Raw genomic sequence first — 144179 nt, 5'->3', positions numbered from 1 at the left:
GGCGAAGGGGCGAAGGCTGGCACATGACAAGCGGCGGGCAGAGCAGAGTCAGCATTGCAATGCAGCCAATGCGACTGCGGCGGCGAATGCGAATGCGAATGCGAACGCACACTGGCGCCAAGGCGCAACCCTCAAAACAGGCAACAGCTTTGGTTTGGCTCCCCAGCGAGCGTTTTGAGGGAAACTGCGAGAGCTGCGAACTGAAATGCTGAAAATGAAATGTTGTTATTGAAATTGGCAAAGTTTTATGTGCGCTCGTAGTTTTTACATAGAAATGTGGCCATGACTTGCTGCTCAAATCTAGCCAGCAGAGCCATTTTAGCCCATTGCCTCAAAGTCGTTGCCTATTTATGCGTTTTGAGCTTTGCGTGCTACGTTTTTATTTCACTTGTTTAGCTTAGGGTTTTTTGCGCTTTGCATTTTTTTTTTGTTGTTGTATTTTGACTGTGCTCTCTGTTTTCGTCCTCTTTTTCAAAGTGATATTCGCACATTTGCGCCAATGTGCCGACGCTAACGTTGGCGTCGATGTCCACAGCAGCAGCGACGACGTCGACGCCGACGTCATGTTGGTGTAAAATGGCACAATACGCCAACAACAGCAACAGCAAGAGCAAGAGCAAGAGCGGCAACGTCGGCAACGGCAACAATAAGAAAAACAATAGCAACAGCTACAGAATAAAGTGCCAGGAAACACATTTAATATCTACGCATAAAAATAAAAGTCTGGCAGCACCGGCAATGGAAGTGACCAAACGAAGCAGCAGCAGCAGCAACAACTACAACAGCAGCAAAAGGCTACCAAAATGGACAGCAAGAGCTGTCGTTGAGGGGAGCGAGAGGAGCAAGTGGCAGCTGCAGAGACGACAACGGCGACGACGACGACGACGACGTTGGTTGAAGGTCTTGTTTATTACGCTCGCATAGCCAAATGCATAAATTTACGGACCGATGCGTGCAAACTGTGCAAACTTAAAAAAAAAGAAATGAAAAAAATTATGGCAACCCCGAAGCTGCAAATGAAAAAAGCGTCTCAGTACAACAACAAGAACAGCAACAACAACAACAAACAACAACAACAAGAACAAGCACAGTAAAAGCAACGGTAATGGCATCAGCTACTTGCAAGCTTCGGCTTCCATGCACTGCTAGAAAAAAACAACGAGGAAGAACATCGAGCTGAGAAGCGCCGTGATTAAATACACACTTTTACCAAGGGCAAACAATTACATACTAAAGGATGAACCTTAAAATATTCTCGTAATTAAGATGAAATACGAACATGAGAGTTTATTCGTAGGGTAATATTTTAAAATGTTTGTACATTACCCTTTATGAATTTTGTAATTAGATACATGAAAATACTATTTAGATTTTTGTACACGCATGCTCATTAGCAATAATAACAATATTTGAATTACAGTTGCATTCCATTTTTGAGTAAAATTACACTTTGAAACGATTGAATAATACGAAATGAAACAAAACGCAACGATTTCTTTTGTGTCAAAGTGGAAAGCAGAACACACGATTGTTTTTTGGTGTTTCCACATGTGTATGCATTTGAATAAAAACGATTTCGTAGAATTGGTAAATACAAAAACAAAGTACAGTGGTAAATATACAATGAAATTCTAAGCTTTGCATAAATAAATAATTTTCGCTCAGTGCAGCATGTCCAGGAATGTGCATACACTCGTATTTTTATGTCGCTGTGTGTGTGTGTGAGCGTGTGTGTGTTGTAAAAGAAATTATGTAGAGACTGAAAAGATAAAATGGTCGAAAAACAAAGCGCACGAAGATCAAGGAAATGCAACAGAAATGAAAATTTATGTTTACGAAAGTATTTTTGCCAGGCCGTTTATAAATATGCATATTCATAAGTGATGAATGACTGTTACATAGAAATGGTTATATATGTATATGAATATGGAATGTTGCGTACATCCAAATAAATACACGCACACATTGTACACACATGAGCTCTGTGGGTCTAATGAAAATAGCTTAGGTGCATATTTATGAACAGCCTTGCCATGACGCTACGGAAGCTGCTAATGTGCTTAGTGCTTTTGCCCGTCAGGCTGTGGCAATAACTGGTTAATGGGCTGTCATTTGTTCCAAGCTCCTCGGACTAGTCCGGCTTGTCGGATTGTCGCTTTGTTGGTCGGCAGAAGCGAGAACTGGAGCTCATTATGCCGCAACAATCAGAAAAGCTTCGTCATTAATGTATTGTGCACAAAGCTTGTGACTAAGCTTTCACAAGTCACCTAAGCTTTTCACGTTAATGGTGAGTTTGTTATAAGCTTTAAGCTCGCCACATAACTTTTTTGAAAGCTGTCGGATATTTCTGGCGCATATTTTTATGGCGTATTTTATGGTTCCACCGTGGGACTTTTCAAATAATTTACCCCAAAAAGGAATTATTCAAGAGAAATAACCGACCAACTTGAATGTGCAGCAAATTGAGTTTCTGTTTCTGGTTTTGGCGTTCTTGAAATACATATTTAATAATTCAAAGTTGACTGCTATAAAATCTCAGCGGGTGTCCCATATTTCAGGGCGGTAATTTCATATTGTTCGGTTCAGTAGCAAGCCGGCCAGCCGTCGAGCAGGTGGATTGGAGACCCCCCGAAATGATTCCCTTTTTCATCTCGGTGTTTCGTTTTCGCCTTTCGCCTTTTTGCCTTGTTAATGTTGAGGTTTACTTAGCGGGCTATTTTGCTTTAAGGTTATTGAGTCCTGAGCTTCCTGGGGGAAATTAACCTCTTGCCAGGGGGTGCAATTGTAGTATGCAGTTAGCAGGCTTTGTCTGCTGTCACATCATCTGTTTCCCTCACTCTCGCTCTGACCCTGGGTCTCTCTCTCTCCCTCTCTCTCTTTGGCTCTTTTTCTGCCTGTTTACACCTCTACACATCGACTGCTCGAATCGAATGGTTCAGCTCCGACTCCTGACTTTTCAGCTGTCCAGGTCGGGGCGATATGGATCAAACGATTTTGTTTGTAGATTAAACTACATGCGGACTCACCTGCCATTTGCCATTGCAGCAAATGGTCGCTGGAGTTGGGTCCTGGTGGGGGATAAAGGGAAGGGGGAACCACCAAAAGCTGGCTCTAAATCGGCCTACAAAGCTACAGCAGAGACCATCGCGTGTCGCATGCAAGAAAATGACAGCAACGAGAAGAGAAACAAACCAAAAAACCAAAACTAAAATTAACAAAAAAAAAAAAAAAACAAAACATATAACAAGCGTAAAATGAAATTGCTGCAAAATGCAGGCACTTTGCACTTTGTGCGCTGTTACAACAAAACTTAAATTAAAACTCAAACCAAAATCCAAACCCAAAATCAACATTTTGTGTGAGCTATTCAAATAGTGCCAGGCCATTTATTACCCGAACCGAGATTTTAAAGCCACTCAGCAAATCACTTAAATCTCTCTCTCTATCCATCTCTCTGACTTGTGCAAAAGTCGTGGCCAAGTTAAAGCTCCTCCGACTGAGCAAATCGCATGATAAATGTTATCTAATGCTTATGTTGCTTCTGCATCGCATTTATGTGGGGTATATGCGTTTCATAACTATATGAAAGCAGCATAATTGATCAAGTTAATGCTAAAATTGTGATGTCAACTTTCAAGTTCTTCCCTTAATGCTGACTAACATATGTCTTTTTCTTTTTAAAGAGTGTAAGTTTGCATAAGCGAGTGCTCAAGGACTTTCTGAAGACCATAAAAAACAGGGTATCTGTGATTTAATCAGTTAACATTGTTGTTGTTGCTGCTTGTGGCGTCGGGCTTGAGACTGAGTTTGTGTGTGGTTTGCATTGTATATTTAATAAAATCGTTTGCATTTCTTATGTGTTGCTAAGTGTCAGCGAGCATCTAATTTGATTTATGACCCACAAAGTTATGCCCCAATAATATCGAAGATAAAGTTTTTCAGCTTCTTATATTTGCTCATGTTCTCTCGTTACTTTGCTGTTGTTGTTTGCTCAGCTCAGCTCAGCTCAGCTTGTTGTTATTGTTGTTTATCTAGGTTGGCTTTACGACAACGATGACTAAGGCCTTTTTAAATGTTAAGAGTTGTCATTGTTTTTGCCAAAGTTGCGTGAATAGCAATCATAATTTATTCACATGTATGTATGTGTACATTTCCCATTACACACATACAGTCACACACGCACACATACGCAGACAGATCTCACATTGTAGATGTGCACACAATTTGAGTATCAGGTGGGCCTCAAAGCTACGCACTCAAGCAGCAAATATCCTGTGTGGACGGACAGACGGACGGACGGACGAACGGAGTTTCATTGGTTGCCTTGGAGCACAGCAGACTAGAAATTTGTCAAGCATAATACCTGATAATCAATTGACTAACAGTGTCTGAATAATGAATTGTTTTTCTCTACGTAACATATATGTCCCCATTTTTTCTTTTTTCTTTTTTTTTTTGCTGTTCTTTTCTTAATTTTTTTTTTGGCTAGCCTTTCAGCTAGCTATCAATCAAATTGGCCGCTTCGTTACAGTTACCGTTGCTGTTGGCCGTGTTGCTTTTGGTGTTTCTCCGTCTGTTCCTGGTCGGCTAATTAGCAAATTAAAAATGTTAAATGTTCGCTTTCTGTTCGTTTTTGTGCGACGTATTTAAAATGTTGATTTTGCTGCAGCACGAAAAACTCTTTAGTAATTAAATATTTTCCGTCGCGCCAACGCCCCGTAGTTTCTTAGCACGCTGCTTGTTGTTGCCATGCCCATGTGGTTGTTGTTGTTGTTGTTGTTGTTGCTGTTGCCGTTGTCACTGTAGTCGTGTTCGCACAGTCTGAACTTCCGCACATCCGTTCTGGTTGCTGCTGCTCCTACAGCTCTACGGCTGCTGCTGACGCGCACACAGAGCGTATACGCAATTTCTCCTTTACTTTCTTCTCTCTCTTTTTTCCTTTTTTTTGGTTATGCGTATTACGCCCGTAAACAAGTCTACGGCTCTGGCTCCAACGGAGCCGGTCTGCTCTGCTCTGCTCTGGGCTCGTTGTTATAGCTGTAACCCTGAGCATGATTTGTTACTGACAGCGTCTCAGGCAGCAGCAGAAGCAGAGCTCCAGAGCTGGAGGAGCGTCGGCTAGCGTTGATGCTGGGTTTGATTTATTTCTCGTTGTACAATTTATGAGTGAAGGTGAAGTAGCAGAAGCAGCAGAACAGTAACTGGCAAGCGCCGTACTGTTAGCACTTGCAATTCATTGAGCTCAGGCATTGCCCAATGGGTTATGGCTATATACAAACACACACACACACGCACACTCATTTATATACACACTTAAAGTATGTATGTCTTTTTTGAGGGTTGGCAGAGTGTCAGCGCGCGTGCTGAAGATACGCAAAAATTCCCAAAAGATTTCTATTGCCAGGGGTATAGGGTAGGGGGAATGGGGAATGGTAGGCCATCATGTTAACCGGGCCTGCTCAGCCATACAACTGTCGAGCATATCTCAAATACTTTGCCCATTCTCGGCTATTATGATGGATGTTGATGCTGATGTCGGTGATGCTGATGTTGTCTACTTTACGACCCAGTTTTGGGTGCTTCGTGCACCATTAGCACGGCTCCTGGCGGCTTTTATTTCAATTAGTATTGGCTCATGCAAAATTTAGCTTATCGTGCTAAACTCTGCCTGTTTCAGGCACCTCCTCCATCTACGGCACAAGCACAGGCTCGGGCTCAGGCTCTGCCTCTGGCTCCTTAAAAAAGCAACTCTTCAAAAGCAGCCCACTTTACTTGGCCCATTGTGTTGCCTACTTTATGGCGTCTTTGATGCTGCCACGTGCATTGAGGGAACACAACTTCTTGAGTTCAGTGTATTTCAAATTATAAGACCCAACCGCAAAAACCTTTCACAACTGCTTTAAGTTGCCAGTGATGCATATTTGAAGGCGGATTAAATTAAATTCTCCTCTCTCTCTCACGCTCTGCTTTGTATACTTAGTTTGCAGTTTGCCAAAGAGCAGCTGCAGTTGTTGTCTATCAAAACCCCCAAAAACTTACCCTAAAAACTTTCATCGTGCTCCCTCAGTTTCTTTGAGAGAGCAATAAAGCCAGGCAAAGTAACCTTTATATCGAATTAAGTAAATTTAAGTAAATATTTATTTAGTTAATGTAGCTGATTTTGGCTTTTAGGTGCGTTTTATGTCAATAACCTCGTTAAGTCCACAATAAAATCTTTGAAATATTCTATCTGCCCCCCAAGCGTTTAAATTTCGACAACCGTCAGGTGCAGTTCGTCCTTTATCGTTTTTCAATTACCGGTACACAAACCCCTCCCCCCGTCACCCGTCCCCCGTCTCCCGACACGTCCTTGGTCCGCACACACAAACTGCAATTAAGTCATATAATCTCGGTTATAGCCTGGGGCCAATCTACAGCGGAAAGTCAGAATCGTAAATGTTGTTAAATTGCTTGCGATGATGAAGTAGAGGGAGGGGCAGGGGGATTGGAAAGTATCTGAGTATCTGGAGTGCAGGGCCTTTGGGCTCTTCACATTCATATTGCCATTAATCATTCGTTTTTAAAATTTAATTTTCCACTTGCTGTACACAATTTATCATAATTAATCTAGATGACAGATACCTATGTGTATATATCTACGAAATATTTGAATAGTGCGTGTCTCATTTCTCATATTCTTGGGTCTGGATGATTGCGAGGGGAGGTGGACAACACTTCAACGGTATTTGTTAATTAAGATTAAACATTTATTTACAACTTTTCGATTTTATGTTTGCATATTCGATTCATTATACTTATTGCTATTCGATTGCTCGACTCTGTTCGACTATTCGATTAATCATTAACGCTATGCTTTTTGAAGTACTCGCTTGATGCTCCATGATGAAGTACACACATATAGTACGTATGTCATATACTCCTCATACATCGGTGTAAGTGTAAGTGTAAGTGTATTGCGTCTATTCACTTAATTACGTATAAAAATACTTAAAGCTGTTCAAACAAAACCTCCGATTTACATATATACAGGTGCATCCGATTGCCTTCAATTGCAGCTATGCTTATGTACAGATGGTGGGCTGGCTGGCAGTGGGCGTGGCAACATCTATCGCTCGATACTTGGCAGGTGCTGTAATGCAGGTAATGAAATCAATTTCTAGCTCCCAGATGGCCAAAGTCGACCCAAGTCGAGTCGAGTCGAGTCGAGAGTCAACTTACTACACTCCAAAGCTGCAGAGGACGCAAAGCAGACATCAAACATAAGTTGCCGCTCAGCTTAGACCACGAGATGTTGGGGGCGTGGTGGTGCCATGTGAATAACCGCCAGCAGGAGCAGGAGCAGCCACAGGCTGGGCAGCTCCAGTCTCACGCCCAGTTCATGCTGCATGGCCGCGTGCTGTTCGCTTTTAATGATATGCACAAAGACGCTGTCGGAGTCTGCAATAGAAAAGCAAAAGCGCCAAGGGAAACCCAAGAGTCAAGGCAACAACAAAGAACAAGCATAAGGTGGGGGGTTTGAACACGAGTTAGGTATTTAATTTCATCTCCTTCTGCTTCTTGAGGTCAGGACTCACTTGAGTTATCCGCGGAACATGTGTAATTGCCGGAATCTGTGTGCAGGACACGCGATATCACCAGATTGCTAGTCTTCATCTGTTGCTCGGATATGACGCGAATCCCACCCCGGGTCGAGTCGCTCACCAGCTCCGTGTCCTTGTACCAGAGCATGTGCGTGTAGGGTCCTGGCGCCTGAGGTGCGATGCATGTCAAATTGATGTCACTGCCGCTTTGAATGAACAGCTCGCGATTCGCCAGGATTTGCGCCCTAGATGCTGTCAAAGATGGGAAGTGATTGTTAGTATGCTATCAAGTGAAAGTTGCAACAGAATTTCAGCTCGTTTCCCAGGCATTGTGAGAAACTCATTAGCACCTGCTTGTTTGCACCTGCAACTGCTTTTTACAGCATTCGAGCACTATCATAGCTTGTGCAATTAACCAAATTACATAACAACTAGCTGACTTTTAAGCTACATTTACACAGAGGAAAATTACATTCTAAAAGCTATGATAAAAGTTTGTAGTGCGAAAACTTTTTGATCTTTAAAAAACTCTTGAAGCAAGATTGAATCCTAGAAAGTTTTTGAAACAAGATTTCACAATTCAAACATGTTTACAAAATTAGGCTTTCTGATGGGAAAGTTCTTAAATTCAAGACTTTTATTTCTTATTTTGTAATAATGAGCCTACAAATCTTAAGATCGAATGATAGAATTCCCTTAATATTCAATTTTGAAAATATTTTGATAATAATACCTGGCCCTCGCTTAACACGGGGGTTACGTTTCTAGAAATCTTCGTGTTAAGCGAAACATGGATTCCGTACAAAATAAGGGGTTACGTTCGCAAAATTCAAAATTGGCAGCAAGCAAATTTTTTTATTGTTCAAATTTGGTATGTTTATACCCTTTTACCCTATGGGTAGAGGATTATAACTTTGTGCCGACAGGAAATGTATGTAACAGGTAGAAGGAGGCATCTTCGACCCTATAAAGTATATATATTCTTGATCAGCGTCAACAGCCGAGACGATATAGCCATGTCCGTCTGTCCGTCCGTCCGTATGAACACCTAGATCTCAGAGACAATAGGAGATAGAGCTCTAATTTTTTCGAGAGCATTTGGTATGTTTGCACGCAGATCAAGTTTGTTTCAAATTTTTGCCACGCCCACTTCCGCCCCCGTAAATCCAAAAAATCGAATAACCAGCGTAATTTTAAAGCTAGAGCTGCAAATTTTGGTGTATACAATAATAACCATAGTAGTTATAATTCCTGAAAATGGTTGCGATCAGATACAAATTTTGGAAGTTATTAAAGAAATACTTTTGTATGGGCAAAAACGCCTACTTACTAGGGGACTTAGTTGCTTTGGCTGACAATCTGGTATATTGTGCCGTCTATGGTATTTTTTGAATGTGGCACTATATCGCTATACCAAATATACCAGTCGGTATATTTTCAGTATTTTTGTAGTATTTTCGGTATATTTTGAAAATAATACCGCAATATTTTGCTTGTATTCAAAATGGGTAGCGGGTATCTCACAGTCGAGGACACTTGACTGTAACTTTCTAACTTGTTTTACTATGTTTAACTGTCATTTAAAAAGAACTCATTTTTTAAATTTAAATATGTTAAAAAGTAGTTGCAAAGTGTAATGTAATAAATATAACTTACATTCTAAGCTGAAATATGGACTATACAATAAATTCAAATGTAAGTTAAAAGTTGAGTTTTGAAATCTCTTCATCCCCTATTCAGTTAATGTCGTAAATATAAAGTTTCACTTGGTTCAATAATATTTGAAAAAAATTTGCCAAAGTTGCCAAACTAAATTTAACTAACTCGCAACTTTTGTAAATTCATAGTTTTGTTTATATTGTTGAACAGATACACACATACATACATACACTTGTATACATAGGTAAAAGTTGAACATGGAAGTCGAATTGAATTTTTTCGTTTATTTCTTATTTCTTCTTTTATTGTTTCCCCGAATTGAGCTTAATTTGCAACCTTGGCGAATTTTTTTTATTTTCTGTCTCGCTGCATTTTTGTTATTCTTGTTTCTTCCGGTTTTATATTTACTTCGTTCTCTTTGACTAAGTATTTTCTTTCTCATTAAAGTTTTCAGCGCTGCAAATTATTTCCGCACTGATTTGTATTTTCAGATTATTTTACCGCGTTTATTAACACTTATTCAGGTCTAACAAACCCAAAAAAATATAATTAAAATGAGTTTGAACACGTAATATACATATTAAATAATATAGTAAGTTAATGTAATTATTAAATCTACTAAAAAGCTTCAGTCGAGTGTGTTCGACTGTAAATACGCGCTAGCCTTTTTTAATAAAAGTGAAACAATTACTCTTAAAATATACCAAATTAGTATACCACAAAAATAATAAAATACGCCAACGCATATATTTGGTATATTGATATTCTACTACATTCAAAATATACCATCGAGTATACAATATATTAGATTGTCAGTCAAAGCAACTAAGATTCGATTGCAGTAGCCGGTTTTTGCATTACAAAACTATTTATTAAGTAACTTCTATAATTTTTATCTGATCGCACTAAAACTTTGAGGTGTCTTAAATACTGTAGTTATTATTATATGTACCGTGATTCTAGCTTTAAAATAACGCTTGGTATTTCACTTTGGGCGTAGCAAAAATTTAAAACAAACTCAACAAGTGCTGTCGAAAATAATTATATCTTTATATTTTATAGTCTTTAAGATCTAGATGGGCGGACAGACAGGAAGATGAACACGATTTTATCGTCTGATCAAGACTATATATAGTTAATGGGATGAAAAACCAAAAAATGAACGAAATTTTATATTTTATCGGAAAACAATCATTTTCTATAATCAAATATTCTCATACTAATTTAAGAATGAATTAAAATTGAAAACCAATTTAAATTTATTTTAATCATTCAAGTAAATTCTGGTTATTGTTATTATTAACTTGCATTCTTTGAATAATGTAAAATTAATGAAATATAAAAAGTAAAATATATTATATTAAACTTTCCTTAATTGCATTTAGTTGGACTTATCTTTTTTTTGTTACCAATTGAAAAGTTTTCGATACTTACTCACAACCATTAGTTTGTAGGCGAGGCTTATTTTGGGCTCTGTAGAGACCTGACACTCATAGATGCCAGCATCGCGAGGCTGCACGGACACGACCTTGAGCACCCACTCGTCGGAGTTGTCGATGTGGCGGGCCAGAAAGCGCTGATCATTGGTGTAGGTCATGATGCCAATGGTGAGAATGTGAAGATCTCGCTGGCGAATCCAAGACACAGCTCGATCCCCGAGGCTGCGGACACGACAATGCATACGCGCTGTTGTCCCGAGGGCGGCAATTATTTCACGGTCCGTGCTGTTGTCAAAGTGCGGCTCAAAGTCCTCGGGTATGATGTTGGAGAGCTCCGTGGCCAGTGCTGTGGGGGTAGACGGGCAGACAAGCAAAAAGAGAATCAGTCAGTGGGAGTGTGGCTGGGTCAATAAACGCTTGAGAAACTACTCGAACAGGAGCTTGTCCACATTGTGCGAATTGTGAGACATGCGAGATACTCAATCATATGCTTCTACTCTACACACACACACACACTGAGAAACCGCACACACTTCAGCACACTTGGGTTCGCAGACACTCACACAGAGAAACACTTCAGAAGGGTATTAAATAACTGTATCTAAATGTCAATCTCAATGTATTCATGTGCATTTATATTCAGCAGCAACATTAACATCAACATCGCATTCACAGCCAAGCTGAAAGCTGAAGCTGAAGTTGATGTCGATGTCGAAGTCGAACACACAACGTTTCTATCGAATGAAATCAGATGGAAGGCATTGTGCAATGGACAGCTGGGCAAATGGATATGAATGGCCTGAATGAGTGAGTGCCACAGACGAATCAGCATTCATTTGATTAACGAGTATTTGTGCTTAATTTATGCTAAAGTTTACCATCTTATTGGCATCATATACTAAGTACGAAAACACACATACTCTAATATTGTTTCTCTCTCTCTTAAGTGGAGCCAACACCCATTCATATTATGATCCATCATTGGATCACACACACCGCACCGCACTGTGGGGCAGGGCAAGTGATTTATGTGGAATTGGGGCCGCTTTATCAACATCAACGTATTAGCCAACTAATGCGCTAATAATCCACGACAGCCTAAACAAATACAAATACTAAGCCAAAACACAAATACTAATACAAACATGGAAGCACAAACACTAATATAAATACAAACACAAATAGAAGGAGACTAACATAAATACAGTGCCTGCTAAACAAACATGCATATAAAGTACCTCTATATATATGAGAGTATATATTGATTTATTGGCACACCCACTGTCCATGTAGCTATCAAATATCGAGCAATAAAATGCCGTTAAACACTTAATTGAAACTGTTGCTCACTTCACGACTTCCCGCTTATGCCGTTTTTCCGCGTTTCGATTCCCGGTTTCCCGTTTTTCCAGTATTTCACCGGCATTGGCCAAACATTTTACAAATGAAATTGCTTTCTGTGCTGCCCACAAAAAGTATATAAAAAAATCAAATTTACACACCCAAACACTCGCACACATACGCACACGCATACTAACTTCCACACACATACGCATATAAAAAAATATAAAAAAATTTTTTTAATAAAAGTTTTGTATTTACATACAAAGTGCGGCACCGGCGAGAAGAAACCAGATCTGAGTTTCGGGTTTTCAAATTGTTGTGTTTAACCGCAGCAACAAGCTCGACCGGCTCATACCCTTCTCCATTCCTCGATCTCATCCCTGCGACCATGCCCCATGCGGGCACTAAAAATAAAAGCAGGTGCCATAAATAATAAATGAGAAATTGCACTTGCTTGTGCAAAAAATAATTCCAAATACATGAACAAATAAATAAAGCCCCATATGAATATCTCGTTTTTCTTGCCTTCATTTTTTGCTCATCTGCAAATGACATTTTAATTTCACACGAAAGAGTTGTGGAATGAAATACGAGTCTATTTAATTAAAATCTATTTTCGGCTACTCCGAAGAACATTAAATTTGGCAATAACCAAAATAAATGGGTGCATTTCTACGTCGCTCACAAAAGTATGCTATACTTTTTTATTAATGATTTGCGTGTAAACTGTGATTTGTGATGAAAACTTAAATGAAAATAATAACAATAATAAATTAATGAAAATGCAGTCACAACAAAGAGTAAGTATGAAATCTAATTACGAACATTGTCTGACTTATTGCCCAAGCAATTAGAAGCATGCGATTAAATTTGTCTTGAGTGAAATTCAATTTGTCAAATAAATTTATTTTCAACTACCATGCTCAGCATCAATAAGTAATTTAATCCATCTCGATAATCTGCGTTGTCTTCGAGTTAAATCTAATTGATTTTGTCAGCTCTCAATTAAATATTGAGCTCTTGTACTTACCAAAGTGTGGCATATGCCTGGTGCTGTGCTTATCGAATGTTGTGGTTAATCCCATGATCACAAGCATCGCCATAAAGTATTCCAACAACATTTCATGCGCAATTTGTGACGCTGTTGAATTATAACTGCAACCAAAGACGACAACGGCAAAAAGTAATTAAAATAAATGATGGCAATCGCAAAACTCGAGACAAAGACACTGCCAAGGACTTAAATGAGTCAACGCCATATTGTTTTGCCATCCGCCATACTTAATTTATAAGTATTATGAGTAGAAGACGTAGGACGCACGGACACGAACGAAACCATCTGAACGGATTAGAATTTGAGTCCCAAAGTCTTATTCTTATTCTTATCATTGGCGCGAAGGATGCGGCGGAGGAGGAAGGAGCAAGGCGGAACGGAAACGGAGACCGCAGCACATTCATTTGAAATGATGACAAGTCCGCAATGCGGTTGAGTTTTCAATCACCATGACGCCCGCAGGAATCGCGGAGGGTCCCAGGGTGAGGGGGTGTTGCCATTGATGATTGGGTGTACGAGGGTGCTAGCAAGAGAGAGAGAGAGGGAGAGAGACGAAGTGAGATGGCAATGGCAATGGCAATGTCGATGGCGATGAAGCAGCCAAAGTTGAGCAATTTCTTCATTAAGCACTAAGCTGTTGTGAAATTGGTCGAGAGGGAGTCGAAGATTGAGAGGGGAGGCGGGGCGGGGCGGCGCCAGGGAGGAGTGGAGGTGAGACGAGTACAGTTAACTTTTTGACCAGGGGCTATAATTTCGGCCTGGTCACGTTTTGCTAATACACTTAATTGTAGTCATCCTCACACTCACACTCGTATTCGTTATCGTTTTCGTATTCGCATTCGAATTCGTTTTCGTACTCGCACTCGCATTCGTTTTCGTATTCGTATTCGTATTTTTGGGTGAGCTGTGGCTACCTTTTGCGGACTACAGCAATTTGTAAGTGATGCGTTTGGATTCAATGTAGCGCGAACTGCGTGCCGCCATTTCATGCGCACCGTAACGCATTCGAGCGCGTGTATTTTGATTTCTCTGCTCTTTCCTTTCCTTTTCTTTTTGTTTTTCTCAGATTCTTTTGTCTTTGAGAAACTCTTTAATGTGGTAAGTTGCGTTCATTTCACAGCGATTCAATTCGACACTTCGAAAACTGTCAAAATGCGACCCGCGTGATTCGTGATTCGTGACTCGCGTGATTCGTATCGTGTAACTCGTGATCCGCGTGGCGTGTAACGTGTATCGTGTAACGTGATCCGTGATTGCGTGATTAAGTGATTAAATGTTGTGACAGTCACAGTGACTCGTTGTCACAGTTCACAATGTTCAACTGCGCACGCTGCGTTGTGTGTGGCTTGAGGCGCGGTAAACAACTGAAACTAACCAATGATGAACCTCTGGAGTATGCAAATGCTGTCGGAGAGAAGAGCTTCGTAGCGCGGAGTTGGCGCAGTCGCAGACGCAGTCAATGTGGCTGCAACATGTTGCGGCAACATTGATTGAAATATAATTTAATTGTAACACATACCGTTAACCGCCATCAATGGGTGGACGCCTCCACCAATGGGCTGCCATTGATATCACATACTATACAGTAGTTGTCATCACACACACACCCACATACACCTTGATGACTGGCGGGGGACTGTGGTTAAATTTCATTGAAATTGCTTTAGAAGTGCTTATGAAATATTTAACAAGGCATTGAATGTAACGCCAGAAACACTTACAAAATGTCGTTTGATTTGTGTCACGCAACAGCAGCAAGAGCAACAGCAACAGCAACAATGACAACGGCAACAATCGAAGCAGAAACAGGAACAACATTAATAAAAAAAAGGCAAAATCGCATGCATGACAAGGCGCGTTTTTACAAGTTTTGTCAGCGTGTCTCAATTGAAAGTGGAAACCCGCACACTCGCATTCACACACACACACACTCACAAGCACACACATATTCGCACACAAATACGCATTCACGTACATGGCGTGACCCATTGTGCTGGAACGGAAACGGATATGAAGCTCAGGCCAGGCCAGGCCTGGGTGTTGTACCATCCTCCTCCGCAACCGTACCTCCGCTCCCCTTCCCTCCCCCTCCCCTATCCACACCACGGCCAACGCCGCTGGCAGCTCTGCCAGCGACTTATCAAAATCGATGAGGCAACATATGGTCGATTTTAATTTTCTAGCACAGACAACGACAACGACAACATTGACAACGCAGCAGCATAGAAGAAGCGGCAGCCATCGACACTAACACACATACAGACTCACACGCACATGCACACTTACACTCACACCCATGCTGAGTACTGCGCTCGCCCCTCAATGCAAATTCGTTTAACATATTTTCTTTAGAAATTGAATTTCAAAGTTATTATAAATATTTTTCAGATAAATGCAATTTCAATGGAATTTTCCATTTTACCTACGCGCATTTATTACAACGCAACGTTGCTGCTGTTGTCTTACTTGAATTGACGACACCAGCACAGCCCAGCACAGCAGAACAAGAACAACAAACACACTGAGACACACAAAATAAATATGAAGAAATAAAAATCAAATAACCAAAACAGTTGCCCAGCAGCTCCTTAAGCATGTGCGCCCCCTTACTCCCCACACCATCCCACTCACTTGCCTTGTTTTGTCTTGTCTTTGCGTTTGCCTTTACCGAGTGCTTTCTTAACTAATACAGTACTCACTCCCTGTTTTGAAGAATGTCATCTATTATTTTACACTAACAAGACAAACATTCCTTAGCTAAGCAGCATTCCCTCTTCGCCACTCTCTTTGTCTCTCTTTCTGTCTGTCCCCGCGGCCGCTCATTCACTCTCCAACCGCGCAACTCATCGCTCAATGCTCTTAAGTGAATTTTTATGCACAAGTGGGTTGTTCTACATGTTGTCAGCATTACTTCAATGCATAATATTAAGCACATGCTAAAAATTCACATTGTAATTTCCATTAATGTAATAAGCTTATGTGTAATGACTAATTAATGGTAATTTAAATTATTTTCACAAATTGTTATCGACTCTTTGCTTTTCGATCGTTCATTGCTGACGACTCTGACAACTCTATTAAATTATCGAATGATAGCTTGCACTATCGATATATTTACGATTGCGTAAGCACTAATAAATATACTGCTTATATACCACAAATTAAATTACTTTTTGTGCTTACTAAATATTAAAAGAATTCTATAATTAAAATGTACTGTTTGCATCGTTAAATCTTTAAGAGTGTAACGCGATATACCATTAATTACTTTTCTAAATTCGTAATGTTTTTCTTCGAAGAAAACTCTCTTGACAATCCAATAGGAAATCCTAGTAGACAGCCCAAGTCCTTAAGTTTATATTTGTGCCTATAAAAACAAGGAAGTGAAGCCAAATATATTGCTGACCTGAGCAAACTGAAAAGTACTTGAACAAACAATTTGATTGTTATGCCCTTGCTTCCTTTTTTGAAGAATGTGTTAAACAGCCCGCTGAAGGCGACCTCTGGTACTCTACTTGTTGTTATTGTTGCTGAGAGGCTTCGTCGGTTTGTGTCTTCGATTTGGACATTGATTGCATACCGAATTGATGGAAATGCCGCCAAACGATGATACTACCAGTGTGGCTGGCGGTGGAGGGGAAGGGGAAGGTGTAGCTTTGGGTGATGTGGCGATGTAATGGTATGAGAACATGTTGTTATCCTGACAGGAAGCCCATCCACCGGGAAATTGAATGCGGGGCGTGTGTAAAATTGATAACTTTGTTTGTGTAAACAGCGTCGCGACATTGCCACCCTTCTTCAGCCATGTTGTTCATCTTCCTCGCAGAGAGGAGTGTGGAGGGCGACGGCCAGAAAGAGAGGAAGACCAACAAATTTCACTTGACATGATGTATGTGTGCGTTACGTGTGCGTGTTTATCGCGTATACGTACCATTGCCCATGCACGCACACACACACACATACAGACGGAGGCACACATGCATACATACATACACTCACACGTGTGGCGATATCGAAACACACACACAAACACACTCGCACATGCATGCGAATTATCGGTGTCAATTTTTATGCTGCTACGTGTGCGAAATTTAACAGAGCAACTGATGATGAGTGGACGACGAGCTGAAAGGCGCACGCCCAGCTACCTTTAAACAAAGACCGTGGCAACAGTAAAAACAACAACAACAACAACAAGAGGGAACAGGCGACGAACAGCAACAACTGAAGTAACAACAACAAATAGAACATAAAACGATGTCGCCCAATTTGGCATTACATCTGGCCCATTGTTGTTGACATCGACTCGATAACGAAATGGATCCAAACAACAGAAAGCAAAGCGCATAGAGAGAAACAACCGAAAGAACAACAATAACACCAGTACAAACACACACACACACACTCATATACACACACAGAGAGTCCAAAGAGACATTGACAAAAGTAGTGGCACGAATAAAAAGGAAATCCAGGAGCTGGTCGTGGACAGATTCAGCAGAATGGTTAAGCTTTGCTCAACTGTTCATCAGAATTACAAATTGTACGAGTATTCGATTTCCGGTATTTGTGACGCTTGAGTTAACAATCGCAGTAAGCAGCCAAAACGATACTGTTCTGTTTTTTTTTTTTGCCTTTCTCCCCCTATCCGACTAGAATGTGAGACACGCCCCCTCCACGAATACGCCCACGTACACAGAGACACACGATTTAAATGCCATATAAAGTTTTATGCATATTGTGCACTTGTTGTTGTCATACATATTGCTCTTGTTCTTGATTTGTACTATACGCTAGTTTTATAAGACGAGACGAAAACAAAAGTCGCAACGCACAAAAAAAAAAAGAGAAGAGATGAGAATTCCCCAAACGAGCCATTTGATTCGCTCAGTTGTCAAAACGTTTGATTCGATTAGACCGATTGATTGTATTAACATAGAAAACGCATTGATTTTTCCCCCCACTTGAGCAATCATGAAGAAGGGCTCCTTTTTGCTATCTATCTGCTATCTGCTTTCCTCTTCAATTCGATTTGACAATCGCTCTTTGGTCAGCTGCAAAAATGGCCATCAAATTCCACAGTTATCACTCTCGAAATAACTTTAACGCAAATTATAAAACCCTTTTGCTTCAAAGGATTTTCATTAAACTCAAGTTACAACTCAAGTTGCCACAATAACATTCATTCATTCGTTCTTTCAGAGTGGGTACTCATACTGTAATTGAAGTCGTCATTCGCTTTAAATTGAATGCTTCAAGTTGATTGCGAAATTTAATGTGTGATTTATAATTTAATAATTAATCGAGTAAACAGTTTAATATTAATTTAAATGCAAACTTTTCCTTTCGTTTTTTGTTTATTTGGCCTATCAATTTTTTCACACTTTATTATGCTAATTGCCGGGGGCTAGTTTAAATATTTTGATAAATCAAACAAATCATTTAATAATGGCCTATAAGCTATTAATACCCTATGTGGTTACGCCAGCGGGTATATTATTTATGTTGTAAATCACCTTTAACACGTAAGAAAGCTACAATTGAGTGTACTTTGGTATATTTAGTATAACGGTATAGAACTCCATCTTAAGCATACCATTCATTCAAAAGTGTCATACCAAAGTATTTCTTAAATATTTAAAAATTTATATCTATTCCCAACTAAATTTTTAGGAATCATAAGTATTATAGTTATTATTGCATATACCAAAAATAGTATTCGATTTGTGGGCGTGGCAAATATTTAAGACTAACTTGATCTGCGTGCAAAAATAACAAATACTGTCGAAAAATCTCAATCTCAATCTCATATTGTGTCTTAGATTTTTTAACTAAATATATAATACAGAGTATTTATAGTTGTGCTTTGAAAATCATTAAATTAATTGGGTAGATACACTGTGTAATGCCTCAATTGGATACGAGATTAAAATTAATTTCAAATCGTATTAAATTGTCAATTTGTTTAAACGAAACACGCACTTTATGATTATGGAATTCCACGGAATGAAACCTCATTTAAATGCAGCATTTGCTTGCTAAATTAAATCTCTAAAAATGTAGCAGAATTATTATGAATTGCTCTAAACGTTGTCGAACAATGAAATGTGCTTGGTTTTTAATGTGGGAAATGGACAAATGGTTTTTGTGTGCGCTTGGATTTTGTGTGTTTGGTAACCGGAAAGGCGAGCAAACACCACATAAATAGCCATCAATTGAGTTGAGGTCATCGCCGAGGCGCCATTTTAATGAGAGAGAGAGCGATCGAAACTCATGTGGACGGAGTGAGAGCCGCATTCGCACTTTGGCCATAAATGCGAATAAAGTTTAAACGTCTGTTGGTCATAAAATAAAGCAAACCAATGATTGACCAGCCATCACATAATGTGGCAGTTGACTGTGGCAGCTACTCTGCCACATCAGGCGGAGTCCAGTTCAATTCAACTGGGGATTGCTTGCTGGCAAATGGAAATGGCTGTTGGCTGGTAATTCGTATCTGGGCGTTTAATTATGGCCAACATAATGCGCACAAATAGCAGGTTACATTCAATTTGACATGTAATTTTATCGCATCAAGCAAAAACTTGATGTGTGTGTGTGTGTGAGTTTGGGTGTGACTTCGTGTATGCCGCGTCGCGAGCAATTCAAATACATATATTTTATTATTTTATTATCTACTGTTTTATAACTTTTTTCCCTCTAAGCTGGCACTCAAACTTTCCGCACGTTTTCCGTATAAAAAATACTATGGCCAACGTATCCAAAGCTTCCGTCAGCAGATTTGTGTGTGGACCACGCCTCCTTCGAAAAATCCAGTTTGTCGCCCCTCTGCCCCTCCAATCCCTCCCAATCCCTGGCCTCCGCCATAAGACGCGGCAAATGGCGCAATTGTGTGAAAGTTGAAAAACGTTTTTGGCGAAATGTGCGGCACTAAACAATGCCATAAAGCGTCAAACTTGTCGATACTTTTTCTCTTCTTTTTTTTGTGCTAGATATCTGCGAGAAAGTACGAGCGCTGCTGCTATCCGTATTCCGTATCCGTATCTGTATCTGAGTTGAGCTGAATGCTAGTGTAGTATCTATCGCTCTGCTTGGGTTTGGTTTTCATATTGCCTGCCTGTCAATTTCAGTAGCTGGTTTTTCTTATTCTTGTTATTTGTGCTACTTTGATTATAACAATGGAAACTGAAACAGAGGAGAAGTGGCCTCATCTCAACCTCATAGGGATGGGGAATGGAGAATGGCGAATGGGAAGACTCAGAGACAATCGCTTACAATCTTGGCAGACAAAAGTTTTCAATTTGTAACTATTTGTTGTTCTGGGTTATGTAAATTGGCTCATGTTGTTGCTTGTGCAACTTTAAAAACATTTTCATTGCGTTTGCATTTACGAATTCTGTTGACTAACACTCCTCTCTATCCCTCTTTACCCTCTCTAGAACTGACGTTTAGCGAGTACAACTCGTATCTGCTTTACACTTCATTTGCAGTGGCAATTCGTAGTATTTGGTTGAATGTTCAGCATTTGCCAAAAATTGTTATAAATGGCCATTAATGTGCATTCAGAGTAGTTAATGCAAGCGACGACAACGCTCGATGCTTACCGAAAAAGAGCTGACTAATTTCGAGAGCATAAAATTACGCAAAGTGTTTGGGCCATCATCAGAAAGTGGGAAGCGAAAACTTGGCCCATTAATCATTTATGGGCGTCAGTTTTACAGTTTTCAGTTTTCGGTTTTTCAGTTTTTCACTTATTCACTCTTTCAGCAAGTTGCCAACTTTCTGCATCACAATGCACTTTTATAGGCCAACATTCGGGCAGGACGTGCGCCAGGATCTTGCTGCGTCCCATTCTATCCTTCTCTCTGTGACCCTCACTCTCATTCTCTTTTGCTGTCAACATAATGGCAATCGGTAGCTAACATTGCAGTTGTTATTGTTATTGCTGTTGCTGTTGTTGTTGTTGTTGTCGGTGCTGCTGCTGCTGCTGCTGCTGCTACTTTGGTCTGTGGCCTTGCCACGATGGCAGCAGCTATGGCAACAATTGTTTGCCCCGGGCGGCTTTTTCAATGGGCAATTTAACTCGGGCTCTGAGATACAGTTGTCCCCATCACATAGACCATAGGCCATAGAAAATACGTATGTAAGTTGTAGACCGCTGCCGCCCCATTGATTGTCCCTGCTGTCGCTTGGCAACTATCTTGATAAGTTTTCTCAATATCCTTTCGGCTTAATAAATATATTTCAGCGATAAAAAGCACAAACATGTCGTCGACAGCTTTTCGCACACCAAAAATGCCAACACAGAGGTAATAAAATGCTTCAATAATTTAATTTAATTTCTGATGGCGACTCTAAACTTAAAAAAAAAAAAAATCTAAAAAAAATTCGATGAACTAGAATTTTAAATACGCTGCACTCACGTTAGATATTCGCTTTGAATAATTACGTTTAATGCTTTTGAGCTCGTTGAATAATTTGCATTTTTGGGGAAATGGGGAAACACGTCAACAGCATAATATATTCTTCGGTTCGATTAACCATTAAGTGTAGTAAATTAAATTATTGCCAGCAAAGCCATGAAAAATGTGCGTTAAAAGCAATGCTGTGAACATTTTTAAATTTGTATTTTATCTATTCAATATGGTCATTAGGTGTATTTGACATTTTTGTGGAGCCAAGGAAGATGTCGAAGCTCTGAATACCTTTCAGTTTGGTAGTGCGGCAAAAATCTAATGACGCCCGACTCTCAGCCACTCAAAGTAAAAAACAGAAACAGCAACAACAACAACAACAACAACAACAACAAAAGCAAAGCGGACACCAACAACAAAGTAAACATATGTCAATTTTCCACTCGAATTGCGATGCAAAGCTGAAGTGAAAAACGTAACGGAAAAAAGTTGAATGGAAAGCAGTGAAAAACCGGAGACCGACCAGGACCAGAACCAATGTCTGACCCTAGAGCAAAAGGGAGAGAGAGAGAGAGAGAGAGAGCGAAAGGGAGAAGCAGAGGGGAAGCTAGAGCAGAGACCAATGCTCAGGAATGTTACGTTCTAAATGCGAATGTGCTGTAGTATATGTAATTGTGTTCATATGCGTTTGTATGTGTGTAGATGATACAAATGTAACTGTAGTTGAGAATACACAGGACACACTCACACACACACACACACATAGTCACATATATTCTATGTATTTTCATTTGGCTGCCAACAAAAGTCGATTTTATTGAAAATTTCTTTGGCTATTTTGCAACGTTTTCTTTTATAACGTTTTTTATTTTTTATTTTTATTTGATTTTTTCTATAATTCTAAAGCATTTTAAGAAGTTTTGCAATGCGCCCGACACGAACATTGTTGATAAATATTGGTTTACTCACATGAACCTAAATATATCGTATATACTTCGTGTATGTGCGTGTGTGTGTGTGTGCGTGTGTGCTTGTGTGAGTGCCAAGGCGATGGAGTCAGTGACTGGTTCCGCTTATAGAAAAAGAAAAAGAAAGAGCTGGACAAGGACATGTCCGACGACAAGTGGGTGGCTTATGGGTTGCAAAAGAAAACATTCGCTTCGGTTTGGTGTTGCCTTCCATTGGTTAGATTGTTATGCAGGGACGTCAGGGCCATGTCAAAATGGCAAATTACTGAGAAACATGTCATTTTCATGGTTAGTTACATTTTTATTGTGACATTAAGTGGTTGGAGTCGGTGCTCGGTTGCTCAGTTGTTCAGTTTTTGTGCCTATAAATTGATTGCAATGGCAAAATAAAAGGCCATTATCGCAACGTTTATTTTTGAGCTGCAAATCGCCCAAACTTGTTGTATATAAAGTGTGGAGTGTATATCGATTGTCGGCCATTATACTGTATATAGTATGTATTCCAATAGAGTAATCAATCAATCGAGCAGTCGATCGATGTCGATTTCAATACAACACCTTTCTTCCTAACTTCATTGCGAATAAAGAGCAGCGTCTCAACAAGCCGAAACTATGCGAATCAAGTGTTGACCATTCAATAGAGGCAATTCAACACTTCAGGCACTCGAGCACTGACCGAGTGACAAGCAGGCGAACACAGCCTGATTGCCTGAGACTCCCAGACTGCCAGCTGCCCAAAGGACTAAATGACTAGCTGACTGAGTGACTCACAGAGTGACTGCAATGTCATGCAGCTCATTGGCTCCGTGCAATCCTTCGAATCCGAACACATTCATCAAGTCGCAAGCCGTTCAGTTCAGTTTGTTTTGCCATTTTGCCTACTTGGCTGTGTCATGTCATCCATTCTGGCCATGACTGGTTTGCTTTTGCTGTGTTCTTGTGTTGGTGTGTGCCAGGCTCTGGATTAGATCAACGTTTGTGTTAACGGTGTCTGTAGGCCCCAGCCATGACCTCAAAGCGCTATGCCACGCCACGCCACGCCACGCCAACAGCGAAACACCAAAAACAAGCGGCAGCGGTAAACGTCAAACAATAAATCGCAGCTCCTTGTGCTTGCCAGCATAATAAGTACGTTAGCTGCCACGTTTACGTAATCCGTTGGCTGCTCGGCTTGGCTCGCCTCCTCTCGCCTTTCCCCTTTTGCGATTAACCCGCCCGCCTAGATGATGCCAAACATACACAAACACACACACACACAAACACACTTCAATACTGACTATACAGCTTAGCAGCAACAGCATAGACACTACAAAGCAGACAGCATCAAGTTGAGCTTACCTCTGCCGAGCGAGAGCAGCAGGGGAATGTGTTAATAGAGGAGTGTGAGAGGAGTGGAGAAGCAAAGGGGGAGGAGGGAGGCAAGCACTGCCTCTTTGCATTTTATTGTCGAAACGTTGCTCTCGCTCATTGTTGTTCTTGTCGTTGTTGTCATTGTTGTTTATGTGCGGGTATCAAAACGCTATTATGGCATGACTATGACGTCTGTACCTCTATACCTCTATAATTCTATACCTACTTATACTTATGTACTTGAGAGGATGCCGAGGAAATAGCCAACTTATCTCGACTACTTAAATACGCTTCAAGGTTATGTCTTTTCCTCAGGCAATTATTAGCTTATAAAGAAGAGTTCATCAATTATTACTTACTTTCCTATTTCGATTCCTAAAACTAGCTTTTATTTTCAACTTTTTTATTATACAATATTATGATTATATAATAATATAATAGTTCTTGTAATAAATATTTCAAAACCTTATTTTTAGTATATAAATGTAGTAAAAGAAAAGTTGGAAAGTAATGTTAATAAATAATAAATAAACTTTTTAGCGGAGGACTTTTCGAAAGTAATCCTAAATATTATACCAATTTTTATTTTTACCTTTACTGCCATAATACATTGTATTGTGATCATATAACGAATGGTTCTTATAATAAATGTTCAAAAGATCTTTTTTTATATATAATTTAGTTATTTCTTACCGTAAAAAGAGTTAACTTGGGATGTTATGTTATGACGTTATTTTCGCTGATTTTTTTTTTTTAATATATACTATTTTTAGCTTTTGACCTGTCTTCAATCAGACGGTGGTCTACAAGTAAAAAATTAATTATTAAATTAAACTTTATTCAAATTATATTTAAAAATATGTATTTCCCTGTCAGCAAAGTCCACTATTTATTTGTCAGATGTGTTATAAATGTCGTATTAACCTCATGTTTTTATAATAACTATATAATAAGATCTACAATATGCAATAATTTGTAATTATTTGGTTAATCATTTATAGTTATTGTAATTACGACTTGTTTAACAAGTTATTCAAAGTTATTCAAGTAAATTCTCATTCGACCCGTACCATCAGATCAATCTGGCAAACAGCTTAGGGCAAACTACAAAGATATTAAATAGCCACAATATTCTCGAATTTTAATTAAAATGGAATAGATTCATTAAAATGAATTTAACAGTATTTCAATTAAGCTGAAAGTGTTGTCGGGCCACTGATTGTTTTCCTCAAGTTGGAGGTGGTTGTTGCGTCCTTTTGGCAATCATGCGCTTGAGCGAATACCTGACTCAGCTAATGATTACAGGGTATTATAGTCTATACAACTACATACATATAGATAGATACATATACTTATGTATATATTTCCCATTGTTGTAGTTGGAAATAAAGAGCAAGTTGTCTGTGTGTGTGTGTGTTTCTGGCGCTTGTTAACGCCCTCGTTTTGGCGGCTTTGAAAACTTTGTCAGCGTTGTTGTTATTAGGCAAAATTAAAGACTTTTGTCGCCTACGCTACGCATAGAGGACGCACGTACCCAGAAACAAATGGGCTTTGCAAATAAGCAAACAAAGCCCCCTTGTTGTAGTACGAAAGTGGTCTGAGGAAGGTCTAGGTGTAAGATCGTCGAGGGGGCTAGGGGAGGGGAATGGGAACAGGGTCGACGGGAGGCATAAGCCTGGACAGCTTGCAAATTATTTTAAGCAAACTTCATTCTTGAGTTTGTACAACTCGTTGCTCGCTTGGGTGTGAGAATAAGATGGACACTGAGACTGAGGCAGAGACTGTGACTCTGATGGGGGCTGAGAATACGGAAAGAGAGAGAGAGAAAGAGAGTGGTGTGAGAAAGAGGAAACAGGGAAGAGAAGACCCAGAGCAAGGCCTGAAAGACCGAGCCCCGTTCATTGCTTGTTTTTCAATCATTATTCAGGCAAGGCTTTTCCAAGGCTTTGCCCAAAAACATTGTATACGACTTGGCCAGATTGTTTCAATGTGCGTGCGTGTGGATGTTATAGTATATATATATATATACGTATATAGTAGAAATCTGTGTTGGTGTGTCTGTTTGTAGAGTATCGTGTTTTGCACGCTTTTAATTAAAATGGGGCTACGATTTTTCACTTTTGCTCGGCTTTGAGCTGTGATTTATGAAACTTGCTTTCATGTTATAGTTTCGTACATGTAAAACTAAATGCTAAGTAAATGCTAGAAAGGTTGAGCCAGATACACAACTACACAAATACACACCTCCTGCCCACATTCACACAATAGTTCAGAAAGGTCTGCAGTTTTAATTGAAAACAAGTTTAAAGGTCAGTTGAATGTGGCGAGCCAAGAAAACAACCTGAGTGTAACCTCAAATACATTCTCTTATGTAATGCCCAAGCATTTAATGTTAAAATATGAAGACACTGCCATATAAACACACACACATGTGTGCCTATAGAGAGACTGGCATCGCAGCCTTATCAGGCAGCGCAGGCCTCATCTGGGGGCGGGCTCTGGGTGTCCGGGGTGTCCTGAGTGTCCCATTTGGCCCCGGGGTGGCCTTTCTTGTATGTGAAGCGATTAACAAAAATGCCAGCAACTAAGTACAGCAACTAAACTAAGCACAATTAATAGCCCCCGACAAAACTGGCTGTGGGCCATAACAATGCATGGGAAGCACATTTGGTAATATTGATACATACATAATAAGATTATGAGGCACGTGAATGTGGCCATTACTTATCACTCATTAGTGGAGGCAGGAAGGAGGTCGCAGTCGCTTTGGTAGTTAATGACAGACTTTTAGCCTTTCATTCTTCCAGCCTGTCGCCTTTCACCGTTCGTTCGCCTTAAAGCTGAAGCCGAAACCGAAGTTGAAGCTGAAAAGCGTTCGCATGTTTGTCGCACGCTGCGTATGCTTAATATGGCCAATTGCTGACTTTGACAGGCGTTAAAGTGTTGTTGTGCCCCAAGCACACATTCAATACAACATCTGGCAGCAAATCGAGTAAATAAGCATATACGAGTATCGATGGGGACAGTAATTGCAGTCATTTTCACATTTCAGCCCAACACAACAACAAAAACAAAAACAAACAAATGCAAACAATGAAGCCATTACGTATACGTTAAGTAAATACTAGAGTTTGGCAGCATATATAAGTAGTTGGTCAATTAACTGTCACAATAGTCTGGTCTAATAGGCCATGCACCTGGCTGGCATTACAATGGCTGTCGATGCTTTGACATAGACCCATTAAAAATGCAGCGCACATATAAATATTTATTAGTCTCATTTACATTAATTTTAAATCAATATTTTGTTTTGTACGTTTGACAAATTTCTGAATTACAATTAAGTCATATTCATGGATATACTTCAATAGTGGCTGTCATAGAGACAGCAAAGAATACAAATCGATTGCCAAGTAATAAAAATATTTTTATTTATTTTCAATTCGGTCAGCATTTGTTGGCAATTTATCTTAGAGATCTCACACTTTTGTCCAACCCACATTTAAATAATTCATCGATTTCCATGTCCCTCAACTACAGAGAGTGCAATTTATAAATTCATTTTTGTGAATGCCTGTCTTTTGTTGTAATTGTTGTTAATTGACATCCTATTGCAATGGCTTTTTGAAAAATGTGCACACACAAAACACATGCATTTGTCAGTATACATTGAGCAATTTAATAGGATTTTCTTCGACGTTCAAACGAAATCAATAAACGGAATGCACACATCTAGAAAAATACCAAAATACAGAAATTATTATTGCAATATTCAGACAATTTCTGCTAAGTCATTAAAGATTTATAAAAAGTAAAAATAAAACACAAATACATACATCAATGAATAAAAGAATTTGGCTTTCATTCTCCAATCAAGTAACTGGCATTCATTCAACCAAAGGCAAAACAAAAAAAAACAACATTTTTTGAGTATTTTCTCTATTCATTAGAAATGACTTTTGTCATTAGAAATGAGTGTCAAGTCAGGCTCAATAAATGTTAACAAAAAAAAAAAAACACAGCAGCCAAAGAAAATAAAGGAAATTGAGAAAAGACCTTTTGTGATTTTCCTGTTTAATGCTTTTACCAAATTGCCTGCGTCTACCCAATACTCTGATGGCCATTATCCATTTAACAATAACAGTTAGCCAATTAGAAAATGATATTGCCAGTGTCACAGGAACACAGCAACTCCTACTGCTACTGCTACTGCTGTTTCTGCCACAGTCACAGTCATTGCCATTGCCGTTGTCGTTGCCACAGCCGATGACTCTGCATCCGTAGCTTTTTCCTGGTTTCTTGTCTGTTTCAGGGCCTGCGTGCGTTTCGTTTCAATTTTTTGGTTGTGTTTTTCTCTCTGTATCGGTTCTGTATCTGTCTGTTCAGGCCCAGTATCTGTTTGGGGCTTTGCTGTTCAATTAAAGCTCGTTATGGTTTCGAAGCCATAAAAGTGGGCGAGCCAATTGGCTTGGGCATTGCACATTTAGGCACAAGAACATAAAAATTAAACGCTGCCCGTTGCAGCTAATGAAGTTGTCCTGCTCAGTCCCATATCACCCCAACTCGACTTGCCTCAGCTCGTCTCGGCTCAGACAATAAACGACAACGACGTGACAGACTTTTTGGCCTAAAACAGAGCTGAAGTGAAGCCACAAGAATGACAGCTACGTGGATGTTTGCTCACTTTAATTTGAAGTGTGCATATGTTGGCCATTATTCCCACATTATGACGCTTCACTTTGTCACCACTTGGCGACCGTCATTCATCTCTCCAGCCGTCGCCTTTGGGCTTTATTCACGTTGATATTCATGCTAAGCCCCATCCTTGTGCTCAGTGAGAGCCAAAGCTGCAAAGCATTGCATACATACCATGAACTCCTACTATTACTACGGACTGCTGTTTGCATGTCCTGCGTCCTGGTTGTCTGACCGTTCGTTCGGTCGTAAGCCCAACATCTATTTTACATTTCCACATCATTTGTTCTAGCCATGAATTGAATGTATTATACGGCATCCTCGCCGTAGGTGGCCCCATAACATTCACATTCATATTCACACACACGCACATTCACACACTCACACACACTCGCACACACATGCACACATGGACAGCACAAAGGCAGCGACATCGACATGGACATGGACACAGCCAGCTGGCTGGCTGACCATTTTGGTTGCGAACCACATGCGAATGTGATGTAGCGCATAATGATAACGTGGCCCGAATACGATCCCTACTCGTGTCCCCCTACCTCTCTCCCTCCCTTTAGCATTCTCTTTTGCACTCCAAACTGCCATAGCTACTCCCAATAAGCGTGTGGCATGCTAACCGACTTTTTATTGGGATATGATTATGGGAGCCCATTTTTTATGCGCCACACTTGGCAATGAGTGCAGCCAAAAAGACTATGTGAGACAAAAAGAGAGAGAGAGAGAGACAGAGAGTGATGCACATAAAAGACATATAAACACCACATAAAATAAATTGAAATATTTACAAGCTTGCGTAAATGTTTTCACAATGTTATATGAGCCTCCTCTCTGTCATTTGAATACGCGCTGCAGAGGACAAAAGAATGATATATATACCTTCTACCCACCGATTTATGAGTATTTTTTTCCCCCTCTTGAAATTAATACAAATTGTAATTTGTGAATGTGAATGTAAAGTGCATAACTAACAAGCAAAGCATTGATAAGCCAATCAACTGAGCAACTCAGAAACAGCTATCAAAAACAGATGCTAATCGATCGGAAAGTCAAAATCCAAGCTAATAAGGCAATTAGAATTGCCTTTGTCCAGATGATCAGATCGACCTCCGTCGATTATAGTCTCATCAACACACACACACTCACACATGAACTAGATTGTTTATGACTGTGCTGGTATTAGAGAAGTCTGTATATCAGTTCAGCCTAATGTCGGCTTCTTTTCAGTTTCACATTCACTCCCTGGGCAAAACTTAACTGGTCCTTTAGCCGACTTTCGTACCTTTACTTTATGAATTTATGGCTTCGAAACTGCTTTGCCAGTTAACCTGCCAGTTGGCACACATTAAGGGTTGGGGGATGAAGGTTAGTTATGCAAAGAGGAAGCAGCGAGGAGGAGGTACAGACAGAGAACGAAAGAGAAAGAGAGAGAGAGAGTTTCACTATTTGTGGTCGTAGAGTCTATGTAACTGCGATATAAGCGAACCATTTACAGTTCATAGAATATTCCTTAGCATACAACTTGGCGCAGCTCTTTGTAAGTTTCTCTGTTTGTATGTGTGTGTGTGTGCGAGTGCGTGCGTGCCTGTTTGCAAGTGTGTGCGTAGTATGTGCACACATACTTAGCAGCAACTTTTGGCGGCCTACAGCATGCCAACTTTGAACTTCGACGCTGCCGTTGCTGTTGCTTTTGCTGCTGCCTTTGCCGCCGTCGTCGTCGTTGTCGTTGTCGTTGGCCGTGGTCGCTGTTTACATTGTTTCAAAGCTAAATGTCATTATAGCTAACCTTCCAGCTTCCCCCGCCCCGACTGAGTTGAGAAGGGCTCTTTTGATGCAAAGCGAGAGCGTGTTTGCTTTTATGCATGTCGCTTGTGTACACATCTATCTGCGAGCATCTATGCGTGTGTGTAACAGTGCGTATGCGTGATGCGCATAAAATGCCAAGCGAAAATAAAAGCCTTGCCACTCTACTTCACAAACGCACACACTCTCGCACTCACACATGTACGAGCAAAACAATTCATTTATGTGCCCAGTCGCCCCCCTCCCCCCTCCCCATTCATTCTCACTCAACTCCTCTCTTTTTGCCAGCTGCCTGATTTCTGTTTGTCCTTCATCCTGGCTACCCCTTTTTGCATTGGGGCGCGTCGCCGTCGTCGTCGTCGTCGTCATCGCTGCCAGAGGAGGCGTTGTCACTTTATCTTAATGTGTTACCACCTACGACTTGGCGTTTTGTCGCCATCGTTGTCGTTGTCGACGATAGCGTCGCCCCTCGCTATAGTCGCTTTTCTCAACAACGTATCTGGGTGTGTGGCAGCTGAATGTGTCCCTGCGGTGGCATAATATCATCATTTATTGATCCGATTTATGTGACAGGCGAAACTATCCTTCGCTTTTACTTTATCTGCACACACCACGGCGTGGCGATGGCTGGATGGGGGAAATTTCAATGGGATTGCAATGACAGCGATTTAAAATATATCACAAATTAGTCGAGCAGTTGAATTGAGTTCACTTTAAAGAGCCAACTGCTAGGGAGTGCTGTCAATTAATCATCTTGCTTGGCCCTATGCCTGTTCCTGTCTGCTCCTGGCCAAATCACATGCATAATTTATATGTTAATAAATATCTATTTTGCTTTTGCGGTTCTTGCCAGCGTATAAATTACAAATTCATGACCAGATATACTCGCACACATACACAAACAGACACAAACAGACACACGCACGATGCTCTCAATGAACTTTAATTTACTGACTTTTGGGCAATCAGCTGCCAGAAGGCTGCCCTACACCTAACTCGAAGCCAATGCTGGCCAACAACTGCCCAGCAAACGGGCTGCCCAACTACCCAGTTAAGTGCAAAGCAAATCTGCCAAAGGCAGCCATTCAGTCAGCCATTCAGCCAACCAGCCATCCAGGCATCGAGTCACAGCAAAACGAACTCCTCCGTCCTCCTTCCTACGCCGAGGTGTAGGCAATCGAAATGGTTGGATCCACTACGTGTAGCGGATGCGCTCATAAATCAATGTTGAAATCAAATAGTACTCGGTAGTTTTATATGCTCACTCGTTCCCACTTCCCGCCCGAACTACAGCACTACAGAGGGCAGAACGCAGAGCACAGGCTCAGACCATGGCAAAGCGGATGCCATGGAAATGGTCAGCGTCGCCGCCGGAGCGACTCAGTGAGTGTGATTTTCCCTTGCCTTGCCTAACGTTGGAGGTGGGCTGACAGAGTTTTGCCATTTGACATGGGGCCCAAGTAAATGGCAGCTGCAAAAAGCGTGAGAATTAAAAATAAGTTTGCAGCTCTCGACCCATTGTACACACACACACACAAACGCATACACACACAGAAAGAGATTGAGACAGCCAACTAAACTTTCCTTTGGCATAAAATATCTTATTCAAATACTTCAAATAAGTCAGCTCGTTTAGTGCGGTAGTGAAGTAGGCAACTTGTACAGCTTTTGGCGTCATTAATATTATATGCTTTTTGCGCCAGTCACAAGATGCGGGAGCAAAGTAACAAAGCATCTATAACGTATGCCTCATAAAATTAGTTGCGCAACTTTGTAAAATACCCGTATGTTTAAAGTATTTCGTGAAATAAAATTGAATTTACATAGCGACGCAGATGGTTTGCTTTTGACTGCGCATCTATAAAGATTATTAGGATTTTATTTGGCTTTGGCCAAATTCTTTGAATACTCGTATTTATCAAATTGAAAATTGAAATTCCAAGAAAAGTGTCGAATGTCACGAATGGGACCATGACAGAAGCATATTTTATTCCGTAGCATTAAATTATCTTTGCTCCCTCTTAAAGGTCGAACATCAGTGCGGAATATTAAGTGACAACCTTTGTTTAGACAATGCTCCTAAAAGTAAGCTATTTATTAAATGGCATCAATTAGGAATGCAATTGAAAGTACCGCAGTAGAAACCTACGTTGAGGATGGAAGTGTGCATTTGGTATGAAATACGTAATAACATTGAATGCTTTACATTTTCAGCAAAATAAAATACCACAACACGAATGTAAAAATGTTAAGTATACGTAATGAAAACATTAATGCTTAATTTTGTGTTCAATTATAGCGCACTCGATGTTATAAAAAAATAACAACTTTTTCCACCCTGGAGCCAATAAAAAATGTTGACAAAAGCATCCTTTGATGAAGTCACATTATTATGGTTCTATAGGGCAAATGTGCATTTCTGTAGAAATTATTAATCGCATTAACAAGCTTTTTTGGAGGTATTATTATATTTAATTTTTTGTATGTTAAAAATTTACAGAAATATGTTATAAAAAATTTATATTTTTAAAGGATATGTTTATAAATTGGCAATAATATGGCCGAATGATTTTTAACAATATTTATTATTTCACAGCTTCAGCATTTCAAATTGTTCACCAGTTTTATTGCGATCGCATTTATTTCATTATTACAATTGAATTTTGTAATTTCTAAAATCTTTAGAAAATCTTTTTGCGATTGACATTATACCTTATAAAAGGTATAAGTCATATACAAACATACGCAGATAAAAAGGTACTAAAATCAAGAATTACATTTTGAAACAATTTTATTTATATGTTACAATTGAACCAATATGTTTTTTTCTTAAATGAAGATCGGATAATATATAAAAAAAGGCAAAATCTTAAATCACAATACAACAATCTTAAATTTAGAATCGTTAATTAGGTGGTTAAAATAAAGCATGTTCTTCTGTATTTATTTTGATGTTAGTTAGTTACACAATTATAAAACTTACCCATTTTAACTTATTGAGCTAACAGCAACAACACCAGAAATCAGGCTCTAATTTTAAAGAATAAAAAATAAAGAATAAAATTAAAACGTTCTTTAATCAAAATCAGGAAACTTTTCTTATTTTTTTTAGTTGGTTGTTAGTTTACAGGGTTAATATATTTGTCCAAATACCAATTGCATACGGATTAGTAGTTTAAACAAACTCTGAAATTTTAAGGTAAGATTATAGAAGGTAAAGCTTAAAGTGTTCTGTGAATTTTTGATGGCATACATTGAACATAATAGAAGGGTAACCAGACAGAGAGCAAAAGCAGCTTATAAGCATTTGATTCTTTTAAAGAGACCTCGAATGTGAATACCGAAAAATTTATTTACCTCTCGAAAAATAGGAATTTGATCCAAAGGCTTTGTTAACCTTTCGTTGTTGACCTTCGTTCACTATTGATGTTGTTTTGGCTTAAATTTAAGGATATCTAAGCATAGAACAAACTCTTTAAGGCTATAAATAAACTTCCAAACAATACATCGAATAAATACCGAAAATATACGAAAGCATTGAAATTATTGTCTAGCACCTCCACTCGAAATCATTTTAGCGAAACAATTTCAACCCGGAGCGAACAATAAAATTTGGTAATGTTCGTTCGCTCTCTGTGCATAATTATGGCCATAAATATATTAGTATGTCAGCGTGTTGTCTTTTAGATGTGAAAATCATTGGAGATAATTGTGAAACTCTTTTGGCTTTCCATTACAACACTTTCTGGCCCATTTGCAGCTGTGACTCTTTTGCGCCCACAAACGAGCTGTTAATATATTACACACGCATATATCTACCATAAACTCGCACAGAAACATAAACATTGGGAGCACAGACAGAGACACGCCCTCTCCCGCTGCGACGGCAATTAAGTAATCAGGTTGTTGGCTTACCAATTTTGCATGAAATTCCGTTATCAGCTCATTTTTCTTTAGACAGAAGCCGACGCTGAAGCCGAAGCCAGAGCTGAAGCTGAAGCCGAGTTCAGTCAGGTTCATTCAAGTTCTATCTCTTGTCTGTCGTCCTTTGGCGATGTCGTCAATTTCTATTTTCACTGCGGGTTAAGTGCCTTAGGCAAAGTTTTTAAGGGCCTATTCAATTTCTACGCTTGATTAAATAATGTGACATGTTGTTGTTGTTGTTGTTGTTGTTTCAGTAGCTGCTGCTGCCGCTTTGGGTTGGCAGACGCTTTTAGCATTTGAGGCCTCGACAACGACAATTTTCATGCACACTCTGCTCAGATTATGTTTATTTTGGGTGTGCTAGTGTGTGAGTCTGCGAGTGTGTGTGTGTGTGTGTGTGTATGCATGTGACAGACGGCAGACCATCAAAATGGAAAATGTTTTGCTCGATGAGCCGTGAGAAAAAACTTCAAAAAAAAAAAGAAACCGAAGAAAATAGAAAAGAAAAAGCGAAAAGCGAAAAAGATATGATAGAAACGAAGTAGCTGTAAATGCGGTTGTGACCATGGCCTGACAAAATGGTGCCCTATAAATTTTCCATTTCTACTCGCACTCGCACTCACATCGAACTACATTGAATTCTATTCATTTGCATATTCTTTTACCTACTCATATTTAGCATACACAGCACCTACATACATACATATATATAGTATATATGTGTGTATAGCAGATACGTATACATATTTAATAAATATATATATTGTATGCACATATTTAAGTATATACTTTGTTCATTATTTTAATGTTCTAACACTGAGATAATTGAAAGTGGCAGCAACATGTTGCCAGTCAGACTGTCAACATTAAATGTTGCTAGCTCTCTTTCAGTTGCACACTCACTCGCATTAAACTCTCTCTCTGTCTGTCTTTCTCTCTTTCTTGACTCTCGTCTCTCTGAGAGCTTGCTTGCTCTCTGACTTTTTCATTCGCCTTTTTGTGTTAACTGGCATAATGTTAGCCAAGTTATGTGTCGCTGCTTATGGGTTAATATGGAACTCTGTCACCGAGTCACCGAGTCAGTGGGTCAGCCATAAGGCGTATGGGTTGTGCCACACTGTTGCAGCTCATTGCAAGCGAGGCATTGAAAGGCAATGGCAGGCATTGAAATTAAAGCTAGTTAATTAGCTGCTGTCACGTCAATTGCTTACAAATTGCCAAGCAAATACATATATCTCTGTGTGGGTGACTGAGTGGCTGTCGCTCTGTGTGTATGTGTGTATGTGTGTGCGTTTGTTTGTGGGTGTGAGTACATGTTAACAAAAGGCATAAAACGAACAGACGTGGCGTTGCCTTGGCAAGCTGAATGCCATAAGCGACATCTCCTAATTGGCCAGGTCAACTGGATCAAGCGCTGACTGTGGCTGAGACTGCGGCTCAGTCTACGGCTTAGTCTTTGTCTCTATGTCTCGCTCTCTCTATCTCTCTTTCTCTCAGTCTCTCTCTATCTGACGCTGGATGTGTAATGTTTATCTTCTTGCTAATTTTTGTTACAGTTCACATGTTTTGGCTTTGGCCAAGCGAAAACAATAACAATAACAAGTTAACAGGGCCAGATCTCAAATAGCAGCAACAACAGCCACTACGTATAACAACAACAACAACAACAACTACTACTATTACTACTACAATAACAACAATGCAACAACAGCAAACAAGCAAATGTAAACAAAACGCATGTAAATCACGCATACGCAGCGTTGTATGCGCACATCAACAATAACTGTGGGCCTGATGACTCAAGTGCCAAAGGTTGAAACAAGGTTGCAAAGCTGCCAACCTGAGTTCTGAGTTCAACGGGCTGCTGCAATTGAAGTGCCTTACCAGAGTTCAACTAGAGCATTTGGCGCATAATTCTAAGCACATTAAAACTACGCACATCCGAAAAAAACAGGACGAAAAGCTCCGACTATGTATTACACATGCAGCCATACAGCATTATGTACTATATGTAGTAGAAGAGAGCATCAGAGTGGCATAGTCACAGTCACAGGCCACTGCCACAGAGCAGCTCTGTTGTTTGCAAAGAACTTAGGCAACTGGGTTTCTGGCATAACAAAAGTATGCAGCGTTTGCATTTGTAATGTTCCCATTACGATTCCCATGGTTCATATTTCAATTAAGTTTGCATGCAATAATATCTCAATTATGATTTGAAAACTTGGCACTAAAATATTAAGGAACTAATCCGACATGCAAGAAAGTTATTCAGACTTTTTAATATACATACGAAACATATATACATATACATATTTATACCCGATACCCAAATGACAGAATGGCATTATAACTTTGTGCCCACAGAAAATGTATGTAGCAGACAGATAGAGGTATCCCGACCCCATAATGTATATATATCCTTGATCAGCGTTAACAACCAAGACAATATATCTATGAACGTCTCTTTGTCTGCCTGTCTGTGCGTCTGTCAGTATGAACACCTAGATCTCAGAGATAATTAGAGATATAGATTATAATCTTTTTTCTGCAGAACTTGGATATTCCACTGACGAGCACATTTGCTTACTTATTTTTTGCTTTTAATTTGTTTATTTTGTAGTTCACTAATATCCTGCTACTACTTATATGACAGCTTAAGCTAATTATATTTTAAATTCGCTGCATACTTTTAGGATTATTCAAAACATGTCGAACACAGTCGTATTTGTGATATATGAATGTTCATATGTAAATACATTAATTTCTGTGAAATTGATTGCAAAGTGTAGTTCAAAGAAAATCTTTTTGAAAATAAATAAATTGAGTTGCATGTTTCGTTATGAGTTGCTTTGCTGCAGAATTCCATTGAAAACGGAAAGCAAATTTATTTGCTTTTAGAGGTGAAACATATAGCTACGTTCATGGTATTATTTTCTGGCACATGTCCACATGCATGCTCTTATAATAATGCTCAGAAAATACACATTCAATTCAGCTGCAAACCGTTTGAAGAGCTTCATTGTTTATGCAATTCTTATAAGTAGTTACTATAATACCAAAGCAATAAAAGTATTTTCCTCCAAGGCAAGTGAAGCAAATCGGATCCTTGAAATGGACAAAATCATAAAGCATAAAGCGAAAGCGATTTCAGAAAAGAAATGACAAAGAATTCGACTATTTTCTTTTGAATTTATAGTTTACAACGAACGCTTTGATCTACTTAGGATTTCAATTTCTTTTTAATTAGTTTCAGTAGCTTTTGCTAAAGATTTCGCATGCAACAAACTCAAGTGGTTCTCATCTGCTTGACTGGTTACTCCTCCTCCCACTTTCTCTCTCGGGGTCTCGTTTTCATTTTATTCGTCTGTCTTGGGCTTATTGTGTGCGTTGCACTTTTGCCAGCCGAATTCCATACAAATTTCATACATTTCTTTGAGATTGCCAGTGTCGCCCCCATTAACCGCCAAGCGGCAAGCGCCAAGTGTGCGCAATTACAGGGAAGCCACGTGGCCTCGGTGACTCCACTCCACTCAACTCGACTCGGCTCTTCTCGTCTCAACCTGGCATCACGGGAGTCCACATTCAAGGAAGGTGGCAAGAGTTGAGGCAGGATGTCGGCGACTTGCGACTTTGCTCGCGCTTTACACCTGATTTGCATTTTGGGGTCCTCGCTCGCACTGCAGGAGGCGACACTACGACAGCGACAGCGACAGGATCTACAATATTGTGCGAGTAGCAAACAGCAGCTTGACTTGGGTCGCTGTCGCCGTCAGCTTTGGCTACAACTACACTACAGTACAGGTAGCAGCTTTTGCGTTTCAAGCTTATGCGAGCTGGCAAGGGGCACTTGTGGCATCCGGTTGAGAGTCACCTCCCATAGCCTCTGCATGCCATGCGTTCGCCACATCCCCCTTCGTTTTTGTGTTCCATTGTTGGTTAGCGAGTCGCTGTCACATTTCCTTTATGCTTGAACCGTCTGTTGAGTGTTTCGCTTAATGCAGGTAAACGAGTTTTTTATGTTGCCAGCTGAGGGCATTGGGCGTTGGGTGTTGGGCGTTGAACAGTTGCGAGCGAAGAATGCTCGTTCGACGGTTACTTAATGAGACATTTTTCACATAAAAACCAAGTGCTGCAGACAAAATGCGAAAGACTGCGCACTCGACCGCACAGCGCTGGCTGACAGCAAGTGCAGTTTATTGTATTGACGGATGCTTCAATTGTCCAATAGCAGCAACAATAAATCAAGCTGTGTGGCTGTGGTATTAAAATTAACCAACTAGCAGCTCAATAAACATTATCTTCAATCCAATGTGGCACAGGCAGCAGCCAGGAGCCAGAAGCCAGCAGAAAACAGAAAGCAGCCATCTCAACATTCTGCCAGCTTGCCAGCTTGCCACAACCCGCAGGCGAGACGACGAGGCAAACCAGTTGATGTTGCTGCCAAGACAGCAATGACAGCATGTGATGAATTGTGCGCACGTTCTCCGCATCCATTGGAGAGTAAAACGTAGGCAGAGACTGATGGTGATGTGTGAGGACCAACACACATCACACACAGTCACACACTTGCACACTTATACACCTTTGCCCGCAGACCAATCGAGTCTGAAGCTGCTTGCTGCTGCTGCTGCTGCTGTTGCTGATGTTGCTCTCGCCAAAGCCTTTTTGATGCAGCGACCATAACTCATCGGGGCCAAACACTTGCCATTTGAGATAAAAACTATCATTTGCCAAGAGGTGAAGTGAGATTCCTGCTCAGAGTTAAGACCAGGTGGCTGACCTGCTCCTTCAGCAATGTCCTGTTTGTGTAGCCTGCCTGCCAAATGCCATTTCACACGTTTTTATCTCTCGCCTTCAGTTCAGAAAAAATAAGATGAGAGAAAGATGGCAACAGTTCAGGCCATTTGTTTTGCTCCTGATGCTGCTGCTGCTGATGCTGCTGCGTCTGATGATGCTACTGATGACTAGATGACTTGATGACTTGACGACTTGCCGAGTTGCCGCGTTGCCGCGTTGACACCCTCCGGCAAGCCACGCTCAAAGGAAGACTCCCCGGGATGACGCCATTGATGACACGCACGCGGCACTTGTCGTTCGCCTGTCAACTCGATTTGAATATGTGTATTGTACGAGTAAGTGGTTGCCACACACATACTACATAGGAGGAAGCAGTGCGTCTAGTGACTGAAGAGAAGCATCTAGTATCTTTCTTTGCATATGTTTTTGGCCATTTGTTTATTGTTTTGAGTCACAAAAAGCAAGCAACGACATCGTGGCGCAAATTATTCATGAAGCGAATGAGCTCAACAAATCTGCCCCAGCCCATAGAGATAGAAAGAGAGAGAGAGGAGGAGAGCGAACGAGCGCATCCCATTCCCAGTAGTCCTTGTGCCCTCGGAAAAGGCACAGTCACAGTCAAGTGGCCTAATACATATTTTTGGCAAGCCAAAGTGGCTTTAGCCCAGGATTCTCTTTCACTTTTGGCATGTTTTGCATATTTTGCGGGGGAGTCTTTTCTATTCATTCTCCTTGTTATTTTTGCTGCTGCTGTTGTCGATGTAGCTGTTGCTGTTGCTGTTATCCTTGCTTTCGTTCTCTGTCTTGTTGTCGTCTGAAAATTGTGCGCCAGTTAAATCGTATTAACTTTTACCGCTGAGCTGACTTTGTAGGCAACCGAAGTATATTAAGAATATATTGAGCCGCTTAAAACACAAGTCTATTCCAATTTCGGGCTCCGCCTCCCAGCCCCATTTTCCCCTCTTGGCAGGCAGTCAAGACAAACATACCAAAACGAGGCGAATGATGAAGAAGGAAGCAGCAGGAGCTGCTGCATTCACATGCAACATTTGGCAAAGATTTCCCTTTACCCATTTCGACTTCCATTCGCACTCGCTTTCCTATTCCGATTGCTGACAGGGCCAAAATTGTTTCATGGCAATCCTGGTGCCTGATGCTGGTCCGGAGGCTTTCGGATTCGGTTTTGGGCATCCAACACATGCATCTAAGTAGGTTTAAACTGCAATTTATCTGGTGCAAGAGGATACAGCCGTCGCACAAGGATAAGCATAACTTTGCACACAATTTTCTTCGGTTGCTGCAGCAACTCTTCTTGCAAGGAACTGCAGATCGACTCCTGCCCTCCCCTTTTCTCTCCAACTATTCTCGACTTGCACTGCGGCAAACAGAAATACTTTGCATACAATGCGTACTCGTAGAGCTGTGCAATGCGACGTTGGCGGTATTTGGATTTATTATTCATAGCCACGGCATATGTTTTATGGCTGCCCCACGCAATATTTATCTATACATTAAACCCACACTCAGACACACTCGCTCACACACATGTGAATGTCAATTGAACTAATTTGTGTTGTTGTGCTAGTTATATATGTGTGTGCAGATGTGTAAGAACATATTACCGATTCCCCGATTCCCCAAGGGGCCGAACCATATGTGGGCGTTGTCAATACCGAACTGAAGCACACACATTTGTGTGTAAATTGTTGGATTACACTACTTATTATTATCCCCCAAGGGTTAAGGGTTCGAAATTGCCGGGAAGGGCTTATAAACGGAGCTTAGCAGTTGGCTGACTGCTGGTTGCTGAAAGAAAGCAGCGTTGATTGCCAGCTTTGTTCTTTTCTAAGCGAAAAGCTGTTGCTAAGCTCGAAAGCATGAAAAAGTGAAAATACTATTTTACCAGGTTTAGCCTGTCTTAGACTCTGGAAAATATAACTATCGCATTTGATACTTTGACATGCAAAGTTCCAAGACGTAGCGTGCACCATAAATTAATTGCTGATGTAACTAAAACATCCCAATTGTCTTAAGTAGAGCTTAAATTCCAAACATAAAATTATAAAGCCTTAAATGTATTACTTAAAGGAAATAATCTGTAAGAGTCCTAGAATTAGAAGGCACGTGAAGGATCATTGATTTTATGATTGCAAGGAGCCATGGCTATTTTATCGCATTTTGAAGGTCTTGCGTTGAGGTTGAACGTTGAAAGCCACAATTAATGACTTTAAAGCATCCTTAAGCTACTTCAGGGAAATTGAAAGCTTTTGCAAGTAAGGACAGATAGCAAGAAAGCGAAAGGAGGGAGAGGCAGAGGCAGAGGCACTTTATAATATTTTAAGGTTTGGTCATTGTTGAACTCGTAAAAAACTTGGGAATATGTCAACGTGATGTGTCAGAAAGATACAAAAGTAAATAAATAACTTTTTAATATGAGAAACATAAGGAAGAAGTGTAATAATCATATTCAAGCGTTAAAAAACTTGGTGACTCTGCGATATATTTCAAGGTTTGCCCGACGCACTCAAAAAACTTTGAAGACACCCGGGGGACTCATTAAACGGGGCCAAAGAAACGCGTTGAATATTTAACTGAGTCTTGAAAACTTCTATATAAAATGACACCTCATCCGAAATGCTCCTCCCACGGGCGATAATTATGCAGCGCAGAGCTTAAATCACATTCATTTCGGGGTAACAATGTCACATGTTAATCGACAATTGGACAATCAATAGAACTAATTGGGTCTGTTGTTGCGAGTGGCGCGGGGGAGAGTGGAGGATATTTAAGTATTCCCGGGTTGTAAATGCTTTGTCCAACTGTGTGTAAACAAGCATCCCGTGACCCAGAGACGTCGGAGAAGCCCGTGAGTCTGCCACCGTTAGGTAATGCAAAAGTGCTGCCAAAGTATATTGTATACATGGGGCAAAACATGCGTAAATTAATTTAATGTGCCTTATAAATATGTAAGCTGGCCCAAGCTCAATAAATTCTTTTCCTCTACCCTGTAGACCTAGGACTTACTGCGAAAGGGTAGCAAAACTTTGGGCATTAGCTTGATTTTGAAATGTATGGCAAATGTTGGTATGAAATTTCAGTTTTGGTTGTCGACTTAAATAAGTTTTATTACTACACATATTTTGTTGAAATGCAACTAAGGGATATCCTCTCGTAGAGCACTCTTGGCTATTATATTCTTATTTGTTTTGCTTTCTGTTTGCTTGCCACGTGGCCGCTGGCAGAGTTCTAGTCCTTGTTATTTTTGTTGTTTTCCGTCTACGTCTTATGCTCCTACTCCTACGTCCTATTCCCTATTCCTGCTCATGCTGTATTTTGCTGTTGCCGTTGTTGTCGACAAAGTTTGCTTTAGAATTTTTGAGCCCCAACTAATTGCTGCAAATTACAAATGATAATAGCCACAACACACGCTCAAGGTTATATGCCGGACCATTTATTTCATTTCATTTTCGCTTTCAGCAGCACTACGAGCATACATATAGTACATATATAGGCATCCGCGCTCCTCCCGTGGGTACCATCTACCCTGTAGTCAGCCGTCTAGGCGCCTCTAAAGCACTGTAAGAATTATTGGCTATTTATCAAGCGACTCGTTGGCGGCCTCGACCTCCCCCAACTGTGCTGTGACTCCCCCCCACCACCGATCGACTCAGCGATTGCTCATTGCTCTCGCGCTTGACTTTGCGTGGCCCGCTAATTAAATATACATATGTAAGCAGAGCTGTACATATAATTGTATACTTAGTGCCTACATATTTACAGGGTATACCCTCCCATGTCCTGGGCCAGGGACCGCTATTAAAGGCGCGTTAATTGCACTCAATTAATGGCATCAGGTTAAACGTTAAGTGAAATTAAACAGACGCCTGGGACTGTCCACCCATATACACATACATTAAACATTTTTATTTTATTTCGTTTTATTTCGCCTTCTTCTTCTTTTTTTCCTCCCCAATGCTGTTGGCTTATGCACAATAAATCTTTGGGAAAAGCAAGTGCTTAAGCTTTAACTAGCCTGGACAGCAGGCAACAGACATGCAGACGCGATTCGTTGAGATTTCCCCCTCTCTATTTCGCTGTCTCTCTGACTCTCTAGTGTCTCTCGAGTATTTTGCACTCTGTACGAATATTGCAGTGACTTTAACACTGAAAATGTTTCAGCCGCAGACATGTACAATTTATTTGGCTAATTAAAATATGTTGCATGCTAATGGAGCATTGTCAGTGCCTGCCTCACATTCTTGGCCACTTGGCAATTTGGCTACATGGCTGCTTGGCTACTTGGCAACTTGCTGCTGGGCCAAGTGAGAATTTTGGACCCGCATTTGCTCCCTGCACCTACATCAAAGTTAACGAGCCGGAAGTGCTGCACATTTTTGGCCAGACTCCTCCAACTCCGTCTTGTCTGTCCTGCTCTCGCTCTCTGTTTATCTGTATACATATCTCTCTTTCACTCCATGCACTCGCTTGATAAAAGCTATTAAAGTCTGGTGATTAGAGCATCTAAATACAAAGGCCAGCTGGAGCGAGAGAATTATAATGCCCAAAGCGCCAACTCTGCCCGACAATATCAAGGAAGTACTAAAAACATTTTACAAAATACTTTAATGTCATAATTGCAAATTGTAAGACCTTTGTTTTGTGATCTCAGTCCAGCGCAATAGTTTTTAATACTATTATATTCATAATGAATAATAATGCAGTGCGCAGAATTTTCCTTGCCCTTTGTCTACTTTTACGTACATATACAATATTTTTAACAGCAAAATAATATTTATTTATATTATATATAAAGTAACGAGATTTTTTTGGAATTCTCTTGATTATTGTTTTGCGGTCTCGCTGCAAGTTAATAGATCTGTAAATGTTATTTTATTTTGTAGAGAAATATAATCAAAATGAAGATAGAAAATAAGGTTATTATAATTAGACAGGTAGTTTTATCTTTACATTATGTGTATATAGTATATAACACCAATATACTATTAATACAATTAAAAATAATACCGTTACAAATATATGGGGAATTTTTCTGATTTCGCTTATCTTTACAAAGTGTAGTTTTGTGGTCTCGCTGTATGACAAAAGCTTTCCTTATGTTATTTTATTGATATGAGCAATATATATATATTAATCGAATGAAACCAATACAATACAAAATAAAAGATGATTTATTGATGACTTACGTTTTAATAATATTTTAATAATTAAAGCTAGAATGAATTTTCTTCGATTTATGTAATGTGAGCCGCTTAAGTTTGGTGTTCTGACGCAGAATTGCGAATTAATTTTATATATACATATTATATATATATATATATATTAATTGCGTGTTTTTATTATGTTGTGTGGTTCATCTAATCGTATTTTATTTATAACGAGAAAAAAAACTTCCATTGTAAATATAGAGAATAATTTAATGGATTTACTTTTATTTATAATGTGTGTGGACGGCAAGTGCACTACTAATTTTAATGTATTTATAACAGCAACACAATATTATAACAATTGAAAGGGGGACTTTTCTGATATTGCTTATCTTTACATTGAGTACTAGTTAAATTTCTCTTGGCGATCGCTATTCAGAAGCAGTAAAGTTCAAGCATTGCATCCGGTTGGAGGCACATAACAAAAAATAATCTTGAAGAACTGCAGCTGAACACACTGGTGAGTAATCTTTCACAAATGAATATTGCAACTGACAAATGTAAACAATAAAATAATATAAGCAGTAAATTTTAAGAGTATCAAAGAAAGTTACAACACATCTATATAAAGTGCAAAGTGAGCAACTTGAAAATGCAATTTTAAGGTGAATATTAAAAGCTCTAGAAATGGACATTTATTAGACAGTCATGAACAAGCTCAAGATACAATATCTAATAGAAGACAAGCACCCATTAAGCAGGACGAATGGGCAAAGTGCGTTGTCTTGACAGGTTTCTGGGAAAGTAAACGTTTTGGCCAGCTCGTTGAAAGCACATCAAGGAAACCGCTAAGCCCCATTTACGCTCATTCCATGGATTCATTAATTACGAAATCACTTCGAGCGAGCATCCGATCACATCATACAAAATGGCAGAGACAAAGCGAGAGGGAAATTAGAATGGGAATGGGAATGGGAGGATATGAGGCGAGGGTGCCAAATGGAACGCGAGGTGATAGCTTTTAAATGCAGAACTCGACAACGCATACGGGTAGATATTTGGCAAGCCAGAGAGAGTGAGCGAGATACAGAGGAAGAGGACTGGGCAAGCAGTGAGTCCATCAGCCAATTGCCAAGTTAGAGGCAGACCGAAAGCCAAAGCCAAAGGCAAGGGCAAAGGCAACTTCAATTAAGTTAAGTCAGTTTCCTCATTTCGAGGACAACGTTGCCCCCAAAATGTTGTCGTTTGTTTCAGCGTCGAAGCTTTTTACATCATTAGCATTTCAGCTGAGTCTTTCCTTCCCGGCCCCCTCGCGACGCGGCGCAAATTCGCAAATTTTCCCATCATTAGCATTCAGAGCAATGAAACAAATACACTTAGAGAGTGAGATGGTGAGATATGTATGTATGATGTGTCTTCCTCCCTCTCATGCTTCTCCTAACGAGTTTTGGTATCCAAAGTTAACACAATATTTTTATTCATCCAGGCATAGATGGAGAGAGCTCTAAGCTAAACCCGAAGTCTGAATCAGGCGAGCAAGCAAACAAACCGAAGACACACAGACAGACAGACAGACAACATTCACACATAAGCTTAAATACGTTTGCACACAAGTTCAATTAGAGGCAGTCCATGTCCTTAGCCAGTAGTACACACAGAGTACAAGTAACAGCCGGACTAAAATTCTGGGTGGAGAGTGTAGGATGTCTTCATGTCCTGCCTGCTGCCCTGCTTGTGCTGTCATTGCGCCTTGGGTTTCTCTCTATCTTGATTTTATTATGCTTGCGCACTTCTCGAACCGCAGCGAGGTCAGCACAAAACATCAAATAGACTCTGTCCAGTCCTCGTCCCTTGCCCTTATACAAATCACAGCCGCAGTCGTCGCAGTCTTGGGGCCCCGTTTTGTCCTTTGGTTATTTGACTGCCTTGGCTGCTTGACTGAGCCAACACTCACTGGGCCAGCTGGCTGGCAGCTCATAAGGCAGACAACGTGGCTGGGCTAATCAGAAATGTTTTACTCAGAAATCCTTTGGTATGCGTTCTACGTATCTCATTTTCGTTGCGCACAATTTACGATATAAACTTGTCTCAAACTCAATCCCTAGACCCTCCACGATACCCGCCAAAACCTATCACGCCCTTTATTGATTTGCATTGGTTTACCATTTAGCTCTGTCGAAGGAGGTCCCGAGGATTGAAAGAGAAACATGTGCGAGTTTTGCTGTGATTTCTGCCACACTCTTGCACACAAACAGATATACAACAAAAAGTTTTACGGGTTTCGCTTAAACTTTTAATAACTTTTGTCAATTGATTATATTCCGGTCAGAAATGTAGGCCTAACTGTAATTGTGCCCCAAATCGATTTTAGCTTAAAGCACATAATTTAATTCTAATCGCTTTATTCCCCAAAATCTTTTTCACTTTTTTGAGTAAACTGAGGTTTTTTTTGTGTAAGAAATAGCCCGAGGGATGACATTGGATTTAATTAGTGCGACAATTTTGTTTGTCACGTCAGAGCATTGATAAGGATTTGCGATGCTTATGTAATAAGCCATAAAAAGTTAATAACAATGACATTTTCGCCAGCAACGAACGAACAAGCGCGGCATACACCATAACAATAGCAACAGGAACGATGAACCCAAAAGGCTCTCAATATGGTTATGGGCAACGTGCAGGATTTATATGAGCTTGTTTCACTAACTCTCACTGCAGAGGAGATGTCACAGCGCGTGTGTGTGTGGGTGTGTGTCCTAACGAAGCTGCCAGCTCGCAGCCATATGCTATTGGCCATGTCAGGCAGGCCAGATCACCCATACGCCCGGTAGGCGTTGATGAACTGACAATTTGTGTCAACTGCCTCAGCTCAACAACATCAGCAACAGCAGCCGTAGCCGCAGCCACAGAGCAAAAAAGGGCAAGAGACTAGCCATATAGCTGAACTCTGAGCAACCTCCGCTTCATGCGAGATAGTAAATATCCAACAACGCCCTCAAATAAATGTATTTTCGAACACAAACGCCATTCATTCGTTCGTGCAATGGGAAGCATAATAAAAATTATTCGTTTCATTTTTCGCTTGGGACAAGGGGCAAAATATTTCACCGCGACGAATGTGTAGCATATGGCACCATCGTGGCCATGACCGTGCTCACCTCCCCTCGCTCGTCGTCTCTCCGTGCTCCACTTGTAACTATAACCAAGTACGTGAGACTCGCAGCGTGTCTCTGTATGTGTGTGGTTTGAGTGTGTGTGTGTGTGGCCAAACGCGCTGCAGAGCACGGGAATTATTAACTTGTAATGTGCTCTGCATAGCGTTTTTAATAAAAGCAAAGCAGAGCACAACGTGACCAGCAGCGGTAGCAACAGCAACAGCAACAGCAACAGCAACAGTAGCAGCGGCAGCCACATCAGTGGATCGGATCGACCTGATGACGATGGCACCACGTGTGTGCCTGATGGGCATTACAGTACACAGACAGCCTCATACATTTTGATGTCCTCAATGAAGTGACGGAATAACATTCGCTTTATTTTCTCTTCTTGCTCGTTCTTTTATTTTATTTTTCGCATTTTGTTTTTGTTTTGCATTGATTGTGTCGTCCGGTTCGGGATTGGTCCCCGATTCGTGCTCGTGTCCGGGCCATCATGATGAGGATGAGGCTCCTGGTGCGGGTTGTAGTTGTCGTTTGAATGCGATTGATTTAACGAGCGCTGTGGGAATCAGTGCAGAGCACAGCATGCGTTAGGACACACACACACACCACACACACACATACAGAGCGAGAGACACACGCATACGCACTCAAATGCTTTAAGTTAAAGCTGAACAAACAGTTATTTTTTCTCACAGCCGAGAGTGGCAATGAGCAAACTGTCAGAATGAGAGGAACGAGAGAGGAGTGCGTCCCTTGGTCCGAGCCTGGTTGCGGGCTTAATGCGGCGTCATGGCATCATCAGAAACTTTATCAATTAAACTTGGCCATTTTTTATGCGAACCAAGCCGAGCCGAGCGAGCTCAGCTCACGCAGCCCGCAGGATGTTTTAACTATGCCAGCAAGCTGGTGACATCGACTCGCCAGGGACCTGGCCATGACCTGAGGGCCACTTGTAGGCAATGCAAAAACAATGACGCACAACCATTCCAACCACTGATATACTGCCCAGCTTTTACTGGACAGCCACTGGGCCACTAAAAAACAGTAAGAGACATAAGAGTGCCGGCCTCAACCCTGATGACACTTTTACAATTTAAGCTCTGGCACAATCAAAAACCTTTTTTTAAATTGAAAAATAACTGCTGAAAACGTGCAAATCTTATCCAAGATGAATTTGTATGAGCCGACTATACGGCAGTTGATGACAGTAGCTATTTATGATAAGCCTCAATAAATTAAAATTGTGGATTAAATAAAAGAGAAAATTCAAATTCAGTGGACAAAAATAAGACATCAAATTATTAATTTGAGCAATAGAATAAGCAATATTTCAAATCTAATCAGCATAGAGAACTGGATAAGAAATAATTCCGAGAAATTAAATATTAATTGGATGTAAATTAAAAACTAAATGTAATATTCTCTATAAACATCACAAGAAGTAGAGCATACAAAAAACGTAATCGAAGTAGATTTCATTGAAGGAAATATACTGCGAAAAGAAGACGAATCGATTGCTGATTTATGTACAAGCAGAATTATTAAACATACGCGAATGTACGAAACTTATTAAACCGTAAAAATTGTGTTGAATTTAATAAAGATGTTGTCATAAAATATGAGTATCTTTTGAAGATAAGAAATTTGGTGCTCAATTTAATTTGCCACATTCAAAATGCAGAGCGTGTTAATTTAACAATAACACAATCATTTACTATTCTTCATCTAAGCTGTGTAATTTAAATGCAACCTTAAATAATCGCTTATTTAATCTAATATACATTTATTGCAAATCAGAAAATAAATTTTCTTGAACGTGTCTGAGTGTTGAAAGATATCTACAACGAAGTGATTTAATTTATTACTGATTATTTCACATTCAGATTTAATTTAGATACAAATTATTAAACCGTAAAAATTTAATGAAGATATTAGCATGAAATATGAGTAGCTTTTGAAGATAGGAAATCAGGAACCTAATTTAATCTGATACATTTAAAACGAAAAGCATATTAATTTAATGTTAGAGCAATTATTTTCGGGGTTCAACTAAGCTGTGTGAATTATATTTTGAATTCAGCATTGAATAATTAGATATTTAATATAATATAAATTGATTGCAACTCAGACTAGCACATATTTAATTGCTAATAATTGTTAATGTTTCATTTAAAGAGATGTACTACAAAAATAAGAGGAATCTAAAAGTGATTTATTTACATTTAGATTTTTGTGAACATACGAGTATGTACAGAAATTATTAAACCGCAAAAATTGTGTTGAATTAAATGGAGATATTTCCATAAAATATGAATAGCTTTTAAAGATAAGATATCTGGAGCTTAATTTAAATTTGATTTATTGAAATGAGGAGCATGTTAAGCATGAACAATCATTTACGGTGTTTCAACTAAGCTGTTCGAATTTCGCTTTAAATTCCACATTAATTAATTCTATTTTTAATTAAATTTTCTGGCACATATTTAATTGCTACAAATTATGGATGTTTGATTGAAATTCACTTCGAAGCAAGAAATTTATTACATAATTTAATTTACTACATTTAATATTAAGACGGTGTTAATTTAACGATAGAGAAATCATATACGCTGTTCTGTTTGAATTCAACATTAATTAATTAAATATAAATACAAATATAAATTGCCAGTAATAATAATAAAAAGTAATCTATTGCATTCAAAAAATACCATAAATATAAAATATACCAGATCGTCAATCAAAGCCACTAAGAGTCGACTACAGCAGCAACAAGCGAATTATCTGAAATGTACATAAATTATTAAACACTAAAAATTGTGTTAAATTTAATGGAGATATTGACATAAAATAGTGTTAGTTTTTGAAGATTTGGAATCATGTACTTAATTTAATTGGATACATTTAACATGAGGAACATGTTAATTCAATAAAACATTAGAGCAATTAGTTTCGACGCTTCAACTAAGTTGTGCGAAATTAAATTTAAATTCAACATTAAATTATTACGTATTTACGAGTAGTGCAATATAAAGTGCTATGCAACTCGGAGATTACATTTCCTAACACATATTTGATTGCCACAAATTGTGCTGTGCAGCTGCAACTGCAACTGCCAGTCAAGCTAACATGATTCAACACTTAACACTCGACAACAAAAGCAAAAACATTAACTTATACTATTATTACTCGTAATACTCAGCTAAGCGCGTAGGCAATGGCCCATTTGAACAGCCCCATGCTCCAGCTCCTTGGGCTGTCCAAAAGGTGCGTCGAGTAAAAGCTTGAGCTCCTTTGGCAGCACTTTAACAAATTGTGGCAGGTCCACAAGGACCGAACTGCATAAGAGTTGAACGGGTGTTGCCGCATGCTGCATACTGCAAGCGGCAAGCTGCAAGTTGCAGGTGTTGCAGTTGCAGCTAGGACCACAGACAAATAGCGTTAAGACGCAACTAAGTTCGCCGCGTCAGTTCAGTCAGTAACCGCAACCGCATTTAACCCCAATGCCGCCTCCCTCCCTCGCCCTTTGCAAACATTGCCCCCCAGCTACAAAGCAAAAAAGTACTGTGCGCTTTTCAGAGCTTTGTTCTAATGCCACGCCCAAAAGACCAACGCCCCATGGCTGTTGGTACTAGTGGAAGCAAGAAAAGCAGCAGCTGCAGCATTTTGCATGGCTGCTTTTGTTGTCGTTGTCGCAGTCGCAGTTGCAGTCGAAGTCGCTGCAGTGCGCTGCTTTTAATTACAAAAGTTACGTATACGTCCTGCAGGTGTTGCAGCTGCGTCTGTTGATGCTGCTGGCTGCTGGTTGCTGACTACCGACTACCGACTACCGACTGCCGACTGCTGGCTGCCAGCTGATGCCAAAAGCCGCTCCAGAAATGGCGCTTCAAGTCGCCGGTTCCGTTCGAGCTCGTTAATTACCGTTTGGGGCCACTTTTTTGTAGAAAGCATTACAGATACACGCAGAGAGACAGACCTATAGAAAGAGAGAGAGAGAGCGAACTAACCAAGCATCCTCGGCAAATAATAGACAGACAGGAAATGTGGCCAAAAATGTTATAGGCCAAAACCGAGCCGTATATAACGGTATAACGGTATAACTGTATAATTAGTGCCGTTTTATGAATGCAAAATAGCCGAATGAAAGGTTTATGGTATATGTTCCATTGCAATTGCTTTTGTTGCTGTTGCTTTTGCTGTGGCTGTCTCTGTTGTTGTGGTTGCTGTTGCTGTTGTGGTTGTTTGTGGTTGTAATTGTTGGGCAGTTTTATGTACTCATGCTGGAGCGAACACATGCACTCTTAGATACGAGTGCGAGTACTCATATATTTGAATGCGAATGAATTCTAATTTTTCGCACAAACTTTCAGTGAAAAAGCCACATTAACAAACAGCGTGAATAGTCTGGCTAAAACGGCTAGAAACATTTGGTACATACATAGTTCGGCCTATAAGCCAGCTTTAGCATGAGGGCTTAAAGGTCATCCCTTAGATGGATTACACAACTAAATTCAGTTACTGTTGAAAACAGTCGCAACTCAAAACAGTTGAAACCACATTGCTGAAACTCAAACGGACGAATAACTCGGCTAACACCTCCACAATTATGCACCGTCAATTGGATTGTGGTCACACCTCAGTAACCCGGAACCCGGCGTCGTGTGAAACTCATCCAACACCAACACCAGCAACAACAACAACAACAAGAAAAACAGCAGCAACAAAAGGACCCGCAGGCTGAGCATTCGCAGCAGTAACACGTCCTTTATGAAAGGGTGAGTGTGTGAGTGCGTGTGAATGGTGTGTGTTGGTGTGTTGGTAAAAATTAAATCATATAATTAAATGTAAATATGAAAGGGTGGGAGTAATGACAATTACTTTTTCTGCTTTTTTAAACAATTTAAAGCAAATTAATTCAATTAAATGCACAATAATTGCAATGTAATGCGCAAATGGCAATCAAAAGATGTGTTAACGAGTTAATACCCTAGCCTTTTTTTAACCATGAACTCAGCTGGAGATTAAAGTCGCTCAAAGCTAAAAAAAAGACTCAAAAAACTTCATAGCAGTGAAAACATAAATTATTCATTTTTCATTTAAACTTCAAATGATAAACAAATTTTTCCTTAATAACTATTCAAGTAAATTTAGTATCGGATGTTGGTTGTTAGTAAACTAATACAACTGTTTTTCTCTATTCTAGACTTCTTTCTAAATAAATTATATGTTTTTCAGCTTTCTGCCCTTTTTGCTACTGTGAGTCGAGATAAGCTTGCTTCAAATTATCCATTTCCTTATGCATTTTAGAGTTTCACTTCAGCAGATTTCCATTAGGCTAATCTTCACTGTACTGCGATGCATAAACACAGACAGGCACACACAGACACACACTTACACACAGGAGTAAATGTAGTTAGTACACGATATGATGCTGTATGCTTATTATTCTCATATTCGTAATATGGAGCGGAGGACAGAGAGGGGGGCAGAAGAGGGCGGTGGCATTGAGCTGACTGGTTTGGTCTGTGTACACAATTTTGTTTTATGGTTTTTTAGTTATGAAACTGAAACTGTATTACACACACATTCACACAAACTCAACATACACATATGTACATATGTATAACGAACAACAACATGCGTTTAAAGCGGCGCCATCAATGCTGTTGTTGTTGTTGCTGTAGTTGTTGTTGCTGTTGTCGTTGCTGCTATTGTTGAAGCCGTACTTGTTGTTGTTTGTATTGTTGGCTGGCATATTTACGCAACTTTTTTATATGCTCTGACTAAAAAAATGTTGGCGACTGGGATTGAAGGATGGTGAAGGCGCCATGCCATGGCAACAATTTCGCGCTCACTCACACACACACACATGTGAATTAAAGTGAGAGAAGGAGCACCAGAGGGAGAGCAAAAGATAATATAAACGTTGTTTAAAGTTTAAACGCAGTTTGCTCCCCATCCATCCATAAAGTGTTACATGAAACGATGTTGCCAGCCAGCCAACTGGCCATGGATGAAATTGAACATTCCAGAGTTGAAGTTGCAGCTTTAGTGAGAGCTCCTCTTATACGATATGTATGCAGTATTTCTATGTAAATTGGGCTAAAGCGCATTTCCACTACTTGGCTGAAGACAGAGAGAGAGAGAGCAAGAGAGCTCGTTTCTTCTCTGTCTTTCCATGAGTGCAGTTTCTCTTGGCTACTGTTTCTCAACATGCTACTAAGCTTGTTGCCTGCCACCTACCAAACGGCAAATGCCACCTCCCTCTCTTATAGTCATTCGCAAGTCTCTTTTTGAAGTGGAAAGTTGGTGAGTCGGTGAGCCGTTTATTTGAATGCAATTGACTGAAGGCTTAAACCGGCAAAATGTGCGGCCTCAGTTTGGGCTTAGTCTGTTGGCGACATGTTGGCTTATGGCTGAGCCGGCGGCAATGACGACGGTGATGTTGATGGTGATGGTGAAGCTGACGCTGACGATGGTAGTGACGCTGACGCTAACGTTAACGGCGCCGTCTGTCGTCAGTCGGCCAAAGGCAACAACAAGAGCAACAGCAACCGCCAGTTGCAGTAAAAGCAACAGTACGCATACATGTATTTCCGCATCCGCATCCGTTTCCGCTTTGTGCATTGGGAAGCAACAGAAAATGGCAACAAACACAGACACTGACAGACCGAGTTGTCATGCCTGCAAGAAGGGAACTGACGAAAGGGATGGAAAGGGCTGAATGGTAGGCAAAATGGCAGCAACAGCAACAGCAAGAGTCGCAACTGTCATGGTTTTATGGCCACATTTGCCAATTGTTTGTTGAATTGTTGACGTGAATGTCACTCGAAATGAAAGGCATGGCTCATACAATGTGGGCGTGGCAGCATCCGTTGACATGCCTACGTTCATTGTCGTTTACGTTTGTCGTTGTCTCAATCTCATTTTGGCTTATTTCTACAGCTCCTGTTGCTCCTTCTGCTACAACCGCTGCCGCTTTGACTGCTTCTTGTGCCGTCACCACATCCGTAGACATCGTTAATCTTATTTAACCGACAACCGGACAGCCGGCCGGTGGCTTATGGCTACCAAGTCAGTAGTCAGTAGTACGTGGCCAATTCACAGCACCCAACCGCACCTGTTTGAATGAAATTTCGTAACGCGGATGTAAATTGTCGACAAAAAGCTCACGCAAGTCGCAAAAGGCGCTCAAGCAAGTCATTTAATGGGTTAGTCGTGTGGCGAGGGGAGATTGAGTAGTACTCAAAACTAATGGTGGATTTAATGAAGCAATTTCATAGCTTTAAAATCAATTCTTCGGTTGAGGTTTAAATCTTGAAGTAAAGTAAACTTTGAACACGAATTGCACATAAAGTGTAACTGCAACTGCAGCTGATGCAGCAGTCCTTTTTTTCCTTCATAAAACCGACATACGTAAACAATAAAAAAGAGAGTAAACAGCAGCTGCATTTCATACAATATATCCAATACAACGATGTGTATAATGGAACAATCGAAACAACATGAAGCAAAAATCATAAAGCATTAAAGCAAAAGTTAAGTAATATAACATCCAGTACTGAACTGAGTGACTTGTTGGCGAAATAAGTATTTAATATATTCGTAAATATTTAAAAATGCATATAATAAGCGCAATTATCATTTAAAATATACTCAAAAGTAATTGACAATTCCCTCGCATAAAGTGAGGAAAATCTCCGCGCGATTCAGGCAAACCTCGTTAGTGGGGCAAGTGTAATTGCGATTGCAACACCAGCACGTCCAAATCTCTTGATAGACAAGGGGGGAAGGGCAGAGAGTGCTCCTTCTCCGCATGATATACATACCTTCCGCATGGCCGGCAGTTGGATGCTTCTCAGCAATGTTTGCGTTGCGTTGCGTTTTGCCTTCGTTTTTGTTGGACGCTTTTTTTGTTGTATTTCTTGTTGGTTTTAATTCAATTTAACAATCGCTTTTTTCTGCACTTTTCGCTCTGTTTTTTCCGCCGCTTCTGCTGCGCTGTGTGTTTTGCATTGTTGCTAGCAGCGAAGCGAACCGGAAGTTGCACAACAGCAACTGTAGCGATGGCAGCAGCGACGGCAAACGGCAGCAACAGCAGCCATTAGTGCAAATGAAATTGCATTTGGTGCCCCAAACACTCAAAGAAATTTAATCAAAGTCGCTACATGGCCGAGGCTATATTTGGCACATCTTTTCCCTCAACTGTTTCTCCTTTTATATAATATAATATTATTATTATTAAATCGACTGAAACGATTTGGAAATGCTCTGAAAATGATTGCTGATACTATTTGGCTGCACTCTACAAATGGCCATGGAATGAACTGAGAGATTGACTAGCTGATGATGATGGACTTCTATTTGTGCTCCAGTTTCATTTCATAATGAAATCTTGTCCTTATCCCCCAGCTCGTCTTCCACCCTCTGCTCTTTCTTTAGCTGCAGCTGACTCAGATTCAGGTGAAGTAATTGCAACCACTTAATGCAAATTTATGTGCATTTTGATTATTACTTAGTTGGTAGCAAGTAATCCATAAATTCAATAACCTAAGTGAGAGTCTAGCACACAAGTGATGGATGTTAATTTGTGAATAATTGGGTCATGTTCAATATTCAATCAGATTAGATCATTCTCAATCTTGACGTAGAGTCTACATTGAAATGAATTGGACACTGCACTTTACAATTGTGTTTCCTGTCTCAAACATTTCAGGTGGTTTCCATTTACATCAAAAGCTTCCAGGAAACTAGATTTCGGTTTTCAACGTGAATTATTAAGTTTTGAATTATTTTTGTAAAATAAATATTAAAAACAACTGTTGTATCTTTTTAGGCAAGACTTCTTAAGTTTTTGTTACCCGCTACCAATGGGGTTAAGGGGAATTATAATTTTGTGCCTAAAGAAAATTTATATAACATGCAGGGGAGTTACCTTCAAACCCATAAAGTATATATGAAAACCTATCTCAGAGACTAAAATATAGCGTAATAGCACTTATTATTGTTGCACGCAGATAAACTTTATCTTAGTTTTTTTCCAACGTTCCGTTTTTTTGTTGCGAATCGAACAAAAAAATTAAACTTTTCCGAAACTAAAATTTCCTTTCAATAAAATTTGCTGTACATACATAATTTATTAGTTTTCATTTGCACTTCATATTAAAAATATATTTGGAGGATTCTGCTCGTTTGTGAGATACCCGCTACCCATTTTTAATAAAGGCAAAATATTGCGGTATCATTTTCAAAATATACCGAAAATACTAAAAAATATACCAAATGGTATGTTTGGTATATCGATGTAGTACACCATTCAAAATATACCATAAACGGCACAATGTGCCAGATTGTCGGCCAAAGCAACTCAGACCCCTAGTAAGTAGGCGTTTTTGCCCATACAAAAGTATTTCTTTAATAACATCCACAATTTTATCTGAACGCAACCAAATTTCAGGAACCATAACTATTACAGTAATTATTATATATACCAAAATTCGTAGCTCTAGCTTTAAAATTACACTTGTTATTCGATTTTTTTGATTTGCGGGGGCGGAAGTGGGCGTGGCAAAAATTTGAAACAAACTTGATCTGCGTGCAAACATAACAAATGCTGTCGAAAAAAAATTATAGCTCTATCTCTTATAGTCTCTGAGATCTAGGTGTTCATACGGACGGACGGACGGACGGACAGACGGACAGACAGACAGACGGACATGGCTATATCGTCTCGGCTGTTGACGCTGATCAAGAATATATATACTTTATAGGGTCGGAGATGCCTCCTTCTACCTGTTACATACATTTCCTGCCGGCACAAAGTTATAATACCCTTCTACCCTATGGGTAGCGGGTATAAATATATTTGGAGGATCCTTAGGTTTGTTGGCTATACAAATAAAATACATAAACAAATCACAATAAATTTAGATATAATATAATATATTGATTACAAATTGGAAATGATTTATAGATTTTAATGATTTAAATAGACATAAAGTAGATTTTAATTAGTTTGTTGAATAAATTGAAAACATTTAAAATAAATATTGTGATTTGACAATTAAGTTTCTTTGGGAATACTATTTCGTTGTTTATTATCATATGAACATTATTTAATATTGATTATCGTCTATTGAGTGTTGAAGAGAGAGAGAGGGATAGTATGTGTGAGAGAGAGAGGTAGAGAGAGAGACAGAGAGAGAGAGAGAGAAGGGAGAAAGCATATTCACACGCACATCGAGATACACACAATAACAACCACAGTTACAACATTCATTAATTAAACTCTATAAACTTGAATACAATTTTGACTCTAAGTCCAAGCAACGCGTTTGCGTGCAAACTTCGGTGGCATTGCCGTCTGTGATGTGACCACATTCATGGAGCGTGTGTTGCTGAGGCGTGGCGAATCGATTCCACCTCGAGCTGGCGGCATATTCTCCCACACATCTAGATTTAGATTGGTGAACGAGTCCGACACCTTGGGCACCAGCTGATCGACAGAATCACACAGATCAACTGGAGCAGTCGACGCCACTTGATTTAAGATCTGATTTGATGACTCGGACTGGCGTGGTGACATCAGTTCCTGCTCCTTGTTAAGCTGCTCCAGCTGCTTGGTGGTCTGCTCGATGCCAGATAAATGTGTGCTGCGCAATTCAATCAGCGACTGCTGCTCTGTTACATTCTCACGCAACATGTCGCTTAATAGCTGCTGCTCCTGCTCGATGATCCCGTTGATCTGACTGAAGCGCTCCAGATGCTGTTCACGCCAATTCTCCTCACAGCGTTGCAGATTGCTCTTTGCCTCGGACTCGTACATTGCCTCGATTTGATTGTAGGCCACCAACTCCAGCTGGAGTTGCTCCTTGCACTTGTCGAGCTGCTGCTGCAGTTCTTCTGTTTTAACCGCATACTTTACCATGCGCTCTAGAAGATTGATGCACAGTGTAATCTGCTTGCGAACTGCATCGCTGCGATTCCTAATGAAGATTTTAATCTTCTTCAAATTGTAGGCCTGCGACACGTCGGGACGGTGCAGCATCATGGCTGTGCTCTCCTCCAGCAGCTGCTTTTCCTTTCTCCAGCTCGGTGAGGAATAGGCGAAAGTGTTGCTCCTCCTCCTTGAGCTTGTCAGCCTGCTCCTGTCGCTGCTTCAGCTCTGACACATGAGTCTCCTGCAGTGCACGAATATCCTTGATTTCCTGCTCACGAATCAGCTGTCGCTCCTTTTGGGCCTGCTCGGTGCGATTGATCTCCTGCTGTAGCTGTAGCTGCCGCTCTGCGGTCAACGCTTCCTGCTGCTCACGTTGCTGCTGCTGCTCGATCTGTTTGTCCAGCCAGTTGAGCTTGGCCAGCACTTCATTGTCCGACTTCGATTTGTACAACAGCTTCTCATCGTCTACACCATGACGCCAGCGACCATAGAGTTTGGCCTCCATTTCCAGTTTGCGCTTGAGTTGTTCCTGCTCCTTGAGCGATTGATTGATGCGTTCCAAAGTCTTCAGATCGCCAGAAGGCATGTCGCTGTCCTCGCCTGCCTCCCAGCTCCAACTCAAAGACCTCAGTGTCGCTGTCCAGTAGCTTGCGAAGCTTAGAGCGACGCTCTGCGAGCTCCTGATCCTTTTGCTGTTGGTTCTTCTTGTGCTGCATTCTCTTGTCGGCATTATCGTAGTACTCCTTGTTGGTCCAGTTCTCAAAGCGCGACGTGACCTGACCCCAGTGCCCATAGTAACGATTCACCTGATGCGTCGCCTGCACTCGATTATTCTCCTGTTCTCGACGCCAGGCGTACGCTGCATGCTGATGATTCAACCTCGCCGACATTTCTGCAAAATAAAAAACGGGGAAAAAAATAAATGAAAGTGTAAAAATATGAGCAGTGGAATGACAAGTTAACTTTGAGTGCACCAACAAAGCGGACAACGCACCGAGTGCTCAACAACCAGAGACCACTCGTGCTTGACACACCGCGAACTCGACAAAGCAAAGCAAAGCAAGATGGGAATACAAAAAAAAACAAAAAAAAAACAGACACTAACTTCAATTTGCCGTCTGAATGCTCTGATTGAGAATTTACCATGCCACACACACACACACGTAGAGAATTGTTGAGTAGTAATATTTATTTATGTAAGAATACATTGAGAGAGCAAACGACAGCCTAAGCAAAGGCTTGCTTGGCATTCAATAACAAAACATTGAATCATTCAACAAGTAAATTCACAAGTCTGCAACTATGAAAAATTACCCGAGAATGTGTTAATATTTATTATTTATTATTAGAAGCAGTAAGAAGCAAAACAGTTGCTGTGTGATTTAATCGCTTATATATACATAAATTTGTGTATTCAATTAGATTGTTGTAACCTGTTTTAAGGGTTCCATGCAGAGCACACACAATTGAGATATTTGTGGCTTGCAAACGCTGAGAATTTTGTAATCTCTGTGTAAGCTACTCGTGTGTGTAGTCTAGAGAGGAGGACACCAAATTTCAGACTTGTAGAAATTAGAAATTCCACTCTTTCCGGTATATATTTTTTTGTTCGCTCTGCCTTGCAGCAGCTGTCACTAACTGCCAAGCGAGCAGGCAGGCAGGCAGCAAACAGACGCAACGGAAGCAACGAACCGGGCAACCAACTAACGTAACCACCAACCGACGAGCTCTCTAAACCAAACCCATGCCCCAAACTCCAAACGGCTCGCAAAACTTGCAGGGGGAACAACATGGCGAAATCTGTTGCTCGGCAAATGTGGCATGCAGCAACATAACGTGCCCATCCTCTCTCTCTCTGTGTGTCTGTCACCGCCACCCGCCACCCACTTTAGCAGTTTCTGTTTCAGTTTTAGATAGAGGCAACTGTCCATTCCAACCGTCCATCCATCACCGTGACCCGTTGCAATATGTCAGAGGCCGATGTGCGTTGCCGTCCACAGTTCTCGCTCTGCTCTGTGTTGTTGTTTGTTCTGGTTCTGTAGGGAGCTGTAGGGGCTGCTGCTCACGCTTTAGGGCCAGCCATTCCCCGGAATCGAGATGCAAATTGGCGCTGGCGTTGCGTGGATGGCGGCATTGCTAATTTTGTGAGAGATTTATGAGCAGCACGAAGCGCATTGATATATGCCAAATTGTTTACAAATTGATTACATTATTAATAATGCCCCCCCCCCAAAGGCATGATACCAGCCACTCTACCACTCCGCTCTCCACTCACCACTCACAACGCGCCACGCACCGCAACGTGTCGGCTTATTCAAAATTCACAATGTGGGTGCAAAATATATTCCACAAAGTACTTCTTATGTCATGTGACTGACAAAACTTTGGCAATAAATCAAGCAACGGTGCGAACATTGGGCGTGCCACTACCACAAGCACACACAACACTCACACCCACAAACACACACACACACACGTATGCACCCACATTTCAATCGAACTCAAGGAGAATGAGATGCGGGAGCTGGAGTAGGAGAAGGAGGAACAGCTCAAATGCCAAGATGCCGCCCTAATAGACTTAATACACTTTCGGCACACAAATTCACTTCCTTAATTGAAATTTTAATTTGAATACTTTGCCAAAGTTTTGGCATTCAGCCATGCTAAGCGCGAGGGGAGGCGTCTCCTGGCTCCTGGCCCACCTCGGTGGGAAGAGGAAGGGTAGGACATCTAGACAGCGAGACATGCAGACACATTCAGGCAGCAATAACAAACAGCCAAACAAACAAGCAAAAGTCGCTGCTGTCGCCAGATCTGCTAACAGCAGCAGCCTCCCTATATAGCAAGCACCAACTGTTACTGGCTGCCTCATGCCTCATGCTTCATGCCGCTTGCCGCATGCCACATGCCTCGGCTGGTGCCTCTGCTTGCCTTGGTTCTACCTCCTGCTGCTGCAATCTCACAGGCTCAGCGCTTTTCAATTTACGCGCAACGCAAATCGTTTGTCATTTTATGTATGCCTTAATATATGGCATGTGCGTGTCGTGAAGCCAAACCCGCCCAGCCATCAAGATAGGAGAAACAAGACGCATCCACAATTCCTACCACAAGCTCCATTCCCATTCCCATTCCCGTTCCCGTTAACCCAAAAGGCAACCAGCAACCGTAACTAATCCGTCCTGGCAATGATATAAGCGACTGCGAGAGCGCCAACTGATGAGTTGTTCCTGACAAAACTTTTCCTGCAGACGGCTGTCCAAATGATATACATATACAAGGCATTAGCAGATGGACGAGCTGTTGATACCACACAGCAAACAGTCTGTGCCTGTGTTGTCCATTAATTAAGTTCGCAACTGCAAACTGGACTCTCCAGAGTGTTATAATCGAAAGCATACCGCAAACGCAAGGTAAAGTTGAAGGCAAAGGCAATGGCAAAGGCAAAGGAAGCGCCTGCTTGAACAAATAATTTGCAATTACTTTTGCTAATTGTAATACACGCTGCTGCTTGTCATTATCTAACGGACGCATAACACAGATAATAATACCCTCACCTTGCGGTGAATACCCTAAAAACAATGTGATTTCTTTCTATACTCGACGCGAACTCCGAAAAAAAGAGCGTGCCAGGCGGCAGTTAGCAAACATAGCACTTAATACCCTGATAAGATGTGCGATTAGCGGACAGTTGAATGGTAAATTAAAAAAATAACAAAAAAAACTTCTTTAAGAATTGATATCGCTGGCAAAGTCGTACCCCCGAATACTCTACTGCGCATCGATTTCTGAGCTTAATTATGTTTGCTTTTGCTTTGGCTTTGAGTATTTTTCCTCTAGAACTTGTTTTTAGAATACTAAATACAACTTGAACTGCAATAAAATGAATTTTATTGCACTGCCAAGTTTTAAGCTGGTTTCAGTTATGAATTGAGTTAAAATATACGTATAGTATAACTTAACAACAGACTGCGAGCTACACTTCTTTCCATGCAATTTCTTTTATTCAACAAAAAAAAAAGTCTGTAATTAACTGTTTTTTCTTATTTACTGTGACTGTGAATCGTGTGACGCCTCTTTTTATTTTCCTTTTGTCTCAATTATCTCCGAATTTAAGGCGACCAGCTTAATAGAGATGGACACATGCCCCATTTAATTGCAGTGTGGGTGTGGGTTGGAAACGCACAGGAATTAATCAGAGGCACTATAACTGCTTCGGCTTTGACTTCGACACTGGCATCGACTTCAGTTGGACGGTTCGTTCAGTTTCCTGCACGCTTCATTTCGTTGTTAGCGGTTTTCACAATTGTTTTGCTTGTTAACGACATTGGCACGACATGGGCGACGAGCGGTCTGGATGTGGGTCGACTGTGACCTTAGTGGCAACACAAGAACCAATGCCAAAACCATGTGACGTAGTTACCGCTACAGACGCCACACAGCAACAGAAACAACAATATACCCAACAACAATATGAGCAACATCAACGAGAACAACAAAGTATAATTTGTGGTAAGTGCCGTGCCAACAATTCAACTATTTGAACTATTCCATGTGTCTAATGCGAGAGCACTCGAAAAATTTCCCCTTTTCAAAATTAAATAAATAAATATATTTTGAGAACGCCGGTGGATGAAAGGAGGGGGGCTGTGGTGGTAAGGCTTGCGTGTTTACCTTGCCGCATAAACACATCCAAAATATTGGCTGGCAAACGACTTGAATTTCCTTTGATGAAATTACGGCCATCTGGGTGCTGCGGTAATCCCCCAACCATCCAGATTTATCTGTGTGTCTTGTCTTGTTTTTCGTTTGTTGAATATATCGTTAAAATTACACACAATCTAAATACTCGTAACCTGCTCATCGTACACCCCTTTTAAACGAAGCAATTATACACTAATAATATAATATTGTGATAACAACAGCGCGCAGTAAATCATTGAAAAAAATATAATTGTTTATGAAGCAATCAGTTTTTCAGTGATTTAACACTTTGATACGCCTGTATCTGTCATATATTGCCTCGTAAGCCAGTATAACAAGTTTCTAGAGAGTTTCCAAAGAACTTAAGGTCACCCACGTCAAATATTTGGCAAAGCTTTTTTGAAGCCAATTTAAATTATGTTAATGTGATATTATTATTTTATGTGCGTCACAGAAAGAGAAAGTTTGTATTTTATAAAGTCAGTTGAAATGTTACAAGTTGACTGAGAACACTAAAATACCCTAACTAAGGAAATATAATGTATAATAACCCTGCTAATTCGTCTATCAAACCTCAACGCATTGACTAAAGCAATTTACCAGATGCTTTTGCCGTGTGCTTCCCCTACAAAGTAACCAGGGACATCCCCTCAAAAGACCACATGGTAACAAATAAGAAAAAAAGGCAAATAAATAAATGGAAACATAAGAAAAGAAGCGCTTAAGCGGAGAACGGAAGGGGGATAAAAAAAAACAAGGCAGAGATGCATTAAGTTAGCTGATAGGTCAATAAATAATTTAATGTCCAAAAGGTCATCGATTGATAAGATCTTCTGGGAAATCACAATAGAACAAATAAACAACATGAATTTATATGGAAAACAAATTTTTCTGTGAATTGAAATCGTCACAACGATTTGCCTAATCAGCAACGATGATGATGCTATAAAAGGAAAAGGTCGAGTTGCTTTAACTAAGCTGTTTTATATTCATAAGATCTGAGACATCTATTTGACTTTCGTGTTTAAAGCGTTGCATAAGCAACATGGCCAGCGACACATGTTTCAAATGGCTCTTCAAAGCTTGCGTTACGGCCATGACTGCTGGAAAGTCTTATCAACAAAACCGAGTGACCGATATAACCATATCACGCAAGCCCAAAACTAAATGACCTAGAACACAATGATAGGCAATTATTGCATTGACTTAATTTATCTAACGTGTGATATCACAAACAAACCTACTATGTGAGAGCATGCGTCACGATACATTCGCAATTAGCCAAGGGAAAGCGCTTCAAAGTTCACTCTCAGGTTAAGGTTGATATCACTTTTTTGCCAAGTCACCGTTAAATGGGGGGACAATAATCAGCACTGTCCGATCAGAAAGGGCCGAACAAAAGAGCAGCAGCAGCAGTAGCAGCTAAAAAAAATACCCGTAACGTATTGCAAATAAAAAGTACCGTCAATCGGCAGACCGCAGGCACAAGCGGTTCAAAAGAGGTCGATAAATTTGCACATTTTCGTGTAATTCACACAAAGCAGACTCGATTCGCAGCTTTTCAAACTGTAATTAAATGCGATTAATACTTAATTAGCAAAAAAAAAGCGACATCTCCCTCAGGTTGATAACAAAATTATCAGCAGTTTGAGAGCCGATCGACAATTGAGCAACAGAGCTACGCAGAGCGGAAGTGAGCGTTGCGGAGAGTCAAAGAGCGAATCGAATGATTCGACGAGGCGCCAACGTTAGCGCTAGCGTCGGTGTTGACGTCGCCGTCTACGCTGGCGGAGGCGTTGGCGTCGCAGTCGAGACTTGGTAATAAATTCCATGCGATATACAAATTGTTTGGCATTGCGCGCAGACAACGACAGCGACGCTGACGTCGACAGCGCTGGTGCAAAAATTAACTAAAAATAAAACTAACACGAAAACATAAGAAATAAATATAAATAAATCTGTGCTCGGTCTATAAACATCGTAGCGCCCTTATGCCATCCAATCATTCGCGTTTCTGAGCTGCGTCAACACGAACCAAAAGGAAAGCGCCGAAAAATACTGTGGCAAGGAATGCTCTGGAAATTCAGCATGTGAAAACTGACCTCAAGATCATTCAAAATTTCGCACAATTCTTGCCAACACACATTCAAATTCAAATTAAAACAAAACAAAGTTCCTAAAAAAAAGAAGATAGATACAATTTAGAAAATAGAATAGTAATAGAAATTACGTGCAAAAATAAAAAGTTCCTAAAGTCATCAAAATACTCGCACCACCTGCAAGCATGACAGCACTGGGATTACTTTTGCTATCTATGATGGGTAAGTGTTCTGAGCGCAGTCTTATCAGCCTGCCCCTGAAATACACAATAAAACACACAGAAACACCGTATACTTATGGCACAAACATCCAACACCCAAATAGCAATACCAAAGCTTTTGACTGTGCCTCTGAGTTTTTCTTATCGGCAAGATCTGAGCGCCTGTCACGTCGATTAAACTCATTTCCAGAACACCCTGTAACTGAATAGCAGATACAACCGTAGAGATAATTATTCGTATACTACATATATAACACCTTGTGCACTACACTGTTAAATATGCACGCACATTCCAAGAGAATTTATGCTGCAAATTTCACGCAAATTTAATTACTCCCATTTAACAAAAATTTAATTTGAGAGCACAAATTCATTGACAGTCAGAGGGATTTTTATGCCATACACAATAATGTATTAATTTCTGAATACTCTAACAAAAATTTCAAAAGTTTCGAACTGCATTTCACTGGAATTTAGCAAACATTTTTGCCAATTAAAGTTTTGGACATGCACTCCTCTGCATTTATTAATTTATAATTATGCAATATTTGCAATTAGAAAAGCTTTCTAGAAAAGTTTGTTAAATAATCCCCATAACTATTTTTTTTAACTTCTATATGGTTCTTTAAATACCACATCTATTTTAAATACCATTTCGAATTGGCATATATAATTTCATTTTGATTTTCTTCCCTGCTTTGCAATAATAAATAGTAGAACAGTATAGGTAAAAAAAAAAATTTTAAATTATTTTGCTTGCAAGAGTATGCACACTTTGTCAGAATAAATATAATATTTTTCTTTTTGCTCATATTTTGTTGTTGTTGCTCGTTTTTATCACATTTTTTGTTTCCAAGTGAGCGTGACTTAATTTGGAATATTCCGTACTATAAACAATATTTGCTTAATGAGTATGCTCATATAATATGCTTACAGGTACCAAAGAGTTTATGTGTATGTTGTGCCAGTTTGCGTGTGTGAATAAATAGCATATTTTATATGCTTTGCTTGATTAAAAACAAACAATTAGTGGCGGGTGGTTGGGCGCGACGCTTTGCAAAATTGAATAAATTGAATACTTCAATTATAAGCGAGGCCTGTTAAACCTTATCGCATTATCGGGGCAGTCAATGAACCCATCACTAGGCGCACTTTTGACGACCCTCCTCTTCTCTCACCCATGCACAAGTCAATGTTATGCACAGCGTCAAATTACTTTTCGCTATTTTCCTATGAAATACGAGGCACATCCCTTCAGTTATTAAACTTCATCCCAGTATATATTATTAAATAGTTTGCAACGTTATGTCTCTCTCTCTCTCTCTTTTTACATATAGTATAGAGTGTGTTTGTGTGGCAACAGTTTGCAACATTGATTAGCACAACGAGTTTAATGTTTACTTTATTAGGCCGCGTAATTAGGGCCAACGATTAAGGAAATGCGTGGTGAGAGGTGTTAAATTTTAGTTTGTCGTGTTTAGTTTTCTGTATGCGTCAGGAGATCCCGGGCGGCTTAACGGTAACGGTAACAGTAAGTGCACGATTATAATCGTAATTAACATGTAACACTAAAAAGCAAAAGGCATAAATTATACACCAAATGATTTGACAGCAGCCCGGCGACCACGCCCCCAAGCACGCTCTGTTTATTATTCAAGCACGCGCTGCCAATAGACGATCCCATTACCATTTCCATTCCCATTCCCATTCCCAGCTCCCAACTATAACTCCAGCTCCAGCTCCCGTATTTGCCACTATATATGCATACATATATGTATGTGTATGTAGTCCAGAGTCGGGATATTCTTGGGTGTATATATATACGTAGGTGGAAATGTACAGGCGCCAACAAAAATGTTTTGCTCTCCAAATTTTAATTAGAAACTGCTGCTATTAACTTAGTCAAGTGCTCAGGCATCAGGTCGAGCAAGAGCTCCGCAAACAGCTCCCCACTTCCACACCTCAACTTTCACTTCCCCATTTTCCAGCTGCCATTTCCAAACTCGCGTTTTCCGCTCCAACTTTGCATATGCATATAAATGCCGGTTCGGGACGAGCTGCTGCGGGTGCGACGCCTTGGTAAACATTCCAAATGGATGCTGTTAAAGTTTCGCACTCTCCTCTCCTTCAGTTCATTCCACAAGTATTTCCCCAGACAGGCACACACACACACAGCCCGAAGAGTAAAGAGAAAGAGCGACTCACACACATTAAACGAATTTTGAATGAAATAGTTTTTGGTGAAGCATTTGCATTTATGACTGGGGCGGATACCAGAAAGTTAACTTCGAAGGCCGCCGCTTTGGGGCAATAGACATCACTGTCAATAGGTAATTGTGAAACGGGCAACTGATAGATGATAGCACCTGTTGCCTTCACTGTTTAATATTCAAATATTTTATATATTTGCGAAGCTTAAAGCTGACTCATCATTACTTGTGAAAATTAACAGAGATTGGCTTATAGACGCACCCGACACACTCTAACATTCTAATACTTAAACGGTTACGTTTCACCACTTCAGAACTTAATTTCATTTCAACAATTATTAAGTGACCCACTAAAGCGATAAAAGTTGCACATTCCTTTCATTCAACAATAGTTATCTATGAGTCTTGGGAAACAGTTCTGTATGTCTATGCAAGACAGTCGACATGAGATAGTAATTAAGTACACACTTGAAAGTAATTCTAATAGATTAGATGCATGACAATTCAAAGTATCAAGTACTATCAATTGACCCATGTATTTCCCATAGTAAGATTTCGATATGTTTCTGACAACACTTGAATTTCACAATTTAGTTTATTCCCTTAGTGACAGACAATTATTAAAAAATGCATTTCACTTCGAAATTAGTTTTCGCATTTGGTAAAGATTATTTCTTATGAAATTCCATTTCATAAATATTAACCTCCGATTATAAGTAGGGAATTTAATGCTAATACGAATGTTTTATATAAATAATATAAATATTAAATATAGAAATAGTTGATATAAAATATTGTAATCTAATCGTCTTGCTTGATTGTTAGTTTATAATAATCAATGAACACTTTATTATACTCAATATACCTGCGAAAGAGCATAAGAAACAAGATTGACAAACAGCTGTACAATGTCACAAACATTCACGTCACTCTTGAGCGTATTGAACGATTCAGTAAACAAAACAAATCGCTCAACAAACTTCATGCATATTTCATATGATTTGAGGCCGGTTCATTAATTGACACGTTTGCCAAAGAAGCAAACAACGTTGCAAATACTGAGAGATACGCAAATATACTATTTAAATCGTCGATAGTTCGTTGAGATCAACCCGTTTTCAGAGGCATTCAGCAGCCTGTTTTGTTTGGTCATTTCTTTCTCTCTCTTTCTCTTACACTCTGTCTCATTCTTTCTCAGTCTGCCTCGTTAGTGCTGAGTGCGTCTCGTTTGTCGTGTGCGGGGGAATTTTTATGAAACGTTCCGCCGCCTGGCATTTGGCGTTCGGTGTCATTGCGATTTCTCACCTCGTTGGGGGAACACTACCACAAAACCACCAGCGAGTAGCCGCAAGCCGGGGAATCCATTCAATAATTTATCAATGGAATTCGCGCGACTAACACGGAAGGCAATACGCGACCCACGCTAAAAAATCAAGAGACTCGATAAAGTAAAAGTCAAACAGACTGATGCAATTAATGCTAACAAACTTTGGCCACACACAGTGACATATCGCAATACAACTCGTACACACACTGACACACATAGCGTACACACAGCACACACACAGCAAAAAGTGCGAAAATTGTAAATAAACGTGGTACGTTGGTTGCCTGTTTATTGGCCAGACAAACAAACAGCAGCCGCAACAGCAAAGGCAACAACAACAATAACAACAACAGTAGCAGCAGCATGTAGCAAAAACATTCAACTGATGGTCAATTTCTGTTCTCACATTTACCTTTTCAGGTTACACCCAGCACATGCAGCAAGCCGCAACGGAGGGTGGGCCACACAGTGCCCGACTGCTGTCGAGGGCCGATTGGGGTGCCCGCATGCCCAAGCAGGTGGACTATTTCACCGGACCCGCGCCCTATGTCATCATACACCACTCGTATATACCAGCCGCATGCTACACCACGCCGGACTGTATGCGCAGCATGCGTGACATTCAGGACTTTCATCAGGAGGATCGCGGATGGAATGACATTGGCTATAGCTTTGGCATTGGAGGCGACGGCATGATCTACACGGGACGTGGATTCAATGTGGTGGGAGCTCATGCGCCCAAATACAATGACAAGAGTGTGGGAATTGTCCTTATCGGAGATTGGCGAAGTGAGTTTAAGATACGATGCCAACTATCAAATCAGATTCTAACTTGTATCTTTCCTTATAGCTGAGCTGCCACCAGAACGCATGTTGCAGGCCACCAAGGATCTTATAGCATTTGGCGTAGCCCAGGGTTACATTGATCCCGCCTACAAGTTGCTGGGCCACAAGCAGGTGCGCGATACCGAGTGTCCTGGTGGCCAACTCTTCCACGAGATATCTACGTGGCCGCATTTCACCCGATTGAACAGCACAACTGAGGCACCGCCCGTGGTCAAGAAGATTTAAGCACAGGCGTCGCACAGTTTGTGCTAAGTACTGAGCTACAACTGACAACTAACATACAGAAGCTAAATTGCAACAATCAGCTGGAAGTCAATGAACTTCCATAAACAGTATTTCATAAGGTTTCGTGTAACATGAACAGAAGAGAGAGCACAAATAAACACAACTACTAGAATTACGTTTACTTAAAAAAACAAAAACAGAGCAATGTTTTTCTTTGTTACATTAATTAAAAATATTTCGTCAAACAATTCGCAATTGGATTTTGATTGCAATTCAATTTGTCTGCCAAATGATTTTTAATTAGTGCGGTTTTATTTTTTGATTTCAGCCGCTGTAAACTTGTCTACGCTCTTCAAATTGATTTACGACCATGGCAAGTTTGCAACTTTATCATGCCAGAAATATAATAAAAACGGCAAGTGAGAAGGTTGAATTTTAAAGTGTTCGACTATGAGATACCCTGCGTTCAGTCTTTTGATATCGCACACCATAGTTTCAAAATAGCAAGACTTCGGCAATAAATTATAATTTCTTTATTATGGAGATAAACGCTAGAGCAAGTAAACAAATTGAATTTTTTAAAAGAATGGAGAAATATTTGAGACAAATTCAATTGCTTATTGTATTGCATAAACATAAATGTATTTTGATGGTCTCTAAAATTGACAATGCCATAATACCCTTTTTCGCTCAATTTGCAGAGTAAAGCATAAAAAACGGAAACCGAAAACATTTAATAATAAAACTCAGCACCAAAGTGACTTTTAATTTTATTGATTCTGCTTTGCTTCGCTTTGATTTGCAAACAAAATTTGACTATGCAGCAAAATGTGGCAGCAATTATGGGAGCTGCGACCAAATTCGAAGAGTGTTTGACTAAAAGTTACCCTACACAGTTTAAAAGTTTACTGTTGATTTACACTTCGAATATAATAGAATACGGGAAAGAATATAATCAGCTCCACAAAATATACAAACAGGGTATAAAGATACATTTGGATGAGTTTTTGGCACCGCCGAGAAGTATGCAACTAAAATTTGTCTGTTGCTTTTAACCCCAAAACTATGCGGGCATTTAAATATTTACGAGGTCTGTTTTTGTTTCATCTGGCAAGTCGCAAACAGAAACTAACTGGAAAATGCATACATATAGCCTTTGTGTATGTAGTTTATGTATAAAATTTGCAACCGACTCTTTTTTCGCTCTCCCGTTAATGTTATTACTTATACGCCTGGTGAAATTTCAATTCAATGCTGATAACCGTGTCGAAATTTGATAAATTATTGAAACTGTTATTGTTTTTAATCTCTCGCTTTGGACCAAATGTAAATTATGCTGCTTTCGCTCCAAAACAATTTCCATATATATTAAATTTAATGCAATTTTGCGAATGTAATAATATTCCGAGTGAAGCATTTGACTCTGGTTAAGGCCTTCTCTCTTTTGTTAATTTCAATTAAGAGAAGTGCCTGCCGCCTGACTTCTATGGCAACTTCTCTTTGTTGCTGTAAAAGTAATGAACTGCCTCTGTTCTTTCCCCCTTTTCACCTTCTTCTTCTTTCGGTTTGTCAATTGTTTTCTTCTTTTTGACAATTTGTGCTTTAGTTGGAGCTTCCCTTCAGGTACTTGGGCGCTTTTATTATAATGCCTCAATCTGCTTTCGTCGTTGCCTTCTTTATCGCATATCTTTTACTCCTTTTTTGCTTATCATTCTTTCTTCCTGGTCACCAATTTTCAACTCCTGCTTTTTTGTCTTTTGCCTTTTGTCTGTTCATTCGTTTTATGCTCTCAGATTTGACTTCATTTATATTTCCGTTTGAAGTTTGTGTCAATTATTATCGCACGCATCTTCATTTTTTCTTACTTTTTTTTTAAGTTCTTTTTCCCCACAATCAATCACGTATTGTTGGTAACATCTTCCCTTCTGTGCTTTGCCAATCAATCAAGTAGAGTTGTCAACTTCTGAATTCTTCGACACACCCTGGTCGGCAGACTGCGACAATGCAATTGTCTAATCGATATGCAATCATTTGCGACTATAAATAAGATCACGCACTAACCGATAGATGGATTGCAATTGCAAATGCAATCAGTCGACGGCAAATGTCAATTGCACAGCACAGAGGAACAGAACAGAGCAGTTTGAAGAAAGAAAGATAAAAGCGAACGCAGCTCGCAAATCGCAGCTGGCCACAATGTAAATATTGCAAAAACTATCTAAAGAAGTATCAATAAAATTTATCAGCAAAGAGTGAAAACTAAGAGGCACTAATGGGGTTGGATTTTCTAGACGAATGGTTTTTATCACAGGGTAAGACTCTTCAAACCCAAACCCCCTCCTCCCAGCCTTTCCCTCCCTCCCCATCGTTAACAGCGAACCCATGCGCAAAGAAACTTGCGTAATTGAGAACCACTTTCACCACTGGGGCTAATTGATAAGAGATTTGAGATGTGAAATACCGGCCAACGACAAACGCAATATATACAAACACATTGGTTATTAATATCAATGTACTTATGAAGGCGAAGGTGTATATATAGTATTCATAATTCCAGTTTCATTGAACTATGCTGCACCTGCCATAAGGTCAATCGGCTGAGATGAACGCCAAACTGTCGAGTATGCTAAAAATATTTTTGTCGGCCAAAAACAATTTTCAATTTCATTTTTCTGATCTTCCCGTGAGAGAGACTGCAAAGAGAGGAACCGAGAGAGAGAGATAGAGAGGAAGACCCTGCAACAAGAGTCAAATAATTTTGTGTATTTTTTTTTTATATGTTTTCGAAATTTTCAAGCTTTTAGCGTGCTGTTAAAAATACATGAATTTAGTTTTTGAAACGCCGTCATAGGCGCTGCGTGCCGAGCAAAATTCTCTCTCGCCTGCGTTGTACCACCGTTTTTAGTTGTCCCACTGTGCAACTGCTTTGTATGTGTATTCGTGTTCGTGTGTGCATTGTGGGTGGTGTACAAAATATATTAAAAATGTCTATAAACGACGAAACGTGCGTCGCAGCCAATAAAGACCCACAAATATTGATAGAAAAATCAAATTTTATTATACGAAAATACATTTGCGCATCATTCTATATTGATTTGCTCAGTCACTGTCAGAGATATGTCAAAACATTATGCATAAAATTGTATTTTTCTAAAAACTTTCTATAGACAACGTCGGATTATGAGTTGCAAGAGAAAAGTGTCACTTATGATATTAAAAGTAATTGCAAAATCAGATAGAGACAGACATTTTGTTTTCCCAAAATTTGCTGGCCATAATTTGGATTTTATAGCACCGTCTTGTCGCTATATTATTCAGCCTAATGACGGCATATTTATAAGTATAATTTTTATATGCATGTCATGTTTAATTAACGCCTCCTCCACACCAAAAGGAAAAAAATATTTTTTTCCCTTTTTTATATACATATAAATTTGAGAAAATTCGCAAAAGGCCATTGGACGAATTGGAGAAATGGAAATGACGATGAAGACGAAGATGCCATGGAAACTGGCAAATGGAATGAAACAAATTCGGATTTCATTCTCTCGCCTATTTTCTTCGTTTTTCTCTTGTGTCTGCGTACGCTTTTCATTGTATACTTTGTGAAACGAAAGCGCCAGAGCCAGAGATGTGTTGTTGTTATTCGTTTTTTTTTTTTTTGTGTTTTAATTTTTTTTTTGATTCTCCGACGCTTTAGCGCTCGGGCACAAAGAAACTAAAATTAAATATTTTCGCCTTTTACATATCGAGGCAGTGGCAGAGCAAATTGTTGGTGCTACGATTGTTGTTGTTGTTGTCATTGTTGTAGCTTATTGGAGTGCATGTAGCACGCAGCTGTAGTCGTGAATAGATATATATGTGTGTACTATATCTGATAGCTGGAACTGCATAGGAATTGTTTGAGTATTTAAATTGCTAGCGAGTGGGAATTTGGCCAATTTAGATGGTCGAACGTTGCACAGTTTAGAGACGGCACGCTGATTGTTACTATGACACAAAGGCCTACATTTTTTTTGTTTGCTAATAAGGTACACTCAATACAACAGCAACAACAACAACAACAAGGGCAACGACAGCAATAACAAGTAGAACGACAAGCTAATGAGCGCATGCATTTAAAAATAACATTTGAAATGAAACATACCCAAATATATACGAATTGAGAATTTAAGATATTTTAAACAGCTGTTGCTCATCGTCGGCAGCAGATTTTAAATAAATAGCACAGCACAACAACATCACGCACAACGCGAGCGCGAACAACAAACATTCAACAAACGTACAAAAATAAAAGAATTATATAGAGAAAAAAAAAGAAAAGAATTGGAAAAAAGCAACGGCAATTTGAAATAACTTTTGGACAAGTGGAGAGTGAACCAACCGAGTGGAGGTGTGCCACCCCCGCCCCCGTCCTCGCCCGCGCCCATCATCATCGCAGCGACAAGCCAACAGCCGCCAACGTCGTTGGTGCTAATGTGCAAAGTTTTGTGTTTTCATCAGCAACAACAACAATAACAACAACTACAACTAGAACAACAAGAGTGAAAAAAAATCAGAGAAAATTATTTAAAAAGTGTGTGCAAATAGACGACGAAAAGTGGGCGACCAGAGTGGCTGGCAGCAGCAACAACAACAATAACAAGAATAAAAACCCCTGGAGAATTAACAGAACGGAAAACAGTTGCCGAGTTTGCTAAAAATGCCCTTCGTGACACCCCGTAGCACAACAAGCGCTGGCAGCGGCGCCGGCAGCGGCAGCAGCGGACGTACCACATTTCGTCCACCGTGGGTGAAGGGGGAGGATGCGGCCACCACAAAGCCAGCGACAACGCCCTGGGCCAAGAAGGCAACCGCCAACGCGACCAAGGAAAATGGCGAAAAGGCACCGGCAACCGCAGCGACCACAGCGACAACGACCACGACAGCCAACAGCAAAGCAAAGGCAGCGCCCGAAAAAACAACAACCACTGCGGTGGCCAAGAAGTCAGCTGAGCCAGCTAAGAAATCAGCTGCGGAGCCCGTCAAGAAACCAGCAACAGCTGCTCCAGCGACCACAACAGCAGCTGCCAAAAAGAACGCCGAACCCATTGCTAAGAAGGTGACGGTGCCGGTGAAGAAAGCGGCTCCAGAGCCCGCAAAGAAAGCAGCTCCCGAACCTGTGAAGAAGGCAGTGCCAGAGCCAGTAAAGAAAGCGGCAGCAAGTGTGGTAACAAAGAAGCTGCCGGCTAAGAAGAAGGAACCCACGCCACCGCCAGAGTCATCCTCTGAGGAAGAGGAGAGCGAAGAGGAAGAAGAGGAAAGTGAAGAAGAAACCGAGTCCGAGGAAGAAGAGACCGAGGAGGAGGAAACCGATGACGACGAGGACGAAGACGAAGACGACGATGATGATGATGACGACGATGATGATGACGACACCACAATGGAGGCCAAGGTGCCAGAGCATGTTAAGAAAGCCGCACAACTGCGTCCAACGCAGGTCAACAAACGAACGGAGCCGCAGGAAAGTGAGTTGACACAGCGTTTCACCCTAGAGAAACCCAAATTGCGCAGCGTTGTTGTCAAGCGGGATAAATCAATGAAAAAGGTTGCGCCCGAGGACGACGACGAAGCCGTCGAGGGTGAAACCGAGGAGGAGCGTGAGCGTCGCTTGCGCTTTAAACTTGAGAAACCAAAGCTGAGGCATGTGAAGCGCGAGGAGAAACCGTTGCCCAGCAAGAGCACGGATAATCTGCTCAAGATTCGTCCAGTGCTTAAAAAGGTACCCAAAGTTGATGAAATACTTAAAGAACCCAAAGAAGAACCCAAGCCCGAGTTCAAGACCAAAACCCTGAGGAAAGCGCCCTCAATAAAGCGCGAACCGAGCATCAAAAATGGTAAGTTGTCCCCACTTGCTCCGCTCACGCTGCTCAGCGAGACCAGCCACTGGAAGCTAAACTCCCCGATTAACTACTCTAATGGACTACCACACCAATGCTGTAAAATATTGATGCTTCTCTAATGTCTAAAACCATTTAACTGGCAATGCAAATACGGATAATCTACTGGGACTGTTTTGGACATTCATCAGCAAAAAATATCCGTATTAATTAATTGAATGGCCTTCAATTAGCTTCTCGCCAATTTGTGATCTCTTTCTCTCTGTTAGATTTTATTCAGTCTTTCTCAATGGGTCTTTATTTATCGAAATGTTGGCGAAAGGCAAGGCCAAGAGACGTCACAGCTAAAAAATAAATAAATTTTCTTAGCCTAGCGTATGAGTGATATTGCTCATGAGTAAACCGTCTATTAGAGATGGGCACGTGAGAGTCCAGAGTGTCAAGAGATAAAAATATCAAATATAAGAAATGTTGTTTCTATTTTCATCAGGCAACACAAAATTCATGTGTTGACCTCATTCACATTTCTATATTCTGCTAACATTTAAACAAGCATGTCTGATTAAATCCGAGTTTTCTCCGAGCTATTTTTAATTTAATCGCACTGGAATTTCGGAATTCAGCCAGGATTCCAGCATATCACAAAGGTGCGTCGCTCTCACACTCTGCCTGTGTGATGAAAATGCAATTCCCTGTGCATTTTTATTATGCATGACAGAATATTTAAGTCGGGTGTCCATCTCTAGTCCTACCTATCCACACAGACACACACACACACACACTTATATACGTAGCTGTCAGCTACTCATACAAATGCATTTCAGCATGCATACATATATAGTTATGTATAACATACTATATGCCATAGGATGAATGTCTGTGGGTCCATTCACATTCACCTGCGCGTCGACTGCTCATTTTTAAAATTTTTAAAACGCACTAAGAGATACTCGTAGTCGCATGAATGTATATGAGTACCTATGAGTGAGTGTACCGAGTCCATCTATATGAATAAATGTATATAAGTATATAAATGAAATGTGCACAAAACATTTCATCAAAAATTTTGTGCCCAAACAAAAACAACAAAGCACATAAAGGGGCACAACAACCAACATACACAGAACGCACAGAGACACACACACCACACTAAGGCTATAAAGCAATATAAATAACATATTTTATTTATTAAATTTTAGTGAGTGCTGTGCATTGAGTCGAAAGAGGCGCAAACAGTTTCCGCCCACAAACAAAATATTAATAAAAATATACAAATAATAATAATCAACAAATTTAAGGACACAAAAATACAGTTTTCAATTCTAGCATTCGATAAAGTGAACTAAAGTCGCAATATTCTAATGCATTTTGTGGCTCCGAGCTGCGACCGTTTGTAATTTGAAAACAATAACAGTGAGTTGCATAAGTTATCTAATTGAATTGCATTGCCCCAAGGGGACTCGGCAAATGAATGAAGTGAAAAGCTCGTTAAGAGCGCAAAGTGTGGAAAGTACATCACAAGGGGGACAGAAGAGGGTGGACAAGGCAAAAAAGGTTACGTGTAAGGCAGTTAACTCGAGTTGCGGCCTGTCCTAATCAGTGGGCAATAACGTGACCGCAAATGCGTCCTAATCTTGCTAGGGAAACGGCAAACACACAAGCGCACAAAAGGCACGAGACTCGTGGCTCGTGGGTTTGTTGTGCTCGCCAAATAAAAGGGAATGAGAGGTCACTAAACAAAATGGTAACCGTTGTCCCCAATGCTTGTCCTTTAAAGCTGTCGCATAATAAAAAATAAAAAAAATAAAATATCAGTAAAAAAAGAGAAAAAAATAAAAAGGCAACAATGAAGACAAAAAAGAAAAACATTTATTTAATGTGCTCGGACGACGTCTTGGACCGCCGCCGCCTTTTATCCTGTCTACCCGACCCCCCTCCCCGACCTGCCAGGACTATTTCTTTTTTACTTCTTTTTATGGTCTAAGTAAAATTCATGATTATTGCTCATTGTGTCAAAACTACAACATAAAGTGGAATGTTTAAAACCAGATGAGAAGGATGATGAGTGGGTTCAGGCACTTGGCCAGCTCCTTTTAAAGCGCAAAACCGAAACTGACAACTATCATATCAATGGGAATGGGAACTCAGAATACTGAATACAGAATACCGAAAACGGAAAACAGAACTCTTGAGCAGAAGTGAAACAGTTCTGTGTTAAGGACAAAAGATATATGGCAATGTGCTTGATATAGTCGAACTAAATGCCCCATTTATATTCAAATATCCGCACTAAAAAACGAGCAACCAAATAAAAAAAAAACGAACGAAGACACAGAAAAAAAAGAAGGCGGCAGCAACGGCGACGGCGGCAGCCACAAAGCCTAGCCAATGTCTTCAAAGGAGCCAAAAGGACAACCGGCTGGACGAAATATATTTTCTTTTATTTAAATGAGCCAGCTTTCTATATATCTATACATATCTTTGTGTGTGTGAGACATGTAACGGCTGTGCTCTGTTCTGGGCACATTTTGTTGCTTTCTTCATCATTTTTTATTTGCTTCGTTTAAGTTTGTATCCTGTCCTGGTGCAGCCGTATGAGAAATAAAACCAGGGGAGAGGGGCGCGTTCTGCCAGGACATAAAAGATGATTAGGCCATTTGAAATTTGGACATTGCGTGGTCAAAATAACGTAAAAGAAAAACGTTGAAACACACACAAGCATTATGCCAATAATTACGTTGGGCGACAATAAAATGCTTCACTAAATAAATAATTGCATCAACCACATACATAGTAGAGAGATACATGCTATACTATATGTCAAGTCATTTGTAAAGACTTCTAGTCTGATGAATTCACATTGATTGGGTAACATTTGGTTTATGATCCGGAAACTGCTGATATTCGGTGAAACGTTCGACACGACTCGACACGAATCGACTTGACGCGATTCGGAATAAACAGAAATAGCAAACCGTGAGCACTTTTCACTTACCTCAAGAGAATTTTCCATAAATAGAGAAGTGCTTCCTCAAAAGTAATTAATAAATTATATATATATGGAATAAAATGTACATATAGTATGTACATTTATTATGTACTTATTATGTACTTTTTTATTTATCTCCAACTATAAACTTGCTAAGCTGTGCGAGGGCCAATAGTTATTAACTAGATGAAAACCGTTAATCAGACGCCTGTAAACCGCCAGGATTAAAGTTGTCAGTATGGGGAATTGGTCTTAAGGGGGAAGGAAGGGAGGGAGGCGGGGCGGGACGAGTGAGGCAGACTGTAAAATATGGCAGAGCTTCTCAACGCTTCATCATGTAAAGCACACACAATGGAACAAAGTCAGTAATCAAACTGGAGTCCATGCTAATGCTCCGGTTCACTCCGCCTTCGCTGAGTCCTGAGTCCTGAGTTCCATCCCGTCCCGAGTCCTCCCCGCCCAATGCTGGTGCGCTCGGCCCAGCGTGATTCAATGACAACGGCAACATTTGTGCATGCATAGAATATTCTGTTGATGATAACACAATGGGAAGCAGTAGCAGCAGCAGCACGGCGAGAAGGGAAAGGCGAAGGGAACAGAAACATTCCTCGGGTCGGGGACAAAGACAGGGAACAGAAACCGAGCGGGTACTATAAGGTTGAGAATTGAGGGGAGCACTGAGTGAGCTCGCAAAATTTATGTTTACATACCCCGCTATTCATTTTGCGTCGTTGTAAGTGCGGGCTTTGCGGTATATTAAGTGGGTAGCATCATCTCAGAGACGCCGGGACTCGCCTCGCCTCGCCTCGTTCTGCTCAGGATTTTATTTAAATAAGAAATAATTTTGTCGACATGAATGAATGAATGAAGAGTTTTATCTGCCCGGCACCCTTCCACAAAGTGCCTTGGGTAAGTTTCTTCTTTATTTTTTGTTTTTCTGTTCTCCGTTTCAGCTTCAGTCTCTTGTTTTCATTTTCATTTTCATTTCGTGAATGCGAATGGGTGAGTTGGATGTGAATGTGAATCGCGATGAGGGTGAGAGGGGCCCTGATTTAGGATGCTGCTTTGCCAGAGCTTTGCCATAAATAACTAAAACGAATTAAGCGAAACTTACTAAACGAGCGCTCAATTGGCTGCCCAAAAAGTTGACCACGTATTTTAATCAGTGACTACAAATGGCAGCCAGACAGAAGAGTGGGAGGCGACAAAGACTTGGAGGATATAGATATAGGAACGTGGCCAGGATGTTACATTAACATGCAGCAGCAGCAGCAGGGAGAGACTACAATAATCAAGTTTGGCGCTGATTTCATTGAGCAAAGTAACACGAGTTCGGGATTAGTTTCGAGCACAGGTGCAGAATGAGCAACCGAATTGAGGCAGCAACTAATGCACCGCCACCGACACCGACACCGCAAAGGCAGCCAACCACTTAAAGATTAAGTGCAGATTCAGCCAGGCGCAACTGCAAAAACCAGAGATGAAGCGTCCAAGAAAAGCCATGGCAAAGCGTGCTGAGGGAGATTTAAAGAGAGAGAGAGGGAGAGAAGGAGGCAGAGACAAAGAAGCAGAGGCTGTCAGAAAGAGAGGGGAAGAGTGGGGATAAGGAGCAGTGGCAAGGCCAGCCAGACAAAAGGATAAGGCTGAGATTGGGGTACGCTACTGTTGGCTGCTTTTTGGGTTTGTTCGACTGCTGTGCGAGGTGACGGAGGAAGGAGGAAGGAGTGTTGTATGTGTGTGCGGGTGTGTTGCCTTCTTGGTCTGGGTTCATTCAAACAAAGCTAATTAACAGATTTGTCAGCTTTTCATCACTTGGCGCCGTCATTGTCTTAAGCAGTTGTTTGACTTTTGCACTTTTTAGCATCAAACAATACAAAGCCAAGGCAAGCCAAGCCAAGCCAAGAAGCAAAAGCCAGAGCATGGCAATGCCAAAGCCAAAGCCAAAAAAAAAAAAAAAAAAAAAAACAAGCATCAACCTGTAACGGGGTGACGAGCCAAACAAGTTGAAAAGAATGCAAAGTATTGTATACCAACTTTGCACTTGTTGGTGGAAGGGATCAAGGATCCAGTTGGCGATGATAGGATGGGATAAATGTAGCTGCTCTTCCCTTTCGATGCTGGTAGCTGCTGCTGCTGTTGTTACGGGTTGGAAAACAGAAAATCAGAAAGTTTTTCAATTGCTAATTACAAGGGCAACTGGAAGAAATATCCTGGGCGTCTCGCAACTTGTTAGGCCAACAATTTAAGCGGAAATTTATTAGTAACAGCTTGTGCAAACATTTCAAATTAATTGGCCTCGTTAACAAAAGCCTGCAGCAAGCGCATCACAGACTTTAAACTAACTAACTAAACCAAAGTCGAGTCAAGCGCAACACGGCACAAAGTAAAAAATGCAATCAAACTTTTGCCTGCCTCCCTATCCCCTACTCTTAGTAGTTCATGGATGTTCCATGGGTGTTAAAGCAATAAAACAAGCTCAGGGCTTTGGTGTGCGTTGCGGCATAGGAGAGTTGGGGGGGAAGGGAGGAATGCCTGCAGTTGCCAGTTGATTCTGGACCGTAGCACGGCAGTAACTTTTCAATCTCAGGCAATGCTGGCAACTTCAGAGAGCTTTCAGAGAGCGTGCACCAGCACAACTCGAATTGGAAAGAAAATACTTGTGCTGCTCCCCGCCCCCAACTGAAAACCCATAAAGAACTGAAAAACCCCAATTGATATGTATGGCCTGTGGCGAGAAGAACTTTGCGCAAACAACTGACACAAATTGCAAACTCATTAAATTAAAATTATATTTAATAACCGCGAGTGCACGCAGCGCTAAACGATTTACTGGACAAAAAAGTAAAAAAAACCAGAAACCGAAGAAAACGAAGGAATCAACAAAATCGGGCAGACCATCCATACTTATATCCTTACTAAGGCATTTGCTAACCTTTCTCTTTCTCTCTCTGTCTCTCTCTCTCTCATTTCTATCCACTTGCAACAGTTCCAGCGCCTCCGCCGCTGCCATCCCTGGTTCCAAAGGCACCACCACCACCACCGCCCCCATTGGCTCCCGGCGAGAAGCGCGTGCTATCCGATACGCAGAAGAAAACGCTCGAAAAGCTGAAGTAAGCACACGTCCAGAATTTGAACCAGAACACCAAGACTAAGCCAGCATTTATTTGATTTCATGCAGAACACGACCACGCCGACGACCAGACTGGTCCGAGATGATGAAGGAGGTCGAGAGCGGCAAAAAGCTTCGCCATGTGGCATGCAACGATAGGTAAGCTGCTCATTTGTAGCACTCGGATGGATGACGGCTCATTACAAATGAGACATCAAAATAGTTATCCAAAAGGGAAATAAAAATGAATAAACTCTAATTGCCAAATAAGTAGCAATGTGTAAATGAAAATCATAGCGTACGATAGGAAATACTAGTATACAATTACTTTTAGCACTAAGAGCTAAGGGCATTTAAAGAATAGGTTCCTGAATTACGAGGAGGAAAAAATGTGATAAGAGTTTACTTCAGATTAATTTATATAACTCATATCAAGGAAAACTAGCTATTCATTCATACTGTTAATTTAGATGCAATTTTCAATTTTCAGCTCAAATAGAATTATGAGAACTATGAGAAATAAAGTGATAGTGATTTTACTACAATACAATACAGTACAGTGCTTAATCAATGAAAACCGAGCAAATTTGTATGCAACAACTTAATGTTTTCAGAATTTTGAACACAAACAACTAAAGACCATCAGGAACGTCAAGAAATAACTAAGGCTAACTGCCTTAATACTTAACTACTCAAAGATAACATGCCAAACATTTAGGAACACTTTCTTTGTAAAATGTCGATTTACATAGTTGCATTAAACTTCAGTGAGCATTAAGGATAACCTCATAGATTTTTTTCCTACAATTGCGTATTTTTTCTTGTGTTAAATTGCATCAAGATTAGTTCAAAATTAAACATTACTTCATACCATGTTTAAGATAAGAAGTCAAGTATTAGCTAAATCTATTAATATTGAATGGGGATTATAATTAAATGATTTTTTTTTAATAGTAATAAGTTTTATTTGCAATACTAACCACTTTTTTACTATATTTGAAAAATTCGTCATAATGCCCAGTGAAAGTCTAGGAATTATATAAATTGCAAACTTCTTCTTTTTTTTATCGTTTAAGCACTGCAATAGTAGTTCAAGCATTTAATTATTAAGTAAATCAATAACAAGTAATAAACTCTAAACAATGTTCCATGCAGATCTCAGCCCATATTGACGTGCAAATCAATGACCAAAGTGGACGACAAGTTCATCTACGAAACAGAAAAGGACAATTCGCACAACAAGCTGCTCAAGCAGATCCAAGGTGGAGTTCGCCTACGTCCAACACAGACAAACGATCGCAGCAAACCCATCCTTGAAGGTTTGCGCAAGTTCCGTCGCCAGAAGACTATTGAGGAGCAGCTTCTCAAGTCCCAATCGAAGGTTAATATGTTAAGTGAGGCGCCTAGCAGCCATGCCCTGGGACCAGGAGCGAATGCTAGTGCACTTGGAGCTGGTAGCTCGAGGCCCAGTATTGTGTCAGCCATGTCGATTGATGAGGAAAGTCCCGATGAGTTGGATGACATCGACAAGATTCGTGACGATCTGCAGAGCACAAAGCAAATGCTGGCCATGGAGCTGCGCAATCGTGAGGCGCAGGAGCGTGAGAACAAGAAACTGCTGGCGAAGATTAGAACTTTAGAAACGGAACTGGAGCGAGAGAAGTCAAGAGAGAAGAATTTGGAGTACGGTTCAAATGTCATTGTTGCCACCATGGATCCAACGCCAACGTCGGAGCAAGCGTATGTCAATTCGTTGAAACGCGAAGTGGAAGATGCGAGAAAGGTGTCCAAGGAGGTGGAACAGAACTATCACGATACCAGCGAACTGCTCGTCGATGCGAAAACGGAAATCGAGGAACAAAAGCGACAGATACAATTGTTGGAGCGCAAATTGGCAGCGGCGCTGCAGGTAAGCAAAAGTACAAAAGATGACATGAAGGGGGCGGGAACGAGTAGACAAGTCACAAGGCACAATGTGTTGGTGTTGTCAGTTGACGCTAAAGTTAATGTTAAAGTTGAAGTTGCAGTTGCAATTGCAGTTGAAGTTGGAGATGAAGATGGGGTTATGACCCACACATTGTCTCGCACATTTTCAGCGCCGTCCTCGCCCTGCGCGTCCCTGCGACAGCTCAGCCTAACAACTAAGCCAAGTTAACAAAGCAATCGCAATTAGTCGCTTTTGCCATCGATTCCACATAGTTGCAATCCTAGTCGTAGCTGTAGAAGTAACTGACGTTGTTGCACCTCTTTTGCAATATTTGTTGAATTTGTAGATGTAGCAGTTGCAATAAATAATTACACTTCAGCTGACAACACTCGGCACACACCACATCTCAAAGGCTGAAGCGAGTATAGATGTTGATATCCTTTAAAACAATTCATTTTAAATTCCCTTCTTATAAATAGGTGACAAATTTATAAGGTTGTTTGCTTGCATTAGGAAACATTTCTTAAAATCCGAGTTCTGCATTGCTAAAATCTTATTTTATACAGTAAATTGTAAGAATGACTAAAAGATATCTGCTCGGAATTTTTAGAACACCACAGAAAACAATTGAGAAGTTGCTTAACGTATATTTTTAATTCAAAAATTAGCGAAAAGTAAATATTTCTGTAAAACTAATCAATTTTAATGCATTCAATGTACATTTTTTTATATTTTCTGGTATTGAAGTCATGTTTTCAATTGTACAAAATTTATTACAATTCAACTTTGCAATTTGTGGTGGCCATGACTTAAACAAAATTTAACACAAGTTAAAGAGAAAAGTGTTCTATGTTATGAACTTGGCAACCCACGTAAATTCGAAAAGGCATAAAAGTGTTTTTGAACGATCATATTTTGTAAGCACATTCACTTAGAAAAATTCAAACCTTTTCCAAGTCTAGCAAGTCTTGAAACTTATCATTTCCCTTTTATCAACATCACAAATTATCCTTTGAATATGATATCAACATTCGCAGTCAATTCATCTTACCAACATTGTGCACAGACTCGACATCGTTTTCTTACATTTTGCCAAAAAATAAAAATTTAAAATGCTATTTTAAATGCACTAAGACACAAGACAAATCCCATTTAGAAAATGCTATTATGTTTGCACAAGACACACCACTAAAACATTAACCCATTAACCAAACGCTATCGCTACTATTATTATATATATAAGGGCAATACGACGCCAAGCACTAACAGACCGCATATTAGTATTTGCTTTGCTTACGACGATGACAACGATGATTACTACGACCAGTTGAACTCCAATTATGGTAATCACGGCCTGCACAAGGTAATCCCAAGAATCTAATCTGCATATTATCTGATAGATCAGATACGCTGCTTTAACCATACTTTGATATATCGCCTATTAAAAATAGGGTGGCGGCTCATTAGATGGATCGAGGAGACCAAGCGATGTGCACTTTGGACGTGACAGCTCGCCAGAACTGGATCTAGAGCTTAGTGAAAGTGATCCCGATGAACCCGAGGAAAAGAAGACAGAGCGAAGAGAACGACGACTGGGCAAGGAGGTGAAAGTGTTACGCAGCAAACTGACCAAACTCAAGGTCAAGGAGGAGGCAGCCAAGAAAGAGAAGGATGCACTGAAGCAAGCTATGAAGAAGAATCATGTTATACTCAAGTGCGTAATATTCATCTATGAGTCAATCAGTCATGAGTAAATACATAATACTTATTTCCTTTAAAGGGAGGAAAACAAAAAGTTCAAAAAGCTGGAGAAGGAAGTGCAGAAGATGGCTGCATCCATGAAGCTGGACGAAGACGAATTAGACGGCGAAGATAAAGATGACGAAGAAGAAGCCGAAGCAGAGGAGGAGGAAGAGGAAGAATCCGAAGAAGAGTCGGAGGAATCTGAATCAGAAGAAAGCGGAGAGGAATCAGGCAGCGAATCAGAAGCAGAGGTAATTATCATTACTCTCTTTCATGCAAAAACTGTTTTATCTGCGATGTCAGCATGTATAAATGTCCATAGTATTTGTCTTTTATTATAGAGATGTTATCCTAACGATCTTTTTAAGTCGATGTGATAAAACATCAATTTATTTAGGGATATTAGAGTGCAATATTTTAGTAAAGAAACGCAATAACTCTACTGTGAACTCACCAATGTTTTCTTTTAGGACTCTGCCAACTCCGCCAAAAAGGGAAATCTGGAGCCGAGGGTGAAGAAGCACGAGAGTCGCTTTGCCGCAATGAAGAAGTGCAACGTTTGCTGCAGGCGAATGTGGACAATTTGCAGGATCAAATTTCACAGGTGCGTTCCAGGGCAACGAATCTGCAGGACGAACTGGATGCCGTAATTGCCGATTTGGGTTTCTAAATACAACACCAACAGCAGCAGCAGCAGCAGCAACAACAACTGCGAACAGCTGAAGCCAACAATCGAATCGAATGTACAACGTGTTTGTTTTCTGTTTGCGTAGTGTTCCTTTTTTCAATGTATTTAAATATAATAATATTATCAAAACATTTAAATCCGTCGCCGTCGCACACTATTTTGTGTTAACTTTCTATTTTTATTGACCGGCCAATTGGTTTGTTGTTTGTTTTCACTTGATTACGTTTTAATGGTTTGTTGTGGCAACGGTGGCGCCGACGCGCTGTAGTCAAGGCCAGCTGTGCGATAAGGTTACTCATGTTAAGCGTCTGTTAAACAACATTTTATGTAAGCGTGACGTCAGTAGAAAACAATTCAATACTGCTGAGCAGAAGTATCGATAACAAAACAGCTGATTGTTTTACTGCTACGGCAGCGCCATCTACCGCTTGCAGTTGTGTAATTCAAATGACCAACCGTTTGGATTTTTCACAATTTAAATTGATTTATTAGTTTATGTTGATGGAAATACTTTCTGTAGTGTAAGCATGTATAACAATGTACAAAACAACAACTCAATGAATTTGGCTAAACTAAAGCAAATACAATAGTTACGCTATAAGTACGTGTAATGTGTGTATATCATAGTCATATGTATGAATATTATTTTTACTATTCTTTTGTTTTGTTTTGATGGTATGAGTATCACGCTCGAACTTTAAAACTTTTTACTTCATTATGTAGTATGTGTGTTCAATGCACCATTATAATATACTAAATGAGCATTTCAATATTTAAAGTCTAAGTGTACGAATCGAATTTAATGTTGAGCATTGTTCCCCCAAAATGTGTTTCCTCTGCTCAAATTTGATTTTTTCAAAGTACGACGCTAGTTTAGAGAAACCACAAAACGAGTCGGGTCCGAGTCCATTAACTATCAATAACTATCACTACAACATCCAGTCCTCTATTCCAGCAAAATGAGACGCAATCGTTTGCGCAGCGACGACTCCCTCGGCAAAGTCATCGCCCACTTCTTCATGGCAGTTAGAATCACCGAGCTGACGACCATTAGGGCACCAAAAAGAGAGTACGCATTGGGCGCTTCGCCGAAGAACATCATCTGCCAGATGAAGGCGAACACGATGTCAGCACACCGTGCGATGGCCACTGGACCCGCCTGCTCCACCTGCAGCGACAGTGTCAGCAGGATTTGCCCCAGGAAACTGAAGATGGCAAGGACGACGACCAGCCAGCGATCGCGTCCACAGCTGGGCCAGCAAACGGCGCCAATGGAGCCGCAGACGATGAGAGTGTAGACTAAGGCGATGGCTCCAAAATTGGTCATGATCACGGAGAAGTGTAGATTTTTAAGAGCACGAAGCAGAATGTATACATTGGCACCAAACAGCGTCGAGGATATGGCAGCAACTGGTCCCCAGATGTCGTAGCTTTTTTCCGCATACCTTTCACTAGCGGCGCTGTCCGAGATATCGACTACAGACGGAGGCACTGCGTCACCAAAGACGAGTGGCGGGCGTGTGATGAGAACGACTCCGAGCAGCGTCATATTGATGGTGACCACATTGAAGAGCGTGCACGGCTCCTTGAGGAAGACGCGCGCGAAGATTGCGACAAACACCGGCGTGGAGAAGATAATGACGCTGGCATCCGCGAGTGGCATGTGCCGGAAGGCATAGAAGCTGAGCATCAGGCCCGTGGTGCCCATAAAGCAGCGTAGCAGCAGAATTACCCGCTTGCCCTCGGGAAACACCGGTTGTCGAGTATATATGAGGATGGGGATGGCGGGTAAAAGCACGCCAACGAAACGAAACGATGCTAGCTCCATGGGATTGACATCGACAAGACCTTTGACTATGACTGAGCAGAGGGAGAAGAAGAGGGAGGAGAGGGTGGCCAGTATGATGCCCAGATAGGGACATTTGACGCGACTCTTTATGCGCTCCAGCCATTGATTTGATATGTCCCCTATTCGCGTCCCGTCCACGAACTGATGCAGTTCCAAGTTCTCAGGCATAGTGTTGGCGTGATTTTAATGCGTTCTATGACAGTAATTCTTTTGTTAATGGCACATCCTGCAAGCATTTATTTATTAACTGACTTCTTTTTGAATTTAATTTATTTTTGCACCTGCTCATTTCCAATTCGTGTTTGAAAAATCGATTTTTCAACTCCGCTGCGGCATGGAGAAAGGCTTGCAGCTGCAGCTGCTCGACTGCGACACAATTTAACTCCACATTATAGGTTTCGTTTACTACTCTTACTGTTTGCTTTACTTTTATTCAATGTTCCTTAATTTTTTGTACACAAACATTTAAAAACAACAAATCTAATCTGAGAATTTTAACGGCTGTCGATTCTCGAGTACTTTGCCAGCGATTTAGCGCAGACCTGTCAACTTGGGGAAAAAACCGAATATTTCGATAGATTCATGAATCGAGTACTCAATATAACATTTATATTATCATGTTAAAGCTTCACAGTGTAGAATCGTTCTTAACAGCTGCTCGAATCGCTACCCGTTTTATGTGACGTTTGAAAAAAAAGTTAATTCGAATTTAAAAAGTGTATTTGCTTTAACTATTTTCCATGAAATAATAATTTTAATAATTTTTGAAAGTGTAAGCTCCTAAATTAATATACTTTGTTTAATGTTATTTGAATGGACGGATATACAACATTAGAATAAGTGGTATTCATTTATTTACAAATTAAAAAAATAATGAGATGTTTGAAATTCAAGTCATTTTGTAAATATACCAATATACCATATGAAGTGCCATATTTTGGAAATCAACTTTGCGGTCACACTTTCAACCATATGTTGAGTTGTCCAATAAGAAACAAATACAAAATATTACGATTCTTCGTGAAATACAAAATATAAAATCTCAGGAACATTTGTGACCGCGTGCTCAAATCAAAGTAAGCGCCGCCTCTGCTGTGTTCACTCATATTCAAATATTCATATACATGATTCAATTTCGGGCAACAACCGCGTAATCTTATTCATACAACTTTAAACACTGCTCTTTTGGTGGGATTCGTTATGAGTGGCCAAATATCTCCCGGAATTAGAAAAAAATGGGCCATCATCGCAGCCGGACTCGGTTTCTTTTACGTCCTGGTCCGACACAGACAATCCGTGTTGGGCCTGTTGCGTCGCAGGCTACAATTTAGTGGCAGCCACCAGTTGACGCTGCAGCAGAAACGCATCGAAGTGATTAGTTCCGTTCATGACTCGCAACGCGTTCTCAACGAGCTTAAAACGTAAGTAGAGCATGCGTAACAGCACGGTTATTAATCCTGTTTTAAATAACAGACACTGCCAGTCCTTTAAAGTACTCGGATTTGACTGTGAATGGATCACAGTTGGAGGTAGCCGTAGGCCGGTGGCATTGCTCCAGTTGAGCTCACATCAGGGACTGTGTGCGCTGTTCCGACTGTGTTGTATGAAGCAGATACCCAAGGATTTGCGTGAGCTGCTCGAAGATGACAATGTGATCAAGGTGGGAGTGGCTCCACAGGATGATGCCAAGAAATTATCACTCGACTATGGCGTCGGCGTCTCAAACACATTCGATCTGCGTTTCATGGCTGTTATGGCTGGTCACCAGGCAGAAGGTTTGGGAAAGCTGGCAAAGACACATCTCAACTTTACGCTAGACAAGAACTGGCGATTGGTCTGCTCCAACTGGGAGGCACCACAACTGGAACCAGTGCAACTGAATTATGCTGCCAATGATGCGCTTGTTGCCGTCGCCATTTTTCAGAAACTTTCCAGGGACTTGGAGCCAAGAAACTTCTGGGACTGGCGCCCATTACAATTCCAACAGTTGCGTCCTAAATTGAGCCATTCCTGGACGTGGATTTCAGCAAGGGATACGCTACTGGCATCTCCAAAGAGCGTGTAAGCTCGGGAACACCATCACATCCCCTGACGGGCAAGGCAAAGCAACAGAAGAAGCAGCAGTGCCGCAATCTTGGCACCCAATTGAAAGCCTTCTACGACAACTGTCTGCTGGAGGCGCCGGATGGCGAACTGCTCTGCACCATAGATCGTCGCAAGGCGTCCTGGTATCTGAACCAAAGTCTGGGCACGCAAATCTCCGAACAACCCTTTACAGTCAGGCTTAACTTTGAACCAGCTGGTCGAGCTGTGGGCGAGGTTGGACGTTATTACCAGACGCCCAAGGAGAATCAGTGCGTGGTCTGCGGGAGACGAGATGCATACATAAGGAAGAACGTGGTGCCACGTGAATATCGCAAGCACTTTCCAGTGGTCATGAAATCGCACACTTCACACGACATTCTGTTGTTGTGTCCCAGCTGCCATCAGCTGAGCAATATCTCGGATAACAAGATACGCAATCGCCTAGCTGTCAGCTGCGATGCACCGTTTAAGCACAAGGATGGCATGGTTAAATATCACGAAGATCGGCAGCTGCGGTAAGTGGAGAAAGCTAATATCATTGTACTTTGGGATTTCATTTAGTAATTCCTTTTGCAGAAGCGTTAAATCAGCAGGCAAGGCTCTGTTGCAGCAGGTGGATCGCATTCCAGCCGAAAAAGTTACACAAATGCAAAAGACAATCCTGGATTATTTCACTGACGAAGACTCGATTACACAGGAGCTGCTAAGAAAGGCAGCCACTTTAGACTGCAAAGTAGAGAACGAAGACTTTTGTCAGCACGGCAAAAAAGTAGTCGACATGTATTGCGATAAGTTTGGCGGTCTCATTGAGCTGGAGCGCATTTGGCGTGAACACTTCTTGCACACAATGCAGCCCAAGTATTTGCCCCAACTGTGGAATGTTAATCATAATGCTGATCGTCTGGAGGTGCGCGCCAATGAGGGTCGCGTGGACAATGCAGATTTGGTTGTCGCAGGTCTGGAATCGGTTGTTAATTCGAAGATAACATAGCAGTGTATTCGTGAGTTGTTACGTATTTGGCATACGTATTTTATTAAAATAAATTTATTGGCATTTGAATTAGCTATAGAAAAGAGAGATTTGATGATTCAGAGCTATAATTAATGGCATTGGTCTATGAGCATCTCTTATAAAAACAACCTAATTGACTAAAATTAAATAATACACTATGTACACATTGCTCCTCTGCCCATTTGCGATCGCTAAATGAACTCAAATCCCTCATACTTGTACTCTGTGTTGATTCTCACCTCCGGTAACATTGTCTTGCCTCCTACACTAAATGCAGTTAGGTAAGTGGACGTCTTGCCATTGAGTTCCTCCGATTTGAGTGCAATAATCACGCTGTCCTTGGCATGCGGCAGAAATTTGAAGCTGGAAAAACCGTGCGTCGGCGAAGTGTTTTCCGGATCCAGTTGAACCGTGTTAATATTCACGAAATCCTCATCGGCGGAGATTAAAATATTACACCCCATGTGCTCGTCCAGAGTTTCATTATATCTGTAATTTAATGACTTCAGTTACTCTCATCCTCCAAAGCGGATTTGTTTACTTACTTTTCCTTGGAACAGCGTCTTGGCAGGAAGAACCAGCGTTGATGCTCCTCTGACCAGACGCCACTCTCGTGAATCATGTAGCCGGGCCAGGAGATTTGTTGAGACATCAGACGCAGTTGTTTGTAGTTCTTCGTCCAGTTGATCGATTGCACCTCGCCCTTGGTTGATATTGCCTTCACATACATGGGATTGTTATTCTGAAAGTCGCCCATGCTAGTTGTCCACTCCTTTCCCATGGAACCGACATATAACGTGTGTCCCTTTACCGTTGCCCACTCCGATTTGAAGCCCTTGGAGCTGCGTCCATCGCCATCCATTAATATCAGCCATGGAATGACCTTGTCATTGTTAATCTCATAAACGATTCCAGTGCGATCATCAAAGCTCAATAGTTTGCCATTGAACGTGACCAGTTCGGAGAGTTCCATACCACGTCCCTTCAAAGCAAACGCAGACTCCAACGTCGCCGGCGCACCGTCGTCCCAACTGATTTGTATCTCGTTTTTTGCAGGTACATAAGTTAGATAACCTTTTTTGAGATAACTGCGCCACGTTGTGCTGCCATCGCTCTTCACAAGTTTCGAGGTAGTATCTAAATCGGCTATTATAGCAATGCGATAGACAATAGCGCCACCATGAACAGTCATCGCTGCTGTCAGCGGATACGTTGAATTGTACTCGGTATTCGAGTTAACGTGCATGCTGCGAAGCCAGTAGCCATCAGAGGAGGACTTGGAGCCTTGTCTTGCATACAAGAAAAGTAATATGAGCACCACCGCACAAAACACAAGCAGAGCAAAGTGATAATTGAAGCGCACGGTGCGATTTCCAATCCGATAAGACGGAGTTCGCAACGCAGATCGCCAGTCGCGCAAATACATTGCGCGCGGCGTGTGTTCAATATCCCTGTATGCAAATGACGGGCTTTGCATTTATAATTGTATTAACTATTCACTATTGATTTGATAGCGTGGCAAACGGAATTATAAAAGATGTGTCAACAACTGTTGTGATGTGTCGGTTTTTGTTGTTTAGATTCCTCTAACGATAAATAGCGGTCGATATTATCGATAATTGGTACACAACAATCAGCTGATTACTAACATGCTGATGTGGTGTGTCGGTTTTCAAATACCCCTAACGATAAATAGCGGTCGATAGCTACTGCTCCTCAACAGATTAAAAATATGGTTAACAATGCATTTGCAAATGCATTGTAAATTAAAGCTATGGAACTGATAGCGTGGTCACTTTTAGTTAAATGAAATGTATTCATAGCTGATGTGGGGTGTCAGCTTCTTATCTTTAACATATATAGCTAGCGGACGATGTTAGCGATAACAGCGGCTCCACAACAGCTGATATCATTCCTGTTTATTTTAACATTAACCATATGATACCTTTCTGTTTCAAGATTTAAAGCATCTATGCATTATATGGTTAGTGATTTTTATTTTTTTTTTCCTCTTTATAGAATTTTAATATTATTTATTTGCTATAAAATTTGTTAATTACTCTTAAGTTAAAAGTATAAAAATCTTATATCGCCTTAATCAATTTATTGGTCGAACAAAAGAATCGATTAAATCAATCTTAAATCGAAAAGCTTGCAACTTTATATGTGTATGAAATTCATACAAGTAAATGTGCTAATATTATCCGGTGTGCCTACACCAGAATGCCATATCAACTTTTTAATTTAAAAAAAGGTTGGAAAGTTTGTTGTGTATTTGAATCAGTTTAAGAATTTATCCGTTTCCATGCGGTATATTCAAACGTAATGTGGTATTATTTAACCATGCTGTATTCGGCCACACTGAGCAGTGTAATCGCCGGCAATTAGTGATATCAACAAATACAATCTTGTTAATTTCATTCAGTAAGGCTATGAATTTGTATTGTTCAAGATGTGGACACGCATTAAACACTCTGTTCAATCTGTTCTAACAGGAAAGTCTCAAAGAAGTGCAATCCAAGTCATGGCAGAGCCAAAGGCAGTCAACAGCCAAGAAGCAATTGCGCGCCTCCGTGAATTCGGTTATGGCTTTACAGAAGGTCAGTTCATGAGATATCATAAGTATTTGAAACCAAGTAAAATAATTGTAATATATATTTTAGATGGCAAGCTGCATAAGATTGATCCTGCAACTGGTGAACCAGGAGAGGAGCCTTTCGTCTTTCAAATAAGCGAGGATGCGGAAGTAAACAGGGAACACTACGCAAAACTGGCCAATCAAATTCCAGAAATCGTATATGAGTTATTAGAGAAGAACGGATTGCAGAAGACATATCTTCCGCTCGACATGCCAATCGAGCGTTCCACATTCGTATTCACTCAGCCACAACCGATTTCCAAATCCAAGAAGTTGCTTGTTCTGATCAATGGCAGTGGATATGTCCTTGCTGGTCAATGGGCTAGAAAGTATTCATATTCAGAATCGATATTTTTGATTAAATTAAATTAAACTCTTTTTCACAGGTTAATTATTAACAACTCCTTGGATCACGGAACTCAATTGCCGTACATCAAGCGAGCCCAACAACTAGGGTATGATATACTCGTGACCAACACGAATGATAATGCCCGTGAGATAAAGGGCAAGTTAAAGCCTATAAAGGGTCTTGACACTGCTTTTCGACATGCATCTTATGTCTGGGAGAATGTAGTAATTCCATCAAATCCAGAAAACGTTGCCATTGTTGCGCACAGCTTTGGCGCATCCATTGCAAGAAATCTGGTTAGTTATATTGTAGCTAAAATGTAAAGCCTTATTAATGACTTCCATTTATTGCAGACGGAAAACTATACAGATTTCTTTAAGGAGAAGGTCTTTGCTATTGCCTTGACCGATGGAACAATAGGTTCTCCTCCGGCCAGCTGCAAGCAGTACTTTATCGATGTTGCCTGCAATTGGGCATCTAGCAATGAACCTCTTGATACAGATCTGCGCAGGGAACAGACTCGAGATAGTTTCAGACGTGTATCTGCAGGGCATCCTGAGCACGAGTGGAGCTCATACTCGGCTATGGAGTCGATCTTCAAGTTCTTTGAAGATAAATACGAGCAACGTGTGGGAACTAAAGACACGTCGTCTAACACATAACTATCTAATCAATACTTTCATTCTATATATTGTCAGAATATGTTAATGTATTATACGTTTTTTTATCATACATATTTGTATTTATGACACTTATCCCTTTTCTCCAAGGAGTGACACAAACTATCGATTTACTATGCATAAATCAAACGTCGCAATAGACAAGCCCCCCTCAATAACTCAGATGTGTCGCAAGCACTCACATCAAGAACATTTAATTTGATTTTCGGCACTTTGGCACATTCCATGTGAGTTAATCAAGTTGATGGTTGATGTATCGTTGTCGATAAAACAAAAGTGGGTTCCGTGTCCAGCCAACAAAGCTAAAAAACTACCCATAGTTTACTTCCCTTGAGTATAGTATGATAAGAAGGGCACTCAAAAGGAAGTTTCATCGTTGGGGTTGTTGCAGCGATGGAAATTCCCAGCCGACTTTAGCCGATAAGCAACCACATCGTTTAACAAAATACACCATAAAAAAGTGTCCCAAGTGAGTTTGCTGGTGTAATTTAAAAATTATAGCGAATCTGAACAATTAAGCTTGCCTCTATTGACGATTATTTCTCGGAATGAGCTTCTTTTTAAAACAAATAAATTGCATACAAATATTTATTAAGGTAAATGTATATTTATCGACATTTATTATTATTCTTAGTTTCTTATAAAAAACTATGAGTATTACATTTTTGAGTGCATTTACATTCGAGTTATATTATTTTTCTTTTACAGATATTCGTAATTCTATTGGCAACAGATTTACCTTTAAAGCGGTTAATATAAGTGTAGTCATTGGATTATCTTCAACATTAAGCAGAACCGAACTTAATACCCACAAAGAGTTCACTTTGCGAATCCGAATCAGGCATTCTAAGAGGGAGTGATAGAGCGAGAAAGCTGAAACGGCCACAGACAGTTGGTTGAGGGCTGGAAGTGGGTGGTGCCGACAAGGCTGCCCCTGCTAAGTCCCCCCTCTATTTGGTGTATACATTATCGCTGTCATGGCCGCAGTCATGGCTTCTGCTCCACCTTAGACATCGTTGACGTTGTTGCCGTCCTATGGCAGGCTGCTATCTACACTTTGACTCACCCGCACCCTACACGAACTCACCCAGACACAGACAGAGAGAAAAACACACGAAGAGGATGGCATTAGTATAGTCGGAGCGAGAGCTCGTGTATTCTTCGTATCCTTCAGAGCTCTTTGTACGAGTTCAGGAATGGGTCATGCGCCTGGAGCATGTATGTATCTACTATATATCTTTTATTTTTTTTGTATTTTTCTCTGTACATGACAGATGTAAATAGGCAAACTCTTACTCCACAAACGAAAAGTAAATAAAAGCACAAGTTAGAGTTTAGGTTTAATTTAAGGATTTAACAGTCACGTCGATGTAAACTTCTTACAATATTATCGCAGCTAACAAGGACTAGCAATTACTTAAAATAATCATTGTTCTTGTGGTTATTTGATAAGATCTTTGAGCATGTAAGCAAAAGCATCGTTTTTCTTATAAGATTGGAGACTGAGAACTAACCCTTTTAAAGTGTTGATTTGACTGCTGGGATATTTGTGAGGTCGTTTTATTTGAGGGACATAAAGATTTTCATTTTAGATTGAAACTCAATTTATGTGTTGTTCAAGGCGCAAATTTGTTTTTCTTAGCCATTTGTTGGCAATGGATATATGTTAACAGATAAAGTGTTTGATATACACGGATAGATTTTCAGTGATTATAGTAAATGGCTTCGAATAATCATTACGTTGAGAATATCTAGTTGTTTATGGTTAATTCCTTAAAATTCACCAATAATAAATCGCCTTCGTTTTGTTCTTTTGCTTCATGTTACATATGACGCAAATGCTTAATACTTAATGAATATCTCTATAAATCAAAACTCTCAACTGTTCAGAAAATGCAATTTAAACAACCTAAAAAAAAGAACAGAAAAATGAAAATAAGAAAAGCGAATGCCGCCACAATATTCGCTGTGGGTTGGGCTTATTTTATTGCTTGAAAAGTTCAAGCGATGTCATTCAAAAAGTCATAAATAATAATGTTTTCCAATAAATGTTCACATATGAGCGCGTACGCACACAGCCAAGTACTTGACTTTCGTACTCCCAACACCCAACTCACTTTCAACTCTCAACTCTTAACTCCCATCCACCATCCCAATTCCAATTGAGCCGACGCCACCCACCGATACCAGCCACAAGTGGAAGCATCCAACTGTTCCATGCTTAACTGCGGTGACCATCGTTGAACCTTAGCTCGTGGTTCGTGGTCGTTCCGTTGTGAAAAGGGGCCCAACTGTGCTGGGTGTACGCTTCATAACTTACAAGGTCATATTTTCAGAAAGAACCATTAAGAATATTTTTTGAGGCATATTTTCTTCTTTTTGCCTTTTTTTGTTTGCTAATTTAATGGTCATGTGTGACGAATTTTTATGGCTGACAAATGATTGATGCGTTTCTGCCATTTCCTGTAAATATCATTAAAAGTGCTTGTTTCTCTCAGAGGACCGACTGACTTGGGCAAGGAATTTAAAGCCTCAACTTGTTGGTAAGGCAATTTGTTAGATTGTCGCTTAACAATAGCTTCAATTGCGACTCAAGAATGTGCTTAAATGCAAGTTTAACGCAAAAATAATATCGAATAAGATTAGATAGCATTGTGTCTTGAAGCAGTGTACTGAAAATTAGGAAGGAAAATTAGGAAAGGAAAACACGCAATTTTACAATTTGTTCTATGAGCACCCCTTTTCGGGGAAAAGTGACTTAATTGTACAGTGAAACGGAACAGTAGTTTAATATGATTATATAACTATTTTTATTTATTTATCCAACTTTTCCTCGAACTGTCTTTTTTTTAAATAAATCATTTTTAGAAATATAAGTTAATAATTTATAAATAAACATTTTACCTTAAGTTTGCCCCACTGTGCTGGGTAAGCAAAACATTTTAAAATTGAAGTGCTTTCCCGTACAAAGCCACACAAATCACGGCAAATACAATAACAAGCAAAAGGAGCCCTTTGGCCATCCCCTTGGACCCTTTGAATGGTGTACAATGTTAAACTTATTTGCTGTTTATATCCTTGTTGCTTCAGCACTTGTGCTGCTGTTGGCTGGTGGGCGGCTGAGGCGACAAAAGGACCTCAAAGCCAATAAAACGATTTTTTCCAAACTCCAAAGTGACTATCTATGTATCTATGAATTGTAAATGCTTAGAAAAAGGACAATTGAAGTGGTCGCGACCACTGACAGCCGGCGCTTCTTCTTGTCGTCAACGGTTCGCGATATAAGATAATAGTATCATCAACACCCCCTGCCTTCCGTAGCCTCGACTTGTGGCGCTTTCCCACCCTAGGGGTACGCCTTAAAAAGGACAATGGTTCAGCGTTTACTTATCGAAGGCGTTGCTGGGGCGCTAAAAGAAGTGGTAACGACGGCAGGGCTTCAGCGTTTGGGTCCCAAGTTCGAGTTTGTCTGGATCTTGGGATTGGGCATTGCCTGCGGATTTAGTGGGTGTCAGGCAATAACAAGGCGCCTTGGATTCATGATAACAACATTGGTAGCTAATTTGCATTGGGTTCCCGCAACGGGAAATGACTGAGCGAAACTTAACTTAAAGCGTTCTGCGGTCAAGTGACAGATTTTTCACGCACATTTAAAAAACATTTATAAAACCATTAAATGTTTTTCTTTATATTCAATGTTTTTTCCTATTTTTTGTGAACTTTTATTCTGAGTTGCATCACACCCCATTTTATATTTATTTTGCGTGGCGTCAACAACATTTTTCTGTGGCTTCATTGTGGTTTTTTGTACCCTGCACATAACGACTGTAAAGTATGATAAATGTGAGAGTTTCTGAGTAATATCAACTATGGTGTAAGAAATTATAATCATCGAATTAGCACTTATTTGTGTTATTTTATCATAGTTCCATTAAAAACAAATGGAGTTAAATTCTAGATTAATAATGTTCATAACATAGATTTCCATTTTCAATTGAAAACTGAGTACAGGGTATCCTATTTGAAATAACTCTCAGCTGCAACGTTTTCATTTAAATTTCTGCTGTTGATTTTTTTGTTGGTCTGACTCTCTAATCTTTGCGCCATTTATTTACACTTGATTAACACGCGACTGACATTTGTTTGACTTTTTTCATCTTTTGTGTGAAATTAAAAAGCGACTTGCGCCGCAAAAATATAAACTGAGTTCTGCGATATGTCCTTTGCTATTACTGCTGCTTTTGACTTTGCCCTTTTTTTTTGAATACAAAAATTATTCATTTGTGGAAAATTGTGACGGCAGTGGGCTCTGCTTTTGGTCCTTGGCTTGGTCCTGCCCTAGCCCCGGGCCAAACTGATTAATAAACCAAACGTCAAATGCGCACAATGGGCACGCATCAACAGAGTCATCCCTCAGACTCCAACTTCAACCCCGACCCCGACCTAGACCCGGACCCACATTCGGATGGGGATGGAGCAGCTGTCAACTCTGTGTGTCATATTCAAATGTTTGCCCAATGCGCCGTATGCTGGTCACATCCTGCTCCTTGCAAGTGCAAGTAGGCCTAGTCTCATTGTTGTCAACTTGACTCTTGAATAGATGCTCAATGTTCCGCAGAGGGCGTTGGCCATTGTGTCATCAGCTGGGTCACAGTTGGTTGCCATTGCCCAGCAAATTATTTGCATATTAAAAATGCCACAAACTCTCAAATGAAATTTTGCTTCTTTTTAGACAAAGTGTGGCAGTTTTCCGCATGAGATTTCATACTTTAATATAATTTTTGCACTGCACTCCTATTTTTTAGGTAAAATGCAGTTATACTATTTATTAATTATTTTATTTTGTATTCCAATGAGTGACCCTTGGGCACAATAGTAGAACGTGATTTATAAACATTAAGATTTATATGATTGCGTATGTCAAACACACACACTTGCACACCCCTCACACACATACGCCCACCTACTCAAGGCACACATAAAAATGATAAGCAATTCAGAAAAACAACTTCACTCCGTGGACCGAACTAAGAATACTCTGAAATAAGGTTTTATGTGGGTTTTTATTTTTACCAGTCAAAGTTCTTATTTTTGCTATAAAGTCTTTTTCATAATTACATAATTTTGGAAGAAAATATATACAATGAAAAACACGTCAGCTGTTAGCTTCATGATTTGATGCGTTTCTTACATGATGATAAACATAAAATACCATCGGTAAGAGTAATTCAAGTTCTTCAAGTCAAATAAACATTTTTTCCGCTAGCCATCTTACATTAATGGTATACCTAATGGTTTTATTTATGGAGTGTTTAGTGTTGGCCCATTTGAAACAATATAAAACACGCGTAGATACTTAAACATTCTGTGATATGTGGGGCAGTGCCTTGCTTTGAGGTTTAGGACTTATGAGTGTCCTGCAGCTAAACCAATCCATATCGAATCGATGACTTGTGTTGTCTACTTTTTGCTTCTTTTTTAGGGGAATAGGAATCATCAATCAACTTTGATAAAAAAATCTATCTTAGACATACAATAGTATAAACATAAAAGGAAATAATATTCGTAAGTCTATAGATTTTTATTTTATATATTTTGGATTGATTATATAATATAACTTCGCAGTTTAATTCAAGCTTTTAAGCTTTACTTAAAGTACTAGAATTCATATGCTTAAGTGGAATTTCAAGAAACTTTAAACGTTAAAGATATTCTTCAAATTATTCTCAAAGAAATGATAAAACGAAATATTACTCAATTTTCAAATTCAATTTGTCACTCATAAATTTCACGCTGTATTAAAATAAATTTGTGACAATTGAAAAAATTCAAGTGGTTGCCAAACACACTATACAGAAGGAAACAAAAAACTTCGCCGATGTGTGGAAAATATTTTCAAATATATGGTGAAATGGGGGCGGATGTGGAACCATACTATAGTTGGGTGTCGAAGGGTGTGCGATTTTTTGGTTTGGTCTGTCAAACTTAAGCGACGGCCTCTGCACTGGCACACGACTTGCATGATAATCGCTGAAATATTCCACTTGAGAGAGGGATCCGAAGGCGGGTAGACCATGTCTTTCGACTCTGACAATGCCGCGTTAAATTTGCACAAGTTGGCAAATTGTAAACTTCTGTTTCGCCTTTTCTGTCCTTTCTTTTTCTAAGGCGGGGCAAGCGTGTCCACATAAATAACAAAATTTAAGGACAAAATATCAATATCCACTTTGCGGTACGTTGACTGCATGCGAATGAGGTGTTCCTGGCGCTGTCATTCTCACAGCATGCCACCGCAAGTTCCTCCATCACCTTCTAAAGTGGCTGCACAAATTTTGAATTTTGAATTTCAAATGAAATTCTATTTCTTACTTTGTTTTGCATAATTCCAATTCGCTGCAAGCGACATATTGCGACGAAATTTCTTCTTTTTCCACCTAAATTTGCGAATCAAGATCAGAGTTTTTTAAAAACTAAAAATAGAAAAATTTATAACAGTTTTAAACAAACAAATATTTTAAAGTTTTGATTTAACACTATCTTAAAGTGTATTATGTTAAAGATAATCCTTGCTTTAAATAATACATCAAAATTAATTTTCTGTAAGCGAAAAAAATATCGAGCTTAACCCTTAATATTATAATCCTGAGATAAGCTGCCTAAAAATGAGTAAAAATAAAAAGGACAACAAATTTAAAATCATAAAATTTTTGTATTTTCTTTTATGATACTCTACCATTACATACATAAAAAAATGTATAAACAATTCTTTCTTTTTTCTTTGGCTTTTCTCATTGAGCCGGTCATAAGCCAAATTTAATTTGTTCGCATATGACATTTACGTGCATATTCAAATAACTTCGTTTCTGTCATCCTTCAGTGGCTTTGATGTTCCTGATACGTTAGCTTGTGAGTAAAGCATATAAGAGTCAGAGAGTGAAAGAGACTGAGGCTGAGGGGTGACATAGAATTCGTGAACAGGAAAAGGTTTCGCTAGATTAATTTAGGGTCAGGCATATAACATCATTTTTTATGTGACAAACGTAGTCCTAGGTGGGGGTTATTTCTGAGGTTCACCATGAAATGGTTGCGGTTGGTAGCAACCTCAATCAAGTGGCACAGTTTGTGGCTGAAAAGCTCTTTCTGTCGCATATGTGTGCATATTATTTATTGGGAAAGTCTTGAAGTCTGCTTGTGATTATATTTAATCCTTAGCTGGAACAAAACACTTTTAATTTATTGCCTACAATAGTCACATGTGTTTGCTCAAGTTTCCTTAATTGTGGTTCTTAAAACTAAGAAATAAATGCAAATATTACATTAAAAAATAATTGGGATGCCTTTCAAGAACTGGTCTGTTATCCAATATGTACAGCATCTTAGCATTTCTCTTGACATCTTTGGAGTTTGGTAATTTGCGCAGCCTTTTATTAGGTATTAGTACTTGTCTTTGCGCCGGTTTAGGGTTTTGAATATGACACTTGGGTTCGTTTCTCGATATAGTCGTTATTTGAATGATGCGCATGAGCCACTGAACAGGCTTGAACAGTCTACCGGGCTTATGCTGATGCTCAGCATTATGTTGGACATTATGATTTGTGCTATGATGTGGTCTTAATACTTCCCTCCGTTGGGCAAAGGCTGGACAAGTCTCCTGTTCATTCACAGAGTCCCAAAGTGAGTAAGCGTGAATTGAGCAGAGGCAACATATCGAAATAATCGCCAAGTGTCGAAAAAAGAACGTCTGCATCTCTGAGTGTATTAAATTGAACTACACACTCGATTAAGTCGCTTAAAGCCTGTGCTCATATCGATGGAGCAGACCTTGAACTTTACCACATAAAGTCAACACAGTTCCACAAATGCAGCTGTCCCAACTTGATTAAATATTTATATTTTATATATGTAAATTTTTAATGGTTTTAAAAATATTTTTCAAGAGTGTTGTTGCAGTCATATCTAAGTATATACTCTTAAAATGATTACTGATTACTACTGATAGTGTATTGATATAGTTTACTTTCCACTTGCAATCAAAATTCAAGATATTTTCTAACCGATGGAGAGAAAGAAACAAACTACGACATATAAAAACCTAACAAAAGAAGTGGGGAAACTGTTGAATAAAATCACGTAGCTGTCATTTGTGTTATTTTTTACACTACGGAATTGGGGTATCTCTGGGGTCCTTACCCAGAAATCACTGTGAATGACAATTGCGCGTGAATTGTTATCTTATGAAACTGACATGAATTCTAAAAACGTTCCAGAGAGAACATTAACACATTATCATCTCGTCTTCCTCCACTCTAACTGACAAATGTGGGCGGTAGAATTTTTTAAGTGACTTCTCTTATTTACATTTTAAAACATTTCAGAGCGCCAAGTGGGAATTATTCTGAATAAATGAAGTCACATTTTATATTTGATACCTGAGTGCTCTATTTAATGGCCTTCGCCTTCAGTTTAAGCATATTTGCCATTTCTTGTTCAATCCACTTGACGAAGAGGCTAATCCGGGTAAATGCATATGGCTTGTCAATCTGGCAGGGCTTTCTGCCATAAGTCAGCAGCCCAATAAGCTTTTGATGAGTCTCATCGACAAGAGGTCCTCCAGAATCCCCCTAAAAACATATGAATTAATCTATAACATATTCTTCACATGTGATAGCAATATCATTATTCACATCACATGCTCCACGAGGTCCTTTTGTATTCATCGCGCAGACTTCCGAATTAGTTAAATATTTAAAGCGATAGTTGAGAAAGCAGTCTTTATCTTGAATTGTTTTAAATGGGACTTCTTCAAGTTCCTTTGTCTGATTTAATTGCGTCTGTCCCCAGCCGAGTAGATGTGCGGGGATTTCTCCGCTTTTTCTAGTGGTATCTCGAAAATCGATATTTCCAAATTGAATATTATCAATAGGTATTTCACGTTCCATTAAAAGAAGCAGGATATCATTTCCCCTGAATGGAACAAATTGGGGATGTCGTTTCGTGGCTTTTACGAAAAATCGTGTTGCATTCTTATCGAACAAAAGAGATGAACCGGCAAGAACAGAAATGTCTTTAGCATAAAGTTGTCTCGGTTTCAGCATGCAGTGGGCTGCAGTTATCACGAAATGTTCGTTAAGGATTGCACCACCACAAAGATGTGTATATTTTTTATAATCATTTCTCTCAATGGAAACCATAAAAGGATATTTTGAGATTCTGGGGTTCTCAAGTGGTTCATCGATATCATTGACCGAAGCTTTTGCAATATCACTTTTGGATGAACTATTGCTCCCTAAAAGAATTTTAATTATGAGATCCTTATTATTCTAAATTGTCATAAGTACCCTTGTCATAAGCCACTTTGGGCTCTATCCTTAAGATACAATACATAAAGATACATGTTGTGAAATACAAACGATAGCTCATGGCGCGTAGATTGCAACTAAGTCATTTTTAAACAAATTTCTTAATCATTTTTAAGTGTAAAAAATTAGCATATAACTTCATTATCAACGCCTTAAATGGCAAATCAAAACAGTATTAATATATTTTTTTATGTGACCTCAATTCGTTTCATGTATAGCTTTAAGATGATCGCTCACTAGAAACTTGATACGGAACTCGAATATCTTCAGCTTGGGGTATATTAAAGAACTACTAATACTGCAACTTGTAGTCGAAAGCTTCCATTATCCACTTACCTGAAATTATTTCGTGTACATTGAACATGATTTATTATGACACATAAACAAGAGCTTAACTTCCGGCTGAGCAGCACACTGGTAACACACAAGAAATGAAGAAAAATTGCACATCGGTTGAGATATTGACTAAAAGCCCAGACTGGTCCAGTGAAAGAATGGCACTTACCTTTTCCGCTTAAACACCCTCAACTAGGACATAATGGTAAACCATGGAACGGCCAAATGCATTTGAAACAGGTTGCCTTCCCCAGGTTTTCACTCAGCTTTTGCCTTTTGATTTTTTATTAGCCAGCAAGTTATTCCTTAACATAACGTTATCCGCTCTTTTTTATGCATCCATGTTCATCCGTGCGTCCAGCATCAGGGCGTTGTGGTCATCATTTTTCTTACCCTGTCCCCGCTCAAATGCGTACACCGACAGCTCTACACACATGTGTATGGTCAGGTCTAGAGGCTTGCCTACTTTTTGTCCCCAGTCAAAAGGAAATTTATTGTTTCAGCAGCGGTGGGAGTCAAAGTTGGTTCGCTTCAGGTGCACCAGACCAGGGGGCGAGCTCGAGGGTGCTGGCTGAGAGCATGGGGTGTCACTTTTGACATTTAAGATGCCACACAATGGCCACTCAGTGACCACTTGATGGTCTCTTTAATTTATACGCATCGTCTGCATGTGACATCAACAAGTTAGCTCGCATTTGTCGTAGCCAAAGTTTTTTGGTCAATCCATTTGCAATTTCGATTGTTTTTTATGGCTAGCTCCACCTTTCTCGGTTTGATTCTAACATTGTGTGAATTGCCATTTGGCAAAAAGTGTTGCATTGACAAATCTAATAATCAAATGACGGACAGCTGCTAGCAATTTATTGACGCTTACTGAAACAGCATGTGTTGACGTGCATTTGAAGGCTTTTAGTTAATGGAATCCATTTTATTAAGTCTCAAATATATAGAAGTACCACAATCTAAACATATTTTTTTATCGCTAGATAACTGAATAATATATAAGAATAAATTGTTATTTTACTGGATAGATTTAAATTACATGTATACTAAGAAATCAAAAGCAAGAAAAGTGACCGCAAACCCTTACGTATACTTTGCAAATCTGCATAGCAAATTTAATTAGTACTAAATTGCATGGGCTTCATTAAATACTATATTTTAAAGTTTCTTTCTGATATGCCTAGACTGAAGATGCATTTTTGTGTTTAGTACAGATTTTTCATGAATTATTATAATTCCTTTCATCTATCAACATTATTTAAATAATGACCCACACCTTGTTAATAAGTTACAAAAGAAACGTTGTTCTTTTAAAGCCAAGGATCAATTTCTAAGCATTGTGTACAATATTTGCTTTGTCAGGTTAAACATCCATTTTGCATTTTTTTTACTCACATCAGATCTTTGCGGCTTAGTGGTTAATTGTTGTCAGCACATTGTTCAATTGTTTTATGGTTCATATGCATTTTACCGACACTCACTTTGCCTAATTGGGTCGCCCATTATGAAGGATGTAGACCCAGTCTCAGTTGCAATTCCGGGCTCAGTCTCAGTCCCCGTTTCAGTTCTCTGTTCAGGTCTGAGGCCCTAACGTCAACAACGAGCATCTCTCCAGTTTTATGTGTGAGATGCAAGTAAAGACAACCATTTGACAGCTTCTCTTTAGCTTCTGGTCCTCCTTCTCTTTTTCCTTCTTGCGCTCTAGAGCTCTTTGGGGGGTTTCTGCTGCCAACATCAGCAGTCGCCCACTGTCATTCCGCTTAACTGCTTGAGGTTTTTGGTTAAATGCGCTGCCTCCATAAGCCATTAAGGCTAAGTGATTTGTTTTTGTCAGATGAGGCAGCTCTCTCTCTGTCGCCCAAGCTGCACCTAAGACTAACACCTTGCAAATTGCCAGCGCATAAATGGGAAATTTCTTTCCTCGCCCAGACAGTCAGACACCCAGACTCTGAAGGCGCACAATTGGAACGAACTAATTGTGCGGAAGCGGAGGCCTCTTTCTTGGGTTTGGGTGCCACACAGTGCTCCAGTTATGAGCGTATATAAGTAGATCTCTGGGTGCATTGTACCCCTTGTACAACGACAGTCCACGTAGTGTCAACTGCTCGATGAAATCTTTGGGTTAGAGCCAAAACGTGTCAAAGTTGATGTAAAGCAAACCAAAGTTTGCACAATGCAACTAAAAGTTAGCAAAATTCAAAGATACCAAAGTTTCGGTTTTCATATTTCTTAAGTAAACTGGGGAACTGTCACCGCTGAGTTATATATGCGATATAAAGCAGTTCTGTATAAGACATACTGATTATATCTGCCCATTGTTGGGCCAGTGACATGCGTGACATTTGCCTTTTGATGGAGACATGGAGAGTGTCAGGAAAGTGTGGCTGTCTTGGACCTTGATTGCTGATAATAAAAGGGTTGGACAAAACAGCGTATGAGGGGGAGATTCTGTTATTCAATTCAGCGAACAACTTTCTCTAATCATATGCAAAAAGTGAAAAGTTAATCAATGATTTACAAGAACAATACGCATGCACATGTCGTTGCCTTGGGCTCAGCACAAATGGAAATCGGAATCTGAATCGGCCAAACAACTGGGCTGCAACATGGCAAGCACTCGCTTGTTAGAGCTCACCAGAATAGCCACCCATCGCTTAGGGCAACAGCACTTGGTCACAGACTGTGGCTGGGGCAGAAGACAAAAGCGGCAGGCAGGACCCGGCAATGAGCGTGAACACAAATAAGGCGTCGGCACTGATCCTTGTCAACCACCAATACTAATTTCAATGTGCACACAACTGGCATACGACCAGACCGTAGCCTCAAAATCAACCTGAATCGCAACCTTAACCATAGTTAACCCGTGGTTAAGCAAACCCAACTGCTGACTGCAGCCGCTAATAATTCAATTAGTTGCCTCAGAAAGATGCCAAGCTGTGATGCTGACTGGTCTTGTTTCTGTTCTCTTTGCTGGTGGTGGTTGTGGAAATGCATATATCTGGCTGGCGGGATATCGTTGCCTGCGCTTCTGCTTTATTTGCTGCAGTCTCAGAAGAGTTTGTAGGGCAACGGTTCGATTATCAAATTGCCGCTGGCCAGTATCGCACCACTGCATAAATTTGCTGTCCAACAAAATTGTGTGTTTTATAAAAAAACGTATAGAAACTACAATCGAGTGAGCCTAACTTTGAAATACCTTCTATACTTCTTTAGGGAATACAAAAGTAAGAGCACCGATGAAGCTTAACCCTATGTATGTCACTTTAGCTAAAAATATACTACGAGTACTTTGCTTATTTTGTCTTTCATAAAAATGTATTTCATTTGTTCTTTAGTGAGCAACGGGTATAAAAATGTTGATCATGTTTAATTATTGCAAAAACGCTGCTTTGTTAGATTTCCTCATTTCAAGTCAAAAATAAAGTTTACAACATTTTTATATTGAAATATTACAATGTTGTATTTAATTATTATTGCTTATAATAGGAAATAATTAAATAATTAAATATTTATATACCGAAAAGAAATGCTAATTCAAGAACAAAATTTTAATGTAATTTTAATGCCAAACAGACAGACGGACATGGCTATAATATATCTTCTCATCAGTTATCTATGATGAAGATAATATACATCATGAGGTCGGCACAAACTTATAGGTATATTAGTCAAAAAATCTCCTTCTTACTAGTATATCGATATAAAAATACAGTTTTCGGTATTTAATGTTTTTGGTATATTAGTAATACCATTTTTATTAAAGGTAGGTGGTGGCCATTTCACAGACGAAAATACTCGACTTTCTTCCTTGTTTGAATCATGTACGAAGCTTAAATTTTAGATATTAAATGACATCTATTTGTAGCCCAAAATTATATGTATACAATGCATTTGCATGTAAGTTAGTAACTCACTTGTTAAGCCAGAGCTAAGCACAACAAATCCATAGTTACTGCCAAGTAATTGTGAGATAAATAAAAATCAACATATCAAGATACAAGACGAAGGATGTACAACATGGGGCTATACCAGAAATGGGAGGAAGGAGGTTCGACAATGGTACTTGGCACATGTAAATTTTAAATTGTAAATAATCGTAAATAACGCAAATATCGCCTTAAGCACTGCCAAAGCGACAAAAGGCGACGGCCGGTTCCCAGTTCGCAGTTCGCAGTTCCAATTCTCGACTTCAAGTAATCTTATAATAGGTTTGAGTTTGAGAGGGGAGAGGCCGCAGCTACAGTTGAGGTGTTGTGGTTGGGATGGATGCCAAGCTGCAAGTCAGTAGCTAGACTGAAGCTGGCCGCAGGCTGAAGGCTAAGCCGCTAACCACCGCATGCCTCCCCTCCTTTTATCTGTAAGAGTCGGGAACAGATTTATAGAGCAACATGGCGCATGTTTCGGCTTCCAGTCAACGTGTGCGTATGCAAAGTGAATTTATTGAGTTAAAATGCAAATTTCACGTGACTACAAGACGAATAAGAAAGAGAAAAAAAATCCAAAGAGATTTCACAAATTTTCGCATAACACCCTGCGCACTTTTGCTTGCCCATCCCACCACTTGATAGATTGTCAGGAACAAGTCGAAAAACAAGTAGACAGTGTCAGAGACTGGTGGGATTGTGATGAGGGGAGGGCAGGAACGAATGTTGAAGTCACATTGTATTTACTTAAGCCTGTCTGTACAAGTGGCTTGCAATTTGTTGAAGATTAAATGCCATCTTATGTGTTGACAATTTGTTATTTTTAGCAATGGGTGTGGCCAGGGTTTGAGCTTGTTTGCATGCGATTTGAGATCTGAAAGATGCTTACGAAGAAAAGTGTAAAACCGTTTAAATACTTATGTCTGCAAAGCAAAAAGCTTTAATGGTAGTACATCTTTGGATTCGTATCAATAGTATTATGTCTACAATACGCTAAGAATGATTAAGGTTTAAGGATAGACTTTCCCATTAGATTATTTCATTGTAGAAATAGTGAGAGGATTTTAAAATTAAGGTTACTAAAGTATATACAATCCGATGAATATATTAATAAGGAATAATGTTTATATTTTAGAGCAGTCTGCCTTGAATGACAATAAAATAACTTATTAAATATTAGATTATTTCATTCAACTCAAGATACACTACAAACAGTATACACCAAAAGTGTATACAAAACTTTCAGACTCATGCGTAATCATACGATTTTCTAAAAGGTAAACAGTATATTCTCATGTATGTATACGCCCACGCGAAAAGCAATATATACATACTTATCTGAGAGAGGGAAAACATGTTTACATTTAACGAAATAATTCAGAAGCGGCTTATCGCCAGTTTGGCCTCAGACAAGTGCGAAACTTTGGGCCCACTTTGGGCTAAGGTGAAGGCACACAAATAAACAAAGTTGGTTAAAAGCGAAAACCGAAATCTGGTAACTAACCTTTATTTGTTTTATGTGGCAAGTGCGGCAAGGATATCCGACGCTGATAAGGTGTGCTATAGGGCCATTAAAAATCTCTTTTGTTTTAGAGTAAGCGGCGGGCAAACAAAACAACCTCTACACCTCATTCTGTTCTCTTACATGATGTTGAACAAATGTTGTGAGAGGCGGCCAAGAAATTAAGCGTGCCGGAGCTTGTTAACTGCAAATGCCAAAGTTGTGAATGAAAAGCGTAATAAAGTGCGCCATAGAAGCCACAAATTACAATTTTAACCTTTTACGCGCCTCGAAATGTTGCCCAGATGCCTGTTGGGTCTGGGTCTCTCTCCGGCTCTAGGTCTGGGTCTGAGCAGAGGAATGGCGACATGTGTGCCGGCAGCGATAAGCGTAGAGCCTGTGGCCTTGTCTAATAGAATTAAAACCCAACGGAAGTGCTCCAAGCGAGCGTGGTGCAAAGGTCGTGCCGGATTTTAATGGTACACCCGATACCGCCACCTTCACCGCCAGAGAGACTATAACCTTAACTCTCAACCCCCCAGACGGATGCGGACGAGTGGCATATGAGTGAAAATAATAATAACAGTAATTTGAATGCTCAACTAGGCAAAGTGCGAGAGGCGTTAGAGTTCAAAATTCATATGCAAATGATTTGGAAACATTGCTAAAAAACAGTTAGGGTATGAGACTGATGGGAACAAGGAAATCCCTTCCTTTTTTGTAATGGGTAACCCTTTCAGTCGTAAATTGAAAATAAAGCATTTATCGTTTTGCTTTTTACTATACCAAATCATAATTTAGGATTAGTCGTAACTTATTACCCCCACGCCGACTCCAAGGTTAATGGCAACATTTGGTCAGGTCGTCTAAATTGCTTTGGTCACCCGTTTGGCTAAAGATAACGTTATCGCATTGTAGAATAATATTCTCTATTAATTATGCACAAACGTGCTATGAGTAGAAGTGTACACAATTTAATTAAATAACAAATATCGTCTACAACAATGTATTTAACTATGATAATAAAATTGTAAGTCGGAAAGTAAAAAAAAAAAAATAATATAGTTAATGAAATATTCAAATAACATTTTTGGGTATGGTATATCTTGAATGTAATAGTATAATATATATATCTTTTGGTACCTTTGTTGGGTATGGTATATCTTGAATGTAATAGTATAATATGTATATCTTTTGGTACCATTGTTTCAATATATTTATTTGCTATTCGAACAACATTGTTATTTCAATTGAGTACTGGTTCTCATTGAGTACATACGTCTGAAGCTAACATATTAATTCTTTAATTTGAGACCAAATAATCGAACAAATGTTATATTAATTATCAATTTGTTGTTAATAACATTTGTAATTATAAGAAAAATCTGCCTTTTAAAATTATAAATTCAATATATTTGCAAAGTGAATAAAGATTGTTTAGATTTAGATTGACATTTTTCTCTTTATATTCTATATTCTTATTTTAAGGTGAATGCAAAATTGCGCCTTGTTAGCAACAACCATGTCAAAGTAAACATACTTTTGCACATTTTTTAGTCTAGTTAAGATTCGTATCGTTTAACTTACTTAAATTAAATGTAACATTTTTCTGTAAGCTCGCAACAAACATTCGTTGTGAGGCAATGTGGTGCAGTGAACCAACCCACGCTGTCGAAAATAACAACAGACTCCAGTTAAGAAGCAGTTCATGGCAAAAGAGACTGTTGTCGGGCATCTTTTCTATCTACCATACTCTCTCAGTCACCGCAAAGTATGGCAAGTAAAACAAACTATTGCGGCAATCTGGCAATGACGCAATACAAGAAATTGAATGTGCTCAACTATGAAATATCCGTTACCGAAATTGAGTAAAAGCAAAACAGTGCGGTATTATTCCTAATATATACCGCAAAAATATTGAAATATACCAAATGCTATGTTTTTTGGTATATTGATGAACTGATACATATAAAATATACCATAGAGTGCAAAATATACCAGATTGTCACCCAAGGCATCTAAGACCAGAAGTAACTTGTCATTTCCCCATTCCTCATACAAAAGTATTTCCAAATACCATCTACAACATTTATCTGATCGCAATCTCGTATTGTAAAACCCATAGTTATAATTACACGTACTTACTCTTGCTTCAAAATTGCGCTTGCGTTTTTCGATTTTCATCGATATTCGGGGAGAACGTGGTCTCGTCAAAAATTGACTGTTAACGCTACATCAAGAATATATTTTCATACATTATGGGATCGGAGATGCTTCCTTATGCCTATTACATAGAATTCCTCCAGGCACAATGTTATAATATCGCATACAAAATTTAAATTTCAGATATTTCCATATACATATTTTTGTTTTCATAGAGATTATTTATTTTTATTCTACTTTATTCTACTTCTTAAGAAATTATTTAATTACACATTTTTCTGCACACATTGCATATCTAAAATTGTCTTTGCCATAGTTGTCTCCATCTCGAAAATTAATAGCAGTCGTTTTTAATTACAAGTGAATTTTCACTAATTAAAGTAACGCCTGTTCTATAGAACCAAAGGATATCAATGACTTCAAAATAGATGAAACAAAGAGCAAAAATTATTCACGCAACATAATTAAAACAGAATGCGACAGAAAAGGGTTGAGGTTTAAGCTTTGACATGGTGTAACCACAGGCAACCGCAATGCGGCAAAGGCAAAGTGTTGTCATTTGTTTTGGGTATTTGCAAACAGCGGGGCAGGATTTAATTACACACAATTACCGGATACCACAAGGCGATCCATTTACACTTAAGCTCCACTGGGCACAGCCGATGTCGCTTTCAAGGCAACAGGTAAGGTTCTCCCAAGCCTCGCACTTCCACTAGCTTGCTCATTAATGCCGTTAGACATTTTAACGAATTTTATGCAAATTGAAAACGGAAACACTTTGAAATCGCGACTCAGCTGTCTCCCTTGGGTAGTAGAGAGTCGCACGACCTGAGCTATGGATTTTTGATGCTCCCGTTCAACTCTTTCGCCGGATGAAAGTGGATCCGGTATGGCAGGATTATTGGGGAGGGAGAGAGTAGCAGCTTGTCGCGTCGTTTCGTGTTAGTTGAGTTATTATTGTATGGTAAATTAATTTCTGTTCATTAGATTTTAAATTGTCGCAAACTTTCAACACGCAGCTGAGACTGAGTGCTTTGTTAATATTGGATTGCTTTGCAGTTACAGAAGTTCATTGGGACCACTCTGCGAGTCTAAGTAAGATCAAATCAACAGGGAATATTGTGTATTTCTTTTTTTTCTTTGCAATAAAGAAATTCATAAATATTGACAATAAGAAAGATTTAAAAATATCCTTTGCAAAATTTAATACCTCTGCAGCTTTTGTATTCACTCACACACCTTTTAAACCTTAGCCTATTGCCTTTGTAACCACACACACACACATATGCAAGGACAATAACGTTCACCCACACACGCACATATGAAATGAGCTGTAAATAATCCTTTTGAAATGCCGCAAAGCAAATTAATTAATATGCCACACAGCCGGAATTTATGGCATGAATAGCGAAGTGTGTTGGAGCTCAGATGTTACAGGTGCATACATCTGGGGAATGGGAGAGGGCTTGGTTGGGCTGTGCTTTCCTGGTCTGGTGGTTGGTTAGTGGTGGCGTGGACTTTACTGCCATAATTACTGGCAACACAGATATAGATACTTATGTGTCTGTTGCCCGTTGCCCGATGCTCGATGCCAGCCCTCAGGCTATGCAAATCGATGCGATTGAAACTTTCACCGCAAACTCGTTTTGCATATTTTAGTTTTGAATTATGGCTGAAAGTTGGCTTTTAATTGAAAGTACACACTGAGTTCCACTCTGGCCGTTATGAACTCATTGATATCTAGGCATTATGAAAATGAAAATGTTTATTATTATCATTTTGTGCATTTGGTCCTGACGACATCGAGATGACAAAGCATAATAAATTGCCACTCTCTCTCGACGCGAGTTTCAGTCCGATTGTGGACCCCATTTCAGGCTGTGGGAGTGCACTGAGTTTTAATGAATTTTTAATTAGTAGCAATTAATATGGTAATTTGTTTTAGTGCTAATATATACTACCAGATTGATTACTTGATTTGAATGCTAGACCAAATGTGTTCTAAATGACAGATTTTGAGTAAGTTGCAGATATAGAAATAGGTATTTTGGTGTGGTTATTGCTAATCGATTACAAATATATAAATATATTACAGATATATACGCATGTAAGTTCGATGTTCTTAATTAATTTCTTCATTAATGATAATCTCAACTGAATCTTTACCATTTATTTACACTCCCGTCTAGGGCTGAGGAATACAAATGCGCACAAACAATTTAATCAAACTGGAAGGCAAACCCTCCAGGCGAAAGTCACGAATTCAGCTGCAGATTAATTGCATTAATTAATCGCTAAAAACAAAGTACACAAGCAAACAGAGCACTCCCTGTCTATCTCTTCTCCCTTCATTCCCATTATGACTAAAGTCTGAACTCTTGTAATAAGACGTAGAAACTTTCGGGACCGTTGATGAGGATGCAGAATAATGTTAAAATGGGAAATAAAACAAGTGGTGTTTCCGTTTTTCATTAAGTCGACCAGACGAAATCCGAATCAAAATGTCTAAGCATATCTCAATTCAAAATAATTTGTTTGCTGAGCTCCATTTCAATATAGTACTGGACAAGCAAGTATAACAGAATGTTTTTATATGGTATATGCAGTGTATGGAACAAAGCTTAATTTCATAATTAACATGGGCTTCCATTCCATATCCATTTCAAGCAATGCAATAATCATAATAATCAAACAGTTCCACCCTGAATGCGTAGACTTGTTCGTCCATGCTCAGTCAGTTGAATGAAATAAAATGTGATTTCAATTGATTGATCATTCCCAGCGGGTGATGCCCTAGCTAGCCCACCCGTTGTACTTGCTTGTAATGTATCCTGTAATCGAGTGTAATCCTGAAAAACCTGCACGAAATTCACTCAGCTGGATAGCAATTATTGTTCAGCGATTTCTTTCATCAGTCAATAGTTTAAACTTGAATAGTTCAATTAGCTTCGACCTAAAAATTATTCTTATTGCAACTATGGCAATATTTGGGAACTCTCAACACTCACCTATGCAGATATTTCTTCTCATTTGCACAGAATTTTAGAAAGATACCTGGATATCATATGCTTATCTGATGACATCAAAAGTCAGCGAAGTAAGATTTATCTACCGTATCTTCATCCTGCCCACACGCCACGTCCCAAGAGTCAATGGACAAACACAGGGAGAAATCAAAATCAAATGCCATAGCAAAGTGGATTTTCCACCCTTTTTATTAGCAATTGCTCAATACCCTTGCCTCTCTCCTCTTGATGTGAGCTTCATCGCCAACGCTCGTTGGTGGTTGGCAGTGTGTCTAGTGGTTGTGGTTGTGGTTGTGTTCGGTAATCCCACAATGAGCTGCCATAATAGATGGCAAGCAAATTGAAGAGCTTTGTCGACGGCATCATCGAGTGGGTCTCGTTGCGGTTGTCGCCGTTAAAGTCGGTGGGTTTGTTTGGGTGGCGGCGTTGACTTCTGTGTTGTGCTTAACATTTGCGGTTTCGCACTTTTGCAACAATTCGACGACGACGACGATGAGGAGGACAACGGTTGTCGTTGTCGTGTGCCAGCGGGTGACCCAATGCCACTGCTTTTCCATAACCGTGGCTCGCGTTGATTGTACGCAACAGGGTGGAAAGTTGAAGTGCATCCGGATGGTCAGTAAATGTGGTTGGATGGTTGCTCTTTGCTGCCTGTTTGACGTTTGTTGATTTCCACAGCCTAAATAACGAAATGAGACTTTTTGTCATTATGCGAATTATACACTGGATAAAAGGTATTAAATATTTTGGTCATCAGCCGTTCGGCTGTTCAGCTGGTTTTAGGCTAATTGAAACCCACCCATTTATCGCTGTGAGCCACAGCTGGCCAACAATTTGGGCAATTTGCAAATGCGTTTCTGTTCGGACGCAGGTCCATTAAGGAGCCCGAAATGATTCTCATATTTTAATAACTAACTTTCATTTCATATTCATTGTTTGAAATGCTTTTGCATTTAATATTTCAATATATACTAAAGTGCAATGAGTTTTCGAATTTTGGTATTTTTAAAAGTTAACAAATTCAACTATAATAAGTAAGGGTGATTTTTTAACCTCTTTTATTTGTCAGCTTTGGAGTTTGTATGATCCATTGATTCCATACTCTCAATTCATTTGAACTCTTTGTACATATTTTCTTATCAGTTATTCATGCATGACATCGCTCACATGTAAATCGAATCAGGAATGAAGTTACGTGTTAACATTACTGACAGTATTAAATTTCAATTTTGACAGTTGGTTGATGAACTCATGTTAAGGTTGACATTTCGATTTAGATAACTTTAGATTGACTCGAGTTCGAATACGAAAAAAAGTACTTTTGATTTTTAATATGTTGACTGCAAAAAATGTTGAATTCAGAAAATCAATTTAAATCGTAGGAAACTACTTCTGATATATTTCATGCAATATCTATTGAAAACTGGCGGACTAAAATAAAACAAACTGCATTAAGCTTGAGCTGCAAAGAGGACACTTTATGCCTTCATTTGCATCTGGCTGATATGTGTAATTAAATTTTGAATTGTGACAATTCATTTTACCCTCTTTTTTTTAGGATTTAACACGCATGTCCAACCCATTCGGTGTATATCTTCGCTCTGGCACTGTCAACTCCCCTCATGGGCGAGGAGGTTGAGTGTTGCTACATTATCATCGACATCAAGGAGCGTTGTCCTTATGCGTGTCCTCCCCTGACTTTTGTGCATAACTCTGGCTCGCCAAACTGTTTGTAGTCGTATTGTATGACATCGCTCTGAAGTGTTCTCAAATGGCGCGTCTCTTCGCTTTTTAACGTTTTAATGCAACCGCGAGATTTGCGCATTTTAAGTGATTTAATGGATTTTGCATGCATTAAATTGAAGCTAAGTTGTTAATTGCATGCGAATTTATTATTATTATTCATACATGTGTGTATGCAACTGTATGGAGATAAGGGAAATGTGACAAATTTGAAGAGCCCTGCAGAGTGCAATGAGCCGTAAAGCTTTTTGGTATGGACAACAACTCTATTTAAATAGGGTTAGAGTTAATGGAGATGCAAAGCGAAGTGGAGGGGTTAAGCCTATACCAAGCATAGCTTTTTAATTTGATTCCTTTTGCATTTATACTACTACTTAAACTAAGCCATACAACTAGATTGAGCAATTATAAAATATTATGGAATCTGGCTCTTTTCCTCGTATTTAGTACAATCTTCATTTGAGACAATTGAGCAATCAGTTTTCTTTCTTTATTGTTCGTTTTCTTGTTGTATCGTTTTGCTTTTATTTTCGTCGCAACGAATAATTAAAGAATAACAAAAGAGGCTGCGAATCGAACGAACGAGTAAACGAGCGAATACGAACAACAACAGTCAACGAGGCAACATTCTATCAAACTGTCAATAAGCAATTCATTTGCAAATGCGATTGTCAATGGGAGCAAATAAGAGAGAAAACTGAAAAAAAAAGATGAGGAAAACCGCAGAAAACACTCCCCAAACAGTAGGTGAGTCCATGTCATTGTTTGTCAAAAAGCCATTGCGCTTAGTATCGAATTTCAAGTAGCGAGAAGAATAAAAAAATTACTATATGAAAAAGTGCATCACTCATGGCTACCCTGTAAAGTAAAGAGTGTACAAAAATCTGATCTAGTGTGCCATAGGTCTGACACTTATTTTTAAATGTGATTAAAATACGTAATTATTGGGAAATCAGAAAGGAGAGTAATCAAATATTACCTATTAAGAATAGGAATCAGTGAAAGTACATCTAGCAGACTCCATCGATATACCACTCATTTTTAATAGGTAAAGGGTATTGAAAATTGACAGAATAAAACTGAGTTTTCAATATGTAAGCAGAGCTGACGTATAGAGCTATATCGTTATATCATAAGTGAGTAAAATTCTCTGGTCAAACATTTGGGTTGAACTGAGATGATGCAGGGTGTCAGTTGGATTGGAATCGTCATGGAAAAAGTGCTGTGAAAAATACTCCCCTGGTTGTTGTTGTTGGTCGTTGGTTGTGTGGCAATCGCATGTGACAGAGTCGACGCGTTTTGGCACTCAGACTCCCACATCGATGAGCAGGCGAAGCAGGAGTTGAAGGAGCTATTGGTGTGGCCGGAGTAGTGGGAGGAAGGATGAGGAGGGTGCGATGGCATTTGTTGGCAACCTATCAGGCCGCTGCCATCTAACCGAGCGTTGACATTTGTGCCTGTTCGCTTCATGCACAATCAACGGTTCGATTTAATGGAAAAAATGAATTTCACTCCACGCTCTGCGGTTTTGGAGCCTTTTGTGTGGCACAAAAGAGCGACGGCAAACGAATTTCCATGAATGTGAAAATTGGTTGGCAGCTAGGAAAAGCGTTTAATGAACTTTTTTGCTCTTCCTATTGGCTGAGTTGAAATTCTCTCGCACAACAAATCGAAATTGTAATTGAAGCAAGTTTCGCAATCGTACCGCAAAAAAAAAGTGATAACAATTCAGTGGCAGAATACTTGACAAGTAGATACGCTGTAATCGATGTTCACCTCAATTATATCTATAATGATTTAATATAAAATGTTATTTTTGTGAAAGCTCTTTTTGTGGAAGTTTTAGAAATACACAAGTTTCGGAAAGTAAGGTTTTTATATTGCCTTTTTTTAATTTACGTAAACATAGGGTATGATAAGCAGTACATACATACATAAGAAACGGTCTATGAATATTTGCAACTGGTTTTGTTGCATTGTTGTCAAGAGTTTGTGCTTAATTAATTGTGGTTTGGGGTTTGTGTACAACATATCACAAAAAGTTTAGATATCCGTTAAATGCTTTCCACTTTATCGTTTTTTCCCAACACTTGATTTAAATTTAAAAAAAAGAACGCCAAAGTTCATTGTAAAAAATTGTCAATTTTTGACACAATGCGGCTCCGATAAGCACACACTGAAGCGTATAGGAAATTAAATTTTTTCCAATCAAAATCATTTCAATGGCAGTTCACACTTGCGCCCAAACAGAGGTGGGAGAGGCGAGAGTGAGAGAAAATATAGAAAGAGATGGAAATATTGATATGAAATCTGCACTTACACTCCCTGAACAATTCATTCGAGTTCGGTGAGAATGGATGTCACATATTTGTAAATTATAATATGCTCTAACATAGTGTATACACCATATTTTTTAATATTTTGCAAATAATATAGCAATTAATAGAAATTGGTGAAGGCACGAAATTATTCGAGAAAAATTCAAAATTTTGCAGATACTGCTATAAAAATGTTTGTTGGATGAACATTTAATTTGTTAGAGTAAATTATAACAGTCCTGAAACAATTTATTTTATGAAATTTTTTTACTTCTTTAAATAAGCCGAGACTTGAACTCTTTCTATTAGTTAGCTTATATGAATGGAAACATTGCTTTTAATTTCTTTAAAAATCTGTAAGTAATTTTAAGTAAATCGCAAAATTTTGGAATGAAACATTTCAATTAAACCGCATGCATTAATATCCATTAAATTTGTTGGGCTTCTGGTATATGAATATGTATGTATGTGATATACACTCGAGGCTGGGGAATGGTTCGAAAACAATAACATTAAATCACTTAAAGTGTCAACGTTGCTGCAACAGTGTGTGGCGCCCTTGGCAGGCAGGCAGGCAGGCAGGCTGCCCCTGCTCAGTGTCCAGTGCAGTCCAGATGGTATTCATTATCATAATCTGCAACATCATAAAGCAATTTGGAGCTGGAATGGCGTCGTGGAACGGAGTGTGCACTACGCCCTGAGTTGTTTGCGTCTCATAGAGCGACTTTATGGATGTGTGACTGGTATTGCGGGTGCTTGTTGTCGTAGTTTTTTTTTCTTTTGGCTTGTAACTGTGGGGGGGAAAAGCAGAAATCTTAATTACTTGCCCAAGCGAACGCTTGACCTCGTGCAGCATCTGAACTCACACGCCCAGGACGATTGTTGACTTCGGGCTTAGCTTGTTGTTGGACTTGAAGTGTTGGGTTGAGTGTCGTCGTCGACAGTCGTCAGTCGTCACCCACAAACTCAGTCGCCCATAATGGGGGTTAATTGGGCTGTGTGCACGACACGCATACATCTTGGTAATTAACCAAAGATGCGACTGCTAGGCTCATCCATGTCATGTCCAGCGCAAGCGTCCGGCATCGGCGTCGGCGTCCAATGAACATGTGCCTTGTGGCTGCTTTCCCTTTCCTGATACGTCCACTAAGTATGGGCAATTAGGGCTCTGCCCATTCTTTCACTGGCTGTGTAAAACTGTTCACTTTCACTTGTGCTCTTTGCAATTGTTAGAGATAAGCATCAAGAGAAAAACGTTGGACACCATTGCCACCCATACATATGCGCATTTCAAATTAATTTATGAGGAGTTACATTAATTTTGCGCTTTCTCTTGAATTTATTACCCGACCCATGATAATATTTATAAAAGTACGCATTGTAAGCTATGTGCTTGCTTTCGCTGTCCCCTTGGCTTTAGTATGATAATAAACGCATTGTTTGTATCATTGGACTTTCTTCGGAGTACATTCGCAATTTATGGTTCCATTATGTTAATTATTGACAATTGTTGGTCAAGTGCTAATTAGTTCTATTTGCTGCATTAAGTGAATAACCTTAACGCATTCTTTCTGTTAATGCGAATGAAAGAAACTTATTTTGCTGCACAACAAAAACAAATAAGAAAGCTACAGTCGAGTGTGGTCGACTGTGTGATACCTGTACTTTTATTTAAAATCAGTATTAGATTCTTAAAATGTATCAAATTAATATTGCGCTCGCCAATTAATTTTTGTTAATTTGGAGGGTCGGAAGTGGACGTGTCAAAAATTTGAAACAAACTTGATCTGCGTGCAAACATTACGATTACTGTCTTAAAAAATATGTCTACATCTTTTGTAGTTTTTTTAGATCGACATGTCCATGCGGACAGACAGACAGACAGACCGACAGACAGACATGGCTATATCGTCTCGGCTGTTGACGTTGAACAAGAATATATAGACTACATTTTCTACAGGCATAAAGTTATAATACCCTTCTCCCCTATTAGTAGCGGGATGAATTAAATGAATTAGTTTTTTAAATATTAGAAAATGTTTTAAGTAAAAGTATATTACTTTTTGCAATTTTAATAATAGAAAGAATAACTAGAAAACTTTACTTGAAACTGTTAAGAGCTGACTGAAAAGTTTTCGTTATAGCTAGCAACTAACAATAGCTCCATTATGAGCAGTGCAATGCATAAATTCTACCTAAAACCAGGTATAATAGAAAGTGGAAAAAGTCATTGTTAACCAAAAAACAAGTAAGAAAGCTACAGTCGAGTGTACTCGACTGTGAGATACCCGCTACCCATTTTGAATAAAAACAATATATTTTGCGGTATTATTCTCAAAATATACCAAATATACTGCAAAAATACTAAAAATATACCAAATGGTATATGTGGTATATTGATATAGAACCGCATTGAAAATATACCATAGACGGCTCAATATACCAGATTGTCAGCCAAAGCAACAAAGACCCCTAGTAAGTAGGCGTTTTTGCCCATACAAAAGTATTTCTTTAATAACTTCGACAATTTTTATCTGATCGCAACCAAATTTTCAGGAATACAGTAGTTAATATTATATTATACAGTATTAATATTAAAATTACGCTTGTTATTCGATTTTTTTGATTTGCGGGGGCGGAAGTGGGCGTGGCAAAAATTTGAAACAAACTTGATCTGCGTGCAAACATAACAAATGCTCTATCTCTTATAGTCTCTGAGATCTAGGTGTTCATACGGACGGACGGACAGACGGACAGACACACAGACGGACAGACGGACATGGCTAGATCGTCTCGGCTGTTGACGCTGATCAAAAATATATATACTTTATAGGGTCGGAGATGTCTCCTTCTACCTGTTACATACATTTCCTGTCGGCACAAAGTTATAATACCCTTCTACCCTATGGGTAGCGGGTATAAAAAGTTGGGCAATACTGACCACAAACATGTACGAAATAATGGACATTAATGGATGTTCTAGGGCGGGAGTGAAGGACAATGAGTGACAGCGTCTAACAATACGACGCTGATGTGAATCGAACAAGCAGATAAAATGTAAATTTAAACAGAAACACCAAAAAGTCAAATAACAAAGTTGAATACTTTAAAGTGATTAATCATGTGGAATTTTCCACACTTGAATCACATTCTCACTGAGATTTCATTAGCCAACTGTCAAAGGCTCTTTATGGTGCTGCACATCCTGCCCCGGGGGGTGTAATACGGAGGAGGGTGCGAGGTTGTTTGGTAGTCTTAATTGTTATTTGGACAAATTGTTTTTCGTTAACAAGCCAAGGATTAATGATCTGGTCAGTCAATAAATGGCACAAAGGGGACAGCTGACTCAAGTGCTATAAAGCGCAACGGTTGCCACAATTTGAGACATAGCCTTTTATAGCGGTTATGATTTTGGCAATTAAAGCCGCACTAATTACAAAAAGTCAGACACTTAAGAAAACATGACTTCAGCATGGAAAATTAACAATGAGAAATTGTAAGAAAAGGCTGAAAACAAGTGCAAGGGACAGCCTAGAATTTTCAGTACCCCATAAAAGGATTGAACCAATCTCGAAATAAAAGAGAATGAGATAAAATTTATTGGCCACAAACAAAAGAAAATCTCACAAAATTCAAGAAGATGCTAAACATGACGTCATAGACATGGAACGACAACTGACAGGATATCATTACGACATCGTTATCCCACCAAAATTATTCATTAGCCAAGGATTACCCATGATTCTTGGCGCCCACAAATGAAATTGCAACATCAACAAAATCCGCTTTTGATGTCTCTTTAATCAGCTTACAGCATTTTTATATTGCAGCGCCAGCAAACCGTTAAGAATTGTCCACCTTTTAAAGCTTTGTTCGGGCTTAACTCACAAAATTGTCTATTGTGGTTTTACCCTCAGCGTGTTCACCTGTTTGAGTGTGTTTTTGGGCTGTGAGCCCCATACAAGCCCTTTGGCTTTTTGGCTGCAGATAACGGACGCAGTCGTGTTCGAAAAATGTCGCGGTCGGAAAAAAGTTTTGCGTCATAATAAATAATTTCAACGCATTCGTCTGGAAGGATTAAACCCGTAACAAAAACTCTACAAGCTACCGGCTCAAAAATATCTGGATTTAAACATTTTTTACTTTGTTAAAACCTTAAGCTAAATATTTAGATTTTTTAATATGGTATGTTTACATCTCACTCATTGTTATGAAAAACTTGCAAAGGTAGAAGTTAAAAATGCAATCAAACTAGATAGTTGTGACGACGTGGTTTTTTCATGTACAGACTATGTTTTTCTTACAAAAACAACTAATTTTCTACTTTTAAAGAGCACTCAAAGTAATTGAACACGATGACTTCTTATCACAGAAAAGAATGGGCAAGGAACATGTCACTATTGCAATAAGCTATGTACAATTTTTTCAACTTTTATTAGGTACTTGGACGCGCTTCAAATGTGAGCCTCTTTAGCTCAGTGGCAGAGCACTGGTCTTGTAAACCAGGGGTCGTGAGTTCAATCCTCACAGGAGGCAATTGTAATTCCCTTTTTTTTCACATTGTTTTAGTAACTCGAACTAATAACATTACTTTTTACTTACGATTGAATTGGAGTTAAATGATAAGTTGATTTGAAATTGTAAGCTGAAATATATTGCACACAGGTTAAGGGAAAGCGTATTCCTTTGCCAAGCACAAATGCTTTACATTTTTAATTAGAAACTCATGCTGACACATGGCAACCACAAGAATATACAAAGCAGCCATGTGTGACATTATCGCTGACATAATATTAACAACATCAGCTACACGACGCCAGAGGGCGCTTGTTGACACCCCGGCAGCGGTAACATTTGCGCTTTGAATTAAAGGGCTTGGATAAATAGAAACGGACGGGGATGTGAGCTGAGCGTATTCAAGGACATGCTAAGGATACTTGTGCTATTAGCTGATGTCGTCGCAGTTGTTGATGTCAAATATTTGCCCAAATGTTTGAACAAAATTCGACCCGTGCCGTGAGTTCAAAACTTGTCCCAATGCCGACAACTTTATGTATTTTCTATTTGACTTGTTGTTCGCTTTTAATTATGTTGTTTATTTTATCAATGGCCTCATATCTTTGTCATCTATTTGTTTATAATTAAAACCGTGCTTTTGACATTTGTTTTTTGTTTCTTTCGATTCCTATCGCCAAGCATATATCGCATTCAATTCGATGTCATTCAGTGCCTTAATTAAAAATCAACAATTGACAGCGAAAGCTTTGTTATTAATTAATTTGGCCTTGGCCATGGCATGAAATGCGCATTAGCCAATAAATCGCAGAGTACCGCATTTATCGAAGCCTCAATATGTATTTCGTATGTATCGACTGCATTCTTTTGTTCTTCTGACAATAGCCCCAAAATGATTCCCGCTGTAGTGACGAGTGCATGTTGAGATTTTAAAGGGTTCGTTTATAAATTTTAAATCAATGAACGATTTTGTAAAACCCATTAATAATAAGATGATACAAGCTTAAAAATTGCATATATTGATATTAATTCCGTGATAATGCAAAGAAATCGATAATAAAAATCCAATTGGATTTTCAGCGTTTCGCCCGAAAGTATGCAACACTTATTTTAGAGAGAAGCAAAAGTGCAGCTTATGTGCTTTGGGTGTGAGAGTGCCAATTTATCATTTTGTAAAGTTGGTTGAGTTTGTTGCAACTTGTTAAGCGACGGGTGCAAGGGCGACAGACACACAACACAGTGTTGACGGATGGTGCACAACGCGCTGAGCAGAAAACAGAAAACAGAAAACTCGGCGTTGAGCTATTGTTTAGGGGTGAGTCGTTAGAGGGCGCCAGTCGCTGGCTTATTGCCCTGTCGCCGAGACCCGCTTTTAACTTTTGAGCTTACCTCCCACAATTGGCCTGCACAGTGCTGCTTTGCTTCTTTTGTAATTAATTTTGATGGACGACACGTTCCGCTTAGTTGGCTCCCAGCTGCGCCCAGGTAGAAGAGCAGCATAACTTTTCACTGGTCTAAAACTTTTCTGCCAACAGATTAATCTGGCCAGAGTTTTGAGTGTCAGCTGCGCTCCACAATTTTTGGTGTTTTAATTTTTTGTGGTCGTTGTTATCGTTGTTGTTGTCGCAGTTGCTGTTTGGCTGTTTTTGTTTTGGGTGTTTGGCTGGTCCATCAATGTCTGGCAAGAGACAAAAAGCTATTAAGGAAATTAAAAATACATGAAGCTAAAAATGGGGTTTTGCGCTCGCAACGAACTGAACTCAACCAAAATGAACCGCATGCAGTTGCTAGACCTGATTCCTAACTGCCTCGCACTTAGCTCGCACTTAGTTAATTAGACCGAGTCTTTGGCATTTTGCAGTACATATTAAAATTTTCATAATTCATACTGGAAATTGTTTACGTCTTGTGGTCTATTCTAGCAGACAGCTGCTAATAATTGCATGTTGTCTATTTTCTCCAAGCATCGAGCAGCAGCAACAATTACAAGTGGGTGGCAGCAACTGCCACTGCAATTGCAACTGCCAACACTGAAGCCGTTTAACTGTTTGTGCACTCTGCCTGTCTTACAACGCCTCCCGCTGGCAATGTTGCCAGTTGCCTCATTTAGTTATGTAGAAATTACAACCCATCATTGCTCCCGTTTGTCTAATTTGTGTGTATATTTCTTGGGAATTAGAGTTGAGAAATTATAAGCACACACACACAGACCAAATACTCAGTCACTCACTCATTCACTCACTCCTCCATTCATGCACTCATACATTCGTTTATTTATTTATTCATCTTGCTTAATTGCGAAAGACGATGACTACAAAACTCTCTCGTCACTCTCACACTGTTCCGCATGCGGCAAAGTTGTTTTGTGTCTATGCTCTGTTGGAATTCTCTGGGTGCATTTCTTTAATTGTTCTATTAGTTTTAATTGATATACTCTCGCATTCACTCGCTCACTAACTGCTTGTCCACCATTTGTGAATAAATAATGTTTGATTAAGCCGTTCATAAATATCAACTTACATGCATTCTTCAAAAGTCTCAGACAAAAGAAATAAGATATTCAAACGAAAGTGAAGATCACCGAGATGTATTTTGTTTATAAGTTATATATTTCCATCCCTTATTATAAAATGACATATTCATCGAAAAGAAAAGATAATAGTTCAGTTATTTATTAAAGAATATATATTATGAATTTATTATTCCATGATCTCGTAATAGTAATTTATATGTGATAATTTTTTGTTAAAGAAAAACCTCACTTTCCAATAATATTCTCACCAATTGAAATCCTCATATTTTGATTAAATTTATTTTGCATATTCTCGAAAATTTCTATCCAACTCATCTAATAAAACTATATTTTTTTAAAAATATTTTTTGTGAAACTCACCGATTTTTTTAGAGAATATTTGCAAAATATTTTAAGGCCACTCTAAACATATTTTGGGGCAACCACATTTGTTTTATCGGTATTGTTGGCGACTACCTCAGCATATTGGTCAACCATAGGCCAAGTTATTGATGCCGGTGATCAGATAAATTGTCAGAGAGGCCGACAGAGTTGTTTGAACCAGAAGCAGCTAGCGTTGTGTCTTCTCTGCTTGCCGCATTGCAGTCGTGTTTATTCATGTTGTTGTGGTCGCTAAGATGCATCTTGATATTTTTGTTGGCCATGGGTTACGAAAATGTTGATGACGTTGCATGTGTGACACTTTTGGTACCGAAATGCTTCCTCATCCTTGGGATTCCTCTGCTGACTGCCGCCAAAAATTGTGCCACGCTGTTGATCTTGTGTTGTCGAGGTTGTGGTGAGAGGAATTATGGCGATAAACGATCAGCTATCAGTGATCGGTGATCAGAGATCAGCTGCCCGCCCGCTGGCTATTTATAATGCCCAAGAGGTGCTAAACTTTGTCTCTCTCTCTGAGCGAAGCAAACATTATTTCAAGACATTTTTTGCATAAGTTTGTCGCAATCAACGACGGAGGCTGCGGCAACGTTAACGGCAAGACAGCTGCTTAAAGTTGAGTCCTTAAAAACCCACAAATTACCTTTGCTGAACAATCCGATTACCTGCACAGTTGGCTGTCCATTTGTTCATTCATTTGGCACCCGCACAATGAAACTCTCTCTCTTTGACAGGACACACATCCACCCTTGTAACTAGCATCTTAAGTAGCCCACAAGGTTTGTAAATGTCACACGCCTCTCCAGTACCTATCTGCCCTTTGTTTTTTCCCGCTAAATTTCTGGCTACTTTTCTAACAAATTGATTCAGCCCAACTGGACAACGGTCACCCGACCAAGGCACGAACCGAGCTGGCATATGGCGCAGACCTTCGCATCTTGCCAGTGATTTGCCTCAAAGATTAGCCTCTGGTTTGCTGCAGTGCTTTGTCTTCTTTACAGCATTGTCATGGAAATGCGTATGGCTTGTGCGACTGTCCAGCTCCAACTGCAACTGCAACTGCAACAGTAACGGCAACTGCAAATGCAACGTTCCAGGCCTTGGGACATTGTCCCTAGGCAGCCGGAATTGTTTTCTTTAGTGAAATTTGTATCGCCTTTTCCAAATCTACTTAGCACACAATGGCGATGAAATAGTCTTATTGCTTTTTGAGTGGTATTTGCGAAAGATTTATGGTTTGATTTTCTATTACGAATGACCAAAAACTTATTGCCAAAATAGCTAAACAGGCACGCGAAGGAATAGAGCAAAAATAGGAATATATGAAATTTGAATATGTTGAGAACTGATCTATTGCATAAGTTTAACATTCTTCTCTTTCAAATTGATCCACAAAAAGTATAATACATTTTTAATATGTATACTTTATTAGTATTTAGTAGTATTTGTTATTAACTCAGATTCCATGATCATTTAAAGAAAGCACGTGCAAAATTTGGAATGCCCGGGTCAATTAAAATCGCCTGACTGAGTAGTTCAAACTCGTGATTTGCAGGTTTATTCTTTCACCAACTCAATTTTGCTTGCGATGAACACAACTTGCAGCACAACCAATGACTACCAAACGATATTCAAATGATGTCAAAATCGAAGATTATTCAATTTGAGACGCTAACTACCGTTCCAAGAATGCCAAACCTAAACACACACACACAAAGATACACACAAACATACACTCCCACACCTATCCAATCACTTGGTCGATAAATTTCACAAATCTTGGCATCGCTGGGTATCAAAAGCGGCAAAAAAAAAAACAAAAAGAAAAAAAATAGAAAGAAGAAACAACAAGTAAACCGACAGCAGCGACAACAACATCAGCATTCGATTCTGGTGAAAAACAGTTTTCCTTTGCTGCGTCACTCTATAGCAGAGAGCTTCAGTTTAAGAGTCGCTTTTGGGGTCTGGACCGAGGTTCGTATTTATGGCATTTGCATATATTTTGCATAACGCAATCGATGGCATCGACATGGAAAATATGTTTACCTTACGAGCAGCTACTGCCAACTATCTAACTCCTCCTCTCACTCTCTCACTATGTCTCTCCCTCTCACTCTCTCTGTCATCGTTTCTGTCTTTCTCTCGCGCTCAGCGGCATTCTTGGGCTGCTTGAGCTTAATTCGGTGGATACAAGAATCATTTGCATAGCATCGAGTGGGAGATGCGCATAGATTTGCTGGGAAATGATTATACTGTGAGTCTTGGCGAAATTTCGCCGTGGAAAGTTGGCCAAATGAAACAACTTGCAGCTTGCAACTGGCAGCAAATGGCAACTAGACTATGCTAGCTGAAAGCCGCCCTCAAAGCAGCCTAATGTATTATGTATAGAGTAGTAAGTAAGTCTACCCATATTACAACAAAAAATGATAATTAAGTCTACTTGTCGTCTATCTACAAATTAAAATCTAAACAAGATATTTTTCATGTTCAAATAAAATTTTTGAGCTACAACTAAAACGTGCGCTCAACAAACTTTATAGTCTACAAAGCCAAAACTTCAACACTGCAGCAGCTGCTGCAAGGCGAAGACGGGGGTGTTGGAGAGATTATGGGGAGGCGGTCGATGACGACAAACTCAAGATATAAAAATTTAAAATGCAGTAGCAAACTTTTGGCACGTTATTGTTTGAATAAAAAATTTCGATGCTTGCGATTTTTATCAAAACTATTTTTGTGCTCGACTAGAGATACTCAAAAACAAAATTAAAGACAACAACAGCAAACAAAATAAATAGATTATTGTGGCGCCCTCGTCTCTTTATCTACCAGCTGCACCCTGCCCTTGCCGTGGTTAAATTCAGTAGCCAGCAGTTGCTTGACCCGCAGCTGAACTCAAATTTTAAGCAAATTGCAATGCCTTTACTCGTCGTCGCCTTCGTCGTCGTCGTCGTCGTCGTCGTCATCGTCGTGCTACTCAGTTGTTCAGTGGCTCGGTGTTGTTCAGCGTGGCTTTCGATGATTGTCTTCAAATGCGAGCAACCGCAGCAATCAACATAAGACAACAACAACTACAACAGCATCAACGACAATAACAATAGCAGCAACAACAAAATGAAGTCATGTTGGTGCAATTGAACTGCAATTGCAAACTTTGTTCAATTTGTTAGTAAAACAAAGTATACATTAATTGAACCCGGAATTTATGCCATAATAAATAAATTAAGCTACAAGAAAAGTTCAAGACAGTTGCTTTGTAAGCCATTGCTAAATAGATAATATCATTTGCATACTCTAAATATTTTCAACTGAAAGTAATATTTCGTATTAGTAGATGTACTGCTGCATTGAAAATATACCATAAAACATAACAAAATCTTAAATAATCTCGATCTGCGTGCAACAATAAAAAGTGTAGCCAAAAAAGATTGTATCTCTATCTTTTGTAGTCTTTGCGATTTAAGTGTTTATACGGTCAAATAATGAGATGAACAGACTTGGCTATATCGACACAAGAATGCTATAACTTTTAGGAAATAAATCAATAATAGTGTGTATCTTTTTTAAGACAGTACTTTTGTATAGATTGCGTTAATTAATTAATGTATTAATTATACCCACTACCCATAGTGTAGAAAGGTATTACAACTTTGTACATGTAGGACATTCATCTAACAGGCAGAAGGAAGCAACTCCGACCCCAAAAAGTATATATATTTTTGTTCAGTGCTAACAGTCGAGACGATTTTGTCATGCGCGTCTGTCCGTCTGTCCGTATGGACACCTTGATCTCAGAGACTATACAAGATAGATATATACTTTTCAGACAGCATTTGTTAATTTTGTGAGACTACAGTATTTATAATTCCTAAACATTTAGTTTCGATTAGATACAAATTTTAGAAATTATTTAAGAAAATCTTTTGTATGGCAAAAAACGCCTACTGAGATCGGGTCTAAGCTGCTTGGGCAGCATATTTTGTACCCTATGGTACATGGCAATATCATTTTATAAAACTTATTGAAATAAGTTCAACATACATACATATTTATATTTAAATATATACATCCATATTGTATTTAAATATATACATATGTATGTATTTCCCAATTTATGTATGCGTCATGCACATCTTTACGATGATCAGATCTGCTTACATCAGTTTGAAATTTGCGTGTGGCTGTTGTCGATATTTGAGTCACGTACAAGTTGCAATAATTTGCAACACGTTTGCAAGTCCCTTCTCCAGAGCACGACCAGCATCGGTATCAACGCCACCGCGAGCAAGAACAGCAGTAACTACAACATTAACAGATGCACCACGCTGCAGCATTATTATGGTGCAGTCTTCAATTCACAAGCGTATTCTAATCGAAGCAACTGGATGGCTATAAATTGGCAACCAGAGCTTGGTCAGAGCAATCAACACCTGTCCAGCGAGCCACAATAACAATAACAACAATAACAACAACAAAAAGCGAAGAGAGAGAGAGCATAATTTAGCACTGAGATATGGAGCATCAGGTCTATTACAAGTTGATAATCCGTGACGATCGATTGCCAGTACTTCATTCTGGTGATATCCTTGGCATTGGCAATGCAATTAAGTAATGTTGCCGGCAACAGTGCAACAACAGAGCTTGCTGCAGACACCTGTGCGTATGTGTGTACTTGCATGTGTATGAAATTCAAATTACATTTATTACCAGCACTTTGATCAGCTAATTTAGTGCACTTATCAAATTCTGATTAGTTTTTGTTAAGAACTTATTTCCCTTAATGTTGTTATTAGGTTTATTAATGGTTGCGGTTGAGCTTTTGATGCACACAATTGTGCATGTTATGAAACCAGTTGTGCAAGAACCAAGGTTAGTTTCACACCAAAGGGTATTCGAAATGGAGCCCAACCCAGTAACAGATTCTGAACCCATCTCTGCGCATTTCTAGCGAAAAACGGGGCAAGATTTCAGTGAGACTGCAATCAAAGTATTGCCGTTTGCCTTTTGCCTCTTGCAGTTTGTTTTTTTGTTATTTTTATTTCATTTTTTGGTTTTTCAGTATTCCGCTTTTCCTCGCGGTCTCACACAGCGTGCAATTGACGCGTGTTGTTGATTGCCAAAGCCAAAGCCTTTCCATTTAATGGTGTCCATATGATTCACAGCGCACAGCGCACCTTTCCAGCCAGCCCAATAGTCAGCAGTCTCTTGCGTCGACATCAGCATCGCCATCATCATCGGTATCGGCATCGCCATTTGGATGCACAGATGCTTTTGGTTACTCAAAAATTCGTTAAATACAATTGGATTTCTTTTGGGGCTGAGCCTCGCTGTCGCTGACGACTACGACTACGACTATGACTACGACTACGACGACGACCAAGTTGATGATGTGCCTGTGTGCCCAGACCTCGTTGTCGAATCGTGTCTGGGCCCGGGTTTACTCCTTAGCTGCCTTGGCACTCCCCCGCGGTGCGGAACCTACTCGATTCCCACTCTCCCCTTAAATCGAAAAGAGAGAAAAAACAATTGCAATTTTCAACTAATGCTTATTGCTGGAAATCAGTTTAGAAAAGCCAAAGGAGCGAGCACCCAGTCGCTATCAATACATGTGAGTGAGACTGTGTGTGTGTGTGGCAATACAGCCAAGTCTGGTCATAGAGCCAAAGCCAACGCTATAGCTATAGCTAAAGCCACAGACAGAGTCCAGAGTCATCGTCACAGTCACCCGGCTGAACTCTGCGCTGTTGTGCACTGAAAAGGTGAGTCCAGTCCACTAAAAGTCGCCTCTTTGATGAAAACTGTAAATTTACGAACTTTACTTTAATCACCAAACATGAATCGCGCACAGCATGCAGCATGGGGCATGCAGCCAACTATGCAGCATGCTGCTCTATGAGAGCCTTAAACCTAGTTCGCTCTCCCTTAGTTGTTGCAATTGCTCCTCTTGTAGCAGTTGCTGTTGTTGTTGTTGTTATAAGTACTGTAGTTATTATTTCTGGTCCTAACATATACATAGACACTTTATATTGGTGTGAAATTTCCAATCACATCTGATTTTCACTTGGCTTCGATTATTACTATTTTGAAGTTTAAATGGATTAATGGATTATTCTTCTCAAATTCAAGATTTATTTAAGTATATTTATTTTTTAAGTTGAATGTTGAGGTTTATATATGTTACCTCTTTTCCGCTTGTTGGGATATCATTTGAATTATCTCATCAGAATGATATTTATCCAAAATATATAAACATTTCACTTTAGAATAATAATATATTAAGCTATTTAAATTTTTGACAAGTTTTAACATCCAAGGAAAATGTTTGTATTATAAAGAAATTATTCAAATAAAAATATTTTAAACATGCAAATACTATTTATGAATAACCTATATTAGAATAATATAAGCTTATAACCGCATGAATTATCCATAAAAAAAAATCTGATAATTGTAGGGTATTTAATTGTCCTCCCTTCTGGAATAAGTATTTGTTTTTGGCTGTTTCTTGTTCTTTTTATTGGTCAAGAAGTTTTTGAGTCGTTGGCATCTTTCGAGTCGTTTGGTCGAAGGCAGTAAAAATATTTCTTAACATTTCAACGCATGTTGAGAGTTTTGTTAGCTGTCGTTGTATTCATGTTTTGATATGGAACGCTCCGGGGTCCTTTTGTCTCTCGCACTGCTATTGGCATTGGTAGCAAACAGACGACAACTGGGAGCAGGAAGGCTCTCATTGACTTTGCCCTCAAAGTTGTCATTGCAACGGCTGCGTTGTGCAGTTGCTTCCGTCCCGACTTTTGGCCGATAACCGAGCCACACTCGAGAGTGGCGAAGAGCCTGGTTCAGATTTAGGTTCAGCTACACCCAAATATACAGCTACAGATACAGATACAGGCTTGAGGTCGCAGCATGTTGTCAGTGTTTATGTTGCAGCATTTTGTCTTGTACGCTTTTGCTTTTTGGGCATACTTCTGGTCATTTTGAGCAGAGTTACGTTTTGCTTTGTTTTGCTTTGCTGTGTCTTTTTTTTTTTTGGTATTTCATTCTTTTATGTCGTCAATTGGTTGGGTGCGTGCTTTAGTGCCATCTCTTTCGCAGAACCACTCGAATTGAAGTGCTGTGTCTGTGTTTTGACTTCCCTTCTCTGTCCCACTCTATTGAGCTGATAATTTATAGCACCGCTCGGGCCAAAAACGGTCGTGTGCCTGAGTGCCTGAGTCCTCCACTCAGCACATGAATGTCGAACCCGACCGAGCAACTGAATAGCCGCCAATTCATGCGGGCTCTCCAATGGACTGGTAACACCTTCGCATAGCATCTGTTGGCAAAACAACAACTACTTTGGTAGCCTGATACATTGCTAGTGATTTGGTCACTGTGTTGATACAACTTTGTTCTGACCAGGGTTCTCTACTCTTATGTCCTGCTGACTGTCTGTCCGCTGCTGCTCCTGCTTCTGCTGCTGTTGGACAACAATAAAAACAAATGAAAAATGCACTTTTGTTTTTGGTTTGTGTCGCCTGTCGCATGGAATTAGTAACTACAAGTATGTTAAAAGGTTCATTCCAGTTGCGCTTGTTCTCGACTTTTGTCTACTTTGTCACCTCCCTAAGTCAGTACATTTATGTTACGTCGCCTTTAATTCCGCAAATCTCAAACCCATTCGCATCGTATCAGTTTCATGGTCTGCTCTTGTTTGTAAATTGATAGTCCCCAAATAGCTCGCATATTTGGCAAACACAATTTGTTGATTTCGTTATGGTCTTTTTTCGATTTTATTTGGTTTATTGCCTTTGTGTCGATAAAATCTAAATACAACAGATTTTATGCACAGCAAAAAGTTTACAAAGTTGAATACATGAACAATTTAATTAGAAATATACATCTAATAATGTCATTATATTAACCGATAGACAAAATATTGCCATAATTTATAATCTCATTTCCAGTTTGACGTTTGAACATTTCCATACTTGTTGGTCTTCTGATCCTTATTAACATTAAAGAAATTCATACTTATCTTCATTTTCTTGATACGTCTTAATTCCTTGCTCAAATTTGATTGCATCTTTATTATGGTCATAAAAGTCTGGGGTTTCAGACATATGTTCTGGCCTTAACTCATCAGCATAGTAATTCTCAATGGGCTTATCATTCAAAGACTGGATCTTACCATCCTTAAAATAGCTATCTGGTGCTGTATACAGAACTTTTTGTCTATCATAGGAAGTCGTCTGTTTTGTACCTTTTCTCGGGATATATTTCCTTTTATTTGCTACTTGTACAAACCTTTTTCACCTTTCATATTACCATAGTAATGTGGAACTCCAGAAATCTGTTTCGATTGACGCTCTTTTGGATAGTGAGTTTTAATCGGATTATTTGTCGGTAATACGGGAGATTGTAGTTTATCATTGGAAAAGTATTTAAAAGTTTCCGGTAACGCATAAGATACTTTAGTCGTTGTATCATAAGAAGTCGGGAGTTGGTTCTGGATATTTTTCGGGACTTGGTAAACTTCAAATGCAGGCTGATGAATCTCATACACCTCGCCGTATTCCTCATTTAATGCTTGAGATTTTTGTTGATGCTGTTGATTACTTTGTGTAAAAGAGGCATGGTTATAGAAGTTTGCTTTTGGTTGTTCTGAGATGTTGTTAACTGGGGACTTCTTTTCGTATCCTTTCACATATTTCGTGGTTGCCTTGTTATTTACAGATACATCTTCATATGAAGACTTTGAATTTGATAAGCTAGCTTTGTTAAGCTTATTGAAAGAGCTTAATGCCAAGTCAATGCGTTCCTCTTCAATGATCAAGTTTTGAATAGTATTAGCAATAGCAGTTAAATTTTTATGCGCTAAATTTTGTAAAGTTTCACTAACTTGTTTTACCTGCGTGTTCTTAGCGTTATTCATGTCAGACAATTGTTTCTCCAAATCATTTAATTTTGTGATGGACTTTATATTAATCGTTCTGGTATTATCAATATTTGGCAGTTCAGATTTATGTATGATATGAGAGGAGTTTATGCCTGTGAATCGACTTTTTAAGTTAGTCAACCTTGGAAGCACTGAGCGAGTAATCAATTTAGATAACTGCACAATGCTGTCGTCGATAGTCTGAGATTTGCTTAGAATATTTTTCTGGTAATCCTTAAGCTTGTTTTGCATTTGTACGATGCTGTCCTTTGATTCTTGCTGATTCCTTAACAAGTTATCCATGGCATAAGCAACTTGTCCAGTGGCTACACCAAATTTGTAATTTATGTTGGTGAGATCCTTCAGAAAGTATATTGAGTTGTTTTTCATCACGTAGACTGAATTTTCTGCCAGCAATTTTAATGCGCCAAGTTCTTGTATATCGTTCATCTGTTGCGTTATACTGGCCGAGAAAAGTATTATTTCATCTTCGATGTCTCTTAGCATATTTGCAGTGTTATTTATTTCAACCGTATTTGTGGCAATCAATTTAACAATGAGTTGTTTGGCTGACGGCATTGGTTCAGTAGTTGTACCTAGGGAAGTTAAATTTTCTGTAGTTTCCGCTGATGTTGTAGCTGCAGAAGTTGAAGTTGCAGCTGACAACGTAGTTGTAGTTGCTTCATCTGCTCCTCTCACGTGAATAAAGCTCAGCAGTCCAATTAAAATGATGACTTTCATCTTCGGGTTTATAGGGGATCTATAGAGTTGTTGTCTGAACTAAACTTTCAACTCAAGTGTCTTCCAATGACCTCGACCTTGGCTTATATACACCTAACGTATCATATTCTCAGTTCTATTTTTAAATGAATTTTTTGTCTTTTTATTTTTTGCTCTTCATATTTTTATCACTCTCGCTCGCTTTCTACTGCAAGTGTGAATTCTGCACGAAGTTGTTGACAAGAACTTTAGCTGGTATGTTTACTTTCAGCTTGTAAAAAAAAAACATTTGCAAAAACATTTCTAATGTATCATTATCACGAGTCGTATCATCGTACTATTATAGTGGCGCTTCGCAATGATATCGACTTATAGAATATAATTGATAAGAAGTTGAATAGTTTATTGTCAAGTCATTGCTATATTACAAACAGTGGGAGGTCATTGAATTTGAAATTTGAGAGATTACATTGAAATAAAAGTCTTTCTCCAAGTGTAATTGTTAATACACAGAAAGAAAAATCGTGCTAAAATCAAGAATAAAATCTTAATTCAAGATTGTTTGTGTGTCAAAATATAACCAAGAAGGTTTATTCTTAAATCAAGATCGAAAATCTGCGATGATTATAAATTTGTTTCAAGTATCTTAAAATGGAATCTTAAAGCAAGAGGAAACAATCTTAAATTTAGATTGCTTAAATTAAAATCTTAAATTTAGATTGTTTAAAATAAAAACAACAAAAAAATGGCGTATTTTTTTATTAATTTATTGCTACACGCTTATGTATATTCTATATTTTGTAATTTCTTATCTCTTTGTTTCCAACTACACGGCATAATGAATCGCGATATTTCTACTTACTGAGCTAGCGGTAACAATACCAAAAATAATGTTATAAATATAATGAAGGAACTCCAACATTTTACGAAATAAACTAAATCTTTTTTTCTAGTTTGATAAAATCTAGAATCAAGACTTGCAATCAATTTTTCAATCTAGAATAAAACATTCTTGACTCAAGATTTTAATCTTAAAATGAGATGATTTTAATCTTAAAATGCAAATTTAACATACAAAATTTGATTTAAGATTGTCTCAATCAAAAAATCTTATTTGACGATTGTTCTTTTCAGGATCGATAAATCTTAAATCAAGATTTTATCAAATTAGTTTTTCTTTCTCCCATATTAATTAAAAACAAAACAGGCCGGTATTACTATTAAAATATACAAAATTAATATGATGAAAAAATTTGCATATACACCGAATACTATATTTGGTATATAGATATAATATAACATTCAAAATAAATCATAAAGTATTTAATATGCCAGCTTGTGGCGACTAATGCCCGACAGCAGCCCATTTTGCCGTATTAAATTTATTATTTTCTAAATAAGCTATACAAGTTTTATCTGATCGCAACCAAATTCAGGAATCATATGTTCATATTACGCTTGCTATTTAATTTTATTCAATTTGCGCACGCGGAAGTGGGACAAAAATTTGATACAGACTTGATCTGCGTTCAAACATATTTTTTTCACTTACAGTGTTTAAAATCTGTATGTTCATACTGACAGACTGACATGGCTATACCGTCTCATCTATTGACGCTGATCAAGAATATATATAATTTATAGGGTCGGAGATGACTCCTTTTGCCTGTTACATATAAGTTCTCATACATTTTTACCCTATGGGAATATCTGCTAAATTTTTTAATATTAAAAGATAAACTGACTAATTACAACAGATATTATTAATACAGTCAAATATAAAGTAAGGATATGTAAAATGTTGCAGTTGAGAACTCTTCCCATGATTTGATGTTTTCAATGTTTGTTTTTTGTTTTCGTTCAATGGGGCCGACATTCAAGAGTTATTTACTCGCATTAGCCCAATAGAAGTCAATAACGGCAATATGGGGGTCACGCTCAAAGTCAAATTTTAATGAAAAAGTGATTCATCATTTAAGAGCATCGAGCGACATTGTTAGAGCAATTAAAAACATGGTAAACCGGCGGCCCCTCATATGTCTTCTATACGCACTCGATGCCGAGAAACGACCCCAATATGGGAATGTTACTTGGCTTCCAATAAGCGGGTCAAATTAGAATAAATAGTTACACAAACAAGTTGAGACCCCTTTGGCTGGCCCGACTCGATCTTTGAACGTTAAACAAGAGAGAGAGAGAGAAAGAATAAGAGTTGGGGTAGGGGTTGCATACTGCTAGTGCTCAGTGTGAGGAAATATTGCAACAAATCAAAAAATTAAAAATAAATAAAAACGAATTGAATAATTTGGGTCAGCCACGAGTACGAGAATGTGGATCAGCATTGACGAAGCTGCTGCTCATGGTGGTCGGGTTTCGTTGGCCCGGAACTTTGGGTGCTTCTGGGGTTTACAAAGTAACATAATTAATTGACGCATTATTCATTAATTGCATGCGCGATGCCACGAAGAAAACTTGGAATTTTCTCTATTAAAGTTTATGAAAATATTTTGAAAATAGAAATACTGCAATTGCAACTACATATATGTTATAGTAGACCCTTTCTCTATCGTTCTCTCTCTTTGGGCTGCCGTACACTTTATGCTGGTTGACATTTAAGCCCATTAGATGGGAACAGCGTTGGCCAACCTCACGTAACCGCAAATTGCAGTCTCTGCAATCGTTGATGGTGCGGGTGGAGCTGGGGTGGACTACTGGGAGATGCCCTGTTGCATGGTCGTGAAACAGGGGTCGGGTATAGAAAGTAGAGCTGCCGCATGTCGGGCCAGCAATTATGCATTCATCAAGATTATGACACGACATGCAAGTTCCGATCGACTCAGTGTCTTTAGCAGCAAATGAATTTGTACTTTAGCCACATCGTACTACAGCAGCTATTGCTATTGCTATTTGTTGTTGTTCTTGTTGTTTTGATAGCACACATTTTGCTGAACTGGCGTCGCCGCCGGCGTCGGCACGCGATTTAGAAGCGGCTCGTAATTAATCGTCAAATGAGTTTAATTGTTTATGTCTTTTATGTGAGACTAGGTTCATACAAAGTCGCGTTTTTCAAGTGGTTGGTTAGATGCCAGATAAACCCACATGCACCTATACATATATATTTAGAAATATACATATATAGACATTAGAGTTAGCTATGTAAGAACTAGGTTTATTTTGTTTCTGCGTAGACAGAATAATGCTTATTAGTTTGCAAAAAATCATTACCGATTATTTTGAATGAAATGTATTTTAAGACTGTTGTAAATCAAGAGCTAATTGATTTTTAGACTTAAGCTAAGACGCAACTTGCAATCAACAATCTAAGAGAATTTTAAAGCTTTATATATAATATTTCCGAAATGAATTATTTTTGTGAATATAAGATGTCCTCAAATAAAAAACAATTATATGTTTCAATTACACGCTGGAAATTAAAAAATATGCCCTAGGTTAAGTCACCACTAGAGCGCCATCAAGTTTTTAATAGATAGCCACGGATGCGTTGGGGTCGAAACATACGGAGAGGTTATTCATCATAAGCCAAGTGCAACCGCTAGACAGGAAGTGCCCTTGGGTCTGTAGGATGGTGCTATGGAGGCAAAAGTCTCGCCCTGTTGGGCCGCTGATTAAAACAGAAACAACAAAATTAACCAAAAATTTGCATTTTAATACAAAAATGCGCGGAAAACGCGGACAAAAATTTGTGGTGGGAGCGAAACAAAGACAAGCTAATAATTTTATCAGTGGCAAACAGTTGACAAAATCAGCATTTTTCGTGGTATGAGCTACTCGAGAGGCAAGAGAAGCAGAATCTGCATCCGTTTGGCGTTGTCAACTTAAATTAACTGTAAAACAGACCACGCAGCAAGGACATTTGTCTTCTGTCGGGTCCAAGGGAAAGTGCAGATTTTCCGCGAGTTTTTCTTTATGCATGACATTCTAAGGAAACGACGAAGGCAGAGTGTGTGTGTCTTTGAGATTATTAATCATCTTTTGTGCGTATCTTTCAGTTTTCTGTTGCCCCATTGCTGGCAGTTCTAATACCAGTTTTGAACTTCTTTTTCCATATCGAGAATCGCTCTTACCACACCTTAAGTTGCTTTCTCGCTCTTTCTGAGCCTCTCTCTCTCTCTCTCTCTGTGGTTTCCATATATCTTTCTCTTACTGTGTTATTTACGGAAGTTTCAAGGCAAACGGCAGGAAATCCTTTTCTGAGGAAATTATTTTGTCTTTACTTTCACAGGTCTTGTATTCTTTTGATACCAGCTTTTCGCTAATGAATTTCAGTTCATAATGAACTTCTTAAATTTTCAAGTTAATTGAGTTTTCAGATTTCTGCGTGAGATAGAAAAGGCTCCAGGAGAACTAAAACTGTTCTTGGACGGCTTTTAAGAAGCAACGGAAATTATGCTCTTAGTTAGTGTCAGCCAACATTAGCTTCTTAAAACTTATTATAAAAAAATATATTTATTTGAATTGAAAGCAATCTTGATTTTGAATCTAATTCAGCTGAAAAGGTTGACTATCTTGATTTATATAGCGGGCAACTATCAAATTGATCGGCAAATGCCGCACAATGCGCTTGGTTATCATTGGCTGCCCACCCGTGACCCAAAATTCACCCCAAGGCTGCTTGGGCTTCCGCTGCCCCTCTCGTAGGGCCCCAGTTGTATTGCATGTTGCATGGCGTTGAGCTCAAAGCGTTAATTCGTAATTTATGTGTCACACATATCGAAATTGAATGCCAAGCGAAATGGAATATTTATCATTTCGCACGAGCTGCGCCACATGGATTGGAGCCGATTCCGATTTCCCAACACCAACCACCTGGAGCTGGAGCTGAGGCTGGAGGAGCTGGACAACTTGGCCCCCGCCCCGTAGGAGCGTTTGTCAATTCGAATTACGAATTACGAATAACGACAAAGTGCGCTTAACTTATGTGCGTTGTTCGTGTCGGGTATTTCTGTAAAAAGGGTCGCCGCCATAAACTTGATTCCCCTTTAGTGAGTGTTTGGGTCTTGGCCCTCTCTCTTGTTGTGGCTGTTAACCGTAAAAATGGTAAAATATTTATAAGGTTCTTTTTTTGTGTTGTGGCAAAGAATGTGCCTGCAACTGCAAATCTTTGATGCAGTGGCAAGTGTTAATTGGAATCAATTTGATAATCTCCCAGCACACACACACTTATACTATAAACACTCAAACCCACACACCCAAACGCACATCTTTTTGTTGTGCTGAGTTCATGATAATTTCGCGGATGTGCGATTTTGATTGAAAATTACGCTGTGGGGGGTTGCGTCGTCTGGTTGCACTTTTTGTATGAGGCACGTTTTGCCTTTGGTCCCCATAAGCCAATGCCGTTCTGGCAGCGTCATCCCAAGGCACATAACTCAAATTGTATTAATTTAAATGCCAATTTATTGCCAAAAACACGATTCGGCTTCGGGTTTTGATTTGGTTGTTGTTGTTGTCGTTGTTTTTTGTTTTTGTTTTTATTGTGAGAACCAGTAAATAAATGGAGCAGAGAATGCAAGATTAAATATGGGTATGCTAAATCCAGTGCTGTAACTGTAAGCGACAGATTGCATATAAATATTTATGTCCTATACCCATTAAAGCTGGCTAGAAGAGGGAAGATTGAGAGATCCCTTTCGAGACCAGGTCGCAATTTATATTTCGATATTTTTATACCCACTACCCATAGGGTAGAAGGGTATTATAACTTTGTGCCGGCAGGAAATGTATATAACAGGTAGAAGGAGGCATCTCCGACCCTATAAAGTATATATATTCTTGATCAAAATCAATAGCCGAGACGATCTAGCCATGTCCGCCTGTCCGTATAAAACACTGGATCTCAGAGACTATAAGAGATAGAGCTATCATTTTCGACATCATTTGTTATGTTTGCACGCAGATCAAGTTTGCTTCAAATTTTTGCCACGCCCACTTTCGCCCCCGAAAATCAACAAAAATCGTATAACAAGCGTAATTTTTAAGAGCTGCGAACTTTGGTGTATACAATAATAACAATAGTAGTTATGATTTCTGAAAATTTGGTTGCGATCAAATAAAAATTGTGGAAGTTATTAAAGAAATACTTTTGTATGGGCAAAGACGCCTACTTACAAGGGCTCTTAGTTGCTGTGGTGGACAATCTGGTATATAGTGCAGCATATGGTATATTTTGATTGTTGTACTATATCGATATACCAAATATACTCTTTGGTATTTTTGTAGTATTTTTGGTATGTTTTGAAAATAATACCACAATATTTTGATTTTATTCAAAATATGTATTGGGTATCTATCTCACAGTCGAGCACACTCGACTGTAACTTTCTTACTTGTTTTTAATAGAAAAGTTTTTAAATCCAGATTTGCAGTCTTCTTTTCAATCTAGACTAAAGCAATCTAGAATCAAGATTATAATCTTAAAATAAGATGTTTTTAATCTTAAAATGCAAATTTTGCATAAAATTCTTGATTTAAGATTGTTTTACCCTAAAATACTTATTTCAAGATTATTTCAATCTAGATTTTTTTCTCTGCGTATAGTTGAGTTCCACTTACCGATTTAGAATATTTTTTGCAATATGAGTTTTCTTTTTGCACATTAGTCTAGTTTTCGACAAGAGTATATGAAACAAGTAAGAAAGCTACAGTCGAGTGTACTCGACTGTGAGATACCCGCTACCCATTTTGAATAAAAACAATATATTTTGCGGTATTATTATCAAAATATACCAAATATACAGCAATTTTTTTTTAAAAAATATACCAAATGGTATATGTGGTATATCGATATAGTACCGCATTCAAAATATACCATAGACGGCACAATATACCAGATTGTCAGCCAAAGCAACTCAGACCCTAGTAAGTAGGCGTTTTTGCCCATACAAAAGTATTTCTTTAATTACTTCCACAATTTCCTTCTGATCGCAACCAAATTTTCAGGGATCATAACTACTACAGTTATTACTGTATATACCAAAACTCTAACTCTAGCTTTAAAATTACGCTTGTTATTCGATTTTTTTGATTTGCAGGGGCGGAAGTGGGCGTGGAATAAATTTGAAACAAACTTGATCTGCGTGCAAACATAACAAATGCTGTCGAAATTTATAGCTCTATCTCTTATAGTCTCTGAGATCTAGGTGTTCATACGGACAGACGGACGGACGGACAGACGGACAGACGGACATGGCTATGTCGTCTCGGCTGTTGACGCTGTTGTTTATAGGGTCGGAGATGCCTTCTTCTACCTGTTACATACATTTCCTGCCGGCACAAAGTTATAATACCCTTCTACCCTATGGGTAGCGGGTATAAAAAGTCTTATTTTCTTCTCAGATGTCTTAGATTGCTTTGCAAGTTATATAAATCTACACAAAAAACGTTAAATAATTCTGAAATTTTAGGAATTCTGGTTGATGAAAGAATGGCGCTTAAAATGTAAAATAATCATGATCCAAATAAATTCAGAAACTTACATGCACCATTAAGGACAGATGAACAGTCAGACATGGGTGAATAAACCCGGCTTTTGATGTAGACCAAGAGTATATATTTTACAGAATAACAGCTGGCTGTTAAATACATTGTATTTGCACATAAATATTATATATATTGCAGGTTGTGCTTATATCATATTGTTATTTCCTGTGGAGTATTGATTGGGTTGCAATCATTAGAGTACAGTTAGTATGATGAAGTTTAAATTTTTAAAAGGGTTTCAAGAAGAATGAAAATTACGTTTTACGTATGGTCATTGTAGTAGCTTTGATGTGGACGTATGACGGGAAGTCGTTGACCTAATATTTTTATAATACGTATTAATGTGATAGTAATTATTTTGTTTTT

General features: G+C 39.3%; 10 protein-coding genes, 1 long non-coding RNA gene and 1 other non-coding gene across 23 annotated transcripts; 6 read left to right on the top strand and 6 right to left on the bottom strand.

The window, feature by feature from the left end:
- Window positions 1-6613: 6613 nt before the first annotated feature.
- On the bottom strand, window positions 6614-14426 carry LOC117576199 (hemicentin-2). Of its 2 annotated transcripts, none has more exons than XM_034260791.2 (6): window positions 13991-14426; window positions 13053-13177; window positions 10674-11024; window positions 7575-7832; window positions 7219-7437; window positions 6614-7129 (listed from the first exon to the last, which is right to left on the bottom strand). In XM_034260791.2, exons 2-5 carry the CDS (start codon window positions 13141-13143, stop codon window positions 7277-7279), a joined length of 861 nt encoding a protein of 286 aa, XP_034116682.1. In that variant the 5' UTR covers window positions 13144-13177; window positions 13991-14426; the 3' UTR covers window positions 6614-7129; window positions 7219-7276. The 2 variants fall into 2 exon arrangements, with proteins under 2 accessions (XP_034116682.1, XP_051863341.1); XM_052007381.1 differs by lacking the exon at window positions 13991-14426 and adding an exon at window positions 13884-13957.
- A 43021-nt stretch (window positions 14427-57447) lies between these two features.
- On the bottom strand, window positions 57448-59427 carry LOC117576958 (trichoplein keratin filament-binding protein). Its single transcript, XM_034262131.2, is given in 4 exon segments — window positions 57448-58448; window positions 58450-58885; window positions 58887-59196; window positions 59299-59427. Coding segments are annotated over 3 exon segments (1512 nt in total). The 5' UTR covers window positions 59195-59196; window positions 59299-59427; the 3' UTR covers window positions 57448-57680.
- Window positions 59428-62559: 3132 nt separating this feature from the next.
- LOC117576960 (peptidoglycan-recognition protein LB) lies at window positions 62560-70133 on the top strand. 3 transcript variants are annotated; one of them, XM_034262134.2, is made up of 3 exons: window positions 62560-62813; window positions 69283-69651; window positions 69713-70133. In XM_034262134.2, the coding sequence occupies exons 1-3, from the start codon at window positions 62639-62641 to the stop codon at window positions 69931-69933; spliced, it is 765 nt and encodes a 254-aa protein (XP_034118025.2). In that variant the 5' UTR covers window positions 62560-62638; the 3' UTR covers window positions 69934-70133. The 3 variants fall into 3 exon arrangements, with proteins under 3 accessions (XP_034118025.2, XP_034118026.2, XP_034118027.2); XM_034262135.2 differs by lacking the exon at window positions 62560-62813 and adding an exon at window positions 64864-65326 and having other exon boundaries at window positions 69713-70130; XM_034262136.2 differs by lacking the exon at window positions 62560-62813 and adding an exon at window positions 68993-69133 and having other exon boundaries at window positions 69713-70131.
- A 2044-nt stretch (window positions 70134-72177) lies between these two features.
- On the top strand, window positions 72178-86405 carry LOC117576956 (DNA ligase 1). Of its 6 annotated transcripts, XM_034262122.2 has the most exons (9): window positions 72776-72861; window positions 74122-75809; window positions 81788-81911; window positions 81980-82069; window positions 83066-83819; window positions 85081-85200; window positions 85289-85551; window positions 85618-85831; window positions 86051-86405. In XM_034262122.2, exons 2-9 carry the CDS (start codon window positions 74636-74638, stop codon window positions 86228-86230), a joined length of 2919 nt encoding a protein of 972 aa, XP_034118013.2. In that variant the 5' UTR covers window positions 72776-72861; window positions 74122-74635; the 3' UTR covers window positions 86231-86405. The 6 variants fall into 6 exon arrangements, with proteins under 6 accessions (XP_034118017.2, XP_034118019.2, XP_034118013.2 ...); XM_034262126.2 differs by lacking the exons at window positions 72776-72861; window positions 74122-75809 and adding an exon at window positions 72178-72245; XM_034262125.2 differs by lacking the exon at window positions 72776-72861 and having other exon boundaries at window positions 73999-75440.
- A 343-nt stretch (window positions 86406-86748) lies between these two features.
- LOC117576959 (solute carrier family 35 member G1) lies at window positions 86749-88694 on the bottom strand. Its single transcript, XM_034262133.2, has 2 exons — window positions 88399-88694; window positions 86749-88343 (listed from the first exon to the last, which is right to left on the bottom strand). The coding sequence occupies exon 2, from the start codon at window positions 88283-88285 to the stop codon at window positions 87215-87217; it is 1071 nt and encodes a 356-aa protein (XP_034118024.2). The 5' UTR covers window positions 88286-88343; window positions 88399-88694; the 3' UTR covers window positions 86749-87214.
- Window positions 88695-89098: 404 nt separating this feature from the next.
- On the top strand, window positions 89099-91282 carry LOC117574754 (exonuclease 3'-5' domain-containing protein 2). The gene is given in 4 exon segments (XM_034258697.2): window positions 89099-89538; window positions 89591-90114; window positions 90117-90717; window positions 90779-91282. Coding segments are annotated over 4 exon segments (1761 nt in total). The 5' UTR covers window positions 89099-89317; the 3' UTR covers window positions 91194-91282.
- Window positions 91201-92853, bottom strand: LOC117574755 (apyrase). The gene is made up of 2 exons (XM_034258698.2): window positions 91760-92853; window positions 91201-91703 (listed from the first exon to the last, which is right to left on the bottom strand). The coding sequence occupies exons 1-2, from the start codon at window positions 92689-92691 to the stop codon at window positions 91406-91408; spliced, it is 1230 nt and encodes a 409-aa protein (XP_034114589.2). The 5' UTR covers window positions 92692-92853; the 3' UTR covers window positions 91201-91405.
- Window positions 92854-93533: 680 nt separating this feature from the next.
- On the top strand, window positions 93534-94933 carry LOC117574161 (FAM172 family protein homolog CG10038). Of its 2 annotated transcripts, XM_034257848.2 has the most exons (5): window positions 93534-93638; window positions 93710-93814; window positions 93878-94181; window positions 94239-94497; window positions 94555-94933. In XM_034257848.2, the coding sequence occupies exons 2-5, from the start codon at window positions 93739-93741 to the stop codon at window positions 94861-94863; spliced, it is 948 nt and encodes a 315-aa protein (XP_034113739.1). In that variant the 5' UTR covers window positions 93534-93638; window positions 93710-93738; the 3' UTR covers window positions 94864-94933. The 2 variants fall into 2 exon arrangements, with proteins under 2 accessions (XP_034113739.1, XP_051863633.1); XM_052007673.1 differs by lacking the exon at window positions 93534-93638 and having other exon boundaries at window positions 93658-93814.
- A 7143-nt stretch (window positions 94934-102076) lies between these two features.
- On the bottom strand, window positions 102077-104313 carry LOC117576220 (chymotrypsin-2). The gene is made up of 3 exons (XM_034260829.2): window positions 104220-104313; window positions 103566-104167; window positions 102077-103502 (listed from the first exon to the last, which is right to left on the bottom strand). Exons 1-3 carry the CDS (start codon window positions 104299-104301, stop codon window positions 103320-103322), a joined length of 867 nt encoding a protein of 288 aa, XP_034116720.1. The 5' UTR covers window positions 104302-104313; the 3' UTR covers window positions 102077-103319.
- An 8144-nt stretch (window positions 104314-112457) lies between these two features.
- LOC127566108 (uncharacterized) lies at window positions 112458-113256 on the top strand. 2 transcript variants are annotated; one of them, XR_007955398.1, is made up of 3 exons: window positions 112458-112849; window positions 112904-113107; window positions 113186-113256. It is a non-coding gene; the product is annotated as an uncharacterized LOC127566108 (long non-coding RNA). The 2 variants fall into 2 exon arrangements; XR_007955397.1 differs by having other exon boundaries at window positions 112904-113130.
- A 2114-nt stretch (window positions 113257-115370) lies between these two features.
- LOC127566107 (uncharacterized) lies at window positions 115371-116385 on the bottom strand. Of its 2 annotated transcripts, none has more exons than XR_007955396.1 (2): window positions 116246-116385; window positions 115371-115871 (listed from the first exon to the last, which is right to left on the bottom strand). XR_007955396.1 is itself a non-coding variant. In XM_052007674.1 (2 exons), the coding sequence occupies exons 1-2, from the start codon at window positions 115993-115995 to the stop codon at window positions 115555-115557; spliced, it is 321 nt and encodes a 106-aa protein (XP_051863634.1). In that variant the 5' UTR covers window positions 115996-116181; the 3' UTR covers window positions 115376-115554. The 2 variants fall into 2 exon arrangements, 1 of the variants encoding a protein (XP_051863634.1); XM_052007674.1 differs by lacking the exon at window positions 116246-116385 and adding an exon at window positions 115992-116181 and having other exon boundaries at window positions 115376-115871.
- A 7332-nt stretch (window positions 116386-123717) lies between these two features.
- Window positions 123718-123789, top strand: Trnat-ugu (transfer RNA threonine (anticodon UGU)). Its single transcript has one exon. It is a non-coding gene; the product is annotated as a tRNA-Thr (tRNA).
- Window positions 123790-144179: the final 20390 nt, after the last annotated feature.

The sequence above is a fragment of the Drosophila albomicans genome, chromosome 2R, assembly GCF_009650485.2.
Source record: "Drosophila albomicans strain 15112-1751.03 chromosome 2R, ASM965048v2, whole genome shotgun sequence".
In the NCBI taxonomy this organism is placed as follows: Eukaryota; Metazoa; Arthropoda; class Insecta; order Diptera; family Drosophilidae; genus Drosophila; species Drosophila albomicans.
This window is presented reverse-complemented; position numbering and strand designations above follow the sequence as displayed.

Bases quoted from the DNA above. Each gene is read 5' to 3' on its own strand.
- LOC117574755 (XM_034258698.2), bottom strand. From the start codon at position 92,691: ATGCAAAGCCCGTCATTTGCATACAGGGATATTGAACACACGCCGCGC. The intron at 91,704-91,759 runs GTAAGTAAACAA...ATTAAATTACAG, and splicing joins AGACGCTGTTCCAAGGAAAA to ATATAATGAAACTCTGGACG.
- LOC117576960 (XM_034262134.2), top strand. From the start codon at position 62,639: ATGGGCGACGAGCGGTCTGGATGTGGGTCGACTGTGACCTTAGTGGCA. The intron at 62,814-69,282 runs GTAAGTGCCGTG...TTACCTTTTCAG, and splicing joins ACAACAAAGTATAATTTGTG to GTTACACCCAGCACATGCAG. The intron at 69,652-69,712 runs GTGAGTTTAAGA...CTTTCCTTATAG, and splicing joins CCTTATCGGAGATTGGCGAA to CTGAGCTGCCACCAGAACGC.
- LOC117574161 (XM_052007673.1), top strand. From the start codon at position 93,667: ATGTGGACACGCATTAAACACTCTGTTCAATCTGTTCTAACAGGAAAG. The intron at 93,815-93,877 runs GTCAGTTCATGA...TATATATTTTAG, and splicing joins CGGTTATGGCTTTACAGAAG to ATGGCAAGCTGCATAAGATT. The intron at 94,498-94,554 runs GTTAGTTATATT...CATTTATTGCAG, and splicing joins CATCCATTGCAAGAAATCTG to ACGGAAAACTATACAGATTT.
- LOC117576956 (XM_034262122.2), top strand. From the start codon at position 74,636: ATGCCCTTCGTGACACCCCGTAGCACAACAAGCGCTGGCAGCGGCGCC. The intron at 75,810-81,787 runs GTAAGTTGTCCC...CACTTGCAACAG, and splicing joins CGAACCGAGCATCAAAAATG to TTCCAGCGCCTCCGCCGCTG. The intron at 82,070-83,065 runs GTAAGCTGCTCA...TGTTCCATGCAG, and splicing joins CATGTGGCATGCAACGATAG to ATCTCAGCCCATATTGACGT.
- LOC117576959 (XM_034262133.2), bottom strand. From the start codon at position 88,285: ATGCCTGAGAACTTGGAACTGCATCAGTTCGTGGACGGGACGCGAATA.
- LOC117576199 (XM_034260791.2), bottom strand. From the start codon at position 13,143: ATGTTGTTGGAATACTTTATGGCGATGCTTGTGATCATGGGATTAACC. The intron at 7,833-10,673 runs GTAAGTATCGAA...CATCTTTGACAG, and splicing joins CTACAAACTAATGGTTGTGA to CATCTAGGGCGCAAATCCTG. The intron at 7,438-7,574 runs GTGAGTCCTGAC...TTTCTATTGCAG, and splicing joins ATGTTCCGCGGATAACTCAA to ACTCCGACAGCGTCTTTGTG.
- LOC117576220 (XM_034260829.2), bottom strand. From the start codon at position 104,301: ATGAGCTATCGTTTGTATTTCACAACATGTATCTTTATGTATTGTATC. The intron at 104,168-104,219 runs GTACTTATGACA...AAATTCTTTTAG, and splicing joins CAAAGTGGCTTATGACAAGG to GGAGCAATAGTTCATCCAAA. The intron at 103,503-103,565 runs GTGAATAATGAT...ATATGTTTTTAG, and splicing joins GACCTCGTGGAGCATGTGAT to GGGGATTCTGGAGGACCTCT.